At 35.1% G+C, this 144,179-nt stretch overlaps 2 protein-coding genes, 2 long non-coding RNA genes and 1 pseudogene across 9 annotated transcripts; 2 read left to right on the forward strand and 3 right to left on the reverse strand.

The window, feature by feature from the left end:
- The first annotated feature begins 11,900 nt into the window (after positions 1 to 11,900).
- Positions 11,901 to 46,811, forward strand: LOC138335404 (uncharacterized). Its single transcript, XR_011210274.1, has 15 exons — positions 11,901 to 12,111; positions 12,431 to 12,544; positions 13,564 to 13,648; positions 13,968 to 14,081; positions 15,105 to 15,189; positions 15,513 to 15,626; positions 16,652 to 16,736; positions 17,055 to 17,168; positions 18,178 to 18,262; positions 18,581 to 18,694; positions 19,709 to 19,793; positions 20,112 to 20,225; positions 21,240 to 21,324; positions 21,643 to 21,756; positions 44,102 to 46,811. It is a non-coding gene; the product is annotated as an uncharacterized lncRNA (long non-coding RNA).
- On the reverse strand, positions 22,682 to 71,704 carry LOC138335403 (hexokinase type 2-like). 6 transcript variants are annotated; one of them, XM_069284474.1, is made up of 12 exons: positions 71,547 to 71,704; positions 35,170 to 35,332; positions 34,790 to 34,929; positions 34,187 to 34,402; positions 33,511 to 33,610; positions 32,749 to 32,828; positions 31,566 to 31,678; positions 30,806 to 30,961; positions 30,503 to 30,526; positions 28,256 to 28,395; positions 27,098 to 27,234; positions 22,682 to 26,316 (listed from the first exon to the last, which is right to left on the reverse strand). In XM_069284474.1, exons 1-12 carry the CDS (start codon positions 71,625 to 71,627, stop codon positions 26,170 to 26,172), a joined length of 1,497 nt encoding a protein of 498 aa, XP_069140575.1. In that variant the 5' UTR covers positions 71,628 to 71,704; the 3' UTR covers positions 22,682 to 26,169. The 6 variants fall into 6 exon arrangements, with proteins under 6 accessions (XP_069140575.1, XP_069140576.1, XP_069140570.1 ...); XM_069284475.1 differs by lacking the exon at positions 71,547 to 71,704 and adding an exon at positions 60,836 to 60,983; XM_069284469.1 differs by lacking the exon at positions 71,547 to 71,704 and adding an exon at positions 46,821 to 47,210.
- Positions 71,705 to 72,905: 1,201 nt separating this feature from the next.
- On the forward strand, positions 72,906 to 92,125 carry LOC138334587 (BRISC complex subunit Abraxas 2-like). Its single transcript, XM_069283238.1, is given in 9 exon segments — positions 72,906 to 73,446; positions 79,860 to 79,950; positions 80,464 to 80,624; positions 83,023 to 83,222; positions 83,663 to 83,797; positions 85,431 to 85,468; positions 85,471 to 85,514; positions 86,628 to 86,844; positions 87,564 to 92,125. Coding segments are annotated over 9 exon segments (1,944 nt in total). The 5' UTR covers positions 72,906 to 73,374; the 3' UTR covers positions 88,550 to 92,125.
- A 664-nt stretch (positions 92,126 to 92,789) lies between these two features.
- Positions 92,790 to 95,687, reverse strand: LOC138335405 (uncharacterized). Its single transcript, XR_011210275.1, has 3 exons — positions 95,487 to 95,687; positions 94,160 to 94,265; positions 92,790 to 92,965 (listed from the first exon to the last, which is right to left on the reverse strand). It is a non-coding gene; the product is annotated as an uncharacterized lncRNA (long non-coding RNA).
- A 7,781-nt stretch (positions 95,688 to 103,468) lies between these two features.
- LOC138334589 (3-galactosyl-N-acetylglucosaminide 4-alpha-L-fucosyltransferase FUT3-like) lies at positions 103,469 to 105,066 on the reverse strand (annotated as a pseudogene).
- Between the last annotated feature and the right edge of the window lie 39,113 nt (positions 105,067 to 144,179).

Genomic DNA, 144,179 nt, shown 5'->3' on the forward strand with positions numbered 1-144,179 from the left:
GAGGATTTAGCTTAAGGATTTTCTTTTTTATATTTTATTGTAATAAAAAGTACGGCAATCCGAGAGCTGTTGCTTTATTTTAATTCCAAAAATGTAAATGGAAATATGTAACAATTAATATACAGATATAAACATATGGTATTCGTATATTCTACTATATCTATACTCTATTTTCGACCGCCACTAGAAAAAACACGGTCGCCATTACGTATAAACATTGACAGAATATTGCAAATATCAGCTTGAAACTACAAATTAAATACCAAGTTCTCCAAAATATCATACTGGCATTTTAATAAGCGATTACTGTTTTCCAAGTCTTGCTTGGTAAAACACCTTACAATGTGTGATTTTGACTAAATAAAAATTAATGTGTAGGCCTACAGATATACGGAGTTGTACATGTACCTTTGAGCGCCCGGATGTGCCTTTGTGTGACGTCATCGCCATCTTTTTTCTAAAATCTCCTATGGCGAGGTCGTAATGACCTCGCCAAAAACTACGGCAGGCAATCTAGTCTAGATATCGAAATAAATGGTGTCGTATTTTTTCTTATCTCATGGCAAAGGAATGTATTGTAATGTAAATCTTCGATGAGTACTTATTGTTTTTAAGTATTTTCATATTGTTTCAGTGATATTAAACATTGAATAGAATTACTGGAACTGTTTGAGAAGGCGCTTATGTTATCCAATGGTAATGAAAAAGGAATAGACTCTCATTTAGTTTAGAGAATGAATCTTTTCCTCTGCATCAAAGAAGTGTCCCGCTTGGAGCAAAACCAACTAAATAACTGGTTATTTGCTTTCGTTTTGAATGTCGTATTGGTTGAAGGATAAATAGAATACACTGTTTATTTTGGTTGCTTGACATGGAAAGCCGAGATGACACAGCATTCCTGAGTCGCACACCAAAACAAACCTTATATTATACGATGCTATCCGTGTATTCTCTATATATCATAAAGCTATAATAGACATTTACCTGGAAATGTAAATTGTAGACCTAAGATATACATGTACGTATATACTGTATATTATATTAGGCTTACCTTGTGAAGCCGCATGCTAGAGATGCGACACAAGACAACATGACCGCCTAGCTAATTACCTCTGAAACATAAACTGTATAGTCTACACTACCCGTAAATCACGACCAAAACCAACCAATAGCACTAAAAGCTAGAGGATTCGTTGGGTAGGATTTCATTTTGATATTTGATTTTCATTCCCTGATGTAATGTCAGAAAAAGGCTGCATAAATCCTTTAAAGTTCACTGTGTCGTTTTTATCAACGATAAGGTATTGTCATAAAAGAAAACACAAAAAAATAGTTCATTCTACCATAAAATTTCTTTAAATATTTAATTATCCATTTCTATATAACTAATAATACCGTTTATTTATATATATTTTAGGTGTTGTACAGGCTCAAAGTCACTGTAACGCGGCAGCAAATGGATTTGTAACGACAGACTATTGTGACTATGCTACGATGTTCTGCATCGGCTGTTTCAAGGTTTTCCCGATAACGACCGAATCTTACCTATCTATGATTTGCATGGCGCAAGATGCGTTAACTGAACATAATCTTGAGTGTCCAAATCCATGCGATGATTACTGCTGGGTTTCTTATGAAATCATTCAATACTACGATTTATATAATGTGGAAGGGCTAACAAATGAGTGTGTCCCCCATACAGGGGGAGATAGGTACGGTGTTATACCTATCTGGTGCCACGCCCCTCAGGGACAATTGGAATTCTTCACGATGTGTAATGACATTAGCAATACCTATACTTGCAATGTAACCCAATATTTATTCATCAATAACTTCGAAATACTGAGATTCATTCATGATAGTCGAAGCTTGTTTTCTTGTGACGGAGTCGAGACCGAGGAAACCCTTAGGAGATGTCTCAGCAGTTGGTTTGCCTTATTTGTCAGGGACGTCACAACACCATGTACTGATGTTAGAGTAGATGAATGTTATCATGATTTTGCAATCGCCCTGTCGGGAAATTGTCCTGAACTTATTGACGGGATAATGCAGTTATCCGCAGACTCTCAATATGATTCCTTCAACATCGATCCAAATCTTCTTGAAAATATAAACAACTGCCTCGGAACACTGTAAATTGGGATATTTTGGCGCCGGAGAATTTCGGCACTCTTTCGTGTAATTGGCGCATAACTTTTATCAGACCGGAAGATAAAAATTCTGAAGATTTACTTATTTCACCAATTCTTTCGTAGCATAGATGCTTAACTATGAAAAACTGACGTGATTTGATTGAAGCCATATCGATCTTGAAATATTGTTCTTCAGTAGAAGTTCTTAATGATCACAAACAATGTACCTTTATACTTATAAAAGTACAACTCTTGATTATTTTGAGAGCAATTAATGGGAACGTCGATACTCACAGAATCTAACATATTTCTACGACAATGTATTCAGTAAATGTCATTAAAACTAAGATTCAATCTTGCTGACAACAAGCATTTCTTTTAAAAATACGTTAAAGGAAACATTTGCATCATTGTTCAGAAAAATTAATAAGTTTGGAAGAGATTATGTATAAAAAATTTAACTACAATAAAATAATAATATATGTACAAGGATTGATTTGAATATTTTTTATGTTATTATTATAGCACAGAATACTGAATGTAATCTATGATAAACCATTTCGAGGTGTATTTAGAGTATATAACATTGTGTTATATATGCATTACATAAAATGTAAAATTCTTCAATAACACAAAATGTATAATTCATTTTTTATTTTTGTCAAAATATAAACAAAAGTATAACACAAATATTCTCAATATCATAAAGTAATACCAAATTAATTATGCCAAGTAATGCTTATGTTATATCATAATATTTCATATATTTGATTTTCTGGTTTCTCTGTGCTACAACTTTACCTCTTGTGTATATGCAGAGGCGATCTGAATAACTCGCCCACTTCTGCGAACATAGGCTTTTAGTTTCAGAGAAACTGAAGACGTGATCCGATTGATGCAGAGGTTGCCGCGCTCCCACCGGAACACTGACTTCCGCAAGTAGTGAGAATGCGCATTAGACGGTATCTGTATTGTAATTTGACAGATGTTCAATATAAACACGAGTTTGAAAGTAACGGAAATCTAAAATTGTGTATTAGTAAATAATATATTTAAGAAATATGTTCAGCTGTTCAGGGATTCCATCTGGCTGTCACATAAATCATATAACGTTGATAAACCATAGGTTATCGAAACTCAACAGCCTCTTGTTAAAGACCATGAGACTTCCCGATGAAACAAATAAAACAATAGTTTGCGACTGACTGAACCTTTATCGTTATTTTTGAAAGTTCAACAATATATTTTACAAACAATATTATCGTATCATTCCATCAGAGCAATTCTCACAAAACATATATTGTATACTTATATGTTTTTGGTCTCATATACACTAGCAGGGTTATACATTTTTGTAGTCTATTGTTTTGTCAAATTAATACTGAAAAGAATACATTGTACATGTTGAGGGTTTAATACATGTAAAAGCATCTATCATGTTATTTTTTTCTATTTTTTCCTCTCTCTCCAATATACTTAGCAACCACAAGGAACACATGTTTCCAAGGCAATCTATGAATAAAATCTATATCTGTATAAAACTTGCTAGATTTGTTATTTTTTAAAACATCTACAACAACAAAACTCCTTCTCATACTATACCTTTGTCCGAGATGCACATTATCATATGAGGACAAATCCATCAGTGTGATGTCTACCATCCTCGATACTCAAGGGGTTACTTTCACTATCGTTATATCCACCCCTGAACTATATCATAGTAAAACTGAAGGAAATGCGGGAGAAAAAAAACCTTACGAGTCACAGGCCAGCAGAAACAGAGAGCGACGCCTAACTTAAAAGCCACAATGTACCGTTATTCGATTCTTTTGATGTATATCAAAGGACCAAATTAACTGTTTTTTCATTGTCGCAAAAAATGGCCTTTAGGTTTACTATGACTAGCCTAGGGATGAATATTAACGACAGTGATAGTAACCCCCGGAATATCAAGGATGTCTGTCTGTCTGACAGGAACTTTGTGTCTGGAAGTCTTTTTTTTACAGTAAGATCGGTCATTTCACACAAAGATACTTATGAGGATTAAAAGTTCTTGGATCGACCTACCATTTATGATAATAAAATATAAACAAACATCGCAAGCAGTTGTATTTCCATTACATATGGAGTTGTACCTCTGTAATCTCGATATAAAATTTCTTGTTGTTACTGTTTTCAAGAAACGTTTATTTTTTGCTTCGAAAAAGGTAATGGGCTTTTATTACTAATAGTATTAGGGACATCACGAACTATTTTAGCAAATTGTTCCAAAACCAAAATAAAAAAGAGATGGAAAAGACTACAGCTTTGCCTTATACCAAGAATGATGGGAAACGGGCCAGAAATAAACCCGTTTACAATAACCGAAGAACATTAGTTTTAGGTCATCTAAACCGAAGGGTCAGAATAAATTACATCGTTCTTCAATTCCATCCGTCGTTGTGCGCCGTCCGCCGTCTGTAAACTTTTTCACATCTTAAATTTCTCAAGTTCCAGAGGCATGATTGAGTTAAGACTTGCCTAAAATGATTCTTCCATGGTCCCGACAAAATATTGTTTTTCGGCCGATCTGAAATTCAAAATGGTCGCAACAGTCCTGTCATCCTGAATTTTTTTAACTTCTTCTCAAGTTCTACTAGTACCAGAAACATAAAACAAAGAGCTTGGAAACTCCTTCTTTGTCTTTGTTGACAGGCAGCGGGACATCCGGTTTATAGGCATTTTGCCTTGGCTAACTACTTTCAAGTATATTCTTTTACACATGATGTTTTTGCATCAACACAAAGTTTAAACATGAAATCATGGTTTGGTGTTACCAATGTTCCCGATTGATGTTATTTAATATGATTTTTGAAAGCATGAAAATGAGCCAAGTGTTTAGCTAAAAAAAACCTTTTAAAAAGCAAATACAGAGGTACATCTGCCGATCGTAAAAACGGCGGAGATGTATATATGTTTCTGCTAGTACAATTTAGCCTGAAATGATCCAAACGATCTCTCGATGCACTTAATTATTTCTAATATTTTCATCTTGAAGTAAAATTAGAAGATTAAACTTTCCAATGGTGGTAATGGTGTAAAGTAAGTAACTTTTGTAACTGAAGAAAAATACTTATTTGTCTGCTCCTGTTTTTGGTAAAAAATCATACCAAATGTCAGCGGTGGAGCATCTTTAATGTTTAATTGCTTGATTGCCACTTGATCTGCCTGTGATGTTACCCCTAATGCTGTCCACCTCATCACGATGCTGCATTTCAAGACATACCTGCATGTCCTCCACTAGAACGAATATTCTGAATTTGCACATTACAGAGTTATCTGCCCTTGCGGGTAGGTATTGATTGTGACGTCATTTGTTTAGGAGCGTAACGTCATACGTTTCGGAGAAAACGACGTGATTTGCGCTCACAAAAAATGACGTAACAATTGATACCTACCCGCATGGGAGCTAACTCTGTGATATGCAAAGACGGAATAGTTCTGGTGTAGATAGTCCTGCACTAAGCCATTCTCAGTGGCAGTATCTCCTCTCACTAAGTGCGGAACCCTTCCCAACCTGATGGTGATAAATACTGTTTGATGCTGGACCAATGCTGTCTTTGCCAGAATAATATCAACACACATTGTGAAAATAGACAAGTAGTTATCAAAGTTACACTAAGTATATTCTCATAGTCAAAATGTAATAGACCTCTTGTCACACACGTAAATGTGTCAGAACGTAATAAAGAAATCTGAAATCTGAAAGCATAGTCATCCGGTTTTATTGGATCAACAATAAAACAAATAAAATCGGCAGACTGTGTCAAGTTTAAATCATACATTCTATTTTTTTTTATACATTAACAGATATTTAACACAAAAACCTCTTAAAATTAACATTCAAGTACTTAAAAAGGATACATTTTGTAGTCAATTCAATTTTGACAATCGGTAAAAAAAGCTTATCACAACAAAATCGTAAGCTACGTTTTTATTTCCCAAACAATATCTTAAGTTATCGTTTAATTTCTCACAAAAATCTTATTTATGCCGTAACTGGTAAAAAAAATATTAAAATGTTATTGTTTTCTACAGTAATGTATCGACAACCATAAGGTTTGATGAACTAAGCTGTAAAAGACATACCTACATGATGCCTTATTAATGTTAGTTAACACACAGATGTTATGCACTGTAAAATCCTTGTTTGTTGTGCCTGAAAAAACTACCTTCAGAAATCACTTTACATATAAAAAAATGGATCGAAAATATGAAATGAAACTGTAGACAAACTGTATTCATTTCACTGTACTGTAGGTGTAATTAATGTAATGTTAAAATCATTTTCCGTTCTTATTTATACTTGAATGTAAAATTTAAAAAATTATTTATGTATTAAAAATATTGTAATTCTGAAAATGTAACTTTTGGCGGTGAAATAACATATTAAAAGCTCTTCTTGAATAGTGAGTATGAAAAATACGACATATATAACTTTCAGCTACATTTTGATTTCTCATAAAAAAAATCTTAATTGGTACCTTTTATGTTGTTGAATATTGTTATAAAAATAGTTGCAATTACATGTCTTATGATGTTTTGCTGTGAAATATTGTTATAACTGTTTTGCTCAATTCATGTTACCTTCTCCGTACAGCATTGTGGTGATAAGATAAAAACTACATCGCGCTGTCGAGGATAACAACATGGTTTTAATTTGTTTTTTAAATAATCATACATCTGCAGACAGTTTACATAAATGTTTAATATAATATACAATTATATCAATGAGATTGGCGGAAAAACCGAGAAAAGTGATAATAAATAATATCTTCATCATCACATATATATATAGTATTATTGTAAAAGTGTATAAGGATTGCTAGCTGTTAATGTTATATAAGACGTAACTGGGCGATTACGACAAATTATGACATATTATTTTTTCTTCATCTATTGAAAACAGGTTTGATGAATTAAGCTGTGAAAGCATTCAGGTGGACAGACAAACATGTATGATGCCATATATACGTTAGTTACTACACCGAATATATGCACTGTAAAATTCATGTATTTTATGCCTTATGTTTTTTCTTTTTACATGGAAACATACCTGCTGAAATCCTTTTACAATTACAAATAACACTGTACAAACGTGAAATGAAATTGAAGCCTACCACTTCGTTTCATGAAGAACGAATATACGTACCCGGCCTACTACACCTTTCGGCCGGGTACGAATCGGTCTCTATGTGTCGTAGTGGAGCACTGCCTCCGAAAATCACTCAGGCGCAGTTTTCTATACTTTTTTTGTAGGTTTCCAACTATTTTATACGTATACCTGCATTTACTCGGGCAAGCGAGCACTATTGAAGTGGCGCGAAATTAAAAGTGAATGTATTATGACGTCACCATGACATAACGTCATTATAACGTTGCGCTTCGACAAAGACGTCAAGATGGCGGACAGGCTGTTGTGTGCGGGGATGGAAGCAAATGTTGCTTTTTTTCAGAAGACAGTTCACTCATGTGCTATATTAAACTACCTTTAATCTTCATGAAGCCGAATCCCGTTTTATAGAAACACAGATTTCTGCAACAATTCATATGTTGTACTTTTAATTAACAACGTGGTGTGGAAATGTGTAGCGTTGCGAGGTGTCGCTTGACGTGCTTCTGTTACGAATGCATGAAAACGAGTCCCATGTGAGGGTGATGTACTAAACCCATTATGGCCTGTTTGAGAGGGCACTATTGCCTCATAGTATTGTCTCGTGATAGGATAGTGTCCTCGCCTTCGGCTCGGGCACTATTCCATCCCTCAAAAATACTATGAGGCAATAGTGCAATATCAACCAGGCCATAATAGATAATTAGTACATCACACATGGCTACTATTTGCAATAGTGCCCGGGCAAGCGGGCATTATTGAAGTGGCGCGAAATTGAACGTGAATGTATTGTGACGTCACCATTACATGACGTCTTTATAACACTGCGCTTCGACCAAGACGTCAAGATGGCGGACAGGCTGTTGTGTGCGGGGATGGAAGCAAATGTTGCTGTTCTACAAAAGACAGTTCACTCATGTTCTATATTGATATACTTTTAATCTTCATGAAGCTGAATCCCGTTTTATAGAAACACAGATTTCCGCTACAATTCATGTGCTGTACTTTTAACGTAATAATATGGTTTGGAAATGAAGATAGTTACGATAACATAACAAACAAGTCCCATCTGAGAGTGATGTACTAAACCCATTATGGCCTGTTTGAGAGGGCACTATTGCCTCATAGTATTGTCTCGTGATGGGATAGTGTCCTCGCCTTCGGCTCGGGCACTATTCCATCCCTCGACAATACTATGAGGCAATAGTGCCCTCTTAAACAGGCCATAATAGATAAATATAATGCTTCGATGAGAATTTTATATTTTATGTGGTTCAGTTTTATTGCCTAGTAGGTAAGCGTTCGGCTCGGGCACTATCCCATCCCTCGACAATACTATGAGGCAATAGTGCCCTCTCAAACAGGCCATAATAGATAAATATAATGCTCCGATGAGAATTTTATATTTTATGTGGTTCAGTTTTATTGCCTAGTAGGTAAGCGATATCAAACAAGTACGATAAAATGCAAACAAATGTTTTATAATGGTTTGCATAATCATTACTTTGCTCCATTAGCAGTAATAGGCACCAATTGTAGCTCTAAAGACGACACCATTTTCTGTCTAAAAGTCTTTTGAGCTACAATATTGCAGCTACGTTTCATGGTGTGACCTTATGAACTCATTTCACTAGTACTATAAATGTAAATACAATAATTATTAGCAGTACTGCCAAAAATATTTCAGCTTTTAATTGTAATTGTAAAATCAAAACCAATGCATTTTAAGAAATTAAATTCTCAAAATAATGGTAAGTTTTGGTGTTGAATAAAATATTAAAAGCTCCTCTTGATATGTGAGTATGGCTTTCTGATTGGCCTATTCATTTTTTCATTCCACGATGAAAAAAAATCGAGAATGGAGCAGAAACCCGACGTTATCGTGACGTCACAATAAAAACATTGACGTTGCGTATTGATTTGGAACAAAAAATCAATGGAATCGTACGTGTTAACGTATTTCATTTTATAAAGTAGCATGGAAAATTAATTATAAGCTTTGAAGTCACTATTTTTTAATTTCATTGGTTTATGAAATAATTTTTTTGCAAACTTTTGTGAGAATCCGCTACGCTAACGCTTAATTGATTTATTTGCAATATTTTTTATTACTATTTTATTTTATTCAATTTAGATAAAAATAATCCGGTCATTTCCGAAACAGTTTTTATCTCAATAATATACATCACTACCGATAACACATCATAGATCCTACGTTAATTCATTCACACCTGAAAACATATTTAGACTCTTCTAAATCAAAGAATAGACCAGTCCATTATGAAATATCAGGGGGGAATGAGTAAAGCAAACATTTAGAGGGCTGTCTGGGTTGATCTAAGGGGATGTGCTCAATATTACGTCACGGCGGTGTGGCAGAAAAAGGCGGAAGTGCTGCTGGACAAATAGGGACGGTCTGGTCACGGAGCGTCTAGTCTAACCAGTATAAATGGCCAAAATAGAACCTTACGGACCATTCACCTGTTATTACAGTGCAAGGTAAGTCTGCTCTACTAACATTTTTTCTTGTGTTTTTATTTGTTGTATAGTGACAACGAGTACAGTAATACAATGGACAAATCTTATGAATAAATAATAAAACTTATAAATCACTGCTTGGATTTTTACATACATGTACATGTACCTATAGCAGTAAAGAAGAATAGATTTATTTTGGTCTAGGATCAACTATTTATGTCAACGTACCAAGAGAATAATGATTACTAAATTCTTACAAACTCATGATTTCGATATACATGGATGTTTTTGTTCACACCTTGCTATTTCGATTTAATGTATTTTTATTTGTTGACATAGCATGACAATTCGTAGAGAATCACATTTACAATTAACATGTTATATAATGTTTTACTTTCTATAAAGAATCCATCAAACCAGTCAAGATGAACAAGACTTTGATGCTTATCCTTATCCCCTGTCTGGTGGCCTTCGTGGCGGCCCAGTATTACCAGCCAGGATACGGTGTGGGAGGATATGGAGGACCTGGGTATTACTATAACTACGCCCTACAGAGCGCACAGGGAGCCAAGACCAGCAACCTTCTCAACTTCGGTTAGTTTTGCAACATTTCATAACATTTACAATTCAATGACACGAATATATTTCGTTTGCTTTATTATGTATCACACTTATCAACAACCAGGTTCATTTACATCCTCGATACTCCAAGGGTTCCGATCACGGTCCGTCTTCCGGTTTCCAGGATAGTTCGTTTAAGGCACGAATATAAAATGATTTTCTACATATAATGTTTACTATCTACATAAAAAGACCAAATTTGTCTCTTCAGACCACAGGTTTACGACGCACATTTTTTTTTCTCGCGCGTCGTAAACCTATGTTCAGACATTTCATACCCGGTAGAGCTAACGTTAAGTTAGCGGAATTATAATTGTGAATAAAGACGGAGTTTAATATGAAATTATTCATAAAAACCATGATAATTGTAAAGGAAATAAATAAAATGGCAAACGGAAAATCTTGTAACAATGTACTTAAACCGTAATTATATATGACGTATTGTTTTTAATTATTATAAATCCTTATTAAATCAGTTAATAAAAACAGACAGACGTGAAAAACAGACATGCATTTATAAGCATTTGAATGTATTTAAAATGATATTTAAAATGTCATGATTAGAAAACTGTATTAAAACCTATATGCTGTGACTTGGCTGAGGAGCGCTCTAAATCTATCGCCAATTGAGTATTGGAATTTTAATTTCTGCTATGGGGATAACGCCCAACTAAATAAAAAAAGACCTTCGAACAGCCCCTAGTGTATACAAGATTGAGCCCAGGATAGAATTTTAATCCGGCCGCCGATTGGCTGGCTAATTATGAATTTCAAAAGTAAAAATGTTTTCTGACAGGTAATTATTCCTATATAACCATGATATGAATTTGGAAATTCACATTGAGATTTAGGTTCAAAATATCAACTTTGATAATGAATAGGTAAAAACATTAGAATTTCAGTATTTTTAGTGCAAAATGCGCCTGATTTCAATAAAGCTACCCTGGTTGGAGTTTGAGCAGAAGGACCCAAACTTTTTTTTTCTATTTAGTGTTATATGAGAACCTAAACTTTAATTATAGAACACCATAGCTAACTAATATTCCTTTGTTTTAATAATACAGTACAAAACTTTAACAAAGTTTAACACTGTGGTCTATGTAAAATTATTTAGTTGGTTGCTCTCTATAGCGAACGCAACCGGAAGTATAAGAGTCAGTCACTGGAGCCGAGTAAGTTCATAGATACAAAGGTAAGTCGCCAAGTTTTAGAATAATACTTGTCACTGTGACCATTCCGTTTTATTTAGAATTGGCCAGTAAGTTAATGGTACATATAACGTAGATGCAGGTAATTAGCACGGCTATAAACGTGTGGCATGTGCGTTTCACATCAGATGGGTACGATCACATGGGTGCGCGGTGCAAGGTCTCCTCAGTTGTCAGAATTTAGTTCACGGAACTGTATGCATGTTCCGGTTTAGGTGAACCAGGAATTAGGTATTAGGTGGGGGGGAGTACAATTGGTGGAAGGGGTGGGGGGGGTGTTCATCGCAGGTAAGCCAATTTAACTAATTGTACTGATTAATTGTAATATTAGGGCTAATAAGTTTATTAAAAGTATGCATTTTATGTTATAATGATGAAAAATACCATGTTGTGAATATTTTTTTCTGTTAATGAAACATATTAATGGTGTTTCAGGGTCATTCAAGATTTCCGGAAATATATGTTGGTTGCACAGATTCCAGTCACGGACAAAGACATGCATCTTTTGTGCTCATTACAGGTTTGATCTTTGTTTAATTTGTTTTATTTTAAACAGAAAAGGCTCTGGAACCATGTTCCTGGTAAATTTGAATATGTAAAAGGTTTGGTATATCTGGTTTTCTTCCAAAATCTTGACATTTTCTATATTATGGGGTACTTGGATATGTAATGGATTATCTCCCCTTGGCTGGGGACTTTTCCTATTTTTTCATTATATTCAGAAAGTTTAATGATGTAACCAATAATTAACTTAAACAACATTAATACTATTTCAATATTTAATACATAATTTGCAATTAATCAACACAGTGTGTAAGTTCAATATTTCATGTTTTCAGAATTACTCCGCGGGTGACTGTCCGAAGGTGAAGCCCTGTCCTGGACAAACCACTTGACCGATTAAGTTCATATTACAGATTTGACATACAGCCGAAATACACTTTACATCATAGGTGAGTATTGGAATTTTAATTTCTGCTATGGGGATAAACCAACTAAATAAAAAAAGACCTTCGAAATGGCCCCTGTGTATACAAGATTGAGCCCAGGATAGAATTTTAATCCGGCCGCCGATTGGCTGGCTAATTATGAATTTCAAAAGTAAAAATGTTTTCTGACAGGTAATTATTCCTAGATAACCATGATATGAATTTGGAAATTCACATTGAGATTTAGGTTCAAAATATCAACTTTGATAATGAATAGGTAAAAACATTAGAATTTCAGTATTTTTTAGTGCAAAAAAATGCGCCTGATTTCAATATAGCTACCCTGGTTAGAGTTTGAGCAGAAGGACCCAAACTTATTTTTCTATCTAGTATTATATGAGAACCTAAACTTTAATTAAAGAACACAATAGCTAACTAATATTCCTTTGTTTTAATAATACAGTACAAAACTTTAACAAAGTTTTAACACTGTGGTCTATGTAAAATTATTTAGTTGGTTGCTCTCTATAGCGAACGCAACCGGAAGTATAAGAGTCAGTCACTGGAGCCGAGTAAGTTCATAGATACAAAGGTAAGTCGCCAAGTTTTAGAATAATACTTGTCACTGTGACCATGCATGCAGTTTATTTAGAATTGGCCAGTAAGTTAATGGTACATATAACGTAGATGCAGGTAATTAGCACGGCTATAAACGTGTGGCATGTGCGTTTCACATCAGATGGGTACGATCACATGGGTGCGCGGTGCAAGGTCTCCTCAGTTGTCAGAATTTAGTTCACGGAACTGTATGCATGTTCCGGTTTAGGTGAACCAGGAATTAGGTGGGGGGGGGGGAGTACAATTGGTGGAAGGGGTGGGGGGGGTGTTCATCGCAGGTAAGCCAATTTAACTAATTGTACTGATTAATTGTAATATTAGGGCTAATAAGTTTATTAAAAGTATGCATTTTATGTTATAATGATGAAAAATACCATGTTGTGAATATTTTTTTCTGTTAATGAAACATATTAATGGTGTTTTAGGGTCATTCAAGATTTCCGGAAATATATGTTGGTTGCACAGATTCCAGTCACGGACAAAGACATGCATCTTTTGTGCTCATTACAGGTTTGATCTTTGTTTAATTTGTTTATTTTAAACAGAAAAGGCTCTGGAACCATGTTCCTGGTAAATTTGAATATGTAAAAGGTTTGGTATATCTGGTTTTCTTCCAAAATCTTGACATTTTCTATATTATGGGGTACTTGGATATGTAATGGATTATCTCCCCTTGGCTGGGGACTTTTTCCTATTTTTTCATTATATTCAGAAAGTTTAATGATGTAACCAATAATTAACTTAAACAACATTAATACTATTTCAATATTTAATACATAATTTGCAATTAATCAACACAGTGTGTAAGTTCAATATTTCATGTTTTCAGAATTACTCCGCGGGTGACTGTCCGAAGGTGAAGCCCTGTCCTGGACAAACCACTTGACCGATTAAGTTCATATTACAGATTTGACATACAGCCGAAATACACTTTACATCATAGGTGAGTATTGGAATTTTAATTTCTGCTATGGGGATAAACCAACTAAATAAAAAAAGACCTTCGAAATGGCCCCTGTGTATACAAGATTGAGCCCAGGATAGAATTTTAATCCGGCCGCCGATTGGCTGGCTAATTATGAATTTCAAAAGTAAAAATGTTTTCTGACAGGTAATTATTCCTAGATAACCATGATATGAATTTGGAAATTCACATTGAGATTTAGGTTCAAAATATCAACTTTGATAATGAATAGGTAAAAACATTAGAATTTCAGTATTTTTTAGTGCAAAATGCGCCTGATTTCAATAAAGCTACCCTGGTTGGAGTTTGAGCAGAAGGACCCAAACTTTTTTTTTTTCTATTTAGTGTTATATGAGAACCTAAACTTTAATTATAGAACACAGTAGCTAACTAATATTCCTTTGTTTTAATAATACAGTACAAAACTTTAACAAAGTTTAACACTGTGGTCTATGTAAAATTATTTAGTTGGTTGCTCTCTATAGCGAACGCAACCGGAAGTATAAGAGTCAGTCACTGGAGCCGAGTAAGTTCATAGATACAAAGGTAAGTCGCCAAGTTTTAGAATAATACTTGTCACTGTGACCATGCATGCAGTTTATTTAGAATTGGCCAGTAAGTTAATGGTACATATAACGTAGATGCAGGTAATTAGCACGGCTATAAACGTGTGGCATGTGCGTTTCACATCAGATGGGTACGATCACATGGGTGCGCGGTGCAAGGTCTCCTCAGTTGTCAGAATTTAGTTCACGGAACTGTATGCATGTTCCGGTTTAGGTGAACCAGGAATTAGGTGGGGGGGGGGGGGGGGAGTACAATTGGTGGAAGGGGTGGGGGGGTGTTCATCGCAGGTAAGCCAATTTAACTAATTGTACTGATTAATTGTAATATTAGGGCTAATAAGTTTATTAAAAGTATGCATTTTATGTTATAATGATGAAAAATACCATGTTGTGAATATTTTTTTTCTGTTAATGAAACATATTAATGGTGTTTCAGGGTCATTCAAGATTTCCGGAAATATATGTTGGTTGCACAGATTCCAGTCACGGACAAAGACATGCATCTTTTGTGCTCATTACAGGTTTGATCTTTGTTTAATTTGTTTATTTTAAACAGAAAAGGCTCTGGAACCATGTTCCTGGTAAATTTGAATATGTAAAAGGTTTGGTATATCTGGTTTTCTTCCAAAATCTTGACATTTTCTATATTATGGGGTACTTGGATATGTAATGGATTATCTCCCCTTGGCTGGGGACTTTTCCTATTTTTTCATTATATTCAGAAAGTTTAATGATGTAACCAATAATTAACTTAAACAACATTAATTTAATACTATTTCAATATTTAATACATAATTTGCAATTAATCAACACAGTGTGTAAGTTCAATATTTCATGTTTTCAGAATTACTCCGCGGGTGACTGTCCGAAGGTGAAGCCCTGTCCTGGACAAACCACTTGACCGATTAAGTTCATATTACAGATTTGACATACAGCCGAAATACACTTTACATCATAGGTGAGTATTGGAATTTTAATTTCTGCTATGGGGATAAACCAACTAAATAAAAAAAGACCTTCGAAATGGCCCCTGTGTATACAAGATTGAGCCCAGGATAGAATTTTAACCCGGCCGCCGATTGGCTGGCTAATTATGAATTTCAAAAGTAAAAATGTTTTCTGACAGGTAATTATTCCTATATAACCATGATATGAATTTGGAAATTCACATTGAGATTTAGGTTCAAAATATCAACTTTGATAATGAATAGGTAAAAACATTAGAATTTCAGTATTTTTAGTGCAAAATGCGCCTGATTTCAATAAAGCTACCCTGGTTGGAGTTTGAGCAGAAGGACCCAAACTTTTTTTTTTCTATTTAGTGTTATATGAGAACCTAAACTTTAATTATAGAACACAGTAGCTAACTAATATTCCTTTGTTTTAATAATACAGTACAAAACTTTAACAAAGTTTAACACTGTGGTCTATGTAAAATTATTTAGTTGGTTGCTCTCTATAGCGAACGCAACCGGAAGTATAAGAGTCAGTCACTGGAGCCGAGTAAGTTCATAGATACAAAGGTAAGTCGCCAAGTTTTAGAATAATACTTGTCACTGTGACCATGCATGCAGTTTATTTAGAATTGGCCAGTAAGTTAATGGTACATATAACGTAGATGCAGGTAATTAGCACGGCTATAAACGTGTGGCATGTGCGTTTCACATCAGATGGGTACGATCACATGGGTGCGCGGTGCAAGGTCTCCTCAGTTGTCAGAATTTAGTTCACGGAACTGTATGCATGTTCCGGTTTAGGTGAACCAGGAATTAGGTGGGGGGGGGGGGGAGTACAATTGGTGGAAGGGGTGGGGGGGGGGGGGGGTGTTCATCGCAGGTAAGCCAATTTAACTAATTGTACTGATTAATTGTAATATTAGGGCTAATAAGTTTATTAAAAGTATGCATTTTATGTTATAATGATGAAAAATACCATGTTGTGAATATTTTTTTCTGTTAATGAAACATATTAATGGTGTTTCAGGGTCATTCAAGATTTCCGGAAATATATGTTGGTTGCACAGATTCCAGTCACGGACAAAGACATGCATCTTTTGTGCTCATTACAGGTTTGATCTTTGTTTAATTTGTTTATTTTAAACAGAAAAGGCTCTGGAACCATGTTCCTGGTAAATTTGAATATGTAAAATGTTTGGTATATCTGGTTTTCTTCCAAAATCTTGACATTTTCTATATTATGGGGTACTTGGATATGTAATGGATTATCTCCCCTTGGCTGGGGACTTTTCCTATTTTTTCATTATATTCAGAAAGTTTAATGATGTAACCAATAATTAACTTAAACAACATTAATACTATTTCAATATTTAATACATAATTTGCAATTAATCAACACAGTGTGTAAGTTCAATATTTCATGTTTTCAGAATTACTCCGCGGGTGACTGTCCGAAGGTGAAGCCCTGTCCTGGACAAACCACTTGACCGATTAAGTTCATATTACAGATTTGACATACAGCCGAAATACACTTTACATCATAGGTGAGTATTGGAATTTTAATTTCTGCTATGGGGATAAACCAACTAAATAAAAAAAGACCTTCGAAATGGCCCCTGTGTATACAAGATTGAGCCCAGGATAGAATTTTAACCCGGCCGCCGATTGGCTGGCTAATTATGAATTTCAAAAGTAAAAATGTTTTCTGACAGGTAATTATTCCTATATAACCATGATATGAATTTGGAAATTCACATTGAGATTTAGGTTCAAAATATCAACTTTGATAATGAATAGGTAAAAACATTAGAATTTCAGTATTTTTAGTGCAAAATGCGCCTGATTTCAATAAAGCTACCCTGGTTGGAGTTTGAGCAGAAGGACCCAAACTTTTTTTTTCTATTTAGTGTTATATGAGAACCTAAACTTTAATTATAGAACACAGTAGCTAACTAATATTCCTTTGTTTTAATAATACAGTACAAAACTTTAACAAAGTTTAACACTGTGGTCTATGTAAAATTATTTAGTTGGTTGCTCTCTATAGCGAACGCAACCGGAAGTATAAGAGTCAGTCACTGGAGCCGAGTAAGTTCATAGATACAAAGGTAAGTCGCCAAGTTTTAGAATAATACTTGTCACTGTGACCATGCATGCAGTTTATTTAGAATTGGCCAGTAAGTTAATGGTACATATAACGTAGATGCAGGTAATTAGCACGGCTATAAACGTGTGGCATGTGCGTTTCACATCAGATGGGTACGATCACATGGGTGCGCGGTGCAAGGTCTCCTCAGTTGTCAGAATTTAGTTCACGGAACTGTATGCATGTTCCGGTTTAGGTGAACCAGGAATTAGGTGGGGGGGAGTACAATTGGTGGAAGGGGTGGGGGGTGTTCATCGCAGGTAAGCCAATTTAACTAATTGTACTGATTAATTGTAATATTAGGGCTAATAAGTTTATTAAAAGTATGCATTTTATGTTATAATGATGAAAAATACCATGTTGTGAATATTTTTTTCTGTTAATGAAACATATTAATGGTGTTTCAGGGTCATTCAAGATTTCCGGAAATATATGTTGGTTGCACAGATTCCAGTCACGGACAAAGACATGCATCTTTTGTGCTCATTACAGGTTTGATCTTTGTTTAATTTGTTTATTTTAAACAGAAAAGGCTCTGGAACCATGTTCCTGGTAAATTTGAATATGTAAAATGTTTGGTATATCTGGTTTTCTTCCAAAATCTTGACATTTTCTATATTATGGGGTACTTGGATATGTAATGGATTATCTCCCCTTGGCTGGGGACTTTTCCTATTTTTTCATTATATTCAGAAAGTTTAATGATGTAACCAATAATTAACTTAAACAACATTAATACTATTTCAATATTTAATACATAATTTGCAATTAATCAACACAGTGTGTAAGTTCAATATTTCATGTTTTCAGAATTACTCCGCGGGTGACTGTCCGAAGGTGAAGCCCTGTCCTGGACAAACCACTTGACCGATTAAGTTCATATTACAGATTTGACATACAGCCGAAATACACTTTACATCATAGGTGAGTATTGGAATTTTAATTTCTGCTATGGGGATAAACCAACTAAATAAAAAAAAGACCTTCGAAATGGCCCCTGTGTATACAAGATTGAGCCCAGGATAGAATTTTAATCCGGCCGCCGATTGGCTGGCTAATTATGAATTTCAAAAGTAAAAATGTTTTCTGACAGGTAATTATTCCTAGATAACCATGATATGAATTTGGAAATTCACATTGAGATTTAGGTTCAAAATATCAACTTTGATAATGAATAGGTAAAAACATTAGAATTTCAGTATTTTTTAGTGCAAAATGCGCCTGATTTCAATAAAGCTACCCTGGTTGGAGTTTGAGCAGAAGGACCCAAACTTTTTTTTTCTATTTAGTGTTATATGAGAACCTAAACTTTAATTATAGAACACAGTAGCTAACTAATATTCCTTTGTTTTAATAATACAGTACAAAACTTTAACAAAGTTTAACACTGTGGTCTATGTAAAATTATTTAGTTGGTTGCTCTCTATAGCGAACGCAACCGGAAGTATAAGAGTCAGTCACTGGAGCCGAGTAAGTTCATAGATACAAAGGTAAGTCGCCAAGTTTTAGAATAATACTTGTCACTGTGACCATGCATGCAGTTTATTTAGAATTGGCCAGTAAGTTAATGGTACATATAACGTAGATGCAGGTAATTAGCACGGCTATAAACGTGTGGCATGTGCGTTTCACATCAGATGGGTACGATCACATGGGTGCGCGGTGCAAGGTCTCCTCAGTTGTCAGAATTTAGTTCACGGAACTGTATGCATGTTCCGGTTTAGGTGAACCAGGAATTAGGTGGGGGGGAGTACAATTGGTGGAAGGGGTGGGGGGGGTGTTCATCGCAGGTAAGCCAATTTAACTAATTGTACTGATTAATTGTAATATTAGGGCTAATAAGTTTATTAAAAGTATGCATTTTATGTTATAATGATGAAAAATACCATGTTGTGAATATTTTTTTTCTGTTAATGAAACATATTAATGGTGTTTCAGGGTCATTCAAGATTTCCGGAAATATATGTTGGTTGCACAGATTCCAGTCACGGACAAAGACATGCATCTTTTGTGCTCATTACAGGTTTGATCTTTGTTTAATTTGTTTATTTTAAACAGAAAAGGCTCTGGAACCATGTTCCTGGTAAATTTGAATATGTAAAATGTTTGGTATATCTGGTTTTCTTCCAAAATCTTGACATTTTCTATATTATGGGGTACTTGGATATGTAATGGATTATCTCCCCTTGGCTGGGGACTTTTCCTATTTTTTCATTATATTCAGAAAGTTTAATGATGTAACCAATAATTAACTTAAACAACATTAATACTATTTCAATATTTAATACATAATTTGCAATTAATCAACACAGTGTGTAAGTTCAATATTTCATGTTTTCAGAATTACTCCGCGGGTGACTGTCCGAAGGTGAAGCCCTGTCCTGGACAAACCACTTGACCGATTAAGTTCATATTACAGATTTGACATACAGCCGAAATACACTTTACATCATAGGTGAGTATTGGAATTTTAATTTCTGCTATGGGGATAAACCAACTAAATAAAAAAAAGACCTTCGAAATGGCCCCTGTGTATACAAGATTGAGCCCAGGATAGAATTTTAACCCGGCCGCCGATTGGCTGGCTAATTATGAATTTCAAAAGTAAAAATGTTTTCTGACAGGTAATTATTCCTATATAACCATGATATGAATTTGGAAATTCACATTGAGATTTAGGTTCAAAATATCAACTTTGATAATGAATAGGTAAAAACATTAGAATTTCAGTATTTTTAGTGCAAAATGCGCCTGATTTCAATAAAGCTACCCTGGTTGGAGTTTGAGCAGAAGGACCCAAACTTTTTTTTTTCTATTTAGTGTTATATGAGAACCTAAACTTTAATTATAGAACACAGTAGCTAACTAATATTCCTTTGTTTTAATAATACAGTACAAAACTTTAACAAAGTTTAACACTGTGGTCTATGTAAAATTATTTAGTTGGTTGCTCTCTATAGCGAACGCAACCGGAAGTATAAGAGTCAGTCACTGGAGCCGAGTAAGTTCATAGATACAAAGGTAAGTCGCCAAGTTTTAGAATAATACTTGTCACTGTGACCATGCATGCAGTTTATTTAGAATTGGCCAGTAAGTTAATGGTACATATAACGTAGATGCAGGTAATTAGCACGGCTATAAACGTGTGGCATGTGCGTTTCACATCAGATGGGTACGATCACATGGGTGCGCGGTGCAAGGTCTCCTCAGTTGTCAGAATTTAGTTCACGGAACTGTATGCATGTTCCGGTTTAGGTGAACCAGGAATTAGGTGGGGGGAGTACAATTGGTGGAAGGGGTGGGGGGGTGTTCATCGCAGGTAAGCCAATTTAACTAATTGTACTGATTAATTGTAATATTAGGGCTAATAAGTTTATTAAAAGTATGCATTTTATGTTATAATGATGAAAAATACCATGTTGTGAATATTTTTTTTCTGTTAATGAAACATATTAATGGTGTGTTTCAGGGTCATTCAAGATTTCCGGAAATATATGTTGGTTGCACAGATTCCAGTCACGGACAAAGACATGCATCTTTTGTGCTCATTACAGGTTTGATCTTTGTTTAATTTGTTTATTTTAAACAGAAAAGGCTCTGGAACCATGTTCCTGGTAAATTTGAATATGTAAAATGTTTGGTATATCTGGTTTTCTTCCAAAATCTTGACATTTTCTATATTATGGGGTACTTGGATATGTAATGGATTATCTCCCCTTGGCTGGGGACTTTTCCTATTTTTTCATTATATTCAGAAAGTTTAATGATGTAACCAATAATTAACTTAAACAACATTAATACTATTTCAATATTTAATACATAATTTGCAATTAATCAACACAGTGTGTAAGTTCAATATTTCATGTTTTCAGAATTACTCCGCGGGTGACTGTCCGAAGGTGAAGCCCTGTCCTGGACAAACCACTTGACCGATTAAGTTCATATTACAGATTTGACATACAGCCGAAATACACTTTACATCATAGGTGAGTATTGGAATTTTAATTTCTGCTATGGGGATAAACCAACTAAATAAAAAAAGACCTTCGAAATGGCCCCTGTGTATACAAGATTGAGCCCAGGATAGAATTTTAACCCGGCCGCCGATTGGCTGGCTAATTATGAATTTCAAAAGTAAAAATGTTTTCTGACAGGTAATTATTCCTATATAACCATGATATGAATTTGGAAATTCACATTGAGATTTAGGTTCAAAATATCAACTTTGATAATGAATAGGTAAAAACATTAGAATTTCAGTATTTTTAGTGCAAAATGCGCCTGATTTCAATAAAGCTACCCTGGTTGGAGTTTGAGCAGAAGGACCCAAACTTTTTTTTTCTATTTAGTGTTATATGAGAACCTAAACTTTAATTATAGAACACAGTAGCTAACTAATATTCCTTTGTTTTAATAATACAGTACAAAACTTTAACAAAGTTTAACACTGTGGTCTATGTAAAATTATTTAGTTGGTTGCTCTCTATAGCGAACGCAACCGGAAGTATAAGAGTCAGTCACTGGAGCCGAGTAAGTTCATAGATACAAAGGTAAGTCGCCAAGTTTTAGAATAATACTTGTCACTGTGACCATGCATGCAGTTTATTTAGAATTGGCCAGTAAGTTAATGGTACATACATGTATCCTTGGCAGAATTGTTCTTTAGGTCAAACTTGAACTGTGCTTATCCTTGTTTCCTTTTTAATATTTATTCAAACATTTATACTCTTCTACATCAGACTAGAACAGTCCATTATGAAATTTCACAGATGATTGATAAAAAAAATCTGAAAAAAATACGTCATCACACCTATAAGTATTTGAAAATGAGAATTTAATATCAATATTAGTACAAATAAGATTCAATAACACAGGAAAAAACAAAACAACAAAGAACAAAACCTCAAGAGATATGTTCAATAAACCTTTATATTTCAATTCTTTCAAGCATATTCAACACATTTCTAGCATTTTATTACAGTAAAAATAAAATGATGTTTTCAGATCTGTAAGCATGTATTTTTCTGTGTAAACCATTTCTCACTTTTTGTGTATGTGCATGCATTTCTAGATAGTTTTGAAAGAAGTTAAGAGGCAAACCTTGCTATGAAGTAAATTGTCCACCATATGTACTTTGTCAACCAAGAAACCTTTCCATTTCGATATGAAGTGTGTACTATGTCAACCAAGAAACCTTTCCATTTAGATATGAAGTGTTTTTTTGTTGAAACAATAGTATGATGTTAGAAATATGAAAAAAAATGCCAAAATATTGTTCTTTAACATATCATTTTACATTTTGTTGTTTAAACTCATTCACCCCTGAAAATACATTTAGACTCTTCTTAATCAATGAATAGACCAGTCTATTATGGAATTTCAGGTGTAAATGAGTTCAACTTAAGTTACACTTGTTGAACCACAGAGTATATTTCTTTTACCAACACTATATGTAGAAGTATATATTATGATACTGTAATATATATAGAGGTTACACAACGAGTGGCTGTTGGATATGGAATTTATTCCACACGAGTGAGTTATTTTTTAAAAGTTACAAAAGACACGAGCTTTAGCGAGTGTCTTTTGTAACTTTTAAAAAATAACTTACGAGTGTGGAATAAATTCCATATCCAACAACCACGAGTCGTGTGACCTGTTTCTACCACAATTACATGTATATCCACTTTTAGCCGATAGAAATACGACGGGGATAAGTACGCTACCCAACAGCAGTTTTGGCGTTAAGCGGCGATCACAGCATAGCATGACGTCACTCGATTATTGATGACGTTGACAAATGATGACATGACACTCAGAAAGACGTAGTTCGGTCAAAGTTCACCGTGTCAGCCAATCAGAAAGCGTACAGAGTTTATACCACGTGTGGTATAAACAAATTGTTAATCAACAGCTGCATCGTTTATTTGATACCCTGAGAGTTGAATAACATTGACTATTGTGGTAGAAACATATAAATATATACACTATTGGTAAAAAATATGTTCCAGATCCCTGTACATTTAACACATCATTAATTGTGATGTATCTGAAAAACGTATTTGGTCTTAAGTGATAATTAAAAACTTCTCAAAGATAAGGACATTCTCAATCAATGTATTGTCCAGGTGACAAATTCAGAGTTGAGGGAATCTCTATCCTCATGTAGTTTTGTACAAGAGGATCAAGTTTCTTCTACTTGTTTGTAATCTGAGTAATCTGTAACCTAGGCTCGGCACCATAAAACTATTCTCAGACAGATTTTTTACTCAAGTATATGATTTTCCATAGGCTTGAGTAAAAAAATTGTCTGAGAATGTTTTATGGTGCGGAGCCCTGACTCCAGGATCATTAAAGAATCTTAGACTTGCGTTTCAACTTAGCCAATCATTACTGATGTAATCTTTTGTAACGTCATCTTTGATTGGATAGTTCTAAACTTAATTAAAATTTTGGACTTAAAGACTGATTTAATAATTATACTCCTTAGGCCAGGATAAAAAATCTACAAAAACAAAAGTTTTTTGACAGAATTCAAAGGGTTCAGCAATCAAGAATTCCATATGTTCAAGAATTCATTTTTTAAAAAGAAATATTGCAGCTTTATATCATTTTGATACGGAAAACTTAAGATTTATTTCCATTTAATAAATAACATATTCAAACATAATATAAAAAATGTACAGTCTGATATATGTCTACCAGAAAACAGGGTCAACCATTGCAAAAATAATAATATATAACACCAAAATACCACCAGCAATTCAGTCCATCTATTCATTTCAGAGTTACCTCCTCTTGTAAGCCTATTTTGATCGTAACACGAGAATACAATGTCACTTTCTCACAAATTCATAAACAGTCTTGCATGACTGAAAGCGTTGCATTCTGAAACTACTGGAAAAAGCTGTTCTACCATAATTTAACACAGCTACATTTTATATACATAAGTTTTTGTAAGTTGTTCACATTGAATTGGAGACTCTCAGAACTTTCAATATAACGTACCATGAAAATACCCATTGTGATTAGATTGAAATATTGTAAATGGGGATATTTTCACATCATGTGCTTATTTTCGCTGAGTCAGCTGTCAAAATTTGAGAACTTGTTGATGTGAAGTTTTAAGTACCAGATACTGAAAACTTTCGCCATCACTTCCTCATACAAATAGTGTATAGCCAAATATTTTACGGAGGAAAATTATAATTTAGCAATTTTAAAATTTTTGCGATCACTGGCTTTCAGGGTATAAATATGATTCAATCCTTTCTCAATATTTCGTGGATCAAATTTTTTTGATCATAGCAATTTTCTGCAAAATTGAAAAAACCTGCGAAAATTATTGGCGATATTAAATTAATATAATGTAACAATCAATATTTGCTTTCAAGAGCAGAAAACCTATATAATGCAAGATGGAATTGGGGCTAATTAGAAGGTCCCAGTCTTCCCACAATACATCTAATGATACTGCTAAAGGATGGAATGGTTTTGATCTATGTTTACATCAGTTACCATGGTAACACTGATAAAATATGTAAATGAACACTTCATAAAGCTGCATATCTTTTACCTGTAGACTGTTTTTTTTTTTTTTTTTTTTCAAACTTCATTTTTACAGATTTTAAAAGTATGCAGCTTATTCCAAATGTAAATGAATCACATTAAAAAGCAGACGATTGATGATTAATGATAAATTCAGAATGAAAGATAACGTTTAAAATAATGAAGGGATAAAATATGTTTGCATAATATAGTGTAGAATACATTTATCCAGTCTTCTTCACACAAATACACACATGTTTCTCGTTCAAACACTGCATCATTTATACACATTCACACTTGTCACACACCCTCATTCAAACAAATACACACACATATATACACCAGTCGTACTAACTTATAAACAAAAGCCAACTTGCATTGCTTCGGCAGACCATCATCTCTCACTCAACATGATAACGAAGGACGTCTATAAATAAACAATGTCAACAAATATTACGACACAAAATCGAAGCGTACAGGGAAAACAGGTTTGTTAATGTGATAAGCTGCCAGCGTCTGCTTTAAGTTGCCTGGCAACCAATGGAATATGCACCAATCAATGTCAGGCCCATTCCAATCACATATACGTATAACAAAAGCAGACTTTTCCGAGAGATAGTCACACTTTTACGGAGGATTTAATCCAAAACGTTAACTAGTAACCGACAGTGTTAATCACAGTTATAGCTAGTCTCAAAGCTAAATGTGTACGCTTTTCAACAATTTACACTCTCTATTATTTCTCCATTTTTTTGTAATTTTTGGCATTTTTACCGTGAACTTGGAAATGAGTTTCACATGGTAGGATCAATCGACAAGGAAGAATTTCGGTGACTAAGATTCACGATTGGTCAGTGTCCTTCCAGCTCTTGTTTCTGCATGGCGTCTGCGAGCTCGTCTAACTGACTATTACTTTTGCTCTGACGTAATCGGTGAGCCACGGCTGTTACTATGGCAGCGCCTTTACCACTTCCGTCATGTGACAACATCAGCTTGAACTGAAATGTAAAAGTCACAAATAATTAGAGTAAGAAATTCTGAATTTCAGTTTCAAGTTATTACAACAATACCTATTGGATAAACACATATAGAAGTATGAATTTTACCGTCATTTTCTCTTTATTACCGTGGAGAGTGAAATCTGCAATTTCACCTTCATGAGATTAATAGAATCTTTCATTCCCGTTGGGGTGAGGCAGGGGATTTCAACCCGCGGGATATGATTCTTAACCTGTCAAACACTCGGCTTTTTGTTTGACAGCTTAAGAATCATATCCCTTGGGTTGAGATTCTCCTGTCTCACCCCAACGGGGATGAAAGATTTCTATCAATCCATTGCTACAGCCGCACAATGAATGTGTAAGCTGAGCTTATCAGATGTAAATTAAAGATCTATTACATGTACATAGGCACTAAATCCTGCTAAGACTAGATACACATGTTATGTTTTTCCTATTTGTAAAAGCGTTGATTGGAACAACCAATCTGGATTGACTGGAATAAATAAAAAACTTTCATCCTCTCGAGGGTGAGACAGAGGAATATCATTCCAAAGGATAAGATTCTAAGACAAAATGAGGCTTGCCAAGGGCCAGTGGTAGAATGTCAAACACCTTAACCACCTGGCCAGTGAACCAGAGGTGGAGGGCTTGTGGTAGAATGTCAGACACCTTAACCACTCGGCCACTGTGACACAGAGGTGGAGGGCTAGTGATAGAATGTCAGACACTTTAACCACCTTGCCACACGGCCCAGATGTTGTGTGGAAAGTGAACTCACCTTGATGCCAGGTTCCACGAGCTGATTGAGTTTCTCTACCATAAGATCGTGGAAGTGTGGGTGAAATCTGTACAGAGAGCCGTCCACAGCCACTGTAACATCAGGACGCTGCATCTTGTTCAGTATACAACCAATTCCTGTCAATACATCAACATGTTCGTAAACAACGACAAATACAACCGATAGAATTAAGTAACGATCAGTGGTTTGACAACAGAATGATGTTCATTTCAATAATGATAGATATGAAATATTGTTTAAATGTATGATTTATTTTAAAAATGCGTACATGACATTTCTATACATTTGTTAAAACAGATAAAAATTGATTTCTTTGTAACGTTTGAAAATAGAAAATGATAGCCATGAAAATAAAATCCTAATGAAAAACTATGATTTTGCCGTATATCCTACATAATAATTAACTTGAAACCTTCTTTGAGCTCATAACAGTATTTTCTTTATTAAGACTGAGCTAAAAACATTATATTACTAAGGAATTATTACTGTGAACCAATGTTATTTCAGGGCTTTTTAATTTCACAATGTTATTTTCAAAACAAGTTAGCTAAGCTAAATTTTTTGTAGGTTTAAAATAAATAGAAAGTAATATAAATGATGTAGATGGAAATTCTAAGTAATTATCATATTTTTTTTTTATGTAGATATTAATTTGTGGAAATAAACTTTTATGAATTTACTTGGATCGAGAAATTTGGCAAGGGGTTTAAAACTTTAAAGTATATGTTTTACTCATTGATAAAAGCTGCTGAAAATTTAGGTATATAAATAATAATTTCATTTAATTTCAATTCATTATCTTGCATTTTTTTGATAGACGCCTCATATAAATTTCATTGTTTCTTTGTTAGAAATAAATATTGTGCATGAAAACCGGGTAAATCTCTTGAAGTAACAAATAAGAGAACATCGAGAAACAACCGTCAACAATCACAGTTTGTTATTTAAATTTATTTAAACAAACTATCTTTAGGTTTATTTCAGTACTTAGCAGCAACTAGCCTTTAATATGTGTATTCTGTATGAATGTTTGGAGAGGGCTTCTCCATAAGTTGAAAGAACTTGTGCCTTTTTGTTAAATACCCAAAAAAGGCAAATAAAATATGTTTAAATCAATAATTATTGGCAGTAACTGACCTGCGGCGGCTAAGTATGCGGCCCTTGTGGATATCAGAGAGCACACGTACTGAGTAATGCGACAATCTTCGTCTGTATACTTCTCCAGGTTCAACTCATCGAACACTTGCTTTGTGTTCTTGAAGTGCTCATCAACATCACTAAAAATAGACCAATTAATGCACATTTTTTTACCAATTTAAAATGAAGTTCACATATTTTTCAACATGCTTTTAAATAGAGATGCTCCACCACTGACAAATAGCATTTTTTTTGCTATCAAAAATAGGAGCAAACGAGTATGTAATTTTCTTCAGTTACAAAAGTTATTTACTTTACAACATTCCCACCATTGAAAAGTTTGAGCTTCCAATTTAACTCCAAGACAGAAAAAAAGAAAATAATTAATTGCATCCCGTAAAAATTCGTGGCACTATGTCCCTAAAGCAAAATAAATTATTTCATACTATTTTTTCTGTTAATTAGACATATTTATTCACGATAAAACACCAATTATTGATAAATTGATGAATATCGTTTATGCTTTGTCAACGGTGGAGCATCTTTGGCTTTTTTATGCAAGAAGAATATCTAGAACACAAGATAATGTGTTTACTTTTACCTATTTTTTTTTTTTTTTTTAATTTTGTTTCCTAGTTTTTTTCATACAGATTTGCTCATTTCAAAAGGCAAAGAGATAAACTTTGTCAATTTACTGAATTTATCTCCCTTTATTTCCCTTAAAACTGAGTATTTTAGTCCGTTTGGTTTTCTATAATCCATTAAATTGATATTTTAAATATTTACTGATATTTATCGACGTTTTTATGATTATTTTTATTTGCTTTACAAACAGAAACCTAAATGGTAGTGATTCTAACAAAGCAATGTTAAAAAGATATGGCAGAAAAATTAGAATAACAGAAAAATGTTTGGATATGAAGTACAGTTGAAACACGACACACAGAACCAAGAACTGTTTTGACAATTTAATTTGTTAAGATGTCGAACCTGATAAATAATATTTTATATTGTTTATTTTATTATTCCGTATTTGCATATTACAGAGTTAGCTCCCTTTTGAGTAGGTATCCATTGTGACGTCATTATTTTGTTGGCGCAATTCATGTTGTTTTTTCTGAAAAGTATATCTCGCGCAAACACATGATGTCATAATCGATTACTTTCTTCAAGGGCAGATAATTCTGTTATATGCAAATACAGAATATTAAAACAAACACAAGATTATTTTGTTTTATTTCAGTAGTTGTTTGTTTGTCAAATTGTATGTGTCAATTTAATTCTGAAGATCTTTGATATTTATTACAAGAATTAAAAATATAAGTCCAAAGTAAGGGTATGTACCACAGAGAAATCCGCACATTGATAACATTCATGTGGGCACGATTTCAAACAAACAACAAGAAAAACAGCAAATTAAGTATGTGAAAGATACACATGAACTAACACCAAATAGTCAGGATATTATAGAGCATGAAGTTGACTATTTCTTGGGTATAACGACCTTCAGTTACAACAGGTTAAAGGTCAACCCATATAATCGACTGTAAAACAGTGGTTAGAGAGTGAACTATAGACTTTACATAAAAAGAGTAAATTATCATTCGTCTATCTTGTAAATGGGGTTTTATGGTTGAATGTGGTTTAACTCTGATAACTCTGGTTTTGTCAATCACCTACAAACATAGAGGTAGGATGTAAGACGTCTTAACTATTTGTTAAATTAATTTTGCAGTTGATGTGTTAAGTTTGTGATATTTTTTTTTTAAGTTAATGTTCAGGAAAGAAGGTTACACAAGAATTTGAATTCCTTTTACTCATCCATTACTTTCTCCTACAATCACTTTCACAATTGCATGTTTCTGATATTTTTTCTTCATTTTTCGTAATTTCTTAAACTTAATTATTCAACAAAATGAAAGATGTTAATTATCAAGAAAAAGAAAATGACATGGTTTTTTTTGTTAATTGGATTGTGTTTAATTACCCAGAAAAGTCATAAATAAGATTTGTTTAGTGCAAAAACAACCACACAATTTTGATCTTAAATTTGACAGTAGATTAAACCAATCAGTGTAAACCAGTGACAGCCAATCAGATTGTGTAAACTTGAATGTGTAAACCAGTGACAGCCAATCAGATTGTGTAAACTTGAATGTGTAAACCAGCGACAGCCAATCAGATTGTGTAAACTTGTGTATAATATTATATAAACCAGCGACAGCCAATCAGATTACGTAAACTTACCCTGTCAATCTATCTCTCATGTCCCTTTGTTTTCAAATCAAAACATTTTGCTTAAAATTCTATTTATGGACATCAAAACTAATTTTTGCATTTAAATCTTGTTTTAACTATTTAAATAAAAGATTTAAACTCTCTGAATCAGAGATTGATATGCTTCCTTGCGAAATGAAAAGAAATTTTGTCTTACATTTATAATTGTAACAGATAAGCAGATGCAGATTGAACCGAACAAAGCAAAAGCAGGAAGTGGATGTATCTAACGTTTATACCTTTATATATCTTTATAAATCTGCATAAACTTACCTTTCAATTTCTGATACGTATTTAGTGTAAAACCGGCCCCTTGTGGATAGTTCCTCAGATCCCTTGCCGCCGAACAAGTGACCGCCCTTTCTCAGTTTCTCTAGGAGAAGTCTGACAATCTCTCCCATGTACATACCCGATATCATTTTCTCATACCTGTAAGTCGTTAATGAAAATTACATGATTGATTATCATTTTTTTAACAAATTAAAACTAGAATTGTCGCCAGAATGGACAACTAATACCCCCGCTGCACAAATTAAGTAATAACTCTATCAATAGGGGACATTACAGAACCCTATATAGTTTACTCAACTCCCTTTTATGTCAGGGTTCTGTGCACTATAATTTATCAAAATATGTCAAGTAGTTTAGGAGGAGTTTGCCGGACAAAGTTTTGTATACAGACAGACAGACTGAGAGACAGCCTAATTGCAGTATACCACCCTTCCCCCCCCCCCCTTAACTTCGTTGCAGGGGTTATAACTACCCGGTATCTGGATTTCTAGACCAATGCTCAAGCTAATGACATAGAGCCAGTTCCACGGGTCATTTTTTGTGCGATTTGGACTAGAGACAAGAAAATTAAACTTAAGCTGTTTTAAAATGTCGCAATTCGGATTAAGTTCTTATATAATTCATCCATTTCTCAAGTTTTCTCCGATCAAATCAATATTCTGCGAAACCCCAAAAATATGAATCACAAGAAAAATAAACGTCTAATGTATGGTACGGTATTGTAGTTAATATTGAGACTCACGTTTGTTTACCAGCATTGATGGAAGTTTTGTCAACTTTTTTGTCGTAATCAGTTTTGATGAAGTCGAGAGCTCCATCATCTCCGAAGGCTCCCCATTCTGTGTTGATCATCACCTGACAATGTGAAATCCAAACTTTTAAGTCATCGTCACGAACACTCACTTCACTTAACAATTTTTATGATCATTTGCACATTGTTTCTGATTTTTTTTACAGTAAATCAAGTTTATAACGAACACAATTACAGCAAATTCATGGTTAAAATTTGTATTCCTTGTCAAGGTTCCTATAAGGTGTCAGTAATGTGTGCATCTGGTACTTAATCATTTTCGATTGCAGCACATTTCAACTGCATATTATTTCTTTAAAAGACTTTCACCGAAATTATTCCGATGTGTCACTTTGCCAAACTGACGAGTAAAACTTATGATTTTCACATGTGAATCGCAACATAATGATGTAAAAACATTGTTTAATTTTGGTTTTTGTCCACGTATACGTAGCACTGGTGTATAGGTCGCACTCCCAATATTCAGGAAAAAAGTTGCGACTTACACTCCGGAAAATACAGAAATGAACTCAGCTTATAACAATGTGGTTTTGATGGTCCCCAGAGGTTTGTTGTGGAAGCATTTTATTTTAAATTGAAGTTTTGCACATGATTCATCTATTTTGTCTTTTGATGTAACTGAAGACTTGGCAAACCTACATGTGTACTTTTTTAAAACCACACCACACTATCAACAAACTCAAACTAAAAAATATGCATTTTATCATATGATATCTCATCCAGAAACATGTCAGTGCAAATTACATCATTAAATCTGGTTCTTTAGTACCAAGTAAACAATGTTATTGGATAATGTAATGATATTTGTTACATAATTAGTAAATGCTTCATGTGTGACATTGATGATTAAGTACGATGTGTACCCTGTCACCTTCATCAGACAGATGACGAAGTACAATGTGTACCCTGTCACCTTCATCAGACAAATAGCCAGAGAGTATCTGTACACAAAGATGTAAAAAGTGAACAAGTTGTCTTCCAATTGAAATCGATGATGAAAGCTCAATGTCAAACTCGGAAGACAACTCACTGGTTTTTTAACAAACATTCTTAACCATACTTTCCAACCCAAATAAAACGTTTAGAAGAATCTGATTGGATAGTGAACATTTACCTCGCGTGGCTCGTCGTCGTCGCCATCCCATAATTCCACATTATCAATACGTTCAATATAGCACGCATTGGTCCCTGTACCTATAAATATAAAACAAACATTGCGAGAAATAAAACAAATGTTAAAATGAAGATATGTTTGATTTACAGCTCATTTTTTTGTTCTTATTTATACTGAAGAAATAAAAATCAAGAACTTGTACTAAAATTACATACTGTTTCAATATAAGCTTTCATCCGTAAACAAACGTCCCATTAATTTTGTGTTTGAACAGCTGATGGTATATATAATTGGCTATTTAAAGTCACTGGTATGTATTTTCTTAATGACTTAAGATATATTATTTGTACTTTAAGGGAAAGTGAATAATGATTTGGAAATCCCTCCTTATAATAATTTCTTCATTGACGATAATCATCTCATGAAAAGCATGACAATTAAACTAGTACTTAAGATTGTTATTTTAGTTATACATGTACAGGCATAAATAATTACTTAGAATTTCTGTACCACTCTCATAATTTTGCCCATCCCCCTCACCCCCCTAACTCCACTCCTGAAATATATATATATTCACACAGGTAAACATTTTAAAGGGGGTGGAGGTGTAAAAATTTTGTATGACACCAATACCAATAATATTACCACTATAAAACTATATTTTCACATTGTTAAATAACATACAGAGTAGCTATGCCAACCAGTATTTATCAATGGTTGTCATGGAGACAGCTATAACTGACCAATGACAGAATGACTTACCCAGAATGAGGCCCACGGCACACTTCCTGTCACTGTGGGCACAGGACATGAGAGCGCCGACAGTATCATTAATGACGGCCAGACATTCGACCTTGATGTCCTGTAAACAAACAAACAGCATATCAAAACATGACACATATTATCACTGATTATAGCATAGAACACATACTCATATTGAAATAAGACCATATTTACAATTTTTTCTTTAATTCATTCACCCGTGAAAACATATTTAGGCTCTTCTATATCAAAAACTCGTCCAGTCCATGATGAAATTTAGAGGTGGGTGAGTTAAAATCCTTGTCTTAATAATCTTAAGTCTAAAATATAAGTTGTAAACTAAATCTTGAATTTGAAAATATAAGTTGTAAACTAAATCTTGAATTTAACCATCTAACCCTATGACTCCCATTCCTAACCATTCCATCTTTGCAAATGACAGAGTTATCTCCCCTGAGGGTAGGTATTGATTCAATTGTGATATCATTATTTCATGAGCGAAAAATATGTCGTTTTCACTGAATAATGGTGTGACAATCAAATGCCTACCTGCAAGGGCAGACAACTCTGTAATATGCAAAATACCTTTGACTCAATATTCCACCATTCTGAACACTTTGGTTTAAAGTAAGTATCATTAATAATTCTTTCCCTCAATTGGCACACTCAAACTTACCCCTCTCCTCTCTATAGCCTCGTGGAGCAGGCGTACGATGTCCTCCCCCTCGACGCCCTCACACTTGAACCCCTTGGTCCAATGGGCCAGTATAGCCTTGTTGAGACCCAGTTGTTTACAGGGGAATGAGAAGGTGAAGCCGAGTGGAATATTCTTGTGGATAATGTTATGTTCCTTCATGAATTTAAATATACATTCAGCAATGTGGTCGAAGAGCTGAAACAAATTAAATTAAACAGTTGTTTTTTATATCTGTTTTGGTGTATTGAAATGTGTTCCAAAGCTATATGGCAGATTTTTTTTTTTTCAAATTTGGTGACTTCGATCTTAATCATAGGTTTTATCTTGCTTGGAAACAACTGCCAAACATAATCAGTAATCTCCCTTTCTAATTTGAATGCCCAACATAAAGAGTTATCTCCCATCCTAATCTAAATGCCCAACATAAAAGTTACATTCTGTATCTAATTCTTCCTAATCTGAATAACCATCCTTTCTTGGACTCGCTACTCAACATAATGAGTTATTTCCCTTTCCTAATTGAGTTACCTCCCCTTGCTAAATGAGTTATCTCCCCTTACCTATCTGAATAACCATCCTTACCTGGACACCGCTGCCCAACATAATTTGTTGTGGGATGAGGAAGATTTTACTTTCCATCTTTACTTCCTGTCCATCAAGGGAGATAAGCAAGACTCGGAAGTTAGTACCCCCAAGATCAAGAGCAAGGAACTCCCCATTTTCTGTAAAGGTTTATCAATGCAGGCTTAAGCATAGCAAAATTTTATCAATTGTAGATAAAGTGTCTTTTCTTAAATCTCAATTTTTTTTAGCAAAATTTTGTGTATAAGGGAAATAAATCAAATTAGATCAAATAGTTCTAACAACAGAATATTTTCAAACATTCTTATTGTTTTGTAATGCCTTTATATCTTGAATCTTGTTAAAAATTTGATACCTAGAACAAATTTTGTTTTTCTTACCAGAGCCGTTAGGTACACCTCTGACGTAGGTCGTGAACATTTTCACGGAGGCAGTCGGATTTGTCTCTTTGCCAAGGCCGTCATCAAACTTTTGTCGCATGCGCTGCATGATTTCCTTATAGTCATCGTCGGAGAGGATGAAAGGACGTACAATGTTCTCAATCTGAAAACAAAGAAAAACAAATTAACATTGATGTCAATATTTGTCTATTGTGCTGGTTACCACTGGTTTTATTCATGTTTGCTATTCTACGTGTAAGTGATGATGCTTTATATATAGTCCTGTTTTTCCGCGTAATGTCCAATTTTGTTTTAGATTTAACTACATTCTCAATTCTTCATCTTGGTTACTGCACATTTACCTAACAGCTAGTCTCACCCTCGAATATCTCTCTTCTGACACAGTTATTTCCCTTTGATGTCTGTGTTCAGTTATCTCCCCTGAATTTCTCGATTATCTCCCCTTAATTCGCTCTTACTCATCTACCTTCAACTAAATACATAATTTATTAAAGCAAGCTGAAATAAAAGAATCGTCCTTCTCCATTATATTTCCTTGGTAGCTTTAGAATCGTCATCAGATTTGAGCTACAACAATGAGACATTACCAATAAGATATGAGGATGTGTCAGAAAAGGGAAGAAATATCTCAACATATGAGTGGAAACCCTTCTTTTGTGCTTAAATAGGCCATTTTATTATGTTCCAGATCACATCTGACATTATTTGTTTCTCCAGAATCTGTTCCGTCAGAGGAAATCCTCAGAAAACATGAAGAAATCATATCCCTGAAGATATTTTGTACGCATGTTTAGCAAAATATAAACACACCTAAAGTTCATCTTGACAAAAACATCTACTACAGATCCTGCTTTTGGTATCAATCTTTGACAGGATAATTACCTAAAACAAAAACCAGGTAGACCTGTACCACGTACACAAGATGACCTACAAGTCTGGTTCACCTTGTTTCTGAGATGGGAAAAAAATAAACTAATTCACCCCTGAAATTTCATAATGGACTGGTCTATTCTTTGATTAAGAAGAGCCTAAATGTGTCTTCAGGGGTGATTGTGTTAATGATCATCGTACAGAGACTGCTAAAACTGCCTAGCTGTCACACACATGGTGTGTAACATGCTACATGTTAATCAGCAGACAGACCTTTGACAAAACATTTTTGGTATTTCTACAAAAAACACTTTATCTGTATTATCTAAGACAATTAGGCAAAACAAAAAGCATGTCCCTATAATGTGTATTAGCCCCTCCCCCCCTCTCTTCCTAAACAGACAGACTTCTGACAAACCATCATTGGTAATTCTACAAAAAACATTATATCTACAATATAGACAAGTGATACTTGAGGCATATCCCTATATTGTGTATTAGCCCCCCTCCACCTTTCCTATTTGACTTTCTCTCTCTCTATATATACTCCCTATGGATGCCTCACATACCAGTCCCAGTATCACAACAAGTATGTGTGGGGGTAGGAAAACATGGCCACTACATGGTAACACATACACACAAATTAACCTAGTCGTCACTCACTGTAGTCGGTTCCGACTTTTTCACACTCCTCTTCCTTCGTTTTTTGCTGCCATCCCGCTGGCATTTGATGCTGCCATCACGCTGGCATTCTGCTTTGTTGCCATCTTGGTGGCAGTTTACATTGGTGCCATTCATAACAAAATCCAGGGTCAATCAAGGTTATATATACAACACTTGTAACTTTAAATGACTCTGCAGTCGGAAAAATCTACTCCAAGATTACTCCAAGATTTTTATAGGTAAACACAAATTTCCCGAGCTCTTTAGATGTAAACATAAACTGTTAAATTCCTAGAAGAGATTTCCTAAGAGTTTGTCATACATAAATTAACCTCCAAACATGACGAAATCCTCATCAAAGATGTAGACAGCAGGAACAATTACACATCCATAATGCTTGTCTGAGTGTGCGATCAATATAAACAGACACAGGGCTATTCCTGTACACCTCCAAATATTATAATATCACACCAACTCTACATAAATGCCCTCATGAGACATTATACAGTTTTCCCTGTGACCTATATAATGACTCCCTGGGTTTTATCACTGGCTCCTAGGAGTGTCATGTAATCCCTTTTTATATCTAGTTATATAGACATTCCCACACAGTAGCTATTGATCACTTGATGTTATGTATGACATCCAAACACAGCTTCACCATCCTGCTTGCCAACAGGGATGAATTATGCCTTGTAATTTATTGACGTTGGGATGAGCATGAACAAAACAAGGTCAAGCCTCCCTTGTGTGAACGTACATCCTGTACGTGTTGTATATGTGTAACTGTACTAACACATACACTCATGTGCTGGGTCACGTACATGTGCTACCCTAAGATCATGTGGGAATGATCAAGCGTGGCAAAATTTTTGAAAAACATATGTACATTGTGCTACCCTAAGGTACATGTGGAAACGATCAAGCACAGCAAAACTTTTAAAAATCACATGACGCATTAATACGTATGTTTTATATCATAATCTAAAAATATCATAATAATAAGCCATGTGGTATGATCATATAATACATTCCGTAAAATCAGCCTACTGAGGGATCTTATGAGATGACGTATATAATACATTATATCAAAGATATGAGCACATGCAGTCCTCGGCTCAGAACAACATTCCACAAATAATTTATAATTTTCAGAAGTATAGACACCGACCTAGGCAACATACAACAATGTAGCTTTCACATGCAACTTCTCATTACCTCAATCTAATTATATAATCTTATATTTGCTGTAAATACTGTACAGTTATTATTTTCGTTATTTTCAATATATTTGTGAAGAAAATCATAAATTCAAAATCATGGTCGGCTCTTACTAACTCTAGTACATTTATGTTATATGTTTTAAACAAGTGTTCGCGAAATATTTGAATTCATGTTAGAGCTCTTCGGTAAAATATTTATGCAGAATATCTCAAGAAAATGGTGAAATATTTACATGGAATTTATATATCACAAAAATGGTGAAATATTAACATGGAATTTATATATCACGAAAATGGTGAAATATTTCATGAAACTTGTATCTAATAACAATAAAATCATTTACAATGTCTCTTCTTTATTTAAAGTACCCTGAATTGCCCAGAAAGAGTATTGTCATTCCAACCGTTTGATGTACTGATTTGTGACCTATACTATTATGCTCTATGTTATATATCGTGGCAGAACATTTTACAAAAAGATCGTGATAACATCAACGAAAACAAGAATATAATGTATACGTCATTCAAGTTAAATGTCACTAGCTGAAATGGCATTCATATTGACAGCAAATAGAATCCAGCTGAAATGGCGTTCATATCAACAAATGAATCTAATGACGGCAGTATATAAGTAAAGTTAATACACACTAAGGCAGTGAAATTAATTTTATTTCCATGTGACTTAAAAATAATTTGGCCTGATCTGATTGTCAGTATATGGGTTAAAAGGTTTTACAGTCTCTAAAGAAATTGAGAACATTATTCTATCAGTTAACAACAGGATGTAGTTTTATTTTAATTTACCCCTAATGACACATTTTAAATTTATTATTCTTTTACTTCAAAACCTGGAACAGTCCATTATTAAATTTCAGGGGTGACTGGGTTAAACACAAATAAATAGACTTTAGATGTTGTCTCGTAAATAGAAACGAGTTTTTGATGACGTTGATGTTAAATTGTCTCGTAAATAAAAATGAGTTTCTGATGACGTTGGTGTTAAATTGTCTCGTAAATAAAAATGAGTTTCTGATGACGTTGGTGTTAAATTGTAAACAAAAATGATTTTTTGATGATGTCTCAACAGTAAAACCTCGGGTGTATTTTCATGCTCTGTATCATTGAAGATGCTGAAAAACAGTTTGCAATGACATTTAATTTTCAATCCCACCCTCAATTCACAAATAAATTACCTGTGACCGTTTATCAATTGGGTCATTGACATCATTATAGGGTTCTCTAGCCTGGCCACCAATCTCTATAATATCAAATATTATTGCTAAATCTTGACTTGAGAATTTTTATCTCTGTGACATTTCTGATTCAAATCTTAAGTTTCAAACTAGGGGGCATTAATCTAGTATAAGAATTTGACTGAGTTATTCTATCAATAAATTAGGGTCTGGTTGTAGTCTAAAGGCTCTCTGAAATCAGAGTATTTTAGGTCCCATATTCCAGCTGGTTGTTATTATGACCAATGCAAGAGGACAGGTCCCTTGTGGGAGAGTCAGGGTTTTCCCCAGGATGGTTTTCCACAGGAAGACATGAAATGTTTCTATCAAATTTGTTGTGAAATACATAAAGATTTCTGTTATCAATGTGTAATAGTAATTAAACCCAGGCATTTTTTGTATAAATCTGATGACGTATAATGTGATATATAAGTGATGAATAGAGTCTTACATTTGTGACAAAAATGTATCAAATTAATGAACTGGTGATAAATAGAATCTGATATTTGTGACAAAAGTGTATCAAATTATTGAACTGGTGATAAATAGAATCTGATATTTGTGACAAAAGTGTATCAAATTATTGAACTGGTTATAAATGCTCTCTGTTCCCTAGCATAACAATTCAAGCCGGTTAAAAAAGAACAGAAAATGAGATTCAACGTTAAAATGATGTACAGTATTGTGTGTTCGACAGCTGTCACCACAATTCACGATACAGACATACGTTTGGTAATCTAAATAACCACAGGTTATGTGGGAGTACACTATCAAATGTCAAAAGTTTGAAAAAAGAAGGAAAATATTGCACAAAATATAATTCCCTGAAAAGGCTGTGTAAAAATCAACATTTTAAGCACGCATAGTTGGTAAGTTTATATATTTACAAAATGTGATACCTGTACATTGTATACTAGAACTCCTACGCAATATCTTTCTGTTGATACCCATATCGGTAAGTTTTACTTTCTAAGGGTAATATAGCCTATCATGTTTGGGTTTATTAGTTTAAACGTCCTATTAACAACCAGGGTCATGTAAGGACGTGCTAGGTTTAGTGGTGGAAGAAAGCCAAAGTACCAAGAGAAAAACCACTGACCCGAGGTCAGTACCTGGCAACTGCCGCACATGTGATTCGAACTCGCTACTCAAAGGTGGAGGGCTTGTGGTAATATGTCTAGACATCGATAAGATGTCAAGACATCTAAACCACTCGACTACCGAACAACCGCAGCCCCCATGTAGCCTCCCAACCCAGGAGTTGGTTGTAAAGACTCCAAGGGACATTTACAAATGAGTTTTTTTTGTAAACACCTTTGAGCTAAAGTGGAGATATCTTTTTGACAGATTTCATTTGAATTTTAATTCATCCAAAATAAATGTACCATGAAAAACGTGTTGACATCAATTGCTATCTGATTTCAATAGATCCGGCTCGAGAAATTTGTTCTATTCAGTTAAAAAACACTCATGCCTGTTTAGAACGATACGCTCTGAAAATTGTAATTATATAAGCAAAATATCAAAACACATAAGCATTATAATTAAGTTCATATCTGATAAATCGGTGCAAAATAAATATTTTTCATCAGTAGGCGATGTATCAGGTTTTTTTTTCTGTGTGTTAATTATATTTTGAAATACTTTTAGTTTGTTTGATACATATAAGAGTCAATTAAATCATTATTTTTTATATTTTGTTATTACACTGTCAGCCTCCATTGCTGTGGAGAGAAAGTGCTCCATTTCACAGGGGTTTCTGATACATTTCACAGGGGTCTCTGATACATTTCACGGGGGTCTCTGATACATTTCACAGCGGTCTCTGATACATTTCACAGGGGTCTCTGATACATTTCACAGCGGTCTCTGAACCATTTCACAGGAGTTTCTGAACCATTTCACAGGAGTTTCTGAACCATTTCACAGGGGTTTATGAACTATTTCACAGGGGTTTATGAACTATTTCACAGGGGTTTCTGAACCATTTCACAGGGCTTTATGAACCATTTCACTGGGGTTTCTGATACATTTCACAGGGTTTTCTGAACCATTTCACTGGGGTTTCTGATACATTTCACAGGGTTTTCTGAACCACTTCACAGGGGTTTCTGATACATTTCACAGGGGGTCTGAACCATTTCACAGAGGTTTCTGAACCACTTCACAGGGGTTTCTAATCATAAATGTACATAGTACAGAATTTTTATTAACATATATGAATGTCTAATTCTAATACAGAATCCAGTGAAATTCTTTATATCACCAAAAATCAACAAAAATATTGGTTAAATCTTTCTAAGACTCTTTTTTCAGTTATAGACAAGAAATATATACTGTTAGTGGTAAGCTCATTCCAGGCACTTGGCCCATGTCTGGTGTTAAGCCTATGACAATTAAGGAAAAATGTGGCTAAGTCACCTAAGTGGCTGATTTGGCCTTATGGCTATAAGTGGCTAAGTGGCCTAGTGGTTAATTAAATTAGCCCTCTTGCAATTGTGTGACAGGTAGGTGCAGGTTTTAACATTCTTCCATCTCCAAAATCCAGTATGTCCTTAATTGACCTATGATGACAGCAATATAACAAAATAAACAACTGTTACAGGCTTATCTGCACAGTTAATTCCCTCATTAAACAACACAGGATACTCCGGAAATGGCCATCCCTCCATCACCATTACTTCTAGGTAAACCATACAAACCCTGTATCATATGGTATGTAGACTGAGTCAGCCTTAATTGTCAACAGAAATTAAACAGGACAGAGAAATGAAAACTAGATACTGAACATCAGTAACAGGGAGATACAGCATACCCACAGGTAAAGCTAGGTACCTCAAATATTGTTTATATGACAGGGGGACGCGGAAGCAAAGTGGTTAAGATATATATATATTCCGACATCGACATTACCACAAGCCTTTCACCGCTGGGTTGCAAGTTAGAATCCCATGTGAGGCAGTTGCCAGGTACTGCATGGCCACTGCAGGTGTGTGGTTTTTCTCCGGGTACTTTGGTTTTCATTCACCAACAATTCTGGCACGTCCTTAAATGACCATGAGCAATTAATAGGACTTTACACAAATAAAATCAAACCAAAGTTTATAGAAGGGTTCCACTTGACTCCTTAAGGTTTAAATCATGATGGGACTTTTAGTCCTAAGCACTGAGTAGGTCTATAGGTCTCTGATCTTAACAGGCCCAAACCCCTACCATCAATATTGACATGAACTCTATAGCAATTCAACTATAAAATCTCCCCCTAATACCCAAGCGTAGACCGAAACGTTATAGCCACAGCTCACAATGCCGGTCCGCTGAATAACAACAACTGCATGTACATAACAACTGAGAATTCAATAGAATACCTTCGATTTTCTGCTAGCTCTTCGTTCTCGCTTGAATTTTTCATCTCTCGCCTCCTTTTCTCCACATTTCTGACCATCTGCAGGTCCAGCGGCTTCCTCGTTTATGGGAAGCATGGTCAACGTCCCTCAGTTTTGTACTGTTACAAGGTAAACGACTTTTAAACACCTCAACTGAAGCGTGTCAGAATCCACGGGTGACTAATATCCTGGTAAGCTCCGTGTGTGTTTATGAAAACACACAACCTGCCCGGATCAATATTTCCCACATACAACTTTCTCTGCCTCAGGTTCACAAAAACACTGTTACTTTTCCTTTAGTTTTACCTGCGGTGGACAGGTAAATTTTGTACCTGTGGTGGCCAGGTAAATTTTGTACCTGTGATGACCAGGTAAATATTGACGTTTGTATTTGGCTAAGTATGCGAACCATTCATGTTCTGACTACCATACAATAGATCGGGTGCCCCAGTGAATTCATTCATACTATGGTATGACAATTACACATGTGACCTTTTCTACAACTGAAAAGTCTCAGGATTGAGAGAAGAGAACATGTAATGTACAAAACCAGACGAACAAAAATATGGCTGTCATTAATCAGAAAAGCTTCTTATGAATGAAGCTACTTATAATGGGGTTTGTAATGGTGATTACAAAGTAATCAAAATCTTTCTGAGAATTGTACATGTGCTTTATCTTAAGATAGTGATAATACCACATTCTTAACTCATTTCCCCCTAAAATTTGATAATGGACTGGTCTAATCTTTGATTTGGAAGAGTCTAAATGTGTATTCAGGGGTCAATGAGTTCAGATTCTTTCTATAAAGAATTAAAATGTTAAATCTATTTGTAAAAAAAAATTAGAATCTTTTAATTAATATGTATACATGCATGCATGTATAAGCAAAATATAATTTTCTTATCAAAGTCCACAACTTAATTGTCTCTATATTTGTCCAGAGTTTTCTGACTATTTTTGATGTGCTTTAAAGCTAATTAATTAACATCGTTGTACAAGAAGCTACTAAAGTAAACTTTTAATTAAGTTTTGGCTTTATTTATAGCATACACATTGTCATACTACTTTATTATACTATTCAAAATAATTGTAATTAAAGCTTGAAGTTGGTTATTTTGCATTAAAATTATCAAACTACACATTAAATTATCTTAATTCCTTCCAATACACGAAGTTGTGCATGTGCAGGAGCAAAAATACACTACATGTAATTAATGCTTTAATTTATTTCTGACATCAAAAATATCAAATTAATTAAGCAAGAATATGGAGTGCGATGTTCTTTTGATCTTAAAATAAATTCAAATTTGAAGGTGAATTAATAAATGTAGCCATGCTGAGTTCAAAAATGTTCAAAATTTAATAAAATTAAAAACAAATTCATTTAACTAAACCTTTCAGTAAGAAATTATGTCTAAAGCACTGAAATTACATTTTAAAATACAAAGTATGTTTTGAATATTAGATTAAGGCAATAACATAATTCACAGGTTTTTGTTGTCTATTTTCATATTTACAAAAATATTTCTTTCAGAAATTCCCTTTATGGTGCCCCATTGCAATACACCTATGTGTAATAGCTTTCCTGGCACAGTTCCAAGTATGTTGTGCCAAGCCCACAGGAATGAGCCAATCAGAAGAAAGGATTTCATCACACCTTCTTTCATCAGACAGTACCATGTGTTCCATCTATTGATCTCACAGAAAAATCAATAACCACAAAATCAATACACACTTAGACTGCAGGGCTAGAGTGTAAGAATGTTTTGGTTTGAATGGAAGTGAATGTCAGTACATAATTGATATAGATAAATATACATGGAATAGCTGTTGTATAGGGTAAATCTACATAATTAATCATCAAATTATATGCATTTGTATATCTAGTCAGCATTATCAGCAAATTCTGAATTTTCTTTTTCTTTAAATAATTAAAATATCTAGGTGGTGAAAATATATTTCTGTAATATCATTTTTTTTTTAAATGTCTTGCTAAATGGAAATCCAAGATTTTCTTTTGTAAAATGATCTATCTTCATTTGATCAATGCCTTTATTTAAATCCATTTTATTTTATTTAAAACTCAATTCCCTTTATTATTTTCCCATGAAGGCAAGCAAAAGTTGGCATGAAATATGTATTAAAGCAGTCATTGCCTTTCAATATCTGTATAATTTCAACAATTTTTGTGGAATTTCATCAGTACTGTACAATCAGATTTACCGGCACAATACAAAATGCTGCAATATTTTTACAGCATAACGCACCTAAGAATGGAATGATGAAATTTTAGACCATCTTTCTCTGTTTTTGAAAGTATTTGTATTTATAGATGTGTATCTCAACCTTATAACAAAAGAGTAAATATTAGGATTTTTCATTATAACCTAAATCATTATAATTCAGTGTACTTGTATTGAAATATGACCTTGGTCTATGTACATGACTTAAACTGTGATTAATTTTCCTGACACCTGACAGTAGAACAATATAAGTAAATATTTTGATTCTGTAATTATAACCTGAAACATTAATCAGGCGTACTTGTACTAACGACCTTGGTCTGTGAAATAATTATAACCCTGATTACTTTACCTGACGCTAACACTATAGATAACTCTACCAGACTTGGAACGCTACCAACATATAGCTACACAAAAATACCGTATGTACCAATTTCAAAAGCACCAGTTTTTTGTTTTGTTGGTGCCTCAAGTCTTGGCAATCTACCATTTAAAGTATAGTTTGGTTATTTTCAAAACTGAAGTCTACATCAAATATATACCCCAGGTTATGTATCAGTTACGAAATGTCCTAATATGAACAGTTTAAGCTCTTTGAGCAACTTTGAATTCACATTTCAAAATCTTAGATGTTATATATTTGTTCAGAGTATATATTGTACATTTTATGTTTAATGTTTATGCAACACCTTTAAAAATTCATTTATAGATTTTTCTGAAATGACCATGTTTTATATAAATTTAATACACATGTAAATTAGTAATCAACTATGGTCAAACAAATGGTCTCAGTAGGAAACTTTTATCTAAGTTTTGGAAAATTTCCATGCTAATATGTCGTCTGAGAACCAAACAGAAAATGTCATCAGTGTAACCTTTGGCAAGATATACGGACAATGTGCACATGACAGGTAGAAACTAATTACCATCTGATTTATGATATTAACATTCTTTATGACATTGATTTACTAACGCAGCTCGAAATGTGACACCAAATATCTTTCTCTGTCTGATTCAGATGTGGATTTCAGCCAATGACATTTTTAATTGTCCTTACCTGTCATAAAATGAAATAGACAAGTACATGGCCTAAACAAAGGTTATAATTGATACCATACACTTATTTCAAGACGTGTAATATATCTACTTCGTTTCTAAATATAAAATAAACAGACAAGTGCATGCCTTAAGCAAAGGTTGCTACCGTACGTTTATTTCAAGACGTGTAATATATCTATTTCATTTCTTAATATAAAATGATACAGACAAGTACATGTCAAAAACAAACAAGAAATTCTACACCAATGTATTTTACATGATATGCAACATGTTTATTTCATTTCTAAACACTAAATCTTAGGAGAAGGAACAGGCAGGAAGGATGATATCCAGTACTAATTAGTGAAGGTCATTTTCTGGTAGGATCATTTCAATATGTTAATTAAACTGTCAAATATACTACATGACAGTTCATGTCAGCATCACATTATGATAAGATGTTTTCTAAGATGACAGAAAATGATGAAACGAAATTTATTACAAGTAAATCAAAATGTTTGTCTTCTTTATACAGTAAAATCTTGTCTAAATTTTGATACACTTACTTCAAGAGAAAGATATTTTTTTACATCAAGAGAAAGATATATTTTTTTAAAAGTTTTTAAGATTTTTAATTTCATGTTCCATCAATACAAGAGTATATAACATTATATATAACATTGAGGAAGTGCCATATTTAGTCAGTAAATCCTGAGTACCTGGAGTTAAACCATCAACCTACAGTCAGTACCTGGCAACTGCCTTTTGTGAGGTTCAAACTCATTTTCTTTAAATATCATACTTGTGTCTACGATTCTATTTATGTATCTAAAATAATATTTCTTTTTATAACTGCATAATTTATTGTAACTTTAGCTTTCTAATTCCAAATAAAAACATGTTTATAAATATCTTAACAATAAACATAATAAGCATAATATTGATTTGATAATATGATATTTTTGGACTCACCAGCATTTCCTCTTGGCCAGGCATGGCCTGTATGAGCTGCTGAACTATGGCCTGGTATTCAGGGGCCATCATTTTCTTGGCCGCATCTAATAGGGCTTCGGCCTTCAAAGGGGGCACCCCTTGTTCCTCCGACATAACTTGTGTTTGTTCAGAAGTCGCAGCCATATTTTACAACCTTGACGAATTTCACAAAGTTTTCACACAACTAGTTTATATCTCACAGTGTGTTTCAGTAGAGAGTTAAATAACAATAAGGTTTTCTTGAACCAAAACCTGTTTGTCAGTGCTATTAGTTGTAGGATTATACGAGCGTTTTAAATGTTCACCACTCACAATACTTTTATATACTAAGCTGGATCACAACACGACTTGGGTATATATACATTGACTGTATCCGGCTACCGACCTGCGTCACTACTTAGTTTCTATACATGCTGGCAGTCACATGTGTATCGTGTCTACATTTACATATGAATGCCACCACACATTATAGACCATTCAGAGCCAATACTTCATTTGTGCTGTGACAAACTCTATAATATATATATGTGAAATATACCTACAGGCTTGGAAGGGGAAAAAATCCATGTCAAACAATGAAATGTAAATATTGACAGTTCTCCATAAAAATCTTTAATACAGAGTTCATGCAATCATGACGCACAAACTGAACTTTGGTTCATTGTGTTGTGAATAACAATACCACATAGAGCATTTAAGATCAACAACAACTAATACATGTTTGATAGCAATCCAGTCTCATTGATGAAGTCTATATCTATAAATACCTTAACTCTTTCACCCCTATGTAACTTTAGTAGACTCTACCATCAATAGATCTGGATGAGTCCATTATATGGCCTATGGTGGTGAAAGGGTTAACATCAAGGTAGCATATTTGGACAATAAGTCCACATCATCATGTACACAATATCAAAACTTCCTGATTTCTTCTGAGGTACATGTATAGCTTGAATAAGAAACTAAAAAGCACCCTCAGCTTTCTCAGTACAATAAAACCTGCTTTCAAGGAACAACCTCTGTATAAAGACCAACTGCTTAATAAGACCACTTTTCTAGTGTCCCAAATGGTCAATTTCAACACAAATTGACCTTTATATAAAGATCACCTTCTAATAAGCCGTAACTTTCCCAGTATCCCAAATATTACAATCTCAACACAAGTCAACCTGTGTATAAAGACCACCTGGCTATACAAATCATTTTTTCTTCTGTTCCTTGGGGTCTTTATAGACAGAATTGTTTATATACCAATAGATTACTTCAACTTTCATAGAGGTTTGTTTTGTTTGTCAATAAAATAAATAAACTTTTTTTTTTCAATTAAAACGAGTGTATAAAAGTATAAGATAAGAAGTTTAAAATAGGGTTTGCGGCAGAAAGTCAGCCACAATAACCACAGGTTTAGGGTTTGTGGTAGAATGTCAGCCACAATAACCCATAGGTTTAGGGTTTGTGGTAAAATGTCAGACACAATAACCCACAGGTTTAGGGTTTGTGGTAAAATGTCAGCCACAATAACCCATAGGTTTAGGGTTTGTGGTAGAATGTCAGCCACAATAACCCAGAGGTTTAGGGTTTGTGGTAAAATGTCAGACACAAAAACACACATGTTTATAGGGTTTGTGGTAGAATGTCAGACACAATAACCCATAGGTTTAGGGTTTGTGGTAGAATGTCAGCACAATAACCCAGAGGTTTAGGGTTTGTGTAAATGTGGTAAAAATGTACCAGTTTAGGTTGTGTAAATGTCACAATAACCCACAGTTAGTGGTTTAGGGTTTGTGGTAAAATGTCAGCCACAATAACCCACAGGTTTAGGGTTTGAGGTAAAATGTCAGCCACATAACCCACAGGTTTAGGGTTTGAGGTAAAATGTCAGCCACAATAACCCACAGGTTTACAGTTTGAGGTAAAATGTCAGACCCACAATCAAACAACCATAGGTTTAGGGTTTGTGGTAAAATGTCAGCCACAATAACCCACAGGTTTACAGGGTTTGGTTTGTGAGGTAAAATGTCAGCCACAATAACCCATAGGTTTAGGGTTTGGGGTAGAATGTCAGCCACAATAACCCAGAGGTTTAGGGTTTGTGGTAAAATGTCAGACACAATAACCCAGAGGTTTACAGTTTGAGGCTAAATGTCAGTCACAATAACCCGGGTTAAAGAGGTTTAGGGTTTGTGGTAGCTAGAATATAAGACACATTAAATGCCAAGGAAGACATCTTCACCAAAACATGAACTATTAATCTATTACAGAACTTTGACTTAATGACAATTGTTTCATCCATAACATTTCCAAATAAAATGCTGTTGCAAAGTAAAGACTGATCTCGTAATTTGTGCATATCGTACCTGGCCTACAACAGGTAGTGCGTGTTATACTTGGCTAATACCATCACATGTACTGCCTACCTCTACTCTGCACGTGCCAAGGGCAACGGTGGAATAGTATATAGAAGGAATCAATATCTAAATATAACCCGTCTGCTTTCTCTCTGCTTTCTCTCTCGACTCTTACTCAAGGAGTTGACAATCCATGTACAATTTATATACATAATTTGAAATTGTACTCATTGAATGTCATGTCACCAGGGGCCTCTTACCCCCTACTCCCTAAATGTAAAGTAAGATGATAGCTTTGTAAATTATCAATTTTAAAAAAAGATGGCCGATATATACATGTACTACTTTCAGACTTGTTAACCTCTTATGATCAAAACTAATTAGTAGACGGACATGTGTTAAGCGGCAGTATTGCATGTAACATTTTCGAGACATTTCGAAGAGATTCAGAAACATATACTCATATAAACATACAAAATAAAATCAATTTCATTTCATATCCCGGATATAAAGTGTACAGGCAAAATTCAGATAATTCATTTTACAACTTTGTTAGAATTTTTGTATTCATTACCAAGAAATAATTGACGACATGCCAGCTGTCAATTAAGTCACCAAATACCGCACGTGACTTTGCATTTTGTCTCGGGCATGCTACGTCATTTGTTACGACATTGAATGGAAACATGTGCGTGTAGGAGAATGTGCGTACATGTCTACATATACTGCCTGGCGATCTGTCAATTGGCTTGGCTAATGCTGCTGATCATGATTTTTCACAAAAGATGTGCAAAAGAGCCAAGAATAAATGTATAACTTTAACAACTTTAGTTTGCCAAAGCCAATTTTGGAAAAAGGAAGAAGCGGTAGAAAGCATATGATTTTGATATCAAAGCAGTAGGGGGTAGATCTAGATTGCTCTTGAAAGTGGTAGATTTCCTCGTACAGCGCCGTAGAGTCAACATGTTTATATAGGTATACACTTGTACTATATAAATTAATATCTACAAATACCATATATTATTTTAGATACAAGATGGCTATCTGAATCACAGAGACAAATACACATATAACATTAATTAAGATGGATTTGTTTTTTGCACTGTAAGCGTTTACACAATAAATATATGACATTTAATTTCTACTCAACAATAGGAAGAGGAATTCTGTAGACTCGCTCAAATAAACAACATATTGTTGCCAAGAGTATACTGTTTGTAAGCAGTTCATTCTAAGAGATTATTGTTATACCAAGAAAAAATCATGGCTATAACAAATCTTGTTTATAAATAGAAAATCCTCACATTGCATAAATAGGAACTGTCTGGAGGCTTATTGCTAGCAAAATATGGTAAACCCTTGCTCTTATCTGCCTAGAAGTGACAAAGGCTCGGCAGCACAGCTAGAGACACAACAGGTGCAGATAGTGAAAGTTATTATTAATGTTCGAAGTTGCATCATTTGCCAGGGTCAATATCCTGTAAAAATATCCTACAGATATAGATGTAGTGTAATACACATTGTATTTATTTTATAAACAGCAGAAATCGTTAGTTATTTCATTTTATAAACAGCAGAAATCTTGAGCTATTTCATGTTATAAACAGCAGAAATCTTAAGCTATTTCATTTTATAAATAAAACAGCAGAAATATTGAGTTCATTTATTTTGTAAACAGCAGAAATGTTATGCTTATTTAGTTTGTAAACAGCAAAAATGCTTGTTAAAAGGTTCGAAAATATCTACATTTGGAGTTAAGTATATAATATAATGACCTGTCTGGATTTTGAGCTACTGAACATACCTGTACTCTATAACATCGTGAGGTAACACCTAATTTATTCAGGCATAACGGCTTGTCAGAGGCGGATGTCTGTGATGTGTTCACCTGTCTCCTTTATGTAAATGTAAACATTCAGACTTATGTAAGATAAAAACTAGCGTCTAATAAATCATGTTGCTGTTAACGATGGGAATAATTCGCTAAAACAATACAAATGTATACATATGTAAGCACAGCTCAGAACTGCATAGCATTAACCCACAACAGAGACAAAAATAATTGGATGCAGTTTTATTTACTTATTTTCATTTTCAAAACGCATGTTTTTTATAAATATACTTATTCATCTCTTATAGCTAATTATGTACCTAATTAGGCTAAAATTTAATTTAGGAAAGTTTTTAGATCTTGGGTCATAGATATGTTCCAGGTACCACAGGATTCTTACAAATGTATTTCCGTATGATACAAATATCTTGAATTGTAAATTGGGCAAACACGTAATCCTAACCAGGTAGACAAAATAGATTGTCAAATTTTCAAGTAAGTTCGTCCCTTTATTTAGACACATACACACAAAACAAACATGTCACTTAATATAGAATTAACAATGGAAAATAAGACAAAGGAAAAAAATGTTATATTTACGTAAAACGCAATAAATTTTTCGGTGAATGAAGGTCGAAGACAGAATCTAGCCAAGTTTTCTGATTTGATCAAAATCTATGAATAATGATTCATATATCAGTTCTTCATATTTTTTTTTTTGCTTGAAATATTTCAATAATTTATTTATTTTTCCTTTATCGTAACTGTATCATTTCAATTGTTATGTGTAACCTTGAACTTGAAATATATAACAGAGGAATATTATGTTGGCATTTGTTCAATTTGTTTTGACACTTAATAATTATAATCAATCCAACTAAACGTTTTATACAGGTTTTACCTCATCTACCCTATAGATGTATATGAACTTGTCCTATTTTATAGTTGGAAGAGTTCATTATGGAATTAAAGGTGTAGATTAATTGTACCTAATTCTGACCAAATACACCTGATCACTTAAAACCTGCAAGTTGACCTATAGCTTTAGGACTCAATCTTCTCTCGTATATATACCTTTAGTGCAGTTTAACTTCCTTTCAAAAGTTTTTGGCTGAAATTCAAATACATGGTCTACAATTTACCCCGATTGGCAGCTTATATCATTATCTACGAATGTGTGCACCCACTGGACTTTTTGTCTGAATCGAAATATGGCCTCACTGACCTAGTGGCCTAAATTTGTATTATGTGAGTGTGTTTGGATAGTGTGTAATGAAATTGTTAAAAATTAAATGTAAAAAAAAAATCCATCTGTACGACATATTTTTCTTTCCCGTTTGCAATTTTCACTTATTTTGCTTAAATTGATTAGCGAATACTAGTTGAATAGGAATAAATTTGATAAAATTAGCTAATTGCCAATAACGGGTAGAGGTACATGACAAATTGTGTACATAGTCGATCTACTTGTGGGCATGCAGTCTGATAAAGTATACTGTTTCAATTTCAACAATTGTTCTGTAATGGTGAAAATATGACTATTCCTTGGGTTTCGAAACCATGAAATTTTACTGTAATTATAGGCAGTATATATACAAACAGAATATTTAAATGTACTTTCTCCAATAGTATATAGCAGTAGTATTGATGTTTTCTTGCTAAAACTTATTTTATATTCCAGGCATACTGCTTTTCATAAATAATATTTGATAATTAAGTGCTCCATCGCTATAATTTTCCATTTTTATTGTAGTCCTCCATTTCACTTTTAAAGATGCTCCACCGCCGACAGGGCATAAATGAACATTTGAACAATAATTGGTGTTTAATCATGTATGTATATGTCTTATTAAAACAGAAAGTGATGTCAAATAATTTATTTTGCCTTTGGTTGCATGCAGGGTAATCAGTACTTCATTCCATATAGGATATAGTCCCACAGAATTTTTTCGGGATGCAATAAATTATTTTTTTTATATTTTTAACTTAAAATAAAATTAGAAGCTCAAACATTTCAATCAATGGTAGTAATGGTGTAAAGTAAGTAACTTTTGTAACTATAGAAAAATACTAAGTCGTCTAATCCTGCTTTTGATGGAGAAAAAATACCATTTGTCAGCGGTGGAGCATCTTTAATATTACCTTGAATTAAATGCAGACTGAATATATGAAAACCAATGATTTCCTTTTGCAGATTGATTATGGTTTACTGTGCACAAAAATTTTGTAATAGGGTAGTCCAAATCAGGTTCTAATAAATAAGCACCCTTAATTTTTACCAATTATATATATTTAAAGATGCTCTAGCGACGAAAGAGCATAAACAATACTCATCATTTGTATTATTATTAACTGGTGTTTAATCGTGTATATATCTAATTAACGCAAAAAATGATATAATAAAATTACTTGTTTTGCTTTTATTGGATGAGGAATCAGTACTTCATTCCATATAGGGGCATATATTGCAATGGACTTTTTTGGGAAGCAAATGGATTATTTCTAATGATTTTTATCTTGAAGTAAAATAAGAAGCTTAAAGATGCTCCACCGCCCACAGAGCATAAATGATATTCATTATATGAACAATAATCAGTGTTTAATTGTATATATATATAAGTCTAACGAACACAAAAAATAATATAAAATATTTTGTTTTGCTTTTGGTGCATTTCATATTTTATACTTGAAAAAAAATAGAAGCTCAAACTTTCCAATGGTGGTAATGGTGTAAAGTAAGTAACTTTTGTGACTGAAGAAAAATACTAAATCAACTGCTCTTGTTTTTGATAGTAATAAAATACTATTTGTCAGTGGTGGAGCATCTTGAAGCGCGTAATGTGGGCTGATTGGGTCAAATAACTTTTGCCAATTTTCTCTTTAGGTAAACAAAAACAATTTTTGTTCCACTGAACTCTGAAAAATAACTGAAAAACAAAAATCGTCCTTAAGAAATGACTATGATTTGGCAGACAGCGTTTATTACGTGTCGACTTTATCAGAATTGTCCCCTGGGTGACCCTTACAGTAGCACTATAAATCTATCCTCACAGACTGACAGAACCGATTTAGGTATAGTTTACATTTCAGGTATTTTAACAATGCTGTCAGAGTTTATGTTTAGATAAACTACTGTAAAAATAGCACATGTATTCACCAACAGCTTAGTAATGACGAAAATGTCAGCCTCAAAAAAACATGTTTGTGAAAGATAAAACCTTCAGATTTGGGAACACACAAAAGCCCTTCCAACCAGGATAGGGAAAGGGACCCATTCAAAAATCAAAAACATAATTATTTTGTAGATCTAAACAATGGTTAAATTAATGCAAGAGGCCTAAGGGCCTTAAAAAGACATCTGACAACCTAATTGGCAGTAGTTGAATAGGGAAAATTTTATTTTCAAAATGTTTAGAATTTTTAAATGTGTAAGATTCTGAATCAAACACACACACAAAAACCCCAAAATTGGGATAAAGTCAGAACACAGAACACTTTCATTCAAATTTAATCTAAGTCACAGATTTATAACTTAAAAAAGAATTTCAAATTGTGTTTTAAAGATGGCAAAGGATGCCAGGGTGATCCCATAGGCCCTCCTCTTTTCAATAGGCTAGCTTATTTAATTAGAAGTCATGATTAAAGCTTTTTACTTTGACAGTCATAAGTCGGCCATCTAGCACTGCCTATACAGTAAAACCTGTCAAAACTGGCCCTTGTCTATTCAGGCTTCCTGTCTATTCCAGCACAATTGTATTATAAACTGAGACAAGGTAAACCGACAAAAATCACTTCATATTGTTCAGAGGGCTAATAGCATATATATTTGTCACTGGTAAAAGTTCATTTAAGTTAAAATCTGTCTTAACAACACTGCCTGATGAACCTTTGAAGTATAAACACGATCGAAAGCTCATTTTGTGAGGACAAATTTAAATGTACATGTAAATGTTAATTACTATTGCGTTAAAAATTGGTATGTTAATATTTGCAGATACAATTATGTTTAGTTGAATTGCATTAGGTCATGATCATCTGTAGCTTTTCTAAAATAGATTCTGAAATAATGTAAATAATAATATAATCTCACATTGGAGCATTTACTGTTAGTCAACAACACAATCTGACATTATTTAAAACTCTGGAAATTATATTGTTTATTTCAAGTGTAAATCATCTACAAATTCCTCAAGCAAACAAGATGATGTCCATTTCCCTATTTAATTTACATATACGGTATGTAAGAGTCAAAGGGCGGTACATGCCATTTCCGCCTATATGAATACCTCGGTTATTTGCTTGTTTATTAAGGAAAATACCCTATCTAGAGATGCAGAATCCTCTGTATTTAGTCATGCAGGTGCCAATTTCATAAGCAATTGGCCCGTTACACAAGTACATATTTACAGTAAATGAGTAACCATTGATTAGGTTTACAATTTATCAATTAAGCCCAAAACCCAAAACGCCTTTATAAATTCTTCCTAAATAATTTTGTGTTATTTTGTTATTTTGTATTTTCACCTTGACCTTTGAACCTGACATAGCCTTGACACTAAAGCAATCATAAAATTTAATGATGATGAATGGTAAATAACAAATGTCATAGCCAAGAATAACATCAGGCCACAGATAGATGAACAGAGATTATGATTAAGCAAATCTCCTGAGAGTTTCAATTTAGACCTTAAAATCCAATTATATACAAACCAATTTATTTTTGTGAAACATTAATTTGCATAATTCACAGCCAATGGAAATTCAAAGAAATTAATCACAGTTTCAATCTCGGATATGTACAGAACATGTTTTACATCTGTTGATCATGGAATTTAAATTGCTATTCGTTATTAGACCATGCAAACCTAATAATTTAAGTCAATTTACATATAATTTGCTTTTTGTGCTGTCATACTTTCCGGAACTTTCAGAAAGCAATAAAATAGAAAAGAAAACTTTGAGTCTTGGAAAGTTGTTTGCACACTATTATCTTTATACTATAAACATAAAAAGTCCACAAAGTTTGCACTAGTGTAATTTTTTAAATTTTTTTTTTTGGGGGGGGGGAACTAATAATGCGAACTAATAATGCTAAAAAATTGTTTTTTACACATGAAAAAAATTGGGTAAAAAACGATGACCAGGAAGTCCAAAAAGTGAAGATTTATTTACAAATAACACTTGATTCTATAAGATCGCCATCTTGATGAAACACCAAATTTTTACTTTAAAATGCACAATGTTTGTGTTCCATTATCAGCATTATCACAATCTGAAACGTATGCGTGAATTGCCGTATGTGTTACAGGGAAGCCAAATATGCACATGTCCGTTTTCTGATAAAAGCACCCGCAACAAACACACTTAAAACAAATTCATAGTTATAACGCATTGATATTCATTCCCTGTCACAGTTGCCATACCATGCATATATAAGCGGTGTGCTACGATTTGTATTACGAACTATGCTCATAAGGAAGTGAATTCTTTTGTCCCTCGCAGTTATTTATTACTGTTTTACTGTACAATTCTTTCAGAAGTTTTAATATATCAAGAAAGAAGTGAAAATAGATTTGAGTTGAAGGGGTCAGTTGTGACCACATTACCCAAGTGCAAGGTGAATGTTCACCCATGGCATGTGTAGTACCGGGGGCTAAAAATGATATACAGGCTACATACACTATATGTGATGTTCAATTTATTTTAGCTGACCATGGAAACTTTTTCTGGTCAAGCATAACTAGGACATTCTCCTATAAGTCGTGAGTGAGGCTAAGATGGATGGGTAGTTATTCCTGAGGACAGGGGAAACTTCCATTGTAAACTGACCGCTGTACAGCTGCAGACACATTTAATACTTTGGTTTGTTTAGTTTTACGTCCTATTAACAGCCAGGGTCATGTAAGGACGTGCCAGGTTTGTTGGTGGAGGAAAGCCGGAGTACCCGGAGAAAAACCACCGGCCGGTCAGTACTCAGGCTGAATAGAGAAAAAGTGGTGCGGACATTAGTGGTACCATTTCAACCAACACAGGGCGCTTAAATCCTGTTCAGTGAGTTTTTTATTCATTAACAAAATGCAAGTTAAGACTAACTAGATTATGTATTTTAAAAGGAGTCATGTTACACGTTAAAGTAAACATCAAAGCTAGGCATCCACAATACTGTTAAATCTATGGAATTTCTATACTCAATTTTTTTCCAGAAAAGGGGAGGGGCGCTTATAGAGGGAGAGGCGCTGTTTACAGCGATTACGGTACTATAAATGCTGATGCGATCTGATTGAGTACCTAGCATCAACCAACACATCCCAATCCTGTTCAGCGAGTTTTTTTGGCAAACCGTTACTAACTAGATTAGATAAGGAATATGACACGACAAAATCAAAGCTAGAATATTTTCTTTTTTTTATATAAAATTTCTGTATATATATATATAAATACATGTATTCCATAATCATGTACTAGATTTTTTTTCAATGGATTTGGGTGAATGGAAGCAGCATAAATTAAAAGGTTAGACAAACTTGAGTCATGATATTTCATCAAACTCTGACGCACAATTGAAACAGCTGTGACATGAGAAATCTATACCAATGCAGACAGCTCTATAGGTAAATATCATCAAAGAGAAAAAGTTTGAAGAACCTGTCTAGAGTTTAAGGACAAGTCTGCAAATTGTCACACATGAGTTTTGAATCTGCAACCCTGAGGTATAGGACCAACTCTGAGGTAGAGGTCTAACCCTGATGTGAAGGACCAACCCTGAGGTGGAGGGCCAACCCTGAGGCAAAGGACCAACCCTGAGGCGAAGGACCAACCCTGAGGTGAAGAGTCAACCCTGAAGTGGAGGTCCAACCCTGAGGTGAAGGGCCAACCCTGATATTGAGGACCAACCCTGAGGTGGAGGGCCGACCTGAGGTGAAGGGCCAACCCTGATATTGAGGACCAACCCTGAAGTGGAGGGTCAACCCTGAAATGGAGGTCCAACCCTGAAGTAGAGGGCCAACCCTTAGGTGGAGATCCAACCCTGAGGTTGAAGGCCAACCCTGAGGTGTAGGGCCAATCCTGAGGTGGAGGGCCAACCATGAGGTGAAGGACCGACCCTGAAGTGGAAGACCAAACCTGAAGTGGGTGGCCAACCCTTAGGTGTAAAGCCAATCCTGATGAGGACGACCTGTCTGTACACCTTAACTATTTGGCCAGCACTGCCCCTCCCCTCCTCTTTTAAAGGACATTTTTTTTTTATTCTAAATAAAACTAACTCAGAAATTCCTAAAAGAGATTCATAATAATTGTCCAATCTAGTATTTACATATATAAAGAAATGACATTATGAATTTCCATTACTACAAATCCTTCAGATATTTCACCAGGATCATAAAACCACAAGGTTAGTCCTATATGATAATGCTGAATATGAAGATTTACAACCAGGATAAACATTCCAACAGATACTATTGGATTTAGTCACGTCGATGATGATACAGTCCGTTTGGTAACCTGTCGAGTGGTATAGACCTATTATACAGGATATCCTGGTATCAGACTCATCACAAACCTTTCAAAGTTTTCAGGGAAAAGGTGCAATGGTGATATATAATTACATTGTGTTAATTCTGACATCTAACATAAAATTCTTCTTTAAGTTCTTCATTTTCATGTCCTATTTATTCGTTATTACCATATAGCTGACTATATAAGCGATCCAAAATATTTACAATTTGCATATATTAAGCTAAAAATTTTGTGATTGCATGGCCTGAAGTATTAATTTATGTAATTCAACTAATTTGTAAAATTTCACAGACAAAAATTTTGCGACCAATGCGATGGCCTGACTGTGAAAATACTATCTCATAAAATTTATCGGCTACACCATAAAACAGCCAGGGCTATTTAATGATGTGCCAGATTTATAGTTTGAGTAAACCCAGAGTGTTTGGAGAAAAACCAAAGGTCAGTAGTCAGTACCTGGCTCAAGATTCAAACTCATGATCCAGCAGTGAATTAAGCACTAGGATATATGTCCTGACATTTCAATAACTTTTAAGCCACTACCTTTCCGAAACGGCTTTTAATTTTTAAAATGGGAATTTAAAATAAGATCGATAATTTTGTAGAGTCCTAAAAATTATTAACTTACCGTTAATACTACAATTATCATCACCTTCTGAACGATTTGATTAAAATGAATAAAATGTTTATTTTCATAACGCGGGTCGTATTATGTTTCCCGCCGTCGTCCTAAATACCGCGCGGTAGTTGACTATCACTGCGCCAGACGGCAAAACAGCGAAGTGACTCTCCACTGTTTTCATATATTACGCAGGCAATCTTGCATATGTTTGGTGTCGTAACCTTATTTTAGACCATCGGTATGCATTTCCTGGTGTTATTAATGTTTTTTAAGAAACCTTTATATTTTGCTCCTGACATTTCAATAACTTTTAAGCCACCCCATCCCAAACCTTTAATTCCCGACTGCTGCATTAAATGACATCAGAAATACATAACAACTTGTCAGGATAGTCCATCATATTGATAAATTTTAACATGTTCAATTGCTAAAACTAATTAAGGTCTCTACAAATTATTTTTAGAATTTCATTGAATTCTATATATAGCCTAAAAATCACAGGGACTTGTAACGTAGGTTGTGAGAAAGTCTGCTGTGTATACATGTGTACTATATACTATATAAAAGGACAAGGGAACCAACGGCTCGCTTGGAAGAGGTACACCTGCCTCTACAAAAGTCGCCCGTATTCCGTCAAACATTGATAAATATGTACATATTTAATACCAATATATTCTTAAATAAATTTTCGACATGGAAAACACAACTTCAAACACGAAATAATATATTAACATACCTTTATTTCACTATGAACGTGGAAAATGCAGTCAGATATCACCGATGTCGTTTTGCCTGTCCACTGAAATCTAGGTTAAACACGTTTGTGTGGATATTGTGTACCCCATACCCGGACCCGGACTGGAAACACCATATACCCGGTGTCTGTACACTAAACGCTACAATATCAATGTGGTAACGGTCAAGTACAACATTACATTAGAGTCTCCATTTAAGTTAGATTCTTCAATTAATGATATATGCATCTCAAATAAAGGTTCTTCTAAGAACCTAAACCGTGAAACTTAATTTATACAGAGTCTGAGTACAGAATTTCAGTGTAGTATCGGGTAAGGGCGAGTACACCAAAAAGGTACCCATCATCAATTACAATATGGCGGATTATGCGAACAAGAGTCGAGTGCTGGATAAAAAAAGTGTGATTCCTCGCTTAGCTGTTGGATTGGATTAATGAAAGAGTTATCAGAGATAGCCTATTTGTATTTGCAATGGGAAAATATCACCAGAAAGTGAAATGAATGCATACAAAATTTGTTACAAGGGAATATGAGTGCTTTTGACCTAGATTTTACTGGACAGGCAAAACGACATCGGTGATATCTGACTGCATTTTCCACGTTCATAGTGAAATAAAGGTATGTTAATATATTATTTCGTGTCTGAAGTTGTGTTTTCCATGTCGAAAATTTATTTAAGAATATATTGGTATTAAATATGTACATATTTATCAATGTTTGACGGAATACGGGCGACTTTTGTAGAGGCAGGTGTACCTCTTCCAAGCGAGCCGTTGGTTCCCTTGTCCTTTTATATAGTATATAGTACACATGTATACACAGCAGACTTTCTCACAACCTACGTTACAAGTCCCTGTGGTTAGAGTTAAATAACATTTCATCAATTTTGAAGCATGATCGTTTGAACATAGCATTTGACTTACCTCCTGAAAGGGATGCATGGTGATCCTTCATGTATTTTATATGTTACCGTAAAACCATGCTGGAGGAAGCCATTGATTTCTTAAACACAATTCTCTATTGATAACGTGTGTTAATGTATTGCATCAGAGCGTTAACATTCACCGTCAGAACGGAGAGCTAATTAAATCCCATCAGACGTAAATAACCTTGTGCTAGACCCTATATTAAACTTCTATCTAAGTAAATGGGGTTTTTTTGTATGCATATATTAAAATTGGTTATCTCCTTTAACAATCTATAAAAGTCACCAATAAACATTCGTTATTTATACGGAAACATTCCGGGAAAAATAATGAATAAATAAGAACACTTATCTAATGTATGGACCATTGAAACTCTGACAAGGATTTAATAATAGACCTGAAAATTATATACTACCATATTTGGAAATAGTTAATTGTCAATAAGACAATTATTCTATTTATAGCTACAGGTTATAATCATGCTTAAGTGAACATATAAATAAACGAAATATATTCTGTGTAAATGTAAATATATCAGTATAGATGGAAAAAGATGGTTCATAAGTTTATAACTTGTGTCTTATCACATTTGCATATATGCAAATAAAATATGTGTACATCAATACATCAGAACCAGATTTTATCTTTAATTATAACATTCTTTAGTTTCTCGGTCAACGTCTGCACCGATCTTTGATGTTCTAGATTAATTAAGATACATCACCATTGAATCTCTACTTTCACTTTCCTTCATGACCTCCTTCAATTTAATTTTTTTTTTAGCTGAAGTGTTACACTCACCTACTTTAGAATTCATAAATGTATGTGCACTGCAGATTTACAAAAAAAAAAAAGGTAGATAAATGCGTCTTAAAGCAATGAAATTTCGTAACATGAAATTTGAAACACATTAAAAGGTTGGAAAGAGAACATTTATATGCAGTAAAATACATCTGTTTAATATATAGTTTCTATAGATTCTATGGAAATATTTTGATATAAATCAGCTTTTAGCTAGTACTTTATCTGAGTTAAAAACCTATTTAAATAGGTGAACATATATGTTCATTGAGGCAACATTTGATTCTTTTGTACTTTCCCAAAATAATTTAACCTTAAAATAGACTTGCTATGTATGACTAAAAGATCCTGTTAAACACTTTTAAGTGGTTTGTTAGTGTTGCCCAGTATTTTCATTAATATTTATTATCACAGTTAACTACAAACGAGGATCATTTCCACTTGTTTACTATTGTATAATTCTCACTAAAATTAAGGTAAACATAGTGAATCAATATTCACTAGAGCAACTTGAACATTTACCAATTTTTTTTTCATTTTTTTCCCAATTCTGTTTTTTCCTCTCTCCAAAAAGATGCCCAAGAGGCCTTCAATGGTCACCTTAAAAGGCCACTACCTTTCCGAAACGGCTTTTAATTTTTAAAATAGGAATGTAAAACGAGATCAATAATTTTGTAGAGTCGCAGAAGTTATTAACTATACGTTTACTAGCACACTTATCATCACCTTCGAAACTGTTTAATTAGAATAAATAAAATGTTAATTTTCATAACACGGGTCGTTTTATGTTTCCCGCCGTCGTCCTAAATGCCGCGCGGTAGTTGACTATCACTGCGCCAGACGGCAAAACAGCGAAATGAATCTCCACTGTTAACGTACATTAGACAGGAAATCTTGCATATGTTTGGTGTTGTAACCTCATCTTAAGCCATCGATATATATTTTCTTTTGTTATTAATGTTTTTAAGAAACCTTTAAAGTTTTGCTCCGGAGAGGTTGTGGGCCTTTAAAAAAACATACACATTTTGCCTTTTTTTTTTTACATAATTCTGTCTTTTTCAGACACAAACCAACAATTCCAGGAATGACCTCCACTAAGAGCCTTGGATAGCTGGAGATGACCTTGTATAAGATCATGTTAACCTTGCAAGGACAAATAGAATGTGTTAAAGCTGCAAGAGTTACTTCCCCTACATTAGTGTCTAAATACCAAAAAAGTCACCAAAAACAGCAATATATTTAAGGATTTTAAATAAACATCATAAGATAACTAAACCAGTTATACATTATTTACAATATCAAAGAATTGTAAAAACAGTAAAATTTAAATAGAATTAATTTTTTTTTCCATTACCATATTTAAATCCAAGGCCTGCCGCGGTGATCAAGAGTTCAAATTACTGGTATGAATAGGATCAAGTGCACAGAAGAGAAACTGTTAGTCATAACCGAATATCCTTGTACTTCCTTCGATATCTTAACTAATTACAAAATACAGTTCTGCATTTGGAGTCTTTTAAAAACAAAACTTAATGGTAATACAGTCAAGTTTTTAAGCCTGTCTATAAAGACCACCAAAGGGACAGAAGAAAAATGGTCTTTATAGCCAGGTGGTCTTATTACACAGGTGGTCTTATTACACAGGTTGAATTATGTTGAAATTTGTCATTTGAGACCCTAGAAAAGTGATCTTATTAAGCAGGTGGTCTTTATACAGAGGTGGTCACTAAAACAGGATTTACTGTATTGTTTTTACTTTCATTTTTTGACATTACTGAAAATTAAATATGCATATTCATATACAGTGGATCATGACAGCGTAATATTCGAAGGATAACAGAGTAGTCTCCCTTGTCTATCGACCATGTTACTTAGTGAAACCTACCATAGCAACAAGGTCTTTAAAAAGACCACCAGCTCAATCAGACACCTTTCTTAGGACCAAAATAGACATTTATAACACATTATGACCTCATCTGTGTATAATGTAAGACTATACTTGCACTGCCAGAGAAACCACATTTTCCCTATCTCTCGGATGGTCTTTATACAGATCTAGAGTGGTTAAACTATACAATACAACTTACATATTAAAGTCAAATGAACTCAGAGTGACCACCCTCCCCTCCCTTCCCCTCCCCTCCCCTCCCCTCCCCCACCCGGCCCCGAAAAAATGATGAAAACTAACAAGTTATTCAAGATATACTTTAAACCAGGAGGAGGATCACAGTTTATCAGAAGATGAATCACAAACAATTTTGACCAATCAGAAATCATTTGGAACCCCTCTACAACCAATCAATATGGATGACCTTATTTACATTGCTAAACCACCTTGAAACCTTTAATACAAGATAATTATTTGTCAAAATAATAGTAATAGTCTTTTTTCAAATTTAATTAAATGCTACATGTTTTAATTCATTATGAAACATGCATATTTGACAGCATATCAATTGAGAAATTACCAGCTATCAATCTAATTTCCCCAATACAATGTAACAAACAGGATTTTGCGTTTTGCATTATTCATCCTCTGACATTCCAATATTGGATAAGTACGCATGCATGTGCACTGTGCAGACCAGACATAGCTACCAGATAGTCTATCTAATGTTGCAGCCTTTATTGATATGTTGTACATGTATTGAATCAGGATTGGCTGTGGGTTAAACACTCAATTTCCTTATTAAATGTGGAGACGTAAATTAATTCAGAGCTTAGCTAGCCATGGCTTGTACCTGCATAATAATGTGTATCCCAATTTTTCACTAATATGCGCAAAAACATGGTAAAATCTAAATAGTAAATATTTGGGATTTATCAGTAATCAGAAATTGTCATATAAAAGACAGTATGTGTCACATTAAAAGAAATATTTAAACAGCATTTCAGTTTCTAAATTCTTGAATGACCTTTGGTGTAACTTACCATATTGGTTCTACCTTACAATAATATAAATATTCATATGTACATGTACAACTTGGGCAGAATGGAAATCAACATGTGAAATTTAAGAAAGATCTTCTACTACTTTCTAGATCTGTGAAACACTGATTACAAATATCAACGATCAACATCCACAATGCATGCCTTGCTGACGGGTCCGTTCCAAAATGCAATACAAAACAAAGACCTAAGAGGACAGTCTGCATACATAAACACAAATCTGTCCTTGGATTTCATGTTTTTAACAGGTAACTCGAGCTGACTGTGTGTGTGGTATATTAGTTTAAAAAAAGACTAATATTATAAAGACAAGTTTAGCAGACTAATTACCATGTATATAGGTGAGGTTATCTAGTACAGGGGGTTACTAGGTGAAACAAATTACCAAGTATATAGGTGAGGTTACCTAGTACAAGTGGTTACTAGGTGAAACAAATTACCAAGTATATAGGTGAGGTTACCTAGTACAAGTGGTTACTAGGTGAAACAAATTACCAAGTATATAGGTGAGGTTACCTAGTACAAGTGGTTACTAGGTGAAACAAATTACCAAGTATAGATGAGGTTCCCTAGTACAGATGGTTACTAGGTAAAGGTAATTACCAGGTATATAGGTGGGTTTACCTAGTACAGGTGGTAACTAGGTGAAACCAATTACCAGGTATATAGGTGGATTTATCTAGTACAGGTGGTAACTAGGTTCAGACCATTATCAGGTATATAGGTGGGGTTACCTAGTACAGGTGGTTACTAGGTAAAGGTGATCACCAGGTATATAGGTGGGGTTACCTAGTACAGGTGGTTAATAGGTAAAGGTGATTACCAGGTATATAGGTGGGGTTACCTAGTACAGGTGGTTACTTGGTAAAGGTGATCACCAGGTATATAGGTGGGGTTACCTAGTACAGGTGGTTACTAGGTAAAGGTTATTACCATACATGTATATAGGTGGATTTACCTAGTACTGGTGGTAACTAGGTTCAGACCATTACCAGGTATATAGGTGGGGTTACCTAGTACAGGTGGTTACAAGGTAAAGGTGATTACCAGGTATATAGGTGGGGTTACCTAGTACAGGTGGTTACTAGGTAAAGGTGATTACCAGGTATATAGGTGGGGTTACCTAGTACAGGTGGTTACTAGGTAAAGGTAATTACCAGGTATATAGGTGGGGTTACCTAGTCAGGGGTGTAAAAATTTATTTCAAAGCACTAGCCCAGGGCTAGTAGACACAAAAATTTCACTAGCCCGGCCTAAATATCTACTAGCCCAGAAAAAACAGGAAAATTTATAATACCAGTATTTTTTATATAAATTCAAATATTTTTAATTGAGTGAGTTTTTTTATTATTTGCATTTACTTTATATTATTTTAATTCAAATTAACATTAAGAAAGTCTTAAATCTGTGATAATTCTAGAACACAATTTTTAGATTTTTTTGTAACCCTGAATCCGGATTCCGGATTCGCGACCTTTGACCCGGATATTAGAATAACCATAACAAATATGGCTGCCTGCTACAGGCATGGCTTTGCTGCCGACTTTTTGAGGAATGGATTCCAGTTCTTTAACATCATTTTTGTAACTATTAAATCTTACTTATCTGATAGCTGAGATGATTTATTTGATGGTTTGTATATTGTTTTTCTAGAACTTGTGTTGCAAATTACGTAACTTTCACATGAAATGCATCAATATTCACTGTGATGATCGGGAGGTCTACAGTACTGTACCAGTCCACAGTCGTCAATAAATTAGACTCCAGAATAAGATTTAAAGTTAGATACGAATATTACATAGAATTGCAATGTTTTAAAGTGTTATTTTGACTTAAGATGATGTTTTTCATTTTGAAATATCTTTGAAAAAAAGTCACTAGCCCCGGGCTAGCAGGGCTGAAATTTTCACTAGCCCAAGCTGAAAATTTGGTAGCCCCGGGCGTCGGGCTAGTGGATTTTTACACCCCTGCTAGTACAGGTGGTTACTTGGTAAAGGTGATTACCAGTAATAGAGATGGGGTTATACCTAGTACAGGTGGTTACTTGGTAAAGGTGATTACCAGGTATATAGGTGGGGTACCTAGTACAGGTGGTTACTAGGTAAAGGTAATTACCAGGTATATAGGTGGGGTTACCTAGTACAGGTGGTTACTTGGTAAAGGTGATTACCAGGTATATAGGTGAGGTTACCTAGTAGAGTGGTTACTAGGTAAAGGTGATTACCAAGTATAGAGATGGGGTTACCTGGTACAGGTAGTTACTAGGTAAAGGTAATTACCAGGTATATAGGTGGGTCACCTAGTACAGGTGGTTACTTGGTAAATGTAATTACCCTGGGTATATAGGTGGGGTTACCTAGTACAGGTGGTTACTAGGTAAAGGTAATTACCAGGTATATAGGTGTGATTACCTTGTACAGATGGTTACTAGGTAAAGGTGTTACCAGGTGTATATATGTGAGGTTACCTAGTACAGGTGGTTACTAGGTAAAGGTGATTACCAGGTATATAGGTGGGGTTACCTAGTACAGGTGGTTACTAGGTAAAGGTGTTTACCAGGTATACATAGGTGGGGTTACCTTGTACAGGTGGTTGCTAAGTAAAGGTGTTTACCAGGTACATAGGTGGGGTTACCTAGTACAGATGGTTGCTAGGTAAAGATGATTACCAGGTATATAGGTGGGGTTACCTGTACAGATGGTTACTAGGTAAAGGTAATTACCTGGGTATATAGGTGGGTTTACCTAGTACAGGTGGTTACTAGGTAAAGGTGATTACCAGTTTATAGGTGGGGTTACCTAGTACAGTTGGTTACTAGGTAAAGGTGATTACCAGGTATATAGGTGGGGTTACCTTGTACAGATGGTTACTAGGTAAAGGTAATTACCCTGGGTATATAGGTGGGTTTACCTAGTACAGGTGGTTACTGGTAATTACTAGGTAAACGGTGATAAAGGTGATTACCAGGTTTATAGGTGTGGGTTACCTATACAGTTGGTTACTAGGTAAAGGTGATTACCAGGTATATAGGATTACCGTATACAGGTGGTTACTAGGGTAAATGATTACCAGGTATATAGGTGGGGTATACCTAGTACAGGTGGTTACTAGGTAAAATGATTACCAGGTTATATAGGTGGGTAACCTGTACAGGTGGTTACTATTTAAAGGTGATTACCAGGTATATAGGTGAGGGTTACTAGTACAGGTGGTTACTAGGTAAAGTACATTACCAGGTATACATAGGTGAGGTTCTCTAGTACAGGTGGTTCTAGGTAAAGGTGAATTACCCATAGTATATCAGGTGGTGTACTTGAAAGTTAAGTACTATAAAGGTGGGTTACACTGTAAGGTACTAAAGGTAAAATTATCAGGTATATAGGTGAGGTTTCTCTAGTACTAGTGGTTACTAGGTAAAGTGTTAATTCAACCATTGATATATAGGTAGGTTTACTAGTACAGGTGGTCAAAGGTAAACTTAATTACCAGGTATATAGGTGGGTTACCTTACAGTGTGTTACTAGGTAAATGTGTTAACCAGGTATATAGGTTGGGTTTACCTAGTTTTTACTAGGCATACGATTAAAGGTTTTACCAGGTATATAGGTAGTTACCTAGTACAGGTGCATTAAACTTGGAAAAATAAACAACAGGTATATAGGTGGATTTTTCTATACACTGGGTAAAATTAAAAACAGGTGGTTACTAGGTTTTTCTATGATTACCATGGGAAAATATAGCAGAAAAATGGGGTTACCTAGTACAGGTGGTTAAATTAAAAATTACCAGTATCTTCAAAATAAGGTGGGGTTACCTAGTACATGGATTGCATTACCAATAATAAAAAACCTGTACAGGTGGTTACTAGGTAAAGGTAATTAGACCAGGTATATGATTGTGGGTTACCTAGAAACAGATGTTACTGGGTAAAGTATTACCAGGTATATAGGTGGGGTTTTACCTATTACAGGTATTACTAGGTAATGATTTAACCATCGTAAATTTTTTACCTAGTACAGGTGGTTATTTATGGTTCCCACCATCATATCCAGGTATGGAATAGGTTTACCTAGTACAGGTGGTTTTAGGTAAATTTGATCACCAGGTATATATGGGGTTACCTAGTACAGGTGGTTACTTATTGAAAGGTGTAATTACCAGGTATATAGGTGGGGTTACCTAGTACAGGTGGTTAATTTTGGTAAACATCAAATTACCTGGGTATATAGGTGGGGTTACCTAGTACAGGTGGTTACTAGGTAAAGGTTTACCCTGGGTATATAGGTGGGGTTACCTTACAGGTGGTTACTAGGTACCAAAAAATTACCAGGTATAAGGTTTCCTAGTACAGGTGGTTACAGGTAAAGGTAATTACATAGGTATTAGGTGTTTTACCTAGTACAGGTGGTTACTCGGTAAAGGTGATTACCAGGTATATAGGGTTACCATAAATTACAGGTTTTATATTAGGTAAAAAATTACCATTTTATATGTGAATTCTAATTGTGTTCTTAGGAAGGATGATACAAACTAAGCAGGGCTAACAGAATAACCCCTAAGGTTAACCAATCACAAATATTATGGCCTATGATGTATATGTTTTACCATTCTCTTGGAAGTATAAATAGGTATGTTTATGTTTAAATAATATCCAGGTTATTGTGGGGTCAATCAAATTACAAGTGGTATTAAGGTGAATTATAAATAGAATTTTTTATATAAATGTATGTGCTGTTTGGTAATTGGTAACATCATTTTTTCTTTGTCAAATATATAGAAATTCGAAAAAGTTACGATCCTGAATTAATACCATGGTGAAAAAAACAGGGTAAATAGATGTTAGCACACACGTTATCAGGTAAACATAGCATCTACCTTACCAGTATTTATGAGGTTAAATTTCAAGTACAGGTTTTATTTTTATTTACCTTGTGTATTAGATTATTGCAGAACATTAATAACTTAATATAAAGGTATTACCAGGTATATAGGTGAACCTTGTAGTGTGGTTTGTGTAACATGTTTGGTGGGGTAACATTACAGGTAATTACTAGTGTAAAGGTATACCAGGTATATAGGTCTTTTTACCTAGTACAGGTGGTTACTACTAGGTAAAGGTATTTAGGTATAAAGGTGGGGTTACCTAGTACTACGAGTGCATTTTACTAGGTAAAAAATTACAGGTATATAGGTGTTACCTAGTACTATGGTTTTAAAAAGGTTATTACCACCTAGTACAGGTGGTTACTTGGTAAAGGTGATTACCAGTAATAGAGATGGGGTTACCTAGTACAGGTGGTTACTTGGTAAAGGTGATTACCAGGTATATAGGTGGGGTACCTAGTACAGGTGGTTACTAGGTAAAGGTAATTACCAGGTATATAGGTGGGGTTACCTAGTACAGGTGGTTACTTGGTAAAGGTGATTACCAGGTATATAGGTGAGGTTACCTAGTAGAGTGGTTACTAGGTAAAGGTGATTACCAAGTATAGAGATGGGGTTACCTGGTACAGGTAGTTACTAGGTAAAGGTAATTACCAGGTATATAGGTGGGTCACCTAGTACAGGTGGTTACTTGGTAAATGTAATTACCCTGGGTATATAGGTGGGGTTACCTAGTACAGGTGGTTACTAGGTAAAGGTAATTACCAGGTATATAGGTGTGATTACCTTGTACAGATGGTTGCTAGGTAAAGGTGTTACCAGGTATATATGTGAGGTTACCTAGTACAGGTGGTTACTAGGTAAAGGTGATTACCAGGTATATAGGTGGGGTTACCTAGTACAGGTGGTTACTAGGTAAAGGTGTTTACCAGGTACATAGGTGGGGTTACCTTGTACAGGTGGTTGCTAAGTAAAGGTGTTTACCAGGTACATAGGTGGGGTTACCTAGTACAGATGGTTGCTAGGTAAAGATGATTACCAGGTATATAGGTGGGGTTACCTTGTACAGATGGTTACTAGGTAAAGGTAATTACCCTGGGTATATAGGTGGGTTTACCTAGTACAGGTGGTTACTAGGTAAAGGTGATTTACCAGGTTTATAGGTGGGGTTACCTAGTACAGTTGGTTACTAGGTAAAGGTGATTACCAGGTATATAGGTAGAACAATCTAATTAAAATTAGACTTGTATTTCTGCTCCATTTTGATGCTCTAATTAAGTTGTGCCCTAATACAAGATCTTACAACGTTAACTCCCTTGTTCGGGTCGCGATCGCCCACAGTATAACCCCTAAGGTTAGCCAATCAGCATGTTGCCTATGAAATCTTCGGTTTTGTGGTTGACTCTCTTGGAAGTATAAATGGTTTGTAGTATGTCCCGAGATGTTCTTATCCCAGACAGGGGTCATGCTGAGGTGAATCTGTGTTTATGCGAAACTATTGTTTCTATTGGTGATAGAATGACTTCAAATGATGATATATCCCGCACTAGCATCATTTCAAAGGGAAGATTACAAAAAGTTACGATCCATCACTACTGGTGACACTAGTCCTGCACACACGTTATCGGGTATCACATAGATCTAGTACGCGAATTCAAGTCCCATTATTGTTTTAGTTTATTGCAAAAATAACTTAATTAAAATTCTGTGACAAAAGTTGTAGATGTGTTTCATTTTGAGCATCATGACATTCCCTGTTTTAGTGAAAATCGATTGTGACTGTATTTATATGAGACAGCCAGGTGTCACTTGAAAAAAAAAGGAGAGAGAAAAAAAAAACTAAAAAAAATAATAAATCTTATGTTATTGGTTATTCAAATAGATCTATGGGACATTGAGCAAAAACATTGATCAATCTCGGTCATCATCAACATCGTATTTTTAAACTCTCAAAATAAAATGTCAAAATAATGATCGAAATACACGTGTGCATGAATTAGTGCACGTACATGACGAGTTCGTGCTGTCAGTCGGTTTGTATTATTACTTTTAATGGGTCAAAATGAGTACTTACCGAGTTTTTGTCCAGTGGCTTCCTATGATATTCGCGTTTACTTGCTGGAACGGCATCATCTTTGGACAAGGACATACTCATTCACATAAATGAAGGTCGGGGATAGGGATCTCCCAGAGATGTCTACTTGTCGACTGTTGTTTAACATTAACATCGTGATTATAATATACCTGAAGGAGTACGGAGAGAATTTTCCGGAATCCATTCAAATGGTATTTTTTCTCTGTTAAAAACAGGAGCAGAAAAATTTATATTTTTCTCCAGTTACAAAAGTTAATTACTTTACACCATCATCACCATTGAAAACTTCAGAATAAAGATATTTAAAAATCATTGATTGCATCCCGCAAAAAAAAAAACCCATGGCACTATATGGAATGAGACACTGATTGTGCATACTTGAAACAGATACAAAACAAATTGTTTTATATTTATTTTTGTGCTAATATTAGACATATATTAATGATTAAACATCGTAAATTGTTTTCCAGATGATAAGTATTATTTATGCTCTGTCATATCCACTTATGGAATAGTATTTTTCTTTCATACCTCGACGTTTTATTGCAATTTTACAACTATAATATCCCGCCAATTTGAATTAAATTCGAAGAAATCCACAACTGAAAGTCAATTTCCCATATATGAAAAAAAATTACGTAATATTTTCAACAAAAATTCCGTTGTTTGCATCTACCTTTCCGGAGCAAAACATAAAGGTTTCTTAGAAACATTAACAACATAAGAAAAAATATATACCGATGGCCTAAGATGAGGTTACAACACCAAACATTTGCAAGATTTCCTACGTAATATATGATAACAGTAAACAATCATTTGCTGTTTTGCAGACTGGCGCAGTGATAGTCGACTACCACGCGGTATTTAGGACGACGGTGGGAAACATAAGACGACCCGCGTTATGAAAATTAACATTTTATTTGTTTTAATCAAATTGTTCAGAAGGTGATGATACGTGTAGCATTAACGATAAAGATAACTTTTGCGACACTACAAAATTATGGATCTCGTTTTACATTCCCATTCTCAAAAATAAAAGTCGTTTCGGAATCGCATTAAAACTCCTCAAATTAAAATGAAAAAATGAATTCATTTATATCTAAAGATATACATGTATGTGCTGTAATCAGAAGAAAATTTTGACTTGCTATTTTTTCTTTGTCAAATATATAGAAAATCGTCAGGTTTGATGAATTAAACCATTCAAAAGGACAGGGTAAAGATGTTGGATCACTTATGATAAACATTAGTTACAGCAAAGAATTTATGCATTGTATTTTTTTTATTATTTATTATAATGCCTTGTGTATATTGAGATGGAATCATACATGCAGAAATCACAATTACTAATAACACTGTATACTACTAAATGGAATAGACATAGGCCTACTGTACATACTGTATGTAATTTCACTAACTTGTTACATTGGTGTAAATAATAATATACTACCAAATATCATGTTAAGCTCTTTTTCGTACTTGTATTAATTTTCAAAATATTTGAATTCATTTTGATTCGGTGAGTATGAAAATTACGGCACGTACAGAATGTATCCGGTTTATGCTGTTACCATTACACGGGTTTAAAATTAGTATCTCCCTATTGCCGGTATAATGTTTACATTGGCATTTGTGTGTTATTCAGGGAAGTAGACTATGCTTCCTGTATACATCAGTGGTTTTAATCTTATATTATTTCTAGAGTCTTTCGAAATATAAGTGGGCCAGATATATTCTCCAGAGGCAGCATCCCCCTGAGAGAGTTGAAACAGGAAGCGGAAGTGAAATTGAAGAGGATGAGACAAAAATGGCGGCAATAATTTCAGGACCAGTGCTTGCTTCATTATTTTATGACCAGTCAAGTTGTTCTGGTGATCAGGTACGCATAAAAGGAAGCATTTATATTGTATATAACACAATAGAAATTGAGATGTGTTTGAGTTAAAGTTGTTTAAGCTGATTTGAAAAATATACGCAATTTCAGATTCTTGACATGCCCCGTTCTGACAGTGTCAGTGACAAGCTGACTCATCAGCTGGCTCCGAACGAATCGAAAGCTGCTGTGCTTAGATGGAAAACGTAATGACATAGAATTTTCTTGTACCAATATTTGTATCTGGGGATCAATCATCTTATCTTGAGATTAATTATAAATTAAGAGACAATGGAAGAAAGCATTCAATGAAATGAGTGATGAATTGCCACTTTTAAAATGCACTAATGACTAATGGTGCTTTTCAACACAAACTTATAGGGATTACGTTCTACAAAATAATCGCTTTTAAGTACATACATTTAATGTGACTGAAGGCAAGGCCTTAAATTACGCAACGAGATGTTTCAGTAACCATTAATTATGCAATGTTAAAAAAGTTCAATTTATGGAAACAACTGATCCAAATTTTCTGTTTATTTTTTTATTCATATATTCACACTCTATCCTTGTCCTGAAAACCCCGCTTGAGAAAGAAACCCACATAAGAGAAGGAAGAAATTGTTATTTCCGTATACCGAACAGGTATCCATTTTTGGTCTGTAATGTACCGGGCGGGGGCTTAAATTGTCACCTAGTGTTTCCCACAGTTCTAAATAGCATGGCGCCGCGCTGTACCCTTTTTACCTGACGCCATGCCCTTATAACCTAACGCCCTGCCCTGTTTGTCCCCAGTACACGTTTACTAAACTACCAAAATACCAGCAGGCAGTGGCTTGAACAAAAGAGGTGTGACTACTTCCTGACCCCATGACAACACCCCAGTGGCCCTAATTAGCAGCCTTGGGCTATTTCCACCTTAGCTTGTGGTGTCACTTTCAGGTCTGTGTATTACGTAAGTTGAAGTCAAGCAGCCGATCGGCAGCCTAGAAAACAATCAGCTTGCCTTTTATTAAGTTTTATGACTACAGCTAGTGAGCACTTCTACAAAAACAAATACTGCTTACTACTGTAAATGATTTACTCCTGTTTTTAATGTTTAATAGGCCTATCTATACTGATGAATGTCACAAGCTTTGCAATTGTAATGGCTGCCATTTTGGGTATATTGTAATAGTTGATCCAGATTGGTTCACAATCTCAGGATTTTACTAACATTTACGTTTTAAAGGGACAATTCAGTCTAAGAGAATATTGAAATTTGTACATATATCGGGAAAAACTCAGTTTTAATAGAAATTATATCAGTCGGTTTTACTGTGATACGCCTGAAAAGCCCATGGTGGTGACATATGTGCAGATGATCAAACTCGCTCAAGCTCGCTGTCCACCATTACACATTGTGGTCAAACTTCTTGTATGCCGAGCCTTGTCCCTTGCTCATAGAGTAATGCAACTGTTGTCTAGAACTGTTCAAATCGCTCTGACATTAGTATGTTTACCTATTAGGTGAATTGTCTTGTCTAAAGATCATTTTATCACCTTCTCAGTGGTTATGTTATACTACTATTGTAGTTTATTTGTTTAACATACATGCACTTTGGCTCGGGTATGGGTACAGCATCCATATTGTACCTGCTAAATTGTATTGATCAACGATTTGATATTTCAACGATATTAATTAAAATAGTAATACGTAACAATGACATGGAATTTGGCAATGTTTTACGTTATATGTTTCATAAGAAATGTAGAACAAAACATTTATGCTATATATTTTGCTTCTTGGTTAATTAAAAGAATAAGCCTAAGTGAATTGTCCCTTTAAAAATGAGAAAGGTATTGTTTTAAGAATTTCAATGTGAATTTATTTTTAGACAAAAAAATTAAAGGGACAATTCATTTTACAATAACATTAAAATTTGTATATATATCGGAAAACCCCCAGTTCTAATGGAAATTAGATCAGTCGGTTTAACTGTGATATGTCAGAAAATCCCATGGTGGTGAAATGCGTGTGAAATGTTCAAACTCACTCGCTGTCCGCCATTACACATTGTGGTCGAATATCTTGTATGCCGAACCCAGTCCCTTACTCGTAGAGTAATGCTACTTTTGTCTAGAACTGCTCAAATCGCTCTGACAGAAGTGTGTTTACCTTATTAGGTGAATTGTTTTGCCTAAAAAATCATTATATCACCTCCACAGTGGTTATGTAGTTCATTTGTTTAACGTGCGTGACTTTGGCTCGGATATTGGTACAGCGTACATATTGTACCTGCTTAATCGTATTGATCAACGATTTGTAATTACAACGATATTAATTAAAATACTAAACAATGACGTGGAATTTGGCAATGTTTTACGTTATATGTTTCATAAGAAATGTAGAACAAAACATTTATGCTATATTTTGCTTCTTGGTTATTTAAAAGAATTAGCCTAAGTGAATTGTCCCTTTAAAAATGAGAAAGGTATTGTTTTAAGAATTTCAATGTGAATTTGTTTTTAGACAAAAAAATAAATAATGATAAAATTATTAATAGCAAATTAATTAAAACAAATTAAATAAAAAAGAAATCTACTTTTTCTCACTCAGATTAAATTACATTTTGAATACTATACTGTAACAATTATCTGTATTATCTTAATATCCTGTAAATTTAAAAACATTATTTTAATTAATTATTCATTATTGTGAAACATATGAAACTTATTTAATTTGATACAGTATTTTTAATATTTCAATGATGATATATTAAAATAAAGGTAATTTAGGATTGAAATAAAGGCATTTTGCCCAGTCTTTAAGTTAATATAAATGAAATTTTGATCTTTCTACTTGTGAATCAGTTATAGTCATGATCATATGGTCGGCAGATTCTAATTTCCAAAAATCATTTTTTTACCCAGAATAATTAAAAATGCTCCACCGCTGACAAATGGTGTTTTTTCACTATCAAATACAGGAGGAGACGATTTAGTATTTGTCTTCAGTTACAAAAGTTTCTTACTTTACACCATTACCACAGTTAAAAAGTTTGAGCTTCTAATTTTAATTCAAGTTACAAATATGAAAAATAATTAATTGCATCCCTAAAAAATTCCGTGGCACTATATTCTATATGGAATGAAGTAATGATTGCGCATACACCAAAGGCGAAATAAATTATTTCATGTTATTTTTAGGTCACCTGAGACGAAGTCTCAAGTGACCTATTCTAATCGCCTTTTGTCCGTCGTCGTCGTCGTCCGTCGTGCGTCGTGCGTCGTCCGTCGTGCGTCGTATGTCCGTAAACAATTTACATTTTCGACTTCTTCTCAAAAACTGTTGAAGCAATTTCAATGAAATTTTGCACAAACCTTCTAAGGCATAAGGCCAATCAAAATTGTGAATTATACGGTCCCCACCCCCCAGGGAGCTATGGGAGGGGCCAAAAGAGGTTAAATTGACTATAATTTCAAAAATCTTCTTCTCCACTCACAGATGTGATGGAATTAAATACTCTTCATAGATAGAAAGGTCATAAGGTCATTTACAAAAATTGTGAATTATATGACCCTGGGGTCTCGGGTTTCCCCCTGGGGAGGGGGTTAAGTTTACTATAGTTTATATAGGGAAAACACATTTTTGAGTATTATTTGATCATTTGTAATAGGAAATGAGTCAAATATTGTCAGAATTATCAGTATGAGATTGCCATTGAATCCTATTAACCAATTTTCCATGACTGAACCCCAGGGGCCTTAGGGGCGGGGTCAAAAGGGGTCAAATAGGCTATATCTTCAAAAATCTTCTTCTGAAATTCTGGAAATGGTAGAATCACATACTCTTCATAGATTAAAAGGTCTTGAGGTCCTTTACCAAAATTGTGAATTATATGACCCTGGGGTCTCACGTTTCCCCCTGGGGAAGGGGTCAAGTTTACTATAGTTTATATAGTGAAAACACATTTATGAGCATTTTTTGCTCAATTTTAATACGAAATGAGTCAAACTTGTTTAGAATTATAAGCATGAGATAACATTTTAATATCCTGGTCAACCCCCTCGGGGCAGAGGGGCGGGGCCGAAAGGGGCAAATAGGCTAAAACTTTAAAAATCTTCTTCTTAAATACTGGAAATGGTAGAATCAAATACTCTTCATAGATGGACAGGTCTTAAGGTGTTTTATGAAAATTGTGAATTATATGACCCTTGGGTCTCAGGTTTCCCCCTAGGGAGGGGGTTAAGTTTACTACATATAAGTTTTTATATGGAAAAACACATTTTTGAGCATTATTTAGTCATTATAATAGGAAATTCGTCAATTGTAGTCAGAATTATCTCTATGTGATGGCCATTGAATCTTATTACCAAATTTTCCATGACTGATCCCCAGGGGCCTTAGGGGCGGTCCCAAAACCGGTCAAATAGGCTAAAACTTCAAAAATCTTCTTCTGAAATTCTGGAACTGGTAGAACCTGAGATAGCATTTAACATCATATCCATATTGGTCCTGGCCGACCCCCAGGGGCGAGAGGGGTGGGGCCAAAAGGGGTCAAAATGGATAACATTTCAAAAATCTTTCTCCTGAATTCACTGATTTGATGGAACCAAATAATCTTCATAGATTAAAAATTTATAAAATCACTGACTGACTTCAAGGGCCTGATGGGCCAATATATATTTATAGTGTTTATATGCATGTCTTTGTTTCATTCTGTGTCTGAATTCAGGTGACCGCTAAGGCCCATGGGCCTCTTGTTTGTTTTAATTAGGCATATATATACACGATTAAACACCAATTATTGTTCAAATGAAGAATATCATTTATGCTCTGTCGGCGGTGAGCATCTTTAAATAGATGTCCTGATATTACTTAGAAACTCAGAGAGTTTAAAGCATTTAAATGATATTTTAAAAGTTGAACCAGAATGAAATAAACAACAATAATTTTAATATTTTCCCTTGTAGTGGAAGTCGTCGATATAACCTTTGTGCCCATCTGATGGTTATTTATCGCGGTCAAGGTGCCCTTTTCAAAATCTAAGCACCATGCCCTTTTTTTTCCTGTGGGAAACACTATTACTAAGATATATTTGGGTAAATTGGGTCCCTGTTATGAATCACTAACTACACTGCAGCAGCCAATATTTACAAATAATGATGGTTACTATCAGAAACACTATCCAAATGAAAGCTCTATATATACTATTTACAATACATGAAATAATGACAGAGTACCTCTCTGTACTATAGTACTACAATACACCAGATGAAGGGAGACAACTCCTATAACAATAGAGCGCAACACACTTCAGTGCTGATCACGGCCCTTCACAGCTACTATATAACAACTGCCCGCCGTTAAACGTGTACTCCGACACATACGTTGTTAGCTCGTAGCCCGCTGACTGCGAGCGTGTCCCAAACACTAACACAGTTAGCTGTTACCAGCCCTACTCACGACTACCTATGTTGTGAGTGTTCACAACTACCTAGTAAGTGGTCGTGAGCTTATGGCGCGACTATCTCACGACCTGTAGTCGATATGTGTGTACCAACCTACGTAACGCTAAGAGCTGCAAAGCTCTAACCTCAACAGCTATACAAAACGACTACTGGTCCCGTAGCTCGGTATGACACTGATCAAGGCAAGACTTATTCAGCCACTTCTGTCTTTCAGTGCCAATACCTACTACCTTGTCGATGTTAACAGCTTGACGTTCAGGACCAAAAGGTGAACAATTCGCCTACTCGCTCCCTTTTATACTGGGAGAGAAAGCAGCGCCCCTAGTGGCATTCATCATAATTATCTCGGAACTCCTCGGGTTTAACTAACCTTCAAGAGGTGTTCCCTACATTAAAGTCACCAAAACGCTTACACTGTATACTGCTCTGACAATGAAGCGTCTCCCTAACGCTAACAATAACAACACATGTACAGCGAAGCACATGTGTTACACATACATGACATGCAGTAAGGCCTATTTTTGCCACAGTCAGCTGATTATATTGGAAGGTGGTCTATCACTTGAATGCTTGCAAATAAAGAGCAATGACACCGAGTTTCTGTCATATGAAGATCAAGTACATCGGATCATGAAAGCGTTTGAAGTTTGATTATATAATAAGCTGAATTCAAAGCATCGCATTCACGCTGATGGGACTTTTTACAGTGGTTACTTGACTTAATTTTTACTCTAGAAAAATGGCAGCCGCAAACTGAAGCTGTCATTGTGTAGGATTGAAATTTGAAGATTGTGTTTTTCTTATATTTTCATGTATGTGTTACCTTATTAAGAAGGGTATTTATATAATTATTTTCTGATTTTTTTAGAACAAGGACCATATGTACCAATGTATTAAATGCTTATCATTTTGGTTCCTATTATATATATCGTATATATATATCGTATATATTTTCACATTGACAGGAGGGACTTTTAATAGGAAAAGTGAGCCATTCAGTAAAGGATACCATCAGCGACTCTCAAATCAATAACTACAAGGTGGAGACAAAACTCTGTAAGTTTCACATACATGTGTAACAGGAGAGGAGAAAATGTAGCTGATAGACCAGGATTCGAACCCATGACCCTCTGAACACTAGCAGAGTACTCTACCGAACAGAAACATATATACATATAGAGATTGGCAACTCCGCCATTTTTACGATTGGCAGATGTACCTCCGTATGTCCCTAGGCGCTTTTAGATAACCTCTTATAGTTAAATACAGCAGAATAACTTTGATATGTCATAAAAGTTCAGTTATTTTCAGATGGTTAATTTGAGTACAATTTTGGATAGGAAAAAAAAATTTAACCCATATATTGAACAAAATGCATTTCAGGTTTTGAATGTCTGATTTTCGAAAAACCAGATAAAATTGCTGATTTTCATGCTTTCAAATATCTTATTGAATAACATCAATCGAGAAAACTGGTCACATCAAACCATGATATAATGTTTAAAGTTTGTTTTGATATAAAAAAATAAAAATATCATGTTTAACTTTAAAAGAATACATTAAAAGTAGTTAGCCAAGGGGAAATGCCTATAAACGGGAGGTACATCTGCCTGTCAACAAAGACAAAAAAGGAGTTTCCAATCTCTGTTAATGTTTCTGTACCAACTGAGCTACGTACCTGGTCACAGATGTTCGATCCAGTCCAATACCGCTTCACATGTACTCTATGTGTCAGTGTCAATAGCTAAATCATCAATACTGTTTTTCAGAAAGTACTGAATAGATTTGTGTCAAATTCTACATGTAGCTTTTCCAAGATACCTTATTTAAGTGTATTATAGTTTGATGAGGGATGGGGAAAACATGGCCAATAATTATATATAATAGGTAATCATCTTTGATTTTGACAATTGAAGTTTGTTTCTCTGGCTACCCCCCGGGGGCCTGAGAGCTATTTCCATATAAACGACTTCTTCTCTGAAAAAATTGGATAGCACCCATAAATGCATAGCTCCTTATTGGGTGTGGGAGTAAAAGATCCATGGGGCACAATTTCTATTTCCTATAAAGACTTCTTCTCTGAAAAATAAGCATGGATATTAGCACCCCATAATGCATTGGTAGCATCTTATGGGTGAGGGATTCAAATTGTGCAAATGTGGGGCTGACCCCCAGGGGGCCTGAGGGGCGGTCGAATGTGGCAATTTGGTTTTCCATTATAACGACTTCTTCTCATGAAACTAAGCACAGTATCAGCACCCATAATTACAATGGTAGTATCCCTTATAGTGTTTCTGCAAATGATAGGGCTACCCCCGGGGGCCTGAGGGGCGGGGTATAGTGGCTCAATTTCCATATAAAGAACTTTTTCTCTGGCATTTATGGGATTTCGCTCATTGCCAATGTCATCCAAAATTTTGCAATTGATGGGCTGACACACCCTTGCCAAGGGGTGGAGGGGTCAATTTAGCTACATAAACTACTTCTTCTCTGCATGGTTAAGAATGGAGAAGCACTTATAAAGAATGGTAGCCATCCTTATAGGGGCTGGGAGAAAAACAGTTACCCCGGGGCCTTTAGACGGCAATAGATGTATAACAGAACAGATATGTAAAACGTATTTGTATGGTACATGGAGTGATTCAAAATTAAACTTTGAGGAGTCAAAGGTAGAGTATTCTGTAGATGAATTAGTGAGCGATAACACGAATAAATTGCTATTTGGATATGATATAGAGGTTTTAAATGCAGCTTAATTAAAGATCCAAAAACTATAGAAAATGGGTGGAAATCAATGATCCCTTTGAGATTTCTAAATTGTCGTATGTTTTTTTCAGATATTTATTATGTCACTATAATTAATGGAACAGTTAATTAACAGAACAGATAATACTACATGGAGAAAAAGGTAGGTGTTATTCTGGGTTTATCCAGTTGCAAATTTAAAAAATAAAAAATCAATATAACTTTATAAATAATTAATGGAATTTCAATGATCCAGATTCTAAAAAAAATTATTGTTTATATTTTATAAAAAAAATTGAAGAAATTTGTAAAATATATTTTTTTGTCTGTCTTACTTTGCACAAGTGACAGCTCTATGGTGTTGTTTAACTTATAACCATTTCGTTACCAAAATTTACAATATATATTTATATATATATTACCATATATGATAAATTTAAAGAAGGATAAATTTCCTTAGCGGGGTTGGACGAAATCTATAAGAAATAAAATACAATAACGGAATGACTAGTAGCGCTTTCGCCCCATACAAGGGAGCTTCTTTCAGACTATTATTATATATTATACAATAATAATTATTCCAACAAACGTTTTCTCAAATAGTACATTTAAAAGTACAGACAAGCATAATATATAATAACTGGTAAATTGCAAAACAAACTGTTTGGGTCTTGCCCAAAATTCATCAATTACCCAGTGCTCCAGATAATTTTTGGAAGGATGGGTAATTGTAATAGCATTTTTGAAGCAACACAAAACTTCACAGTGATATTTTGATAAAAGTTGTGTGGTCATAGAATAAAGTTATCGTTGATAAACAAGCAGTTGTGCAAATATCTATCTGAAGCAAGAGCCAGTTGATGCAGACTCTTGAAAGATGACTGGAATTCATTTTATTTTACAAAATTTCTTCTGATTTTATTTCTGGATGTAAGAACAAATATTTGTAGGGGTAATTTGTACACATTCATACAATTTTTAAAGGTAATTGACAGATATTCAGTTGGTATTTTACCGGTGTACTCATCTTAACTTGAGCACTGAAATCACTGTCAGCAAACCGTATTGCCAGCAGTATTACCAGTGCGGCGACTGCACATCTGGCATGCTCCAATCGATTTTCAATCGTCCCTGTGTGATGTCTTAGACAGTTAAGACAAATTGTAAATAAATTTCTTGTTGGTACTTTAAAATTTTTCCATTGAGAGAATGTGTTATGTTTTTGGATATATGATGAGCTGCATCAGTGTGTAACACTAAACGTCTGTTTTTGTATCGCCGACGACGATAGTTCACAAAAGCGATACTATGGTGTTACTGATAGTTGCTTTAAAGGTTGAATGCTATGTCACTAAATTGAAATTTGGATATATATTTTTTCAGTGTATAGTTGGCTGGTACCGTTCCCGCAGAAACACGGTAAATCGCCTGTCTATGCGCGAGAGGAGTGTACACCAGACCCTTCTCAGGTCACTACCCTCCCGGGGTCGTGAAGATTTCTACTTCCTCTTGTCTACATCATCCAACACACCAAACAAATCCACACACAACTTTGACTTTGGATTCTATAAACTGAAAAAGGAGTAAGTTTTAATAATAAGTATTTTACCTTTATTTTGTATTCCCTATTGTGTACTATTGTTATAATGAAAACAAAAATTTACATTAAATTGCTGAGTCCTTTTACTTTAAATGTTCCTCAGTGTTAACAGGACGCACATAATCAACGGATCAAGTGTACTAGGAGGTACTCCTTTTGCCGTTTGATTTCTAATTGGGTCCTTGGTTATGTGGCAGCACCTGATTAGGGCTGTAAATTGAAGATACAAAAGGCAAACTGAATTAATAGATACGGACATATATATACACGATAAACACCAATTAGCAAATGATTAAATTACCACCTGAAATTGCAAATTGTACTGCCTCTCCTGAAAGATACTATAAACCAACTAAAACAAATTGGTCTAAGACTTGATGGCTGTTAGAGAGTTTTAGTAAAGGAAGATTTACTCTGTTTCAGCAATGACGAACTTACCAAGGTGCCAATCAGGATCACAAACTTAGAGGACACTACCACTAATCAGTACAGAGTAGATAGTAACTGTACGGCGTCGTCTTCCTCAGGGATCTACGCCTCCGTCATCTCACAGTTTCAGTAAGTACTGTACCCTCTCAATGTAACTAACCAGTACAGACATTAAGTGTACGGCGCCGTTCTTCCTCGTGGTTCTACGCCTCCGTCAATTCTTTGTTACTGTATAGTACTTTACCCTTTCATGTGTAAGCGAATCAGTACAGGAACAGTAAGTGTTTACGGCGTCGTACTTCCTGTCAGGGATCTAGCCTCCCGTCATCACACGTTACAGTATGTACTGTACCACTCTCAATGTAACTAACTAGTAGTAGACATTAAGTGTACTAGTTATAGCAGTAAGGTACGGCGTCGTCTTCCTCGGGGTGATCTACGTCCTCTGTCATCTCACAGTTCCAGTAGTACTGTACCTTCTCAATAACTAACCCAGTAACTAACCCTTGGGGAGTAACCAAGTAAGACAGTAAGTGTACGGCGTCGTCTTCCTTGGGGATCTAACCATCATCTGACCAGTAAGTTGTACCGCGGCTATCGTCTTCATCTGGGACTCATACGCCTCCGTCGTCTCACAGTTACTGTATAGTACTGTAGCCTTTCAATGTACCTAACCAGTACTGACTGTAAGTGTACGGATAGTCTTCCTCGTGGATCTACCCGCCTCCAGTCTGTCTCTCAGTTACAAGTAAAGTATTTTACCGTCTCAATGCTAATCTAAAAAGTACAGGACAGTAAGGTGTACGTCATCGTCTTCCTCGTGGATCTACGCCTCCGTCATTTCACTGTTACAGTAAGTACTGTACCCAATGTTCAATGTAACTAAGTGTACGGCGTCGTCTTCCTCCTTACAGTAAGTACAGTACCCTCTCAATGTAACTAACAGTACAGACAGTAAGTGTACGCGTCGTCGTTCCTCGGGGATCTATGCCTCCGTCGTCTCACAGTTTCCAGTAAGTACTTTACCCTCTCAATGTGTAACTTACAGACAGTAAGTGTACGGCGTCGTCTTCCTCAGGGATCTACGCCTCCGTCATCTCACAGTTCCAGTAAGTACTGTACCCTCTCAATGTAACTAACCAGTACAGACAGTAAGTGTACGGCGTCGTCTTCCTCGTGGATCTACGCCTCCTTCATCTCACGGTTCCAGTAAGTAACTTACCCTCTTGTAATTCATAAGAATGAACATTTACGGCGTCGTCTTTTGTGGATTGTTTTCATTGTTTTATTTTGATAGGTCTCTAACCAGTACAGACAGTAAGTGTACTTGTTACGCGTCCGTCTTATCACAGTGTTATCTATTTACCGGTGGGGGGGGGGGGGGGGGGGGGGGGGGGGGGGGGGGGGGGGGGGGGGTGGGGGGGGGGGGGGGGGGGTATTTGATGTGGACAAGCTGGTGCCATGCCTAAGAAGTGAAAAAGATCAGTTGTTTGGGTCAGCCTTACAGTAAAAATTACAGGTTAGTCTTATGATCTTTATATATTGGACGATGTTACCAGATAGCTATATCTTAGAATGTAAATGAGTTAATTATGGATGTCATAACAGTAAGTGTCGGCGTCGTCTTCCTCGTGAATCTACGCCTAGGAAGGCCTTCATTCTCAGGCCACGGTTCCAGTAAGTAAATTTTAGGTTTTGATTATAAGAATGAACATATTTACGGAATTTTTTGTGGATTGTTTTCATTGTTTTATTTTGATAGGTCTGAAATCCTGGACAAGTCTGGCCATGCCAAAGAAGTGAAAAGATCAGTAGTTTGGGGTCAGCCTTACAAGAAAAATTACAGGTTAGTCATTTGATCTTTATATCTGCCGATGTTACCAGATTAGCCAATATCATAAATGGTAAATGAGTTAATTATGATGTCATAACATGTCGCGTCATACAATGCAAACTTTGCATCCAAGGCAGATTTGAGCTGTGTTATGTAGAAACAAAATGGAAAGTTTTGCTTTTGTGTCCGTAAATTTCTTTTTATATAATAAATTGAATCTTACACTAGTAAAGGCTATGTAAGGCCAAAAATATTATTTGTTAGTTTCTCAGGCCACTTTTTTAAAAAGTCAGTGCGGGCGGCGGGAATATTTTTTTTTTTTTTATTTCTCTGAAAACAATGCGCAGATAACATTTTATTTTTTCCTCATTGAAGGACATGAAAATCAATGAAAACACGTGTAGAAAAATGTAAATTCTTACTCAGTCTTTAAGAACAGGTTTTAAATATCTCAATCGTCACTATATCCAAAGAAAATCCAGTTGAAAATACATAATCCTGGGAGGAAACATTAAAAACATGATCCTGGGAGGAAACATCTTTTGAGCAAATGCTGACATCAGGCAGCCATTTTTTACCGGAAATAAAGGGTGCATACTAAAATTGGAGCCAATTTCCGGGTATATAGTTTTAAATGTCGATGCGACGGGGCCTGAGAAACTAAGAATTAATTTTTTTTGGTTAAAAAGTTTTATTTTCTAAAAATGCCTTAAATTCTTGTGGCATGCAAACGTAAGGGACGGGATACTTATGAAATAAAACCTTATGGCCTTATTGCATCAGTAATGTCTCGTGAAGAGATAACTTAAATGGTTTCTCAACTGGGCGATAATACATAAATTCAAATATAAATAGATATAGATCTTCTACCCTTTCCATTCAATTTCTTTTCACAATAATATGAAGTTGTATTTTCCTCGAAACCAGTTCAGTTTAACTTCAGTCAGACCTGTCTGTAAAGACCATCCAAGGGGCAGAGAAAAATGGTCTTTATAGCCAGGTGGTCTTTATACACAGGTTGAATTGTGTTAAAATTGGTAATATGGGACCCTAGAAAAGTGGTCTTGTTAAGCAGGTGTCTTTACAGAGGTGGTTGCTAAGACAGGTTATACTGTTATTTGATAGGATCTGACCCGGGAAGTCGAGAGGAGTGAACGACAGTTGCACGCCGTGGAACAGGAGGTGAAACAGCGTCGACAGATGATGGAACAAAGATTAGAGACGGAAAGAAATAAAAAGGCTCACAGCACCACCCCACCACCAGCTTACGATGCTACTCCCATTCAAATCGTCACCACCAGTTCAACTCCCGACGACGCCATCTCTATAGCAAAACAGAAACGTAAGATGTTTTAGTGTTTTCCAATGGTTAATATTGTATTTAAGCTTTGGTTGGTATACATTTTGGCTGTTGATTAGCGTGTCCAAATAGGTAAAACTGTGTGAAATACTGCAGAAGTTATTATTTTTCAAATTTCAAATTTTAGGGTAAGATTGATTTTGAATAGATTAGTGCAGGGATAAATTTGCTCTGTTGCAGTTATTGTTTAATTAACGAATTGTCCATATACTAAAAGTAATGGCCCACGATTCCTCGGTCATGCCGTCACGAGTTTTGCCCACACAATATTTGGACATGGGTATAAAGATAGGGTCACTCCCTCAGTCAGCCAGATTGGAACTAAGGCGACAGTTTGATTCTCCAGAGCTTACTTTGTAACTCTGTACAGTGGTGTTAGAGGTGCGGGTCCGGCAGTGTCCAAATAAAGAAACACTGAACGCAAACTGATTACCAACTAGTTTGTTTTTGATTAGCCTATTGGTGGTGTCACACATGACAACAATATGATGTTTCGACAATCATAACGATTGTCTTGCTTAAGTATGATAAAGATATCTTAACCAGTAGACAAGATATTTCTGCTGAGGGTATGAAAATAGATATTTCTGCTGAGGGTATGAAAATTAGATTTGTTCTGAAGACAGAAGTTGATTTTTACAGTAAATATTTCTTTGTTGTTTAATTGTTTGTATGTTTTCAAACTAATGATTTCTTTACAGGTGAGCAAAGAAGAAAAGACAATAGCAAATCTCTAAATCCAAATATATCGTCAGGACGACCATCGTCAGCCAAGGCAAAATCAGATCAGGTTCATCCCTTGATGCGACGCTTGAGCTCCGAGCTGGACGAGCCAGCGCCCGCTCACAGTCGTCGACTTAGTGATGATATAGCGTTTATAGACGAGGAAGTACCGGAAGTCACGGAACCAGACGAAATGGACACGATGTCTGACAATGATTTAAATATAGAAGGATATACAAACTCAACAAATACTCAGGGGTCAGAGTTCATCTCATTACCTCAAGGTCAAACTGTACAATTAACTCTGCCTAGAATGAATGTTGAACCCCACAAGGGTCAGTCAAAGCAAACAATACCGACAGTTACATTAAACCACCAAGATAAATCCGACTCGTCTAATAAAGACCATTTCTCATTTGTGAGTGGACTATTAGCCGAGGAAAAAGTCAAACCCACTAAAGGAAAGACAAACTCTAACAAATACTCCATGACAGTGCCAATCGGGGGTCACATGACCGCCCCTCAGAAATCCTCTTCCAAAGCTGCCACGGCTATGGGTGCAGCAGCAGCAGCTTCTGCCATTAGCAACAAGACTGACGAACCAACTCGTCAATCGTCACGGTTACAGAAAAAACAGCTCACAACAAACGTTGTGGTAAATAACAAAGGTCAGAGGTCAAGCTCAAAGCAAGGTCAACAACCTTCAAGATCAAGGTCAAGGTCGAAAGAAGGAAGGCTAAAAGAGACAAATGTTGGTAATTTTGATCATCCATCTTCTAAGGATAAAGGTGTGAAAAATAATGTGATTAACCATGATGGAAGTCTTGAAAGTTCGTCTGCTGCCGACGTGCAATTTGAACAGTCTGAGAATTTCAAGGAAGACCAGAGCGATCAAGATGTTCACAAAATAAACGATCACGGACAGTTAGACACCTATCAGATATCATCATCACCCGTGTTTTAAAAGCGGCGCACAAGATCAATTGTTGATATTTTTATCCTTTTCATTGATTTATGTTCGGTTTATAGTACGTATACATGGCTTGTCCTCAAACTTTTTTGATCCATAATTAAGGAAAACCAATTGTTGTGAAATTTAATGTGACACATTACAAAGTAATGCCACCTCAAGTGTAAATGCATGTTGCTCCTGTTTATGGCTTCCCTTCCATTTTCAAAGTTTATTACTTTTTTTTGTAATATATTTTTTGAAAAATTGTGATAAATTATTGATTAGAAAGTATAAGATATGAAGAATATGATGTGATGCAATTACCGGTAATTTTTTTTGAAATACAGCATTTGTTTGCTTTTTCAAAAAAATTTTTTTTTTAGTTATAAGGATGTGTAAAATTATTTTTATGTATACTCCTACTGTAAAATCCCTCTTAATCAAACAGCTTGGGTACTGTGCCTAGTGATAGGCCAAATATCAATAATAATAAAAAAATCAGTTGATATATCCTTTCCGATTCCAATTACCGATTATGAAAATCTGGAATCAAAAATATTTGTTCCATCCTTACTAATACTATGAGTTGTTGTTAAACCTTTTCTATTCTCAGCGGTAAATGAACTTTTATATGAGTATCTGAATTATCTAAGACTTTAAGCTTTTCTGCGAATAATCCATATCCAATATAAATCACTGAAAAGTGATAGGAACCCATTGGGTATTCAGGATGATCTACTACTGGTATTTACCCTTTATATAGAGGTAGCCAGAGCTATCAGCATATAAGGAAACATGGAGGTTCACTTATTAGGATATCAATTCTGGATGATACTCTTTCAATTTTCACAGCCACTGTAATATTGGCAACAACTGTTAATTTGTCCTACCTGACGTAATGTATTTGACCAAATAAGCACCCAGAGTGGTTAAAAATTTTAAAAATTGGGCTAGCATTTCATAGAATTATTGCATAGAGTAAACTACTAGTCAATTAGCAAAAGAAATCTTCACGGCTTTCATAGTTTCAGTCTGTCTTCTAGTCAATTTGAGTGAAAATGAGGGCTTAAAAAGGGAGAGGGGCACTTATAATTAAGGATGGGGACGCTAATTGTGTCAAATATGGTAAGTCAATATCAAGGCATTAGATGGCATTAAATGGTATATTTAAAAGACTTTTCAAAAATATAAGAATGTATATTTTTATATATCCTTGATAATCCAGGGGTTACTATCACTGTCGTCCTATCCACCTCTAGACTATGTCATGTCAAAGCTGAAATAATTTCAGGAGAAATAAAAAAAAAAAAGATCAATCACAGGCCTTAAGAGACTTTCTCTGAAGATTATGGCGAGTTAATCTCAACATACAATGTACCATTTTTCAATTCTTTGATGTACATCAAAGGACCAAACTACCTGTCTGCTCTCACACAGAGCCTTCAGTTTTGTTACGGCAAAGTCTAGGATGGATCATCATCAGATACCCACGGTAGATCACACTATGCTACACTACACTTATCAACCATTTGTCTGCGACTATGGAGATGGATACAAGTCAGTGATAGTAACCACTGGTATTCATAATTCTCAATACTTCTTCAAAGCATTGTTCAGTATTATTCAGCTTAAGTAAATGCCATATGATCAAGTAAGATTATATTTTTCTTTAAAATTAGATACAACAGGAAATGTTTTTGTACAAAAAAATCTAAAATATGATAAGTTACTGCTAAAGTATATTTTAGCGGCTGTTACACATATATATAGTTCTATTTTTAGTTTGCGATAAATCATTGTATGAAAAATCATTAAGCTATGGGTTATTTTTTTTAAATTGTTTGTATATTTACAAATTCTTTTGAAAGCTATATGTGTCTTTTTAAAGCTATTGTTTTGCTATGACTATTTTGTATTGATGGTGCTGAAGTTTGATTTGTGTATGCTGATAGAATATTAATAGTATGTTTCTTTGAATTATTTTATTCATAAATAAAAAATTATATCAACATTAAAATAATGATTTTTTCGGTAAATTAAAGACAAACTGAACAAATAGTATATCAATTATTAATCCATTCACCCCTGAAATTTCATAATGGACTAGTCTGCATTTGTACTCTATCAATAGAATAAGAAGAGTTCATTTGTGACTTAAGGGGTGGATAGGTTAAATTAACCGTTGATATACACTTATTTCATTTCTGCTGAATTCTGCATAAGAAAAGTGACGTACAATGTATGTGTTATACATAGAACATAAAGCAAGAACAAACATACATTGTTTCTGTCTTACATTGACTTTTGTTGTATTTTCATTGTGAAAATTATTCTAATAATATACCAATTTGTTTTCAAAGGAGTTATTTCCCCTTAATGTGCTCTTTATTTTTCCATCATGTAGAGTTATGTCCCTTTATGAATCTAGAAAATCAGCACACCATAAAACTCTTCTCAGACAATTATTTTACTGAAGTATATGATTTTACATTGACTTAAGTCAAGAATTTGTCTGAGAAAGTTTTATGGTGCAGGCCCCTGATTCAGCGCTAGCAACATATCTGTTTTCTTCATAGAGTACTTTCCGGTTATCATTATATTACAGTCCTTGTATTTACATGAAAATGAAATAAAATAATATAATTCATTTGTCAGATTGCAATAATTAATATAATGAAGATTTAATACCAGAGCCCAGTTTCATGAGCTTTCTTAAAAAAAGAACCCCTTAACTTAAATTTCTCCATGAGAAAGCATTACGGATTTTAACAAAGGCTTCTTAAGTTAATATATCCCTTTACTTCTGGTATGTAATCCTATGAAAAATTTTAAGTTAAGGAATGTTAATAAAACTGAAGCCATCTTTCAAGGGCAGACAACTCTAAGTAAAATAAGGGATTACTACATGTATAGGCATTTGTTATCCCTTGTTTAAGTGAGATTAGATGTACAGTGGAATCTCTCGAAACCGATCATGGTCGGTGCATAAAATTTTGGCCGGTTTAGAGAGGATTCGGTTTGGAGAAGTGAACCGAATACCGATCATTCAATCCGGATATATTCGATCGGAAGTCGTTTTTTACACTAGTGTACCGCATGTATGCCCAGTGTTCGTTAAAACCGACCGATATTGATTGATAATGTGATCGGTATTCGGAATTGGGAGGGATCGGTTTTTGGAGGTTTTATATACTATTAATAAAGAGGAATTCATGCCGTACATGACATCCATGTTCGGTTTCTAGAGGTGATCGGTTTTGGAAGGTTACACTTTATAAAAATGTTAAGGAATGTTTATGAAATATGCTTGAATGTTTTATAAACTTTTCATAAAAATTAATCGTTTCAGACAAAAGTGAAACTTTTTGATTGAATTTGTTTTCAGCTTTGGTTTAAATTAATGAATGCATCCAAATTTTCACTATAAAAGATACCTGTATAAAAAGTTATTAAGCTACATCGTTACAGCATTAAGAATACTTGTTCTACTTCACAAAGCTGTCTACAAACAACTAATGTCTACATTGCTCAGCCTATGTAACCTAGAACCGTTTGTTAACCATGTTGTTCTCTCCTAATTACTTTATACTGAACAAGTTAGATAAGGTCAAAAAAAATGTCTGTTTAGGGTTAAATTGGCAAAAAAATGGGGTTGGTAGGTCGGGATATTTTGTTTGTTTGTTTTAATGAGTTTCTTTCACTCAAAAATAATGGCCAGAACAGCAGTCTGAGATGGAAATCCCAATTTAAAAAAAAAAAAAAAAAATTGTAGGGGGAGGGGAATTAAGGTCAGGGGTAAAAAGTGAGGGTCAGTCGGGTAACCCTAAACAGACATATTTTTTTTTGCCTAAATGTTATTAAGTATTACTGGTTCAGTCTGTTCCTTATGGTTGTAAGTGGTGATTATTAAAGAGTCATACTTAAAGTTTTAACTGTTGGTTTTTACTTAGAACCAGAAGAGACCATGCACTGGGGTCAAATGATTAGGTTTTATACAGAGTTATCTCCCTTCATAGTGAATTAGGACCTCATTACTTTTAGCAAATATTAGTTGTTTTCCAATCTCTTCTCGGGTGCATTGCGGTCCCTATATGTTGCGAGGACTGCAATGAACCCTGAAAGAGATTTTTTCGTTTTCTGCGAACAATTTGACATAACAATCAATATCTACCCACAAGGGCAGATAACTCTGTAATATGCTAATAAGGAATAGACTCACAAATAAACTCGGCATTATTTCAACAAAACAAAAGTGTGGAAAAACTGGGCTTGGCTCAATGGTTTTATTCAAACAACAAGTAATCAGATGAGTGATCTAACTGAGGAAATTTACCAGAACGGGGAGTATATCAAGATACGATATTAATCAGATTGAACAACAAATTAAAACAAGGCGCAATATCACAATAACAGGACGTCTGTGGAATTCTGAAAAGAAGAACAATAGGATTTTAAGAAATTGTTTAATTATAAAATACCAAAGACTTTAAAGATATATAAAAAAAATCAAATTTCTTCAAAACAATGCTATTTAGTTAAAGAGACAATTCAGTCTAAGAGAACATTACAATTTGTACATATATCAGAAAAAATCCAGTTCTAATGGAAATTAGATCAGCCGGTTTTACTGTGATATGCCAGAAAAGCCCATGGTGGTGAAATGCGTGTGAAATGTGCAAACTCGCTCGTTGTCCGCCATTCTAATTGTGGTCAAACATCTTGTATGCCGAACCCTGTCCCTTGCTCGTATAGTAATGCTACTTTTGTCTAGAACTGCTCGAATCGCTCTGACAGTAGTGTGTTTACCTTATTAGGTGAATTATCTTGCCTAAAAATCATTTTATCACCTCAAACGTGGCTATGTAGTTCATTTGCTTAACGTGCGTGACTTTGGCTTGGATATGGGTACAGCGTATATTTTGTACCTGCTTAATCGTGTTGATCAACGATTTGTAATTACAATGGTATCAATTAAAATACTAAACATTGACGTGGAATTTGTCAATAATTTATGTCATATGTTTCATAAGAAATGTAGAACAATACATTTATGCCATATTTTGCTTCTTGGTTATTTATTGGAGTGAATTGTCCCTTTAAACAGTTGAGTTTTTACACTGTATTAATTTAATAATTGGGCTGCTATTTAAAGGCCCACTAACTTTCCGGAGTAAAACATAAAGGTTTCTTAAAAACGTTAATAACATCACAAAATAAATATTTATGGCCTAAGGTTACAACATCAAACATAACAGTGGAGAGTCATTTCACTGTTTTGCCGTCTGGTAGTGGCGCAGTGATAGTCAACTACCGCGCGGTATTTAGGACGACGGCGGGAAACATAAGACGACCCGCGTTATGAATAATACCATTTTAATTATTTAAATCAAATTGTTCAGAAGGTGATGATACGTGTAGTATTAACAACAAGTTGATAACTTTTGCAACTCTACAAAATTATCGATCTCGTTTTACATTCCCATTTAAAATTTAAAAGCCGATTCGGAAAGGTAGTGGGCCTTGTTTGCATGTTCTCCTATAAATATTTTTCGAAGCTATTAAATTTCTATTAAATGTACGGTTTGCTGTTTAGTTAGCATATATAATAACACAAAATCTCACCATTTGATGATTTGTGTAGTGTACATGTCAGCGTTTGTGATCTACGCTTAACCAGCGATGTTTCCGGTGGCGTTGGTCAGGATCAGGATGGCGAAGAAAAGAAGACCTGAGAAAGAGAAATAGAATATTATAATCGTGATAAATAGAATATGATAATCGTGATGTTTTAGTTTTGAAATAAAAATGCTCTTCTTGACTGATAAATATTTGGAAAAAAAATGCTGCTTTAGCTAAAACACATGTTTTATGATTGATAGATAAATTATTTCTTTCATACCTACACATGTGATACTGGCTGGTCTAGGGCAATACACTCATGCCGCCTGAAGCTGTATTGAATGGCTACCCATACAATAAAGCCTCGTGACGTCACAGCGTTAACAAAATATTTTTTTTTTTGTGTGTGTGTGCAATTTTAACAATTTTTTTCAGAAACTAGTCTGGATTTACTTTTAAAAATACAAACAACGGGAATTGAGTTGAACATATCAATTTTCAATTTATGGTGAATTGACTTGCAGTCCATGCCGTTATCGTTCGAATTGATTTCAAAATAATTCAATTTTGCTTGTTACGAGCATTTTCATTGGCTTAAAAATTTACTTTATCAACCCATAAAGGAACAAATGGCGTCGCCGTTAGTAACGTTGCTTCTGATTGGCTGAGATGACGGCGTAATGATTTCATAGACAAAAGAGTCCCAAAATGAATTTCGAATATTGAAGAGATTATCTTTAGTAAATTGAATGGTAAGGATTAATTTGAATACATAAAAAATCTATTCAAGTTAATCCTTAAATGTGCGGAAAATCATAGTACTAAAACTGCAATAAAACGTCGAGGTATGAGAGAAAAATATTCTTTCATACGTGTATATGAAGGATAGGGCTCACAAAATGTTGTAAAACCCTCGGCAAGCCTCGGATTTTACGACATTTTGTCACCCTCTGGTAGATATCCATATTCTTCATATCCACATATGAAAGAGTATTATAATCTGTACATGATTTATTGTTTAATGCAATTACAAATAAGAAATTACACTTTCGGAGTACACGTACAGCGGTAATGAATTTAGACGTTCTATAAGGCCGAATGAAAATTACAATTTGTATTACGACATGAACATCAGTTTAGCTTTACGGCATTTTAGAAAACATTGAACTAATTACATATAAACATCTGAATACAGTCAGACCTGGCTTAACGACCACCTCTGTATAAAGACCACCTGTTAAATAAGACATGTTTCTCAGGGTCGATTTCAACGCAATTACAGGTAAGTGTATTTAATTAAATGGTCACAAGAAATCCGGTTATTACTAACCGAAATTGAGGAGATTGCTGGTCTTGGCTCCCTGTGCGCTCTGGAGGGCGTAGTTATAGTAATATCCAGGTCCTCCATATCCTGGCTGGTAATACTGGGCCGCCACGAAGGCCACCAGACAGGGGATAAGGATAAGCATCAAAGTCTTGTTCATCTTGACTGGTTTGCCTTACGACCGAGGATTCTACAGGAAGAAAAGAAAGGTTTTTATGACCAACAAATAATCATACCCTGCCTCCACTCCGTTCCCGGCATTCGTCCGTCGGTCAGAGCTACGTCATCGCAGCTAGACAAATGCATGTACAAATTGATAAATCAGAAATGGTTTTCTCGCCGATTTTCATATTTCTGACGTTGTAAATCGAGGGAATTGTCCTTTCTCAAATACAACCCATTTCAGATTTAATTTTTTTTCATATCCATTTCTTTATCAAAACATTGGTTGTATTATTCGCCCACTAGTGACCTATGAAAATAACTTTGTGGTTACATCCTTACGAACATCACAGAAAACAGTACTTTATCATTTTTATTTTTCTATTTTTGGTAAGCAAGTTTGTACAGAAGGTACATTTGTATATATTTTCTGCGTAAATACTTATTACATGTATCTAACAAAGCAGCTCGAAAACCTCATTTTTTTCTTTACACATTTGAAATCTACACGAGAAATGCAAGGAAATAGGACCCATTTCGAAAAAGATATGTAAAGATTCCGGTCGGTTAGCTTCTTTACCAGAAAAGAAAACATTATACAAGTGCATGAAAAAGAAAATATTTTACATGTAGATAATAAATTATTATAGGGAGACGAAAAACGAAACATACGTTCAACATGATTAACGAATATTAATTAAGTACGATTATTAAAAATAAGAGAAATAAAACAATTCTGTAAAATTCTAAATCCGACCACTCACCTTACGCTGCAGGTATAGAATGATTTGTCTGAACGACCACAAGATATTTATACTGGTCAGTGGTCAGTTCGTGTCCGGAGAGGTTACGCCAGTCCATGCAATGCTTCCTTGATGTCGGCCCGCGCCCCGTCGCAGTGTTGTAAAAGGTACGTAATGATGGACCCGGAAGGCTGGACCGTTTGAACCACTTATTTGAAATGCTCCGTAACATTATAGACTTGCCCGTTGATGATTTAGATAGACCATGGGTAGTCCTCTAAACCTGTCTGTGTCATTTGGCCTTTTTTATTAGAAAAAAACCCTAATAATATAGACAGGGAATACGATATGGTAACGACTGTGCATTAAATTTAAAGATGCTCCACCGCTGACAAATGGTATTTTTTTCACTATTAAAACAGGAGCAGATGATTTAGTATTTTTCTTCAGTTACAAAAGTTTCATACTTTACACCATTACCACCATTGAAAAGTTTGAGCTTCTAATTTTACTTCACGTTAAAAATATAAAAAATAATTAATTGCATCCCGAAAAAATTCCGTGCCACTATATCCTATATGAAATGAATTATTGATTGCGCATGCACACTAAAGGCGAAGTAAATTATTTTATATTATTTTTGTGTTAATTATATATATATATATATATATACCCGATTAAACACCAATCATTGTTCAAATGATGAATATCATTTATGCTCTGTCGGCGGTGGAGCATCTTAAATTTAATCTAATTGAAAACTATGGACATACAGGCCGAGAGCCTCATATCATAAGACATGTTACACAGATTATATGTTGTAAATAGTAAAGTACATTCAGGTGAAAAAAGTATCAGTAATAACCATGCATGTTGTCCTTTAGATGGTTTCCCAGTAGGAGTTAACAGTCTTTAGCGGTTTCTGTATTCACGACCGACTCTGGTAAACAGTTCCAGACGCTATCAACCATATTCACTATCCCTGTTGTCGGTGGATATTGATGTATTACTTAATTGTTTTATCATCTATGCTATCACTGATTTTATATTTCATTAAAGATGCTCCACCGCCGACAGAGCATAAATGATATTCATTATTTGAACAATAATTTGTGTAGTGCCACAGATTTTTTTTCGGGATGCAATTAATTATTTTTCATATTTTTAACTTGAAGTAAAATTAGAAGCTCAAACTTTTCAATGGTGGTAATGGTGTAAAATACGTTAGTTTAGTAACAGAAGAAAAATACTACATCGTCTACTCCTGCATTTGATAGTGAAAAAATACCATTTGTCAGCGGTAGAGCATCTTTAAATTAGACTTCTGCGTGATGTTCGTTACGTATACGTGTGTCATAAAACGTACAGTCAGTGGCCATAATACAGTATATCGCAATTTTTTTTTTTCTCCAAACGTAAAAACTTCACAGTTGACAACACAAAAGCTCTTTTTCTAGCGCTTATTTTGAAATATTATACATGTTCTTCCGTTGCAATGTGTCTTAGTTGTGAACGTTTATATGATTGTATCCAAACAACGTTTGAAATGACGCCGCCATTTCCTTCTTTGTCTATAGTAGTAAAACGGTGTCATAAAAATCACATGTCTATACTTCTTTTTCTTCTTTGACTTTATTCCGCCATTAGTGAAGAGTTTTATACAAAACTTTAAGACAAAAAAATTAGAAACAAAAAAATATGGAAGTGATTACTGAAACGCAGCTTTCACAGAAAAACAACAACAATCATAAGCAAATCTAATAGACTACCCATCATTCGGTAATAGTTCCTATATGTAATCAGGGACGTACCCTAATAGGACACAGATAAGTTCGTGTCTATCTAAATTGTCTAAATTACGTATAACTCAACTGGATAACTGTTGACAATATTTGTGAAGAATTCATCTTAGCAGATCAAATAGATCTGATGTTTACAATCAAGTAAACAATGGGTTAAAGCATAATAAGATATGACTTTAGGAATAACAATTAAAAATATGTAAAATTACTAAAAAAATGTATAGTAAAATTTTCACTTGCTTACTTTATCATGGCCACTGACTGTAGATGCAATGCTTTTTGATGTATATACATTTATGTGTGTAATAATTTGTAGATGTATCTCGTCGATACTATTTCCTGTTGAAACAGTTTATTATACACGTGAATCAATGTTTTGAGTTACATCTACATGCAGCATATATAAGTACATCAGAGTATTGTCATTTAAGCAATAAACTGTTACCAGATTGGATATACAGTTGACATGAAGCTCATCTGGAAGGAAGATAAATAGAAATCATTGCCGTTAGGGCGCCATGAATATTTATCTTTCGGACGGGTGGGCTTCATATCAACTGTATGTCCAATCTGGTAACAGTTTATTACTTATATTTCCATTACGATCATTCGAATTCAAAACTACACACGTATATCATTTAAATTTCCCGCTTGCGCTAGTGTTGACGTCACCAAGTTCAATAGACGGAACAGCAATAGCATCAGCTTCTGAATATAGTTCAGCACAAAACGGTTTGAAACAAGCGAACAAATGAAAATTATGCGATGTCCTTTTTTAATACAAGTGATTTTGTCAACACGATAATACTACATATAATGTATTAGATTTCATAGACTACACAACTTTAAAACCACTTTTGAAATTATTTGACCGTTATGTATAGGCGTAAGTATACATTGAATACATTGTCAGTGACGCGGCGGAAACGTAAGATATTCATACGCTGGACCAGATTGGAGTTCAAAGCCAGATATTGCCCATCTGGTTTAACATAGATTAAACGGGAAACTGAAAGTAAATGGAAATATAACACCTTATTGTAACAGTCCACTGTCGCCGCTATCGGTGGCGATAATTACAGGGGTTAGTAGTAGTAATCACTAGTTTCACAAGGGAATGGGGGTATAACAGAAAGAAATCCGAGTTACCGGGATTGTCTTCACAGAGAAATAATATAAAACGAAAAAAAAAATCCAAACTCTAATTTGTAAGTGACGATATAAATCCAGGTTAATTTATTAATGTTCTTATTTCAAGGCGTTTTGTTAAATAGCTAAACGTTAATTTTGGTCATAGATGCAAAGATATATATATATTAAAAATATAACATTTAGAAAGATCGATTTTACTTGCTATATATAATGAAATTCAATTCAGGTGGTATGTTTCTTTAGTCTTTCAAACACAGGTACACAATGTACCAAAGTGTAATCAAAACTCCCCTAGAACCTGATTGGCCTTCCCGATGAATGTATGTTAATTTGCCATGACGCAATTGTTTACAAAAAAAACCCAGAGACATAGATAATTTAATTAAATCTCTGCAAAAAACTACACGAATAATTGAACACATATATCGTACTTGTAAAATATCTATGTATGAGCTAATTTATTTTCACATCTTTGACAGCTACATGCATGGAAGTTGTATGGAACGTTTTCGTGTGGTTTTAAATGGGAAATTATGTTAAGGTTTAACCAGAGAATTTAAATATCATTACTATTGAAATCTCTGATTTAACCTTCATGATTCGGTTGATGTAAAATACGACGAATGCGATGCTGCAATAATTGCCTCTTGCCGGGGCCCCATCTCTGCATCGGCCGAATATTTTGTGTCGATTTCCATGTATAAAGATGCTTTTATCGAAAAATGATTACAAAGCATTGTCATTAATGTAAGAATACTTCATTTGCATCAAATGTATCATCTCAAAACAACAATTTACATACCGCATTAGTGGTTTATCACACGAAACGAAACCGACACGACCGAGAAACACATGTCCATGTTGACATTTCCACGCAGCCTCGTTTTCAAAGAGTTTGGCGAATTTATATTTAGAACTGTGCTAAATTTACACGGGGCTTCCCCAAAATTTCAATGGTCAAAACTGGACACCGTAAGCAGAACTTGACCATCATTATGGTATACAATGACTTTTGGAAGGCCAAAGAACGCATTTAGACTGGTTTCCTTTGCCCGACTATTCACTTTAAAGGTAGGTTTCGCCCAACCAAATAATTTTTTTTGTCATATCCGATAAGCGAAAAACATTTTAAAAAATACATCAATTTAATTTCTAAATGCGTATGATATTGAACAAATGTATCTTGAATACAAAATTGAAGGAAATCCTTGATTTATCACGATGTCAGGCTGACAGGATAACATTCAAATGAAGCTGCGATGGATTGTGTTGTCGAAGCTTGGCTCATGCGCATTGTTACGCACTAAACATAAACAAAATGGGTGAATATAAGCCTGTGAAGAAAAAAATGTATCTGAATCGGCAACAAAGAGGAGGAAATTAGAATGGAATCGGTAGCACCCTAGGATATCTCTAGGGAATGAAATTCAGAGATGGCATGTAGCAATAGAAGAAACAGAAGCCACATCTCAAGCGGAACTCGCCCGATTCTATTGGGACTCATGTTGCACATGGTGAGTTAAATTTCAAAACATATGCTAGAGCACATACAGCAGCAGACTAACAACATAACATGTTTGATGTACTAAGCTAGCGAGCGTATGTAAGTAACTTGAAGTGTTCTATATATATTATGTATAAACAATCCATCGCACTTCGACTTGTTGTCTTTTTTTTTCTTTTTTTTTTGACTAAACATGCCGTGACAAGACTGTCACTTCTAACCGACATTTTGTTGCACGCTTCCGTTTGTTGATGCGGCCTCGTGTTGGTAAAAATAATTACGCCATGTTCCATGTAAAGCTTGACTTCGCTCTATTTTTAGAGGAGTATTTTCCTGGTCAAGCTAGGCAATGACCACCCATATTTTTCGCTGTATGCATCGAAAATGAACTGAAGATTATATCTATGTACAGGATAAATTTCAATTTCGTATTCTTTATATATTTCATTGGGCGAGACCTACCTTTAATATTGACCATTGCTAAAATTGTTTTGAAGTTTTGACAACGTGGGGTACGACAGAGTGACCCTCTGTGTCCGTATATTCTTCATGTAGAACTCCTTAGATCGGCTTTAAAAATCAACCAAAGTGGTATTACCATAAACATTTTTTTAGTAAACCAATTTGCAGTTGACACATCACTTCGTTATCTTATAACCTAGTTTCTCTTTAAACAAGATTAAACATGTTAAAAGCTTTTACATGTCTTTCAATAAATCCTGAAAAAAGTTATATAGATTGAGACAAGATAGGTTATTTGACAAAAACACATTCACTGAACGAAAGCCAGATAAAATAAATAGAAAATATTATTATCTATTGCTTGCAATTACATGGGTGATGTATATTATATTATATTTCAGAAACTTTTTTTTATTTTAAAATTGAATTGTAAAGCAAGAAGGCCAGATTTTTGAAGAGTCATTTTCTTATATTTACGTATATGTATTTGATGATTTAGAAAGAAACATTGAAAAATAATGTCAGAGTACTACATCTTAGACTTTAAATTAAGGTTATTTTGTACAAACTACATGTTTGAGCTTTGCTTGCCTACTGTATAAAGTTATGATTGGTACGAGTCTTATCAATTGTATTGCATTACCAAGGATAATCATGTCGGCATTGGGTTTTTTTCTGCATGAACATGACTTAGTAAAAATGTTACTGTATATTCTACTGTTCTACTGTTCATCCTCGGATATACCGCAGTCTTCCAAAACACGCAATATGCATTGCATACACGCTACATACATGGGAGGCCTTCCTTATTTAATCATAGCTGGTAAAGTTATATGTGCCGTATTTTTCATATTCAGGAATCAAGATGAGCCTTTAATATGTTATTTAGTAACAAAAGGTACCAACATTTTGAGAATTGTAGCAATTTCAATGCATAGGTTTTTAGTACCAATAAGAACTGGAAATGATTTTAATGCTAACATTATTATATAATTACTTCTATAGTACATAGTTTTCGCCCTTCTACGGCATACATCACTTTAATAGGTCTTTAATTAATTAAATAAACAAACAATCCTCGGAATGTTCTGTATGTGATCATGACGCCACGGTAAATAAAATTAAGTAGGTCATATTTGTTTCATATTGTTTTGGCTATTTATTGTACTGAAGCGTGAATGCTCTTTCATTTTTTTTTATTTCACGTACTTTATGAGGTGATATAGTATTGCCTTTTTGAACTGTTATGGAACCTAGAAATTAGTGAAGAGTTCAGAATTTGGAGCAGATCGTTTTCAGTGTCAGAAACATATCTTTCTGGTGTCGATTGAATATATTCTGAGAGAGAATGGAGAAAAGTTTTAATTATTAGAGTAAGTGTCTATATAGGTTTTTAAAAGTTGTTATTGTTGTTGAGCAAATTCCAATTTTTGTGTCGGAAATGAAGTGCGTTTTAAGAACAAATCATTTAAATTATGAACAACTATTCCATGCATTACTACTTAAAGAACGCCTTTTTTAATCTCTATTTTATATAGATATTTGAACGATAATCTACTTCCCGACAAATAATCATCAACCATTTTAACCTAGTTCAAGCCCGGCATATGTGCGTCAATTTTATCAAAATCACCGAACGGCTAATCGTACGGCTAGATGTAACGCTGAATAAATAACAATTTTGAGTTGACAGGTTATTGTAGGAATACGAAAGCATGCAATCCGATGACGTCACACATCCGATTTTAGGAGTGGTTTGTCCTGCATCTGCATACAGCGATCAAAGAACAGCAGTATGACGTCATTCGATTAATAATGACGATAAGAACAATTTGTGACGTGACACTGAAGTAAGAAGTTCGAGTCCAAGGTTAAAATCTCGCCTAATTAGTAGTCCGGAACGTCTACTGGAATATCAAATTTATTTATCCAACATCAAACACACTTATAAAACGGCATGGGAGTGGAATAACGCGACGTATTGTGTAACCTTTTACCTGTCGTTTTTTTAATCGGTTTTCATCGTTCTGACGTATCATAATTATATATCCCGGTTCAGGTTCGTTTAGTCAATGCAGGAAAAAAATCCTGAGTACACACAGGCAACTAAGGCAGTTATTGTGACGTTTTCTCATCATAGTCCTCACCCAGTAAAGGTTTGACCTAAGGAGTCAGATCCGATGCATTATGGCATGCTTGTTTTCCGTTTGGGTTTATGTGCCAAGCTGCTACGTCACGGTAAACACGGCGGTGTTTCTCCGGATTGTTTAGTCTTTCACAAATACTACAAAATGCAGCGTTCCATTCAAAAAACATATCTTCTGTTTCGTAATATTGCTTCCATTTAAAATATTCCAAATAAGCGGTCTTGTTGTTAGCTAACGTCTTCATATGTTGAGCAAGTTCTTTCACAGATTTGTAGTCGTTTGTGTTAAGGTCGGAATGAGGGGGGTGAAATATGGTTGTGTTACTGCCATCTCGTATTACTGGCACTATTGGATGCTGCATGACACGATGTTGAGATTTTTATGTCGTGTAATCCCAACAAAGGGCATTTTTTACTTTGGAAAACTGAAACGAAGCAATTGGTTCAGACCCTATATATTAAGCATGCACGATAGCGAAGAAACTGAAAAAAACTTATACTTTGGAAGAACTGGGTTCTGAAACGAAGCAATCTGGTTCGCCCGTTCAATGTGACTCCCTGATGCTCCATATACTATAAAAAAGCTATGACACAACACACGATAGCGAAGATCGTTGTCACATTCCTTCAATTTAGTTCCGCATGATCCAAATATGTCAACTTGGATACCATGAGACTGTAAAAGTTTGATAAATTCATGTCTCTTGCTACGTGCTTTACAGTTACTTATAAACGCCACAGCCATCTTGTTCTTCTTAGCATAAATTTCATCCAAATTTTTCTGGTTATTTTTGGGTTTACTGCTTTATCTAAAGTAGGCATGTTCGAGTGTAAAGTCAGCATCGCGGCGATATGACATGGTCCAGTTCACTTTATTCTTCAGGGCGTAAAAACACTTCTTTTTGGAAATAGTAAGTTGGACTTTCAAATTCAGTAAATATCCAAACTTGACCTGGAGTTTTCTTTGGAGGGCAGTATCGCATGGCCCTTGGCTTAAAGATAACGGCATCTACTTTGTCCATGGATATGTTTTTGTTTTTAGTTACAATACAATCGGATACCGGACAGTTTTCAAATTTCTTTCCTGTTCCCCACGTATCAACTACCCAATCATCAAACACGGGGAAGAATTCTGGATTGTAGAAATAAATGTTCTTCTTTTTCCGAATTATACTGTTGGCTAGATAGTGAGTCGATGTGGAATTTCCTATTGTAATATCTCTTATATATGAAATATATCCCTGATGGAATATAGCAACAGTTTCCTTTGGCGAAGTGTCCAATATTTCCATGTACTTGAATAAAGCCAATCCGATGATGATAATGATGCTGATAATAGTTACAAAACGTCTGGGGGAAAATCGATGCCAAAGTGTCATTTTTCTGAAAAATAGGAGAACATTTATTTATTTATTTATCATCTATTGTATTTATTTATTTAAATTATTTATTTATTTATTTACTGATTACGTGACTGTTTGATACACCTAAAATCTCGATAATAAGCAGGAATCGAAAATATGTCTTTAGAAATGATTTTACTTTTACTTTGAATTTATTTTGGCCTTTTATTTCGGATTATTAATATACTAGCTTTATACCGTTTTTACCTCATTATGGTCTTTAAATAAAGCTTTGAATTTCCTAAATGTATCTTGAAAAAACAGTCAACAACAGTTTACCGTTACACGGCTCTTTTGATGTACATCAAATGATTAAATTACCTGTTCTATTCTGTTGCCTCCAGTTTTACTATGAGATAGTCCAGGGGTGTAGAGATCGTAAGTGATCGGAACCCCTGGAGTATCGAGGATGAGACGGGGTTATCTGCGTTAGTACCAATTTTATCCGCTAGGCTGTGCTCATAAATACTAGTTGTATATTCGTAGCGAAACCTTGCGGAGGATAGAAAAACTACGATAGGCAACCCAGTCTACCTTTGAAGGGATGTCTTGTTTACAGGTACCAAATATACAAATTTTGGACGAAGGCTTAATATTTAAACGTTTCAAATAGTTATTGTCTTGTTGATAGATAGAGGATCTGTCATTCGTTTACCTTCATATTAAATTTATTATAATATATTATTATATTTTCAAATGAAAAATTCGAAACAAGTATCATAAATCGAATATGAGATCAGCTTTAAGAATTTTTTGTCGATGTAAATCTAGACAAAACCACAGTGAGCTTATTGACAAGAAAAAACAGTATAAGAAATTCGAAGCTAGACTAAAGAGAGGGTACAAACGACATCAAGGTAATTTAATGAATTTCCTCAGGAAAAATAATCCGGAAAGGTTTCATAAAATGTTTAAGAAAAAAAGTAGGCAAAACAATGGCAAAATAACAAGACAAGCTTTTTATGATCATTTTAGAAACTTGCAGCTGACGAGTGTAGATGCAAATGAAGAGGCGGCAGAGTTCTTACTAGAATATGACGTAGATAATGGAACGGTATCGTACGAAGAGCTAGACAATGATATAACTGAAAGAGAAGTAAAAATGGCAATAAATAAACTCAAACGTAATAAGGCTTATGGACTTGGTTTGTACAATGAACTTTTTATAACAGCAAAAGATTTTCTTATTCCATGTCTTAGGACCATATTTAACCAAGTATTTGATTCGGGACAATTTCGATCCTATTTGGAGTATTGGTACATGTATCCCTGTTTTTTAAAAAGGGAGATAAAGAAAAATCCTTATAATTACCGAGGAATTACGTTAGTCAGTTGTCTTGGTAAAATATTCACTTCTGTGTTAAATGAAAGGCTCGTTACAGTTGATCAAAATTATAATAAATTAACCGACGCACAATTTGGTTTCCGGAAAGGTCTGTCAACGGTAGATGCCATTTTCGCTCTGCAATGTCAGGTAGATAGGGCACTAAGAAAACGAAAACGATTATACTGTTGTTTTGTCGATTATAAAAAGGAATTTGATTTTGTAATTAGATATAATATTTAACTTATTTAACTTATAAAGGAGGTAGTATAAGGCAAAATGTTGAGAATTATAAGAAGCATATATGATTATGTAAGATGTTTTGTAAAATACAATGGTACCTCCTCAGATTTCTACAAGGTCAACTGTGGATTGTTCCAAGGAGAAATTTTGTCGCCGATATTATTTACATTGTTTGTCAATGACTTAGAAATTAATTTTATTAATGATAATTGCACATTATTAGAGATTCGAACCATTAATAGTTGTCCACTCATGTATGCAGATGATATGGTGTTGTTATCCGAGTCGCCAGATGATCTCCAAGTCATGTTAAATTACTTACAGGATTATACTACAAAATGGGGGCTTACTGTTAATGTGCAGAAAACAAAAAAAAATGATTTTTGGAAATGATGGAACTATTAGAAATAATGAGAAATGGTATTACAATAATGAGCCAATTTAGGTCGTAAATAAATTCAATTATCTGGGGCCTATGTTAAACTATAACGGAAAAAAATTAAAACTCAAAGGCATATCTCAGAACAAGGTAAAAAAGCTTTGTTCGCTGTTATGAATGTATGCAAAAACAACTTTTTTAATATTGAAACCAGTTTGGCAGTTTTTGATTCTTATGTGAGAAGTGTTTTGAATTATGGAGGTGAAATATTGGGATTCCATAAATCTCCTGTCATTGAAAAGGTACACAACAGCTTCTTAAAAAGAGTACTTGGTGTGAAGAACAACACTACTAATGCTATGGTATACACATGTATATTTAACTCGGAAGAGTTTCTTTATCTATTATCAGGAAAATTAGAATATTTAATTACTGGATGAAACTAAAAAAATCTAACAATTGCATTTTAAAGGAATGTCTTATAGAAATGGAAGAAAATGATCATAGTTGCAATTTTATAGTTGAGATTGGAATTAAATAATTTGGGTCTGGGCTATATATATGATTTGGAATCGTTTTTTAAATCTATATCTGATCTATTTAAATTATTTAAGTTAGAAGATCTTTTATACAGGAATGTGTACGTTTGATAAATGATTCATATAAAGGAAAATTATACAAATATCTCATTACAACTTATTTTTGTCAACCTTATCTATATAAATCTTCAGACATTAAAGTTAAAAGAAACATATCTAAATTTCGGTTATCTGCCCATGATTTGAATATAGAGAGGGGAAGATATAAGAATATACCTAGGAATCAGAGAATATGTTCATTTTGTAATGATGATATTGAAGATGAATTCCATTTTGTTATTAAATGTAAGGTGTATGAAGATTTAAGATTAAAATTTATAAAACCATATTATATAAAAAAAAAATCCTAGCATGTTTAAGTTATGTCAATTATTAAATACACAAAATGTAAAGGACTTAAATAATTTAGGTAAATATATTTCTTATTCTTTAGAAAGAAGAAAATTGCTGTCAGGTGAAGACCATTTTTTTTACTCTCTCTCTCTCTCTCTCTCTCTCTCTCTCTCTCTCTCTCTCTCTCTCTTCTATAGATACTACAATAGATATAGAATTTAATGGTGTTTTTTTTAATTAAACTTGTATGGGTGGGTGTGAATGTTTGTGAAAGTGTATATGGTTTTGTAATGAGAACAATGTCCTTATGTATTATTATGCATGTAATTGTTTATATGTTGCGATAAGTTGTAAAACTTAAGCAAAATAAAGAATCTGAATCTGCAAGTCACATACCGACATGGTGTCTTCCCACTCAGCCAACATATCCGATTTTAACATTAGGAGGAGGAACAATAGAGAACAATGGGGGCTAATTATAGGTAAGTTATAGTCTGTTTTAGAAAATGTATTTACCAGAATGTCTAATTTGATTAACGACAACGGCCCTGCAGGTAGGGCGTTAGAATTGTACCTGATTTAGGATCTTATCTTTTCTCTTCTTCCTAAATGTCTTTATCTTTCCTAATGCCTCCCTTGGCACCGCCTCACTTTTGGCCTTGAGTTGAGCGTTCGCCCCTGTGAGGTAGGCTCTGGGTTCTGTCCCCTGGCCGAGACACACCAAAGTCTATAAAAGTGGTAGTTTCTGCTCCTGCTTAGCGCTCAGCATACAGGGAGTGGGACGACTGGTTCGCCGTTGTCAGTATAATGTGACCGGGTGGGGTGTGTTGCTTGGTGTCTTCGGCGGCATGCTTCAGTGATATAGCACTATAAAAAGGGCAACAGTTCCACTATACAAGACACAACATGAATATATACCGCAGTCTCCCACAGCACGCACCCCGCACGGCATACACGCAACACACCGCATACATGAGAGGCCGTCCTTACATGACCATAGCTGTAAATAGGACGTTAATCAATCAAACACAACAACGGTTTAAACACACCATGTTCAATTCCGGATCACTCTTACTTACAATGTTCTATCGATATTCTGGAAATGGATCATAATCACCGCTTTGAAACATCTATTGAGTCCAAACGCACAGCTCCGATGTTCAACGCAAATAAAATACCTGGAGATTTTTTTAAATCCGTCGATTATATAGACGCAATTAATAAAACTATAGACCGCATTGGGCAGGAATTCGCTTGTAATAGCGACATAAATACAGCTTATGACGCATTTGAAAAATTTCTACATACAGAAATGGAGGGAGCAGGTATGTCATCGCGTATGCATTTACGCAACACTCGTATAATAGTTACAAACGCAAGTCGTTATATAAACCTTACTGGAACGATATGTTACAGGAGAATTGGGATGCATTATGTGATAAAGAAAAAACTTGGCTGAAGTAAAAAGGTTAACCTATAATACGTCGTCGCTATAAGGAGGAGTATTGTATCGCTCGGCGACTATTCGACAAACTTCATCGCAGGTGTAAACGTAATTATCAATTACAGAAACAACGCGAATTAGAGGAATCACTTGTTAAACACGATTCTAGGGAATTTTGGCGTGGATATTGATATTGGTAAAATTGGAATTGGAGAACAACGCAAGCAAAGAATTACATGGGAAGTAATTGATGGTGATAGTCATATTGTTACCGAAACTAAGGCAGTGTTAAATAGATGGAAAATAGACTACAGTGACCTATATTCTACATGCTCTACTAGCGACAATATCTTTGATGAGGTTCACCTAAAGCGTATTCGAGAGGAAAAAAATTCCGCAATTATAATATATACAATGTACACCTACCCCAAACGCTTAAAATTCCGCTGTGTACAGGCTATACAGTATTCTTGTAACAGAAACATAGTTATATATAATTACATAATGTATATGTTTCTAGTTGTACAATTGTACATGTAAGCAAGACACCATTTTGTATTATACTATAGAATTATATGGGTCAAGGAAGTAATATCAATGGTTGTTTTCCAGATAACACTAGACCTTATGTTTGTAGGATACACATTACTTGTAAAAGTAAATATTGGACAAATAAGTGTGGACAGAATATTGTTGAATTGTTGAGGTGATTTGCCCCTTTGTCAAGACAAAAAAGAACAAAAAAATACATATAAAAGACGGTCACTAATGTTCACAAAAACAAACAATGCACACATATAGAACATAAAGATAAACTATAGGGACAATGGCGTAACGTATTTTCTGCGCGATGATCCCTTAGGTCAATCGCTATAGAATTATATTAGTAATCTTTAATCTTTAATACGAAAATACAAGTATGTTGGGAAAAAATACATCTACAGTTCTGTAAAAGAATTCTTGGTCTACGAAATAATACATCTTATTTCATGATTTACTGAGAAACCGGCAGGTATCCTATTACTGTTAATATTAAACTAAGAATGATAAAATTTTGGTATACTCTTTTATCCGATGAAAGCAAACTGTCTAGTTTTATGTACAAATTGATGTATACTTTCCATGTAGCTGGTCAGATTGAGTCCACAGGTGACAAGCCCCTAAGCTTGCTCAGTCAGGTTTAATTGTAATTAGTCAAATAAACATGTCCATTTAATTTTGGTTCTATTGTACTGTAACGAATATAATGATATAAACCCTGGAGGTACATTAACTTCTCCAGTTGAGCATATTTCTGAGAGTAAAGGGAAGTCTGTAACATTCCCTCCAGATTTATTCAAAGTTAACGATTTTAGGACTAGTACCCCAATTCCTTCTCATAGAAGTCCAGATGTTGGATATGATGGACAGACAGGGAACAAAGGTCATGCTGGTTTTACACAGCAGGATAGAGCTAGTTGTTCACCTCCCACTAGTATAAATATAAAAGCAGAGTCCCATAATATTTCAGGAAATGTAGAACAGAATATGGGTACACATATTGGTTTTGGGTTTAGTACTTCTCAGTGGGAAGGACAGTGTTAGGTCAGATGGTAGGGGATATAATCCAGAACAGTCCTCTAGTAGCTTCTCTAGCAATAAAGCCACACCTAGGGTTACTCCCCATTATGACATGCCCCAAGATAATCCCCAGGTTGTTCTACCTCAGGGTCATGGTTCAGGAGTTTCCCAATTCGAGGGAAGGGCGCATATGAATGGTGAGGAGGATTTTATAGGATTCCCTTATAGTCAACCAGGGTTCCCACGCCACCGGGAAAACGGGAAAAAGTCTGGAAAATCGAAATGAAAAATCCCGATCGGGAAAAGCCTTGATAATCACTATATTCCAATAAAAAAATGGAAAGGGCCTTGAATTCTGTGTTGTCCTTTTGTCCCATGAAAAAAACTTACGCTATCACCTCGTAAACAGTGGTGAAAGGGACGTAACCGCGAAGCTTGAACCAATTCGTTTCTACTAGCGATGAAAGCGCAGTCGTGACCCCGTTATTTAGTTTCGTTTTCGAACTTCCGGATCCGGCGCACATGGCCTGGAGATGAAAAAGAAATGTCGGCGTTCAAGTTTGTTTTTACCCGGGAGCAAGGTATGAAGAACAATGTAGGCCTAATCAAATTCTAACTACATAACAGAACAATAACAAAGACTGTGCTCAGTGAACTTTTAATGATCAATACGTTGGAAAAAATAACAATATCTGAATGTGAAGTGGAAGAGTTTATTTCCCGAAATGTCAACGATCTCGTACCGGTACAATTCCAAAATATCAGAGGGTGTGAGCAGGAGGAATTTGTCACTTCACTCTTCCAGAATAAAGAAATGTTGTTCATAGCATTTTCCTAATTAACAGAAATTATATTTTCTTCTCTAGATTCCATAGCATTTTTCATTATTTCATTGATAAATCTATGTTACTACATATGTAAATATTGTTTAATCACTTTACTATTATTAGTTTATATGTTAAAGTGTAAAATGATTTTAGTCAACTGAAGTATTTTTTTTAATTTGATGTATATTCTACAAATTACATTCCAATACTCTCTAGTCAAAATTACATTCCAATATTCTCTAGTCAAAGAAGAGACTGATATTTCTATTTTCTTGAAATTTAAATTACCTTTGTTGGACTGTTCAAGAGTTTTTCATCTTTATAAATAAAAACAAGAGGCCCATGGGCCTTAACGGTCACCTGTGTTCAGATACAGAATGAAACAAAGACATGCATATAAACACTATATATTTGCCCATCAGGCCCTTGAAGTCAGTCAGTGATTTTATAAATTTGACTTTTTAATCTATGAAGATTATTTGGTTCCATCAAATCTGTGAAATCAGAAGAAAGATTTTTGAAATGTTATCCATTTTGACCCCTTTTGGCCCCACCCTTCTGGCCCCTGGGGGTCGGCCAGGACCAATATGGATATGATGTTAAAATGCTATCTCAGACTAATAATTCTAACCCAGTTTGACTAATTTCCTATGAAAAATAGGCAAATAATGTTCATAAATGTGTTTTTCCTATATAAACTAAAGTAAACTTGACCCCCTCCCCAGGGGGAAACATGAGACCCCAGGGCCATGAAATTCACAATTTTTGTAAAGGACCTTAAGACCTTCAAATCTATGCAGAGTATTTGATTCTACCAGTTCCAGAATTTCAGAAGAAGATTTTTGAAGTTTTAGCCTATTTGACCCGTTTTGGCCCCGCCCCTAAGGCCCCTTGGGATCAGTCATAGAAAATTTGGTAATAAGATTCAATGGTCATCACATAGGGATAATTCTGACTACAATTGACTAATTTCCTATTATAATGACTAAATAATGCTCAAAAATGTCTTTTCCCTTTATAAACTACAGTAAACTTACCCCCCTCCCCAGGGGGAAACCTGAGACCCAAGGGTCATATAATTCACAATTTTCATAAAACACCTTAAGACCTGCCTTTTTTATGACGAGTATTTGATTCTACCATTTCCAGTATTTAAGAAGAAGATTTTTAAAGTTTTAGCCTATTTGCCCCTTTTGGCCCCGCCCCTGTGCCCTGAGGGGGTTGACCAGGACCAATATAGATATAATATTTAAATGTTATCTCAGGCTAATAATTCTAAACAAGTTTGACTCATTTCCTATGAAAATTGAGCAAAAAATGCTCATAAATGTGTTTTCCCTATATAAACTATAGTAAACTTGACCCCCTCCCCAGGGGAAAACGTGATGGGTCATATAATTCACAATTTTCATAAAACACCTTAAGACCTGTCCATCTAAGAAGAGTATTTGTTCTACCATTTCCATATTTAAGAAGAAAATTTTAAAGTTTTAGCCTATTTGCCCTTTTAGCCCCTCTGCCGAGGGGGTTGACCAGGACCAATATAGATATATATTAAAATGTATCCAGACTAATAATTCTAAACAAGTTCGACTCATTTCCTATGAAAATTGAGCAAAAAATGCTCATAAATGTGTTTTCCCTAGTAAACTTGACCCCCTCCCCAGGGGAAACGTGAGACCCCAGGGTCATATAATTCACAATTTTTGTAAAGGACCTCAAGACCTTTCCATCTATGAGTATGTGATTCTACCATTTCCAGGATTTCAGAAGAAGATTTTTGTAGTTATAGCCTATTTGACCCCTTTTGACCCCACCCCTAAGGCCCGGGGGTCAGTTATGGAAAATTGGTTAATAGGATTCAATGGCCATCTCATACGGATAATTCTGACAATATTTGACTCATTTCCTATTACAAATGATCAAATAATACTCAAAAATGTGTTTTCCCTATATAAACTATAGTAAACTTAACCCCCTCCCCAGGGGAAACCTAGACCCCAGATGTAACTAACCCTCCCAGGGGAAACCTGAGACCCCAGGGTCATATAATTCACAATTTTTGTAAAGGACCTCAAGACCTTTCCATCTACGAAGAGTATGTGATTCTACCATTTCCAGGATTTCAGAAGAAGATTTTTGAAGTTATAGCCTATTTGACCCCTTTTGACCCCGCCCCTAAGGCCCCTGGGGGTCAGTTATGGAAAATTGGTTAATAGGATTCAATGGCCATCTCATACGGATAATTCTGACAATATTTGACTCATTTCCTATTACAAATGATCAAATAATACTCAAAAATGTGTTTTCCCTATATAAACTATAGTAAACTTAACCCCCTCCCCAGGGGGAAACCTGAGACCCCAGGGTCATATAATTCACAATTTTTGTAAAGGACCTTAGGACCTTTCTATCTATGAAGAGTATTTAATTCCATCACATCTGTGAGTGGAGAAGAAGATTTTTGAAATTTTAGTCAATTTTACCCCTTTTAGCCCCTCCCATAGCTCCCTGGGGGGTGGGGACCATATAATTCACAATTTTGATTGGCCTTATGCCTTAGAAGGTTTGTGCAAAATTTCATTGAAATTGCTTCAGCAGTTTTGGAGAAGAAGTTGAAAATGTAAATTGTTTACGGACATACGACGGACGACGCACGACGGACGACGGACGACGACGGACAAAAGGCGATTAGAATAGGTCACTTGAGACTTCGTCTCAGGTGACCTAAAAATGTTCACTATTGATCCTGTTTTTCTCATTATTATTATTTATAATACATAAGCAGATACGTTATGGATAAGTCATAAATGTATCTTTACATCCTACATTATTATTATTTTTTTTTTGTTTGTTTGTTTGATTAATTAACGTCCTATTAACAGCTATGGTCATGTAAGGACGGCCTCCCATGTATGCGGTGTGTTGCGTGTATGTTGTGCGAGATGCGTGTTTCGGGACACTGCAGTATATTCATGTTGTGTCTTCTTGTATAGTGGAACTTTTGCCCTTTTTATAGTGCTATATTACATCCTACAAGGATTACATCTGTGTAAATATGTTTTAGAAAAAAAAATTCTTGCTGAAACTCACAATAGAAAAGGACCTTGAATTTGACTTTTTGACCTAGAAAAGCCTTGAATTTTGATTGAAAAAAAGGTGGGAACCCTGGTCAACATAGTACACCTAGCCAAAGGGGTCCCTCTATGGTAAACACAAATATCTATACTAGTTATGGGAACCCCAAAGGTCAGCAGTTGGGACTGTCGAAAAAGAAAGAAAAGGTAATGACTTTTGATGGGAAAGGGGACACAGACTTTCAAGATTTCATGGTTCATTTTGAGACAGTAGCAGCCTATAATGGGTGGACTGAATATGATAGGGCATTCAACCTCCGTGCTTGTCTAAGGGGTCCAGCATTAAAGGTCCACAAGGAACGAACTGTTGCTCAGCTTACTGATTATGGGGAGCTCAAAAGGTGCCTCAAAGCTAGGTTTCGACACCAGGGAGAGAATATGCCCATAAGCAAGGATTCCTAGGTAGGCGTAGGCAAGGGAATGAGACCCTGGAGGAATTTGGTAGTGCCCTTAGAGTTTTAGCTTCACAAGTTTACCCCGAGGAGTCACCCACTAGTCGAGAGACTAACTTCATAGAGCAATTAATTGAGGGACTCCACAATATTGAGGCAAAAAGATATGTGCAGTTTAGTCACCCTAAATCTTTGGAGAAGGCTGTAAGTACTGCTATTGAGTTTGAAGCTTTTAGCAATAAACATGGGGGCTTTCCCAGAAAACCTTCCCCAACAGATTTAGAATCCCCACCCGAGGTATGTTCATTGAGCAAAGAAGCTGAGAAATCAGCTGGTGCGCCTAAAATGGATGAATTAGACTTTAAACTATGGATGAGGTTGTAAATGTCTGGAATTAGCAGAGGCTTTAGTTGCGGCAGGACACACAGTCCTACAGTCAAAAACTAACATGTTCGACATTCTGCTTGTCAACCAGAACGAGTTTCTGGCTGGAGATCTGCAAACAATCGTTGTGAGGGCAGAGCAGGGAAAAGAAGCGATGACAACACCAAACAGACACAATGTCTAAACTAGAACAACCAAAAATCACATTTTCTCCTCGGTAATTTGTTAAAGAAGGGGGAGGATAACAAATATTGTTAAATATATTTGTTCTAGTGTGGTACATATTAATGGTATATGTATAGATACTGTTTGTTATTATACTTGTGTTGATCGTGGTTAATTTGTGATTATAAATATAGACCACATGTAGAGCAATGTTTACTGTGTCAGTATTAGGTTTGTTTATCAAGCTTTACCCTATACATTATGAGTGTTTTTATTAATAACTCATTACATGTACCAGTTATTATTTTTCAATTTTCATATATCTAATCGCCTTGATATCTTTATATATTTTCTGTGGCTGAGAACACAGAAAATGTTTTACCACCATGGCAAGACTGGCTGGATGTCGAGGTGTCCGAGTCCGAGTTGGAGTCAGTGGACGCCGATATCAGGCCTGTGTGGAAGGAGGGTGGTATGGCATGCCAGGTGATCTCCTGTTCCAACCGTATCTTCCCGACATTCAAAGCGATGAAGCTGCATTGGAAAAAGCGACACATTCCGGAGCTGGTCTTGTACCGGTGTGGAATGTGTAACTCCGCTCGGCCGTACCCAATTAGGTTCGTCGGCACCTGATGAGGAGGCATAGGAGGACCACGGAGGAAGCTGCCACAGAAATGTTAGCCATCGTGGAACGGAGGGAGCTGGCTCCAAATGATTGTTATATATCTCCTTGGGAAGCACTTATGCATGTTGCCCCTGTCAGCAAGAGGGCTAGGGAAACTGCAGCGAAACTGTTCAGTATGGACAACAGCATCACACCTCATTTGTACCAAGCCCGAAATGAGGTATTGGAGGGACAGACAACAGGATTTGTGCTGATGAGGGCTCGAGGAAATTCTAGGGAGCTTGTACCTCTCTCTGTGGATCCAGAGGCATACCTGGAGTGATTCCCTGATTCCGACGAAAAGTGAAACTGGAAATGTAATATATTTTTTATTTATATTTTGTGATATAGTGATACATGTAAAAAAGTTTTTCTTTGGATCTATTATGTGATTTACATGATGGAACTGTTTGTATAATATTTTCAGGTCCCTTGATATTTAATGGACATTTTACTCATTTTTCCATTTTGATTTGTGTGAACAAAGTAAAATTAATAATGATAAATTTCATTGTGAAATCATGTAATATTGAAATACGGCACACCATACAGGTATACATATTTCATTTAGAATTAATTTCAATTTAGTATCTAAAAAAGTCTACAGTATGCTAGATAGTCATATTTATGGCTAATTTATGGTAATTTCTGATCCAAGTGGAGTTAATTTAATGTCACTTAGTGGTGGTCCTAGATGAAAGTTGTTTATATTTACGTAAATACTTGTGGTTGATGATTATTTGCGGAAAATGTGAAATGTTGTTGCTACTTCCAAATAGTTACATAAACAGAGTTAATTTTCAGTTATTTGTAGATTTGGTGGTTACTGAAATAGGGTGGCAGTGTTTTTGTCTTTATTGTTGATAATTTTGTTGATTAATTGAAGCCTGTTTATTTTCATAAGTATTTGAAAATAAAATGCATAGACAAATAGTTTTTAGAAGTTTGGCTTCAATGTTCATATGCTTTTTTTACTTTGTATATATTAAATATATTGTGTAGCGTTTGAACTCACCTTCTACATAGGTTTGAGACAGATGTCCTTTGTGTTATCCATTTTTGGCAGTTTTCGGTAGGCTATTTACACATCTTGGCATAAGGCTCCAGTCGACCTTCGGTCCATTTAAAGAAGGGAGGTGTGTAACGGGAACCGTTACTTTGTATTTTGCCATCATAGTATACTTACTGTGGTTTGTTTACCTTTTCAACTCATTTGTCATTCCGATCATAGGTTAATTGTTTACAAAATTCACTAGATATAGCTACACTAGCTCTCGGTACGCGGGCAGAGTGCTGCTGAACGTTTTCTCCGAAATAGCTTTGGGTTCGAGACTAAGGCGCATTCGCTTCGGCCTCTTATTGGTCAGTTGTATTTCGCATAATTTCGCGGGATTTTGTTGTGTAACATCGAATTTTATAAAACTTCTGGATAGCAAGTAAGTACGCCGCTTTAGGTGGTAATTAGCTGGGATTGGGGGTGGTCTCAAAGTAAACCTGTAATGCCATTGTGGTGAGTGCTGTTTAGTCTTGTTTACCTGTAAGTGCCGCGACCCTGTGCCTTGTCATGTTTTGTATACGCCCCGCTATGGCTGAATAAATATTTGTTATTAACTGTTTATATTTGTCAGTCTTATTTTCCACGTTCTGTCAAAAAGTATTTCCTTACTCAATCGAACCTGGGTTGAAGTACTGAACCTGGAGTGGGCGTGCACCTAAGTACACTCCTTCCGTTGCAGTACAATGTTGACCATAGGCATTTACTGTTAGGGCATGTTAGATTATCACTATAATGTACGATTTTTAGGGTAACTCCGCCCACTAATTAATTGTATTGCCAATCAAAGACTAACTTAGTAATTAAGTAATTAATTGTATCATATGGGATAATGATATAGAGTGTGTTAGTCAGTTAGAGAGAGAGAGAGGACCCGAGAGTGAATAGAGGTGCTGGCCTGAGAGGACTCATGGACATTAGACCAATGTATATAGTATGGGCCAGCACCCCAATTTATACTGTTGTAATACATGTGTTTGTCTGTTTGAATGACAATAACGGACAGTAAATTATAAAGAGAAATGTTATGGCGTTTCGTTAACCATTGACAAATAAACAGTTCACTCAGTGGGTTGACCGATGCGGAGGTTTCAGAAGGGGTACCGGTGTGGCTTATGCGATACCACGCTAATTCCCCCAAACTGAACAGCCATATCCTCATGGACATCCAAACTATAGAAATGGGGGAAAACACCTAAAACTCCAGCAACCGCTTGGTGACATATGTTGTCTTGTTTACTGTGTACTAGAAAGACATGAACATTGAGTGTTGACTTCCGGTGGCCGAAGCGAGTGGACGCATAATGGCGGTCTCATGAATATGTAATTATGCGTCTCTTTTGACTCATCATGGTCCTACTGGCTGTTTCCACATTTATATGAAGATACATCGGATTAATGACTTAGCTCATCGGAGAAACGACTGTACTACGATACTCGATACACATATCTACATGTACGTGAGCAGCGGTCATCGTATAGTCTAGTGAGTAGTCGCCATTCTTCGCTACTATATATATCTGCATGTAAAGACTGTATTCATTATAACTATTATTATCGCTCAACATGAATCAAACTATCCAGGAAAGCATTAATACAATAAACTCTATTACTGACCCTGAAGTGATTAATGAAGTAGTCACCCAACTCATGAGTAATGACCTTCTCAAGGACACCCTAATGGCGAAACTGGGTATCACTGATCTCACCAATAAAGTTGCCTTATTAGAAAGTAGACTTGATGATATGGAACAATATTCCAGACGGAATTGTCTGAAGTTTAGAGGAATCCCTGAAACTAGTGGTGAAAATACAGATTCTCTTATTATTAGCGCATGCAACGATCAACTTGGTGTAATGATAACTGAAAATGATATTAGCCGTTCCCACAGGGTGGGCCCAAAGTCGGATATGTATCCCAGGGACATTATTGTTCGTTTTCTCTCATATCGAGTGCGTGCCTCAGTGTATGGAGCTCGATTTACACTTTTCGCTAAAAAGAAATCCAACACCACTGAGGATAATGATGAAGAATCCCAACCCACCCCACAACAGCGCCTGTACAAATTATATATTAATGAGGCCCTCACCAAACAACGTACTGAAGTACTCACGAAGGCAAGATACCTTAAACAAAAGGATTGTATAGCTGATTGCTGGACGAATGATGGGAGGATTGTTATAAAACATTCTAGTGGGGATAAAGCTCATGTAACTAGGCTTAGTGAATTATCGTCATACCCCGACCCCCCTGTGAAATCTCAACGTCATGATCCAAAGGTTCGAACGTTGGAGACCCACACTGGTACGCCTGGACAACGTCGACGTGTAAAACAGCGTAACAAGTCAACACCAGTCCCCCAGATGACCAATACATTCAGTGTCCTATCGGAGGAAGGATAAAATTGAAAATAAAATAGTGAAAATAAAATATTAATGTATAGATTGCTGAGTCTGTGCTAGGCTAAACATATAAATATATATTTATATGTTCATTTATATATTATATATCTGCTTTATCTTGAACGCAAACTTAAAATGTCTGTAATTATGAATATCATCATATATTATTAATTAATACTTGTGTGTCAGTTATATGTAGCAACATTGACTCCGTATATAATGATTATAGTTTACCCGTTGCACATCCTTATTATTTATATATATACATACGGGTATTTTACCATACACGTTGTGTAAATGTACATATTTATAAAAAAGTGTACATGTAGGTATAAATCATATGATACTAACACCCAACTTACAGTAGTACGTATATATTTATTTTGGTAATAGATGGTACTACTATCTATGAATGAATACTGAGTTACATACACTGACTATTATATAACAGCAAAACAAATAGGCTTACCAACTCTGTTACAAATAATATTTATATTTACGTAATAAAACACAATTCAGACATATGTCTGTGTAAATGTGGTACATGTACCACTACACAGTGTAGCTGTATGTATTACCTACTACATGTATATACTTTCCGATTCTACTTGTTACACCTATACGTTTCTAATAACAATAATAAGTATTTAAATATGAGATAGATAAATTCAAAAGTCTTAACTCACCGGTATGAATGAAATTTAATCCCATTACACTATACGTCATCACGGTTAATCTATACCACTACTTGTACTAATGTACAGGTAAAGTATCACATTCCCGTGGCACACGTGTACATTGCGATGCACGTGACTCATTTTTTCATACGAGTACTATCTGTCAACAGATTGATTTTATTTTTATGGTTAACCCTCTAATACCGGTTATATTAGCTCAATGGGAGTGGTTATTTGTAAATATCTTCTCACTCCTGTCCAATTTGGAAATCCACGAAATCTCAGGAATCTATTTCATATATGCACACTGTTGAGTAATTTACCAACTATATATGTGTATCTATACTAAGTAGCCTTCAATTTTGAATATACGATAAGCTATATTAGCTAATAATTATTAACACAACAATATACTACCTGCATGTGGTTGTCAATATTTATTATACCCATTCATCTGATAGTTCATATATGATACCTATTTATGAGAAAAATATTGTGAAACCGTTCAGAGTATCAACTTACTTGAAACTTCACTTAATTCTCAAATGGCGTTTTCTTTTGTATTTTTTTTTTTTTTTTTTATTATTATTGTTGTTGTATAGTATCTTTTCTCATGCACCTCGCATTTATATACGTTTTGGTACACAGGGACCTGTATGTTTAAATAGTTGTTATCATTAACCTATATTTTGTTCTTTGGGGAAAATATATATATATATATTAGTGAAAACGTTAGCGAAAAGGAATGCCGTGTTGATATTTTTTTCTTAATATATATTAGTGTATATGGATGTGATTGTCAATATTTTTATACCCATTCATCTGATAGCTTATGAATTATATCGACTTATCAGAAAAATATTGTGAAACTATTCAGAGTATCAACTTACTTGAAACCCACTTAATTTCTAAAATGGCAGTTTCCTATGTATATATTTTGTTGTTGTTGTTTATTCACGTGTTCTTACACAGGGATGGTTAAAAAATTGTTATCATCTAACAATATTTTGGTCATTGAAAAAAATATCTGTCCAAATATATATGTATAATTCAAAAATAAAATGACAACTTAGCCTATATATGAGGCCAGTTTCACGATAGCGGAAACTAGTGTTCTAGATCCGAGTCGATATTTAGTTAGACCCTGTGTACCAAAGCGTCCCAAGCACCCGGACTATGATGAGTCAGTTTCCGGTTGGATTATTTACATGTGTTTCTCTGATAACCATGAATGTAAGTGTGTGAATGTGTTGTTTTATTATAGTATCTGCGTTGAAGTCATGACTAAGTGGATCCAAATAATCTGCATAATTCTGTGGAGCTGGGTGATCGGTAGTTTCTACTATGCATTCCTCAATGATGGGTAATATTAGATATATTCTTGCAAATCTTCTTTTGACTGTTGATCTCCCGACTCCAACGTTATCTAGATTTCATCGTCTAGCTGATCACCATGCATTTATCTCTATTAAATTACTACTAGTATGTTTATGTTTTCATAATTTAATATATCTCCTTGTAATTCATTTTTTCTTGCTTATTCTGTGTTGCGATATAGAAAGTAACCCCAGGGCCATTACAGAATATAAATTTAGTTCATATAAATGTCAGGTCCCTTAGAAACAAGACAGCCTTGGTAGAAACAGAATTTGAGGATAGCGATATTATATGCATCACAGAATCTCATTTAAACACATCTATAACTAATTTAGATATTCAGATGCATTGTTTTGACTCTTCTCCTCTCAGGAAAGACAGAACTACTGGACCTGGAGGTGGTGTTATAATTTATAGTAAAAATAATTTGTTTTGAATAGAAGATTGGATTTAGAAAGAGATGATATAGAACTTATTTGGTCTGAAGTTTTAGTTGATAACCATGTTTTTCTTCTAGGCTGCCTATACAGACCAGAGAGTAATGTTGAGTACTGGAATCGTTTAGACGATACTTTGACTAAAGCTACTGATACATCAATGGATGTGGTACTGACAGGTGATATTAATATTGATATGTTAAATGTACCCTTAAATGACCATTTATCAAGACTTCTTACTAAGCATAATTTAGTTAGCCTTATTAATGAACCAACAAGAATAACACTTGAAAGTGCCACATCCATTGACTTTATATTTACTAATAATCAAAGCATTATTAAAGATACTTTTGTGTCTCCACCATTTTGTAGTGATCACTCTTCAGTTCATGCATCAATTTCCTACTCTGTTTATAAAAAAGTAAGTTATAAAAAAAAATATACTAAATTATGATGAAGCTAATTTTGATGGAATTAATAATGCATTGTGTAATATAGATTGGTTAAACCTATCATTAATCCAAGATTCTAATACTTATAATGAGTCCATAATTGATGCAATTAATGAGCAGGTCAATAGATTCATTCCTTCCAAAACAATTACTATAAGACCAAATGATAAACCATGGATGAATAACACAATTCGATTAAAAATGAGACAACGACAGAGAATTCACCGTAAAGCAAAAACAACAAATAATCCTCACTACTGGGAACGGTTTCGAGTTATAAGAAATGAAACTATTGACCTTATTCGTGATGCAAAGTTGAAATATATTGAAAATCTTGAAAAATCCCTGGATGATAATAATATTTCTCCGGACAAATGGTGGAAGATAGCAAGGTCTATCACAAAAATATCTAAAAAATCCTCTTCCATTCCTCCACTAAAATCAGATAACCAATTAATCCATCACCCTGTTGATAAAGCTGAACTTCTTAATAAACATTTCACTAACATTGCCACCTCAACTCCTGACATAGAGCTTCCGCAAACTCCACAACCTAATCCTCCTAACTCACTGTCTGATATCCACATCACTCAGCAAGATGTTGCTGACCAACTTAAAATCCTTAATTCCAATAAACCTCCTGGTCCTGATGGTATAATCCCTAGAATTGTGAAAAAACTCCAAACGTCTCTAACACTACCACTCACACTGCTATTTAATAAGACCCTACAATCTGGAATAATACCCACTAACTGGAAAAGAACAAATGTTAATGCTATATATAAGGGGAATGGTTCTACTAACGAAGTAACAAACTATAGACCAATCTCTATCACCTCATGCTTCAGTAAACTCATAGAGAAAATTATATTTAAATATTTATATAACTTTCTGGTCCAAAATGAAGTAATTACAAAGAACCAGTCTGGCTTTACACCTGGTGATTCTACAGTTAACCAACTTTTGTTTATTTATCATGAAATTGTCAGTAATATGGATAAAGGAAAAGAACTCAGATTTGTATTTTGTGATATAAGCAAAGCTTTTGACCGGGTTTGGCATAAAGGTCTTCTATTTAAACTAAAATCATATGGTATCAACGGAAATCTTCTTCTTTGGTTTGAAAATTATCTCTCTGACAGAATGCAAAGAGTAAACACTGAAGGTTATTTTTCACAATTTAGAAATGTTAAAGCAGGAGTACCCCAGGGATCGGTCCTTGGGCCACTACTATTTCTACTTTTCATTAATGACATAACTTCTACAGTAGACACTAATATAAAACTCTTTGCTGATGACACTTCCCTTTATATCATAATTGATAACAACCCTGCACAAGCTGCACAAATTCTTAATGTTGACTTAACTAATATTTCACATTGGGCTACTACCTGGGATATCAATTTCAATCCAAACAAGACTAAATCAGTATTATTCTCAAGAAAACAGGACACTCATCACCCTCCATTATATTTCCAAGGTAAACAATCACAGACACAACATCTCACCAACACCTAGGACTTACACTTCAGGATGATGCCACTTGGAAAGAACACATACAAAATATATACAAAAAAGCATATAATAGATTGAGTATTCTACGATTTGTTAAAAATAAAATACATAGAAAATCTTTAATCAAACAATTATCTCAAAGGTATAATTAGACCAATATTAGAATATGCAGACATCATATGGGATAATTGCTCACAGCAACCAAAGGATTTACTAGAATCAGTACAATTAGAAGCTGCTAGAATAATTACAGGTTTAAGATCAGGGACATCACACCAAAAACTATATAATGAATTACGATGGGAAACATTATCTGAAAGAAGAAATAAACACAAACACATTATGATATACAAGATACTACATGGACACTCACCACAATATCTTCAAGACATTCTAATACCATTTACTAATAATGAAAATCCCTATGCACTAAGACAGCAAAGAATTTTTAACTCACCACTATGTAGAACAAATAATTACTTTGACAGTTTTATCCCTTTTATGTGTCGCACAGTTAACATATCTAATCCTGATCTAATTGATATACCCTCTATTGAAGCGTTCAAAATATATTTAAATAAAGATATTCTATCTGACCGTGAATCTACACAAATTTTCAAAACAGAAGGTGACAGGAGAGCCAATATTGTCCTCTGTCAACTAAGGAACTCCTGTAGTAATCTAAACTTTGACTTATATCATGATCATCTTATTGACATCCAATTTGTAACTGCTCTACTGAACATGAAACAGTCTCACATTACTTTCTGGAATGTCCTTTATTTAACAATTCAAGAATACTCCTCTTTAACTCTCTTAATTCCTATGGAAGACATAATCATATTAATGTAAATGTATTTCTCCAAGGCTGCCCTGACTGTGATGGACATACAAATAGACAAATATTAAATCAGGTACATAACTTTATTGGTAAATCCCATCGATTTAACTTGTATATGTTATAGATTGAAGATATAGTCTTATTAGTATAAATGTATGCCATGACTATGACGGAATATTGAGAAAATCATGGAGATTAGCCGAATCATATAAAACACTATATCCTGCTTAGGCATGACTTCAAGATTGTACAAATTGTATTTTATCATGTACCTATCTAATAACACTATCACGATCTGTAAATAATGTTATAATCTAAATATATCTCAAATAACAGAGTTGGTAGCAGTGACCTGTGCAACTTTGCACATGGACTTTCAGGTCTAGACTACCAATCTCCAGATTATAAATATAAATCAAACTATAATATATTATAAATTAAGTACATGTGTAAATTATACCTTATTTTGTGTATATGTGTGAAAGAAGTATGAGAGAGTTTATAAGAGTTATTCCCCTTTATTTACAAACCCCTTATATGTCTGTTATAAAAATTCATTTCAATTAATTTATATATATATATATATTGTGTCCATAAACATCGGTACACCTTAGGAGAGAATGTGTATAGGCTAAGCCTGTTGTTCAATCCTATTGACAATACAACACCAATATGTCAATAAAATTTGATGAAATGAAATGAAAATAAACAGTTCACTCAGTGGGTTGACCGATGCGGAGGTTTCAGAAGGGGTACCGGTTAGGCTTATGCGATACCACGCTAATTCCCCCAAACTGAACAGCCATATCCTCATGGACCTCCAAACTATAGAAATGGGGGAAAACACCTAAAACTCCAGCAACCGCTTGGTGACATATGTTGTCTTGTTTACTGTGTACTAGACCTAATTATGATAAACACTATGGACTTGTTAATCTGTGTAGTTATCTAATTAACACAGATAGGCGGAACCCTAGGGAGAGATTTGTTTGTTTGATTATTTTAACGTCCTATTAACAGCCAGGGTCATGTAAGGACGGCTTCCCATGTATGCAGTGTGTAGCGTGTGTGAAGTGCGAGCAACATACCCCACCCGGTCACAATATACTGACAGTGGGTGAACCAGTCGTCCCACTCCCTGTTTGCTAAGCAGGAGCAGAAACTACCACTTTTATAGACTTTGGTGTGTCTCGACCAGGGAGCGAACGCTCAACTCAAGGCAAAAAGTGTATGAAAGAAGAGAACAAGTCCAAAACTTTCATCGTAAACGATCGTAAACAATTGATAAATATTGTCCTCGCGGCGATTGTCAATAATGAAATTGACAACATAGTAAACTCACGTTCCCCAGTCATTTTCACTTGGCCATGTCTTAAACACTGTAGCGATCCTGGTGTTTTCTTGCGATACAATTGAACAATGTCTATATAATACTTAAAATAATTAGGTAACATTAAAAAAAAACTATCACAGCTCCTCGTAGAGAAAAAAATTCATTCCGACATTTATACATGCGCAACCGGAACATGTTGGGCCCGACGCCGGCTCTCTATTGGTACCCTTGAAGGCCATCTAGCTGTGGTATTGGTACCTTATACAATCGTTGTGGTTGCCGCTTTGTAAATATGAACATGAGCCCATAAACCATTTGTTGGTGGGCTTTTAAAATTGTCTTTCGCCCATGGTTTATAGTCCGCATGTCCTTCCTTTCCGTCCGTTAACAATTCTTGTTATCACTAAAATGTAGTTTCCCCAAGGGGCCTATTTGTATATTTTAATCGGTTAACAAGATGCCGGACAAGCAGCAATCTTGGATTATGATAGTTGATGTTTGTTACCACTACTCTCGCACTGTTATATTTGGCACTCACAAGTGAAACCTATACCAGATTGAGACACTTTGTTGGAGATAGAAACCTGTTTGATATGTGTTCGGGGCGAACATGAAAGGGGGAGTAGTGAAGCAGGTTTTAATTGGACATAGTTATACGTTCGCCTTCGAGCTTAGCTCTAGGGTGAATTTCCCTTTAATTTAGTTGGTAGAGTGGTGGACCAATATGTTCGGGGTTGTGAGTTGGAGCCCAGCTGGCGGCACACTACTGCCGCCCTGTTACACTTTACTCTCATATGTTAGCAGACCAGGGAAAGCACCAAGGGAAAACAACACGTCACAGAGAAATATTAGGAGTGTTCTGTAGTGACGCTATCACTAGTAGGTGTGGTCTGTAATGAAACCCACAAATTGGCCTGGTCCAGGTTAAAAACGTATAAAGCAATATAAGGGAAAGAAATTGTCTTGACACAATTTACGGAAATCTTTTAAACAAACCCACAACTACATATTTTATTGCCATGGTCAAATTAAATTTTGAAAATTGTCATGGGTTACCATGGGTACGCAAGATCAAGCCAAATGAACTTCCAAATCCACTTCTATTGAACGGACAATACAGGATGGACATTTGATGTAATAGTGCCGAAGTTGACCGCCTTTTACTCCGATGAATACGATGGCCGAGAGCGGCCTGCCATTATTTTATAAAATAAAAAGGTCATGACACGTTTTAGTCAAAAAGTGTCGGGCAAATATTTTTTCAATAAAAATAAGAAATCTGTCATGACACTTTTCAGTCAAAAAGGGTCATGATACATTTGTTTACTGTAGAGGTAGAGGAATGAGAGAAATGTCAATGTGATACAGCATCGAATGTGTTCTGTTCTCAGGTTTAATCGGCATGAATACATGAAAGTTGATGAAAGGCGGCAAACATCAGTATTTATATAATAACATAAGTTGTGCTAGCAGGGTAGGGTGTTAGAATTGTACCTGCTGCCCCTTTTGCATGATCTTAAAAGGCGACTAAATTTAGGATCTTATCGTTTCTCTTCTTCCTAACTGACTTTATCTTTCCTAATGCCTCATTTGGCACCGCTTCACTTTTGGCCTTGAGTTGAGCGTTCGCCCCTGTGAGGAAGGCTCTGGGTTCTGTCCCCTGGCCGAGACACACCAAAGTCTATAAAAGTGGTAATTTCTGCTCCTGCTTAGCGCTCAGCATACAGGGAGTGGGACGACTGGTTCGCCCGTTGTCAGTATAATGTGACCGGGTGGGGTATGTTGCTTTGTAACTTCGGCGGCATGCTTCAGTGATATAGCACTATAAAAAGGACAACACTCAACAGTTCCGCTATACAAGAAGACACGACATGAATACCACATTCCGCTATACAAAGAAGCAACACACATACATGAAGATACCGCAGTCTCGGTTAATAAATCAAACAAACACCGCACCTCGCACCTCGCACAACATACACGCAACACACCACATACAAGGGAGGCCGTCCTTACATGACCATAGCTGTTAATAGGACGTTAATTAATCAAACAAACAAACAAATACCGAACGGATTGACATTGAGATGAGAGAATATTTATACAATGCTGATTAACAAAATGAAAAGTACAAATTTGAACTTTCATAGCGTGTAGGTGTAATATTTCATGCTATGTTATCGTTTTACTTCTGAATCATGTATATCTGGAGAAATGTTACTCAGTATCCAAAATATTTTTAATTATTGAATGAGTGATGTTAGTAACGTATATTTGTAGCATAGTTTCCAGTCTCTGTGCACATGGTGACCTACCTGTGCCGTATGCTTGAACGCCTTTTCAGTATAATTCAACATATTATATTCAGAATAAAAAGAAAATTAGTATCCGTACCATCAGAGTCTCCTGTAACGATTGATTACACATGGATGACTCGTTAGTATATATTGTCTAAAGACTCTAAGCTCTACGGTAAGTAATTACAAGTGTAATGAACCAGCATATGAAATGACAATATGCGTTGTATTTGACGAACTTTATAGTGTTAACATTCAACGGGAAGTGCTTACCTTAGGATTTTTGTAATACATTTGACATTGGGCTTACAACATCTCATTACCCAGTTTAAAAGATAAACGACTTTTTTAATGTCATAGAAACTTTATTGCTTATTTTGGTGCTGTTAAAAAACAACGATGTTGATACTTACATGTACATGCTGGATAGTCTTCAAAACACTTAATACAACTATAAAACAATGTGCTGCAGTGCGTACCTGAACCCCGGCAAATTAATTACAACGGTTCTATCAGATCTAAGGTATCCCACGAAACCTGATGACCGTGAGAAAACACAACTGAAATAGAATAACTGAAATATCGTTTACTCCTATAAATTCCATATACCTTCATTAAGTTTGTTTGTTTGTTTGATTAATTAACGTCCTATTAACAGCTATGGTCATGTAAGGACGGCCTCCCATGTTTGCGGTGTGATGCGTGTATGTTGTGTGAGGTGCGTGTTTTGAGAGACTGTGATATGTTCGTGTTGTGTCTTCTTGTATAGTGGAACTGTTGCCCTTTTTATAGTGCTATATCACTGAAGCATGCCGCCGAAGACACCAAGCAACACGCACAACCCGGTCACATTATACTGCCTTCATTAAGTAAAAAAAAACATGTCATGTCACTTTTTGACTGAAGTGTCATGAGAGATTTGTTTTTTATTAAAAAAAAATTGACCGACACTTTTTAAAAGTGTCATGACATTTTTATTTATAAGAAATAATGGCAGGCCGCTCTCGGCCATCGTAGAGGAAGGTCACCAACAGTTACTCTCCACGGGAATTCACGAATCTAAGGAATTGAAACATATTTTTTCCCCTTCATTTACTCTAAACAAAGAAGAACATTTATTGAACACTCTTGATTCTAAAACATTAAAGAAATGTTAATATGCTCATTGTAACTATGCTGTTTTTATCTTTATATTTCTAACTTATATAATGTATCTCCTTAGATCTCGCCCCCTGTGATGAATACAACACGAATAATCCGAATTGTAAACTCGCAATTCGCTGCAAACACACGAGATCGTACTTAAACGGCATTGGATGTTAATATGATTCTTCTGTTGCGTCACAACTGGACCACAACGCTCCTCAGGGTGACGTTCTAAGACTATCGGATTTCATCTAAACAGTCTATACCCGACATGTAAATCAACATCAAGGAGACACCCTAAGACAATCGTTATTCGTGTAATTACATGTATTTATCTTTAATGGTATGTTTTAAAACAAATCTATACAAGGCTTATTTCTGAAAAAAAAAAAAAATTTTAAATTAGTTTAATTTAAAGATGCTCCACCGCTGACAATTGTTATTTTTCACGATCAAAAACAGGAGCAGACGATTTAGTATTTTTCTTCAGTTAAAAAAGTTACTTACTTTACACTATTATCACCATTGAAAAGTCAAAGCTACTAATTTTACTTCAAGTTCAAGTTTTCAAGGTGGCGACCATCTTGGATTTCAGATCGACCCGAAAAATAAGAACACTTTGTCGGGACCATCTCGGGATCATTTCAGGCAAGTTTCAGCTCAATTTCACTGGTCAAACTTGAGAAGAAGATTGAAATGTGAAAAGTTTACAGACGGCGCACGACAACGGACGAAGCATGATTGCTATAGGTCATCCTGACCCTTCGGGTCAGATGACATAAAAAGGGCAACAGTCCCACTTTACAAGAAGACACAACATGAACATACTGCAGTCTCCTAACACACGCACCCCGCTAAACTTACATGCAAAACACCGCATATATGGGAGGCCGTCCTTACATGACCATAGCTGTTAATAGGACGTTAATTAATCAAACAAATCCTACACCTATCCAAACTTCCTCCATCAGATATATATGTAGATATAGAAATTGACGGATCCATGTACCAGTCTTATACGCACTCCTACCCGGTAAAAGCCAGAAACTGTACACACGATTCCTCACACTCATAAAGACTTTCATATCGGACAACAACCTGCTACTTACCACTATATTCGGCGACTTTGAAACGACTGTCCACAACTCCATCAACACCGTATTTCACACCACCAACATCAAAGGCTGCTTCTTCCACTTCACACAGTGTATCTTGAGAAAGTCACAGAGCACCGGACTTCAATCTCAGTATCGAGACAACGACGACACAAGAAAACTGGTCCGCAGGGCTACTGTCCTTTCTCTCACTCCGCCCCATCAACTTGAAGATGTTTGGTTCCAGGTGCTGGAGGATCTTGCCAGTAGATGCCATCCCTTTCACCGAATATCCTATGGAGAGAAGGACACCAGCATCACTTCAACCACTACGACACAAAGGGACCGAGGACAACTAACAACTTGGAAGCTTGGCACAGGAAACACAAGAAGATTGTACAGCACTCACATTCCAACAAACTCGCCCAATCAGACATGAAGAAAGAAATCACCCAACTACAGTGACGTGTTAGAGGAACTAAACGACCCCGATCGAGGAGGTACCCGAACATTGACCCCTCGCCCAACTGAAGCAATGACTTGGGAACAACGCTATCAACGTGATGTCTTACGCCGACGCAACATCCGAATACCTCCATTTAGGTTGAAATATATTTTACTTTTAGTGCATGTTAGTACCTGTAAGTGCTCATTTCTTGTATGTATTATGTTTCTGGAAAGTGTACACTTATAATGATATATATTATCATTACCGATACAATGTTGTTTTTAAGTTTTTAAGTCACCTGAGACGAAGTCGCAAGTGACCTATTCTAATTGCCTTTTGTCCGTCGTATGTCCGTAAACAATTTACATTTTTGACTTCTCTAAAACTGCTGAAGCAATTTCAATGAAATTTTGCACAAACCTTCTAATGCATAAGGCCAATCGAAATTGTGAATTATATGGTCCCCAGCCCCCAGGGGGCTGTGGGAGGGGGCGAAAGGGGTAAAATTGACTAAAATGTAAACAAGAGGCTCAGAGGGCCCGTATCGCTCACCTGATTTGTAATGTCAAGTCATGTTCTGAATACAGGTTCATTGTCTCTTTTCTGAAGGAATTTGAATATTTACCTCTTATTTCCCTATTGGGCCCCGCCCCTCCTGCCCCCGGGGGTCAGAGCCAAAATTTAAACAAGTTATGTTCCCCTTCCCCCAAGGATATTTGTTGCCAAATTTGGTTACAATCCATGCAGAACTCTAGGACATGTAGCTAGCGATTTATAGGATTTACCTATTTCCCCTATTAGACTCCGCCTCTCCTGCCCCCGGGGAGTCAGAGCCACAATTTATACAAGTTCTGTTCTCCTTCCCCCAAGGATGTTTGTGGCCAAATTTGGTTACAATCCATGCAGATCTCTAGGACAAGTAGCGATTTATAGGATTTACCTCTATTTCCCCTATTGGGCCCCGCCCCTCCTGCCCCTAGGGGGTCAGAGCCAAAATTTATACAAGTTCTGTTCCCCTTTACCCAAGGATGTTTGTGGCCAAATGTGGTCACAATCCATGCGGAACTCTATGACTAGTAGCGATTTGAATTAAATGTTGACGGACGGACGACGGACGCCGCGCCATGACATAAGCTCACCGGCCCTTCGGGCCAGGTGAGCTAAAAATAAAGTTCTAATTTTTATGCCTAGTATTTGTATATGTTCTGGAAACAAACCAGCACATTTCGCTGACTGTGAATGTAAATAAAATGATTTTTCGAAGGCGATACTATGGTGTTACTTTACCGGTGGCGGCGTCAATATTTCACTTTAAAGTTTTGTGTTAAGCTCTATTTCTCAAAAAGTTTAAATCCGGTTTTAACCAAACTTTAAACATTGCTAAAGGACATCATTATCACTTCAACACACCTAATAGTTGCAGGATTCATTTCAGGGTGTGGGATTCAGAGGCTGTGAAACTTAGTGATGTTAAACTATACTTAGCTCTTTTTCTCAAGAAGTATAAGTCTAATCCTAAACAATCTTAAAATATAGATAAATGCCATCATTATAACCTCAACCCACCTAATTGGTGCTGGATTCATTTCAGTCCGTGGGATTCAGAGACTGTATAATTATGCTGCATTTCACTTTTCCTTCCTTTTGTTTTAATATCAGACGTTTTTTTTAAATATTTCATTGCAGTTATGTAATAAATCAACAATGCGGCACGGGCTATACTTATAATTACGTGTAATTATTGTATGCAATGTTATCAGCTCTTTTCCACTTTGTAAAACTAGAACCTGTGCATTGTAAGTATTGTAATTATCAAAATGTTGGTCTGTCGTAAATAAAATATTGAAAGCTCTTCTTGATTCGTAAGTATGAAAATTACAGCACTTTAGAAATAATAAAATATATGTAGAAATACGTATAAGAATGTGATAAGGTCACAAATAAAATACATATACTTAAAATATATTCAATTTTCACATAGTTAATGTTGAGTGAATGTGATATATCTAAACTTATTATTTTCATTTCTGATTTAAAACGTTAAAATGAACCATTGCAAAACCTGTCTGGAAAATACAATTAGTATGGTTCGTTGTTAAGTAACCTATTTTTGTTTTCTTAAAAATTACTTAAAAATATTCAATGTTTGTCACATTTAATAGTATTTCATTCACTGATTCACTTTTATTTAACATTATTTCCATTTCTCTGTTTCAGTAACATTTCATATTGTATCAATTTAACATATTCAGTTATATTTGATATTATTTCAAGTTCCCTAATTTAGTTATATTTAGCATAATTCCAAATTTCCTATTTTGGTTACTGTTTTAGTATAACCTGACCACACTGAATATAACCTCACCACTCTGAATATAATCGTGACACGCTGAAAAACTCAGAGTTGTTGGTTAAAACTACCCAAAAACGAGGAAATTCAGAGTTTTATATTCCCTAGTGTAGAGGAACCAACATATGAAGTTTGAGAAAGATCCTTTCAGCCATTTTTTACACTAAAGTCAATGAAGGAATGTTCCGACAACTCTGATACTACACAGATAATATACACGTATTGTACTTATTTAATCAATTCCAAATTTGATTTATGGTTTAATATCATAATACGAAAAAGTAAATATAAACTGTAAAACTGACATAAACTGATTAATTATCAAATCTTATGTTTCCACCAACCATTACAAACAATGTCCTTTTATTGGTCATGAACTTTAATCGAAATACTTAAGTATTGTACACGATATCCGAAGGTTGCCTTATCATGAAACAAATCTATAAATAAAATACGTGTTTTGTATGTAATGGTACCGTCACGACTAGACAAGATTACGTGACCTTGGTTACAGTACAATATATTTAAAAGGCGGCAAGTCCCTTCCGTCATTACAAAGTTGTCGAAGATTGTTAAGAAACCTCCAGACACAATGAAGACCGCACTTATCATTGTCGCCTGTGCCATGGTCATTACCACATGTAAGTATTGTAGCCATTATGTTTTGTTTACTTTTTTTATTTTACACATTTTCAGAAAAAAAGTAAAGTATTGTACACGATATCCGAAGGTTGCCTTATCATGAAACAAATCTATAAATAAAATACGTGTTTTGTATGTAATGGTACCGTCACGACTAGACAAGATTACGTGACCTTGGTTACAGTACAATATATTTAAAAGGCGGCAAGTCCCTTCCGTCATTACAAAGTTGTCGAAGATTGTTAAGAAACCTCCAGACACAATGAAGACCGCACTTATCATTGTCGCCTGTGCCATGGTCATTACCACATGTAAGTATTGTAGCCATTATGTTTTGTTTACTTTTTTTATTTTACACATTTTCAGAAAAAAAGTAAAATTAATGTATACATATATATTAGTTTTCCCCAAATTTTGTTTGTTTGTTTGATTAATTAACGTCCTATTAACAGCTATGGTCATGTAAGGACGGCCTCCCATGTATGCGGTGTGTTGCGTGTATGTTGTGCGAGGTGCATGTTTTTGGAGACTGCGGTATATTCATGTTGTGTCTTCTTGTATAGTGGAACTGTTGCCCTTTTTAAAGTGCTATATCACTGAAGCATCCCCAAATAGTCTTCATATACAGATTAGGGTTTGAAAAATGGAAAATATACGTAGCATTTGTAATTTCGGTAAGTAAGCGTAATAAATGTAATTCAATATATAGATTTTATTATTTAAAATGTTATGTCAGTTGATAAGAAACCTCTGTTTTTTTTAAATTATTTCTATTCATTCATTTTTAGCTCGTGGCTTTTCAAAATAGGAAAATTAACTAACTGGAGCTGAATTGATATAGTTTTAAATTTGCTAATACATTTTTTTCTAATTTCAGTTTACACTGCAACTTCACAAGATGTCGTTTGCACTGATGACTCAGATTGCACCGACCCCTGTGAACACCATCATGGACATTTGCCGACAATGAATGTGTGTAAGAATGGAGTCTGTCATTGCGAGGCTGACCATACCTGTACGGATGATAGCGGCTGTAACTGTGATACTGGCTTTACCGGAACTTGCCATCACGGACACTGCAGCTGTAAGTTGATATATAATCCTTGTGTCAGCTTCGATAGAGTCATGAAGCCGATATATAGGGGTATAGGGATAACATAGGAACACATCCCGCTATGGTAATTTCACACAATATTTTCTTTTCGACGTTTACTTATTTTCACCTTCTTATTCGAATTCTCTATTTGAATCTTCTTCAGAAAATCAACAAGCACAAAAACAAAGTTTAATCATATTCATTTGACAAGAGATTCCAGAGGGATTCATTTGCTTCATTTATTAGCTACTTTTCTGACAAAATATTCCGACATTGCAAAACACTTCTCATCGGTATTTAAAATATCTAGACTGACTAAATTCAGTAATATCTAAGCTCATAACTCTTAAGAGGACTTCTGTTCTGTATATAAGGGAGACAATTTCAATTTAGACTTTAATTTCTGCAATTGGATGAATTTCTGAGATAGTCAGAAACATTAAAATTGGGTCATATAGTGTGTGATTAATTGCTCTATGCATGGGTATTGTGTTATGGGACTTAATGTTCCTGTGGATGACTTGGGGTAAAAAAAAACTAATCAAATACATGTAACACGACCTAATTATGTAGTAAATAAAATAGCCTATCATTTAATGTGGAGAAATGCATTTTTATTTTTACTGTCAAAGAAGGTTAGGCCAAAAATTGATGTCTTCAACTTACATAAAAACATTCTCAGTCGATATTTAATTTGCATTTATATTTTGTGTGTATGATCCAATAATTGTCGTTTAGAGTACAGGATTCTATAATCACTAATTTGAATATATTGTTTCTATTTCACTTATTTGAATATATTGTTTCTATTTGTAGGTCACCACTAGTGATGTGCCAACAAACCAGACACTTTTGGATGAAAGATAAAAACGTAAATAAAAACTTTCGCAAATTATAATATCTGTTGATGTTATTCAGAATTTTAAAAACTGTCTTCTAACAAAATGCCATTCACTAGACCCCCTCCCCCACAGAGATTGTTAGTGGCTACACTAAAGCCATGGGTTGATTGGTGGATTAAATAATTAATTATAGCACGACAATCAATGACCGTACAAAACACCACAGACCAGTTCCCACCTGTTGAGCTCGTCGATGAATGTCCCTTTCACAGTGTTCTGTCTATCGTAAAACAGATTTTTCGTTATTTTAGGACTATTTGTAAAACTCCATTGTCGACTGATAATAAAATCTCAAGTTTTGTATTCCTATTTCGAAAACATCTGAATTTGAATGACTAAAACATAAAACTAGCTTGTTTAATACAAAAACTTTGGAATAAAGCATTATATAACAACGTACAATGTATGTTGTGTGGATGTCTGTATGTTTTGAGAGGCTGCGGTATATTCGTGCTGTGTCTCCTTCTAGTAGTGGAACTCTGTTTAAAATGAAGAAAAATGAGTTTAAGAATTCAAGACAAGCAATGTTCATCTTGACTTTGAAAGAGTCCAAGGATGGGCAATACATGCCAAGAAAAGTGCAGTTATACACAGGTTTGTGAAGGAAGCTGAAATACGAACAATCAGCCAGACAGGGGGCTGGAAGCTGGCTGTAGGTCTCGACCAAACATTAACCATAAATTTCTCCACCAATATCAGACCGGATATGGTTCTTTGGTCATCAGGAACAAAGGAAACTATCGTGATAGAACTAACCGAAACGTGCAACAAAGCCCACGAAAGACAGCGGGTATAAAGCCAATCTGATTAAAATACAGATACTTATAATCACTCCGTTAAATATAGGATCTGAGAAAATCCCATTGGGGGTCACGTCCAGATGACCTTTATACCACGTGGTATTCATACCCAATCCATTTTCTACACCTTGCTACATCAATTGAAAACGATATTTCGTCCCACTATATATACACAATTACCTTTGTTGTGCTCTTTGGGCGAGATGACTACAGTATTTCGTCCCCTGAAATTCACTGTCAAAATTTTGCCAGCAGCAATTTGATTGACCATTGACAAAGGTCACCTGGACATGACCTCTAATGGGATTTTCTCAGATCCTCTTATCTAACGTAGTGATAATAAGGATCTTTATTTTAATCAGATTGGTATAAAGCGCTACTGATGAACGCAGAGAGCAGAAATAGGTATGCCCAGTTGATGGTAGATGCAAAGCTTTCCGTGCATTACATATGTACCTTATGGAGAAAGTTCAAGTTCAATCGCAATGCTGACACTTGAAAAGTGAATTAAAATGGGTCTTGTACTACATGAGTATGACTACCTCCATGGCGAAGGTTTTCAAGTAAAAACAAATACATGTCTACCAATATACTGAATATTTCACCAGTGGGACTGTAAGTTTGATTTTTTTTAAGATGGAGGCTGTGGCAACCATTCAAAAAATCAACACTGGGCAAGGACAATATCAGAATTTTTCCAAACATGTTTAAACTTAATCCCACTAGTGGAAATTTGATAAAGACCTACTGTAAATCTTGGACAAGAAAACTGGTTGCAATGAAAACGACAGCTGTATGTACAATGTAGCTAAAATGGCAACAGATTTGTTTTATCTAGGTCAAATAATATCAAAAGCAATGTTAGGGACACCACACTGCTATTTTAATATATAGGACTCCTCAGTGATGCTTGAGACGTCAAAAACCAATGTTTTGACAAACTATTCGAGACGTTCAATCAACGTTGATATTCAATGTTGATAACCGTAACCTTGGGCATCTTATACGCCACCACCATATGGAATTTGAAACAGATCCCTTCTTTTTGAGAAATAGCGGTAACAGGAATTGGTTACTTACAAATGGACAGACCACAGATGATAAGAAATTTCAATAGTACACTATCTGATAAAAGTAAACAATTCAAGCTGCAATGTTTTCATCATTTTATTTTTGGTCAGTCTTAAAAGCTACAAATACAACATAACAAAGAAAGACTCAGAAATTCAGTTCCTGAGCCAAACCTAAATACAATAATTCATCTTTAACTTTGTGTCTAAACATTCTGTAAGATAATGTATTATTTTGTAATTCATATTAAACATTTTGAGTTATGACTCATTACCAGTGGAGGGTTCTGGGTCCGGCACCATACAACTTTCCCAGACAAATTTTTTACTCAAGCCTATGGAAAGTCATATACTTGAGTAAACAAAAGATCCCAGAGGGATCCTGGCGCCCACCAAAGAATGATCTATGTCTGACAACAGAAAGAGGGATCTTTTCCCTGCTTTTCAAACTTTTACTACATACTATATATGAAACTTGAGAAAGATCCTTTCAGTACTTTCTGAGATATGTAGCAGTAACAAACTTCAATTATCAAAATCCAAGATGGCTACCAGTCTATCATCTTGCTGACCGATAAGTCCGAAAATGCACTAGACCTCTTGGGGAACCTGCACATGAAATTTGAGAAAGATCCCTTCAGTACTTTCTGAGAAATAGCGGTAACAAACTTGAACTATCTAAATCCAAGATGGCTGCCGGTCGGCCATCTTGTTGACCGATCTGTCCCAAAATGCAATATGCACAACAAGGGCCCTAGGGGAACCTACATATGGAATTTGAGAAAGATCCCTTCAGTACTTTCTGAGAAATAGCGGTAACAAACTTTAACTATCAAAATCCAAGATGGCCGCCGGTTGGCCATCTTGTTGACTGATTGGTTCCAAAATGCAATATGCACAACTAGGGTCCTAGGAGAACCTACATATGAAATTTAAGAAAGATACCTTCAGTACTTTTTGAGAAATAGCGGTAACAAACTTTAACTATCAAAATCCAAGATGGCCGCCGATTGGCCATCTTGTCGACCGATTGATCCCAAAATGCAATATGCACAACTAGAGCCCTAGAGGAACCTACATGTGAAATTAAAAAAAGATCCCTTCAGCACTTTCTGAGAAATAGCGGTAATAAGAATTGTTAACGGACGACGGACCACGGACGAAAGGCGATTTGAATAGCCCACCATCTGATGATGGTTGGCTAAAAATCTATCTGAGAATAGTTTTATGGTGCCGGGCCCTGGTCAATCTGCCACCATGGCCCCAAACATATGGAGACTCCTACAAATAGACCTAAAATTTGTACTTTTAAAATATCAGTCTTCTTCAGGCCATTGATTTGTTGTATCTGACTTTAATATTTTTAAAGATTTTAATATAACAAAGTTAACCATTCATTGTAATACATGTTAATCGTTAGCTTTAGTAAATTATAGTGGTATAGTGCATCGTCTATCCCTAGATCGTATTCTTTTAGTGTGTAATTTATTTGTCGTTGATTGTACGTATTTAAATATTAATCATTGATGTCGGATCTTTCAGTTTGTCTTGTAGGTGTAAGGTATCACCTGATGTAATGTTATTGTAACGTTAGTAATGTTTGTATTTGTGTTGTTGCAGGGTAAATGTTCCTGTCATAAATAAACACCAGTCCGGAACTTGCCGAGTTGGGTCATTGTTTAACCCTTACATCACTCGGTTTCACTTACATGACCCTGGCTGTTAGTAGGACGTAAACTAATGAAACAAACAAACAATACCTTACCTACAACAGTGCGTATATATAGCTTTCCCGAAGGAAACCCATGTCACATCGAAATAGTAAGTTTGAATTGTATAATTTTATTAAGCGCTAGCGTTAGTTTCAATTGACCATGTAATATTTTAACATGAATGTGTAAGGTCATTATGACAAACGCTATACGAATTACCATATACATTGAAATATTCCATGGTAATAGAGTCAATGAGTTTTGAACAATCTATGTTTGTTTGTTTGTTTGATTAATTAACTCCTATTAACAGCTTTGGTCATGTAAGGACGGCCTCCCATGTATGCAGTGTGTTGCGTGTATGTTGTGCGAGGTGAGTGTTTTGGGAGACTGCGGTATATTCATATTGTGTCTTCTTGTATAATGGAACTGTTGCCCTTTTTATAGTGCTATAACACTGAAACATGCCGCCGAAGACACCAAGCAACACACCCCACCCGGTCACATTATACTGACAACGGGCGAACCAGTCGTCCCACTCCCTGTATGCTGAGCGCTAAGCAGGAGCAGAAACTACCACTTTTAAAGACGTTGGTGTGTCTCGGCCAGGGGACAGAACCCAGAGCCTTCCTCGCAGCGGCGAACGATCAACTCAAGGCCAAAAGTGAGGAAGTGCTAAGGGAGGCATTAGGAAAGGTAAAAAGTCAGTTAGGAAGAAGAGACAAGATAAGATTCTAAATTAAGTCGTCTTTTACGATCATGCAATAGGGGCAGCAGGTACAATTCTAACGCCCTACCTGCAGGGTCAATCAGGCGCTATAGGGGTCGCTAAATAATACCACCATAGTTTGCCAGGTACTGATTACACAAGTTTTGTCTTATCCATCATCCTGCATGCAACTGTATCCTTCAATGGCTATTGCTTTCTAGCAGTTTCATTTTGCAAGTTATAAATTAACTTTAATTGGAATAGGTCGGTCAATGTTTATAATATTATTCTCAATAAAATACTATTGTTACTAAATTAGTTCTGGAAAGATTTTTTATTGACGAAGACTCTTGGTTCTGTCATTCAGTCATGCAACACCGTAGACTATATGAAATGCCATATATCCTGAGATATAAGAACTTAATAACTTTGGTAGGATGTCAGTAAAATCGAAGAATCAACCAGTTTACCTTTGCGGTAGCCAAATTCCCGCATTCGTTACTCTAAAATCGTTTTCTTTGATTGATTGATTGATTGATTGATTGATTGATTGAATTAACGTCATATTAATAGCCAGGGCCATGTAAGGACGGTCTCCCATATAAGAAGTGTCATGCGTGTATGCGTGGTTTGTGTTATATGAGACCGGTATATTCATGTTGTATCTTCTTGTATAGTGGAACTCTAGGCCTTTTTATAGTGTTATATCAATGAAGCATGCCGCTGAAGACACCAAACAACACACCCCACCCGGTCACATTATACGGACAACAGGCGAATCAGTCGCCCTACTCCCTGTGTGCTGAACGCTAAGCAAAAACTACAACTACACATTTATAGACTATTGACTCGGCCAGGGGACCGAATTAAGAGCTTGACCTAACAGACATTAATCTGTTCAAAATAAGTGAAATTATGGACAAGATTTCTACATTTTGATAACACTTCTACTAATGAGTCTAAAAGGGAAGATCTCAATTTAAACAATAAAACAACATACACGTTGTATTCTACTCGGAGAGGGTAAACAGCAGAAGGAAACCGTATCATGAATATGGATTTTCTTTTGTAGGGTTTTGGATTTTATTAGTTTAACGTTCTTGTAAGGACGTGTCTATGTTGTCAATTTCCAAATGGAGATGTATTATCTTTTTTGATAACAATCAATTTTTGGCCAGGAACTTGAAAGTGCAGTACAATTCGAAGGCAATGATCAGTGTTATTACCATACTTATCCATATCTTTCCCAAAGAATTATTTAATTTTTTCAAGAAGACATCAATCTTTCACCTCGTTCATGGTTATATAACTACTCTAAAAGCATTCATGGTATCACATCCGACATTTTCACACTGATCCAATCATCCTCTGTCATTTTCAATAGTTCCCGAGACAATTTTATCAACCAAATAATTCGAAAGGTTTATGATGGGCTTAAGTCTGACAGGGATGTTGTTAGGGAAGTAATAAATGGCAACGACCAATTTGATTTACCCATCACCAAAGGTGATCCTTATGCACATGTCGAACACACTAATTGCGACCCCCAAACATTGTACATGGTGAACCATATATGAAAAACCCTTGTTCATATGAGTCAGTAACATCTGTATTGCAACACATCGTAAATTAAACCATTGGACACAGCAACAGAAAATGGGCGATCCTAGGATGCGATGGATTGCAATTTCTTGTAGGATCACGGCTTATACAAAAACATGATGAATTGTGAAATATTCTTTTACAACCAGGATTTGGACACTATGAAATTAACATAACAAAAACTTGTTTTAAACTCTTGGGATGTAGCTCGATCAGATTTAGGCAAAATGTTAGGTTTCAACTCCATACAAGCTCAACTTTGTTGCCAGAAAGCCACAGACCACCATAGATCTTGGCAGATTTTATCAATTTTCCTTTACGGGTCTACTGATGAACTCGTATATCCGTATGTCAAGTTTTGCATGGAAATGGATGAACTACCGGCACTCAGTGGTTTTTACTCATGGTGTAGAGAAATTGAAGATCCAAGGTTTCTATTCATGATAGGTGCCATTTTCACTTATGTATTTGCGTTGTTTTTGTTCAGAAGTGCTTTTCGCCGAAATAACAGTGACGTTATGGTCGCAGCAAGAACAAAGTTTTCTGCTTTGTTCTACGGCTTGAATATGACATCTTATCAGGAAATATAGACTACTTAGATCTGAAACGTAGGATTCTTTCACCTAATCAAATTAAGTTTTTCATGGAGCATCGGCGCATTCTCTATTAGTGGCTATACCAGTGGAGGTGAAGGCGGATTTTTTTATTCTTGAGGGAAGCAACAGACGTACAAAAAAGGTTTACTTGTTTGTTTGTTGTGATTATTTCAACCTCCTATAAACAGCCAGGGTCATGTAAGGAGGGCCTTCCATTAATGGAGTGTGTGTAGCGTGTGTGAAGTGCTAGGTGCGTGTTTTGGGAGACTGCGGTATGTTCGTATAGTGAAACTGTTGCCTTTTTTTTATAGTGCTATATCACTGAAGCATGCCGCCGAAGACACCAAGCAACACACCCCACCCGGTCACATTATACTGACAATGTGCGAACCAGTCGTCCGACTCCCTGTATGCTGAGCGCTAAGCAGGAGCAGAAACTACCACTTTTATAGACTTTGGTGTGTCTCGGTCAGGGGACAGAATCCAGAGCCTTCCTCAAAGGGGCGAACGCTCACCTCAAGGCCAAAAGTGAGGCGGTGCTAAGGGAGGTTTTAGGAAAGATAAAGTCAGTTGGAACGAAGAGAAAAGATAAGATACTAAATTAACTCGCCTTTTACGATCATGCAAAAGGGGCAGCAGGTACAATTCTAACGCCCTACCCTGCAGGGCCCAACATTTTAAAAGTAAAGTGAGGAATAATTTCAATCCCTTCGGTCATTTACGGAATAAATGGCGCTTGTTATTTGATTAAGTTGTATTTTCGCTCCTGAACGGCTTTGTATACAGGTAGGCTTATAGCTCGAGATATTTCAGTCCAAATAGCTAATAGATGAGAAGCGGCATAAATAAGTACGTGTAATCCTTTGCGCGAGGCAGAGAGCTGGACAGCTCGCGAGGTACACCTGTGTCAGGTAAGCATGGGTTAACTGCCACTTTGTATATAGGGCCGTATAGCTCGATAGAACCAGTATTGGTTCACAAATAGGAATATAAGTTAATGTACTGGTAATGGCTAGAACGCCAAGACAGAATTGTATTATTGCATGATCATAAAAGGCGACTGAATATAGGACGTTATATTTACTCTTTTACCTACCTGACAATAATGATAATTTCTGCTCCTGCTTAGCGCTCAGCAAAACGGGAGTGGGACGACTGGTTCGCCCGTTGTCAGTATAATGTGACCGGGTGGGGTGTTTCTTCGGCGGCATTTTTCAGTGATATAGCACTATAAAAAAGACAACAGTACCACTATACAAGATGACACAATACGAACATACCGCAGTCTCTCAAAACACGCAACTTGTACTTCACAAACACT

The sequence above is a fragment of the Argopecten irradians genome, chromosome 11 (genome assembly GCF_041381155.1).
Source record: "Argopecten irradians isolate NY chromosome 11, Ai_NY, whole genome shotgun sequence".
NCBI lineage: Eukaryota > Metazoa > Mollusca > Bivalvia > Pectinida > Pectinidae > Argopecten > Argopecten irradians.

Bases quoted from the DNA above. Each gene is read 5' to 3' on its own strand.
- LOC138335403 (XM_069284469.1), bottom strand. From the start codon at position 46,985: ATGGCTGCGACTTCTGAACAAACACAAGTTATGTCGGAGGAACAAGGG. The intron at 33,611-34,186 runs GTAAGTTTGAGT...GTTTGTTTACAG, and splicing joins AGGCTATAGAGAGGAGAGGG to GACATCAAGGTCGAATGTCT. The intron at 31,679-32,748 runs GTAAATGTTCAC...TCACATTGTCAG, and splicing joins ACGACGACGAGCCACGCGAG to GTGATGATCAACACAGAATG.